This window comes from Schistocerca piceifrons, chromosome 1 (assembly GCF_021461385.2).
Source record: "Schistocerca piceifrons isolate TAMUIC-IGC-003096 chromosome 1, iqSchPice1.1, whole genome shotgun sequence".
Classification (NCBI taxonomy): Eukaryota; Metazoa; Arthropoda; class Insecta; order Orthoptera; family Acrididae; genus Schistocerca; species Schistocerca piceifrons.
The window spans coordinates 188,715,308-188,837,203 of record NC_060138.1 but is presented as its reverse complement, the minus strand read 5'-3'; the positions used below and the strand labels follow the sequence as shown (position 1 = coordinate 188,837,203).

Below are 121,896 nucleotides of genomic sequence, written 5' to 3'. Positions count from 1 at the left end.
AGTTTTGAGAAGATAATGTACTCCAGGGTTCTTACCCACCTGTGCAGCAATAGACACTAAAAAGTTGTGGCCCTATAATGTAAAAAGTTCTTATTCACTTATGTAACACATCATTAACGCATAGCGTTTTCCCAGAAAGATTGAAATACGCCATTGTTAGGCTTCTCTACAAAAAGGATGAATTGACAGACATCAATAACTACTGCCCATTCTCACTCTTTACATCATTATCTGAAGTTTTTGACAAGACAATGTATCCCAGGATTGTTATCCATCTTTATAGTAACAGCATATGTAGCTAATCAGAGTTTGGATTTCTAAATGACCCATGTGTTGCTTCAATATCGTACTGAAAGCATGATATAATCTCTTTGCCCCTTAGTTAAGCAACCATCCCCTTCATGTCTCCCTCCTTACTGTGCTGACTTAATGTGGATGAGCTCAATCTCAGTCTTTGACCACCAATAACTGGAGGTTGGCCCTTCAAGGACAAATGCAGGCGGTCACGTGGGATATGGGATGCTATTAGCAACTGCTGAAACTGAATATCATTATGAGCAAATGTATGCCGCCATTCTATCAGCTTACATGCCTAAGAAGTATGTGACTTGGATTTGGTGGAGGATGGCCCTGGAACTGAGTCTGCTATTTGAGGCTACAGAATTTACTGTGGAAAGCAGAATTACTGAGCTGTAGTTGAGGACCTCAGTATGTATCAACATTATCCTCAGCTATCTGCTGTGCTGCAGGCTTCTTTATGTCATTTGTTTTAGATTTTATCAGTTCCACTCAGCTAACTGAAATAGGTAGAGATTTTTGTCTGTCTGTGTCCCATTTATTCCTGTTCATCAGCATTGAGACCAATTTGAAATATATGAATATTTGTGCAGCTTTGTTTAATTTATTGTGGTGTTCAGGATAAATTTTACTACTCACTGTTTCAGTTGAAGCCTTGTGGGTGGTGGTATTTAAAGTTTATTAATATATTCTCTTGTAGAACTAGCCTGAGCCATTTGCATTCTACTTAAAGAGTTCAATTAACATTTCTTTGATTTAGGTAAAGCTTGTGTGTTACTTTATTTTATAATTTACCATTAGTTGCTTGGTTTGCAGGTCTGTAATTTGATGTGCTGACTAAATGTTTAGTAATGACTGATTTATTTTGTTTCTTTGAACATGTGTTAACTGAAATCCCTTTTTTCTGCTGTTATAGTAATGCCTGAATTTCATAATGTGCTTTATTGAAATTATTTTGACAGAGGTCAGGTGGAGGTTTCTCAATTTTCAAATATTAAATGTTTTGCTTGTTTTCTTACATTCATTTGGGATTTCATGTGTTTAACAGAAACAAAAAATATTTTACAGCATTTTAAATAAAATCTTTTCTGGGTGACTGCTATGTTTTTATGCCCTGGCATCGTATCATTCTCATCTCCTCACTTGCTGAAGTATTTAAAAAAGGACCATTCTTCTGAGTTAGCTACTTATACATTTACTGAGCGCATAATAAAATCTTTGAATGTTAAAACATCACCAACTGGGATCTTCTGCCATTTATTGAAGTCGTTTGCCTGGGTCAATCACAATATCCTATTAAGGCCAATTCACACATGCTCTCACATCACTTCACATCAAAATTCCACAATGCATTTCAAATAGTGGCATTCACACAAGTCATCACTGGCCTTCATATCACATCACCATTAGGAATTGTCAGGAAGAAAGTTTTGCTGGTGTCATCGTCTGCTGACAGCGGTGTGCACATAAGATGGTGGTTGGTGGGCGATGCTCAGTGGCAAGCAGCAATGTACCATGTGATGCTCGAGCCGATACCATCATTCTGCTGCATACATCTATAGCAGACACATCAAGGTGTGCTCAGAACATTAATTGTTTATTTTCATGTTAGTTTATACATATATTGTGGTTACTTTCCCATGATAGTGCTAATTAAGGATGAAGTAATGCAAACACATGAAGTATTACGTTAAGAAGCAACAGTAATAGTTCCCGAGCATATAAATACTGCCAAGTCAGAAGCAGAAACAGTTGCCAGGCGTAGTGCTCATCCCTGCGTTGCCAGCTATTACGGTAGGTGATGGCTGCAGTAAAAATTGTGGGACAGACACAAAGAGCATAATGGAAACATTGCAAATTATTCTCAGTCTACATACGAATTCGCAGTGTCTGTTCTTTCGGAGATATCTAGAAGTACAGGCACCACATGTAGTCCCAATGCAGCTGATGTCAATAGTAGCTTTGCTGTCCTTTCTTCCCCCCTCCCCCTTTAGTTTACATAATATGTGGCACAGCTGTGGAGTCTTCATGGAGTCTGTTCTTTCAAATGTGTCCGAAAGAACAGACACCATGCATTCATATAACTGATTTGCCTCGATTTATGATGAATCCTCCACATTTAGTGTGGATGCACAATTGTGTTCGACCTCCTGTGGGACTTTCAAAGTAGTGAGCATGGAGGACATGGATGGGGATGGCAGATAGGTGGCCTACTTGAGAATGTGGGTCACCTGGGAGGCATGCTGCGATAGTCCACATAATTTTGATAACACTATGTATGAATGGCATAGTGGTGAATGCAACTGCCTAGTAAGAAGGAGATCTTGTGTTTGAGTCCTGGAAGAGCACACATTTTCACTCATCACCAATGATTTTGCATAAAGTACCAATGCAGCTGACATCAATAGTTCCTTCCCTTTCATTTCCTTTCTCGTTCTCCACTTTCAGTTTACATAATATGTATAACAGCTGTGGATTCCATGTGGTGCCTGTTCTTTTGGACATGCCTGAAAGAACAGACACCACACATTCATGTAACTGATTCACCTCAATGGGCGATAAACCACCGCATTCAGTGTGGATGCACAATTTCGTTCAACCTCCTGTAGGAGTCTCAAGGAGGACACAGATCGGGACTGCAACAGGTGAAATGTGGTTTGGCCTGGAGATGTGCTGAGATAGTCCACAATAAACACTGTGTCCAGATAGTGCAATGGTTAATGCAATTGCCTAGCATACATTTTCACTTATCACCGCTGATTCCGTATAAAGTCATGCTGCAGCTGACATAAGTAATTCCTTCCCTTTCCTACTATTTCTCCTCCTCCACCTTCAATTTACATATTATTCCCTTTCTCCCACTGTGCAGAATACATCGCACTGCCACCTTCTTGCATGCACCCAGCTGTAGCATCGGAAGTTAATCTGTTTTTGCTGCACTCACTCATGTTATAGTACTCGATTACATGCTTTGGTACCTTCTTAACATTTATTTTGCTGTTTTGCTTTGCTTTTATGACAAATTGCAATGTTCCATGATGACTTGGATATTTTTTTCCATTGAGTGTTCTTCCATAAGTGAGGTCAGATACCTGAAATCGAAAAATGATTTAGATTTTACAATAACAGATCGCAGCAGATGCCTACACTGTGTATAAAAGCAGATGCCTACACTGTGTATAAATAAGACCATAAGTCATTGAAGAAATTTTCATTAAATAACGTTTTTAAGTGAATAAAACCAGCCTCAATGAAGGAAAAAACATTTGTTTATGATGTTATTAGTCATGTAAACAAATGGATAATGTAAATGGGTTCTATTTATTTCATTATAACAATATTTGATATGTGTGTGTATGTATATATTTTCACTAACAAATAAATGTTGATGTTTTGAATGTTGTTTAACTTCTCAGGACTTCAGCCTACAAAAGTAATTAAGAATTTGACCATTAATACAAATTTTAGTTGTTAGTTACTCAATTCCAATGCTATACTCTATTTCTATCATGGATGGTATCTCATAACCTCTTTCACCATTTAGTACTGGGCTTAAGCAAACTGATGTGATGTCTAGTGTGGATACACCCTAATGTGATGATGATGGTGATGTGAAGTGATGTGACATGGCAGTTGTTGACATCTACTATGAATCAACTTTGGAGCAGTTAAGCTTTAAGGAATATGTGGTTCAGTAAATATCTGGTTTATGTCCTATTTAGGAAACAGAATTCAGAAAGTTACTTTAGTAATACGAAGAGGGACATCACATCAGCTACAATAGGAGAAATCACAATGGGAGTCCCACAGGGTTCGATCATGGACCCATTACTGTGCAAGCTTTAGGTTAGTGATCTGTCATTTTATTTGAGGCAGAAGGCAGAATTAATCCTATTTGCAGATGAAACAAGCATTATTATGAGGCTGAGAAAATACGCATCAACAAAGTAGTGAATGATGTTTTTGTGTAAATTACTGAATGGTTTTGCACTAACGGGCCAGCTTTAAACTTTGAAAAAACACGGTTCATCCAGTTTTGTACTTTAAAAAATATGCCTACCCTCCTATTAACCTAGTATACCAATAAAAAATAATAAACAGGTGGAAAATTGTAAGTTCTTAGTTGCGTACATTGATGAAAAATTTCATTGAAAAACCGTAAAGTAGTTCTACTAAAACATTTAGGTTCAGATACTTTTGCATTAAAATAATTGTCAACTTCGGGATATAGAAGTCAGTAAGTTAGTACAGTCTACATATTTTCATCCATTGATGTCTTATACAGTAGTGTTCTGGGGTAACTCCTTGCTTAGGCTAAAAGCATTCATTGCACAAATGAAAGTAATTAGAATTATGTGTGGCATTCACACACATACATCTTGCACATATTTCTTTAAGCATCTGAGAATATTACCCACAGCCTCACAGTACATTTATTCACTTATGAAGTTTGTTATCAACAATACATGTAAGTTTCAGAGCTATTCACAAGTACCTCACTAGATGGAAAAATGATTTGTATTATCCTTTAAAAGAGTCTAATTTTGGCACAAAAAGAGGTGAGATATGCAGCTAAAAACTTTTTGACATTTTACCTATGGAAATAAAATGTCTGACAGATAGCATAAATGTTTTTAAATGTAGATTATAGAGCTTTCTCCTTAACAAACCTTCTAAACCAAAGAGGAATTCCTGAGCCAAGATAATTAGTCATTAAAAGAGATATTAGTCATTAAAACAAACTGTAAATGGCCAGCATGCTGCCATATAAATATTATTTAATATTTTTTATTTAGTTTACCTAAGTTTTCTATGTTTTTTCTATTGACACATCCCACATCGTAACATTTATTGCGAATTGGATATGTGGTACAACTAATTAGCTTACTAACTAGCTTCAGTGTAACACAATAATGTTTGATAGATAACACAATAATGCTTCCAACACAATATCAGAATAAGAGGGAGGACACATAAAAACGAAAACAATATGTACTGTGTTCATGAAATAATGACAGAAAAATAAAATGCCACGGGTGCCATGAACTAAAATACTACAGATTTAGATAAATCTTAAGTGGACTAGATCAGCGTCAAATTATCAACATTTTTGGTGAAACCCCAGTATTTGGTTTTACAACTCTGAAGCATAAGGAACAAGATCATTAAAATTAACTTCATAAATAGCAACTTACATGTAAGCACAGAGTAATAATGATGCCCTTGAAAATTAGAAATGTTTATGCACAACAAAACAAGTCACAAAACAATAATAATTATAATAATTGCAAGTTTGTTTTCATATCCCTGCACTGTAATGTTCTGTCAATTAACAGTTATTGCTGCTTTGCGTCTACCCACTGCCAGATTCAGAGATCTAATAATGCTGTATGTAGCACTGAAGTAACCATTATGTAATGTTGTTATGTAGGTTGGTTTCTTTTGAACTGAGTGAATGAGCAATTCTACTCCTATTGTGAGGACTAAATTCGACTCCTCACTTTCAGCAAACCAACAAGTTTACATACCCATTGACACAATTGTTGCAAGCAGTATCTGGTCAGACATAGATTTTAAGATCAATTTACACTGGATGTCAATGGATGGAATGGAAGACAACATAACCATTAAATGGTGGTATGTTCACACTACACAGAACCCCAATGCAACATCACTTCACTTAGGCCAGCAGTGAACAGTGCATGTTTCGTTAGGAGATATCATCCATGAAACAAAAACTTGCAATAGTCTCAGAATTAAGGAACTAGCAACATGCAGGTTATTAACAGGCAAATCAAAAGTCATAACAGATGTTCTTGACAGAAATTGTATGATAAACTGCTGAGGAAAGAAACAATACTTTCATCCAAATATTTCAAAACATTGACATTTATTTGTTAAAGCAAATGTATATACATACAAACACATCAAACAATATTTAGAAGTCAATACCAAGAGTATTCTACCTCATGCACTGGTTTGTTTCTATCTTTCTAAGCATCAAATATAACAAATTTTTCTAATTCTCCAGATCTGACTTTTTCACCTTAGGCAGGCCCATATCAGGTCCAGAACAATCTGTCTGCACAAATATCTGTGCATGCAATAAACTCTTGTAAATACTGTGCATTTACATGACAAAGTTTCAGTCTACTGCTGGCCTGCCAATTGTCAGTGGAGGAAAGGGCTGTCAGAGGCAAGTGAATATGCTGCTTTGAAGGATATTTCAGTTCCAGACACTAATGGATAATGCAGGAAATTCTGCTGTGGTTTCTGTTCATAAATAGTCTTAGCAATGTTAAAAAAGTGTCAGTGGCAGAAAGAACAATTTAAATGGTCAAGACAGTAGCTCCTTAAGGCTGAAACACACTAGACATCAATGGATCATCATGCCACATCACATCATTTCGTTGTTACATCACATCATGCCTATTCACTTATGCACCGTACAGGATGGTGAAAATGTGGTTATGAGATACCACTCATTATACAAAAAGTCGAAATAAGGACAATCCACACAGGCTGTCGTGGCACTGTCATGTCAGAGTGTATTCACACTGTCCTTCATGTCAAGTCCATTCAGATCACGCAATCTCAGCTCACATGACTATCCTCAGTTGTTTCCTCATGGGAACTGTGATCTTCCCAAAATAATTCCCAACTGTTGTTATGCGGGAAGTGGACATACATAACATGGAAGCTTATACATGTAGATGATGGGATTCATTTGTATGAAAACGACATTTATCAGACTCATATTGGTTTGCAGCTTGCAGGAGTAGCATGTGTATTAGAGCAGGAAGATAGAAGTGTGAAGAAGGAAAAAAGAAAAAAGAAAAGAAAAGAAAGTGTGAGGTCTGAAAATGTCTTTACATGGTACAGAAGGCGAATTTCACACATACTGCAAGGAGCCTGAGAAAGAGGAATCTGCATTTTATAAATATTTTTTAAATTTATTACACCAAATTGCACCCAAAACTACTAAAAGAAACACAGTGTTACGATCTGCCATCATAATCTGTGAAAAATTGGTTTGCTTAAGGTTAAGTTTAGTTGACAGTCCAGTGCAAATTTCTGTGCAATAGGCATATCTCCCTCAACAGCTTTTGCTTCAAGATTTATGAGTTTTCTTCATATTCTCTATATGGCTTTTAATAGAGTAAGTGCCTTATTTGTGCTGGGGTTAGCTAGTGAAACTGCATAAATATTGACCACTGATGCTTTCAAAACTGTTTCACACACAGTGCACAGAGCTGCTTAATAATATAGCCTACCACAAATATATATATTTAAACGAACAACTTTAATATGTTACTTGATGTATACTTCACAAAAACGCATTTTCCACTGTTGCAGCGTCTGAAGGATTCAGTCCACTTCCTTATCAAACATTACAAATGCTTAACAACATACAAATAAATTTCATTTACTAATCAGTCTAACTCTTCCCACAGTGCTTTCTTCACTTTAAGTTGCAGCCATATCGAAGTCTATTTCACTGTAAAATATTAAATACTGGTATATTGATAATCATGGCATTATAAATAAATGTGAGAAGGCTCAAGATGTTTAGGAATCAGACTTCACACACTCTTTCTTTGTTCCACAATGCTGCTTTCCTAGCAGAGTTTGAGTACCTCCAGTTGCTCATGTTGTACAGTTCAGACTGCTGCCTCATTGCTTCAATTAATCTTTTGTCATTCATATAAAACTAACAGTTTTAACTAATGAATAACAAAATGAAACAATTTACAGCAAATAACAAAAATAACAAGTAATAAAGACTTAGAATAACAACCGATATCAACAATGAAACGCACGATGACAGGAAGGATGGAGAATGTGCAAACAATTGTGTATCCAGAGGAAATGAGCTTAGGAGCCACATGATCCACAACAGATGATGTCTGCCATCAAAACTTCCTTCCCTAGAAATTTTGACGGTGCTGTAATTTGACACGGTGTGACGTGACAGCCAGTGTGGATGCCACCATTTGAAATGCACTGAGGAATGTTTTGATGGGATGAGATGTGATGTGATAGTTAATATGAATTGGCCTATATAGTGTTTGAATTGAGCAACTAACAATGAATAACAGACAAAGTAAACTTTATAACATATGTTCCTAATTTTTGAGGTAAAGCACTGAGAAGTTGAATAACATTTTAAAACAGCAACATTTGTTTGTTACCAGAAAAATGTAGGGTGCATACAAACAAATCAAACAATATTTATAAGAGAATAAATATAGACTGTTTACCTTACCTATTATGTTTTTTTTTACATAATTAATAAATTCTTAATTTTATTTTTCTCTTTAATTATTTAACGTAAATTGCTTCAACTTATATTCTTATTTATACACAGTGTAGGTATAATCTCTGTTCTGTTAATGTAAAACTTAAATAATTTTTCACCTTCATATAACTGACCTTGTTTATGGAAGGACGCACAATGAAAAAAATATCCAAGTAATCACTGAATATTTGCAATATTCCATGAAAGCAAAGCAAAATAATAAAGTAAAGTTTACAAGAAGACAAAAGCATGAAATCCACTACCATAACATGAATGAGAGCAGTGAAAACAGGTTAACTTCTGATGCTAGTGGATGACAACGCAGTCAAAAGTTTCTTCCTGAAGAATCTTGACAATAATCTGACATAACAGGACATGACATGATGTAATGGTCCACTGATGGCCTCTATGAATTCTGCCATTTGAAATGCATGTGGAATGTTTTGATGTGATGTGAGGTGATGGCAGTTTAGAATTGGTAAGTGATGGCAGTTTTCACCTAATAATTTACTTGGCAATTTACACGGCAATCCTAATGATGAATGGAAATTATTTGTGAACAGCCATAGAGGCATATCAATTGACACTTGTAGTTTCTCATGTAATATGGTGAAATACCTCAATGAAGAAAGTAATTTCGCAACTTGAATTGTTGATACCAAAATTGTGATTCAGGAAGAAGTTACAAAGATTTAAAATTTTTGACAGCAATGTCCAAATGAACATTGAGTGAAACAATACTTGGCACATGCAAAGCTATTTAAGTGTCCTGAAGAAGAATTTCATGGAGACAATTAAAGTATTTAACAGTGTAACTGTGTAACAGATAATATTTTTTCATATAAATGGCCAGTGTGGTATCTGTTTATTTCAGAGTATATAGGAATCTTCATTTCTTTGCCTGAAGTCTAGCAGCAACATGTCGTAAATTTCTGCTCTAAAATATAAAACTCAGTTATGTTGTATAGACAGGAATTTATAGTATATATGAAAAGTTTTAATAATGCGGTAGTGATTTATGCAGTTACCTTTAAACCACTAATGTTACACCCCACATTTCTATCAGGGAGTAAATATGTTGATGAACAATTGTAAGAATCCCTTTGCCACTGAAGACACTGCTGCAAGATGTTTCTTTATCAACTTAGCACAATATTCTGACTGCACTTTTCTGTAGAATAAATACTTTTATTTTATCTACAGTGCCACAAAAGATTGTGGTATAGAACAGTACTGAGTGAAAATATGCTTGGAATCCTTTATTCAGGTCAATGTAATGAGACAGATTTCTAAGCGCAAAGTAGTCAGTACTACTAATTTTGGTCAAGTCTGCAATGATATTTTTTATTATTACAGTTTTCCTGTTTGCTGTAGGGTCAACTGTTCGTTTCCTGTACTAATGAATTATAAACACCCACCTTCTTATCTCGATTGCTGGAATCCTCAGTCTTCACTTTCCACAAACCTGAATATCAGATTTGCATTGATCTACTGTCCACACACTACAATCTATCTGTGCAGGTATGATTTGTGCTCACAGATTTGAACAATTTTGCTCAAACCTCCAAGTTTATGCACATTTAATATTTGTGCAAATCACCTGTCCACATGAGATGTCTGTGCAAATGTAATGAGTGCAGACAGTTTGTAGTGTGTGGACTTGCATTTAAAGGATATTGATGTTGTTGTTGAATTCTTTCCTTAGACTCATTTGTGGCAACTACACCCTACAATCTTTTAGTACAGATATGATCTGCATCCACGGATTTGAGCAATTTTGCTAAAAACTTCAGTTTTGCACACATCTTATATCAGTGCAAATCACCTATCCAATTGCTATGATCTATCTGCACAGATGTGATGGGCATTTAAGGTAAGCTGACGTTGTCATCATCATCATCATCATCATCATCATCATCATCATCATCATTATTATTATTATTATTATTATTATTGTTGTTGTTGTCATCGTCGTCTTCTTCTTTCCTTAGACTGGGTTGATGCAGCTATCCATGCGATCCTGTGGAAACCTCTTCATCTCTGCATAGATGCTGATAGATAACTAGTGCAGCCTAGATCCATTTGAGCCTGTTCACTGTAATCAGACCATGGCCCCCCCCCCATTACAAGTTTTATGCCACACTTCCTTCCATTGTCAAACTGATGATTCAGTATGTCTTTGTTTATTTATTCATCTATAATTAAGGATCTGCATGCAATCAGTGTCATCATGATTGATGTTGTCTTAAGTACTACACAAGAGATTTTAGGAAGTATAATTGCCATCTTAGGAGAAACCTACATACACTATGAATTACGCATAACTAGCGTATGTGCAATAAAAGAATATGCAAAATAAAACAACATAGGTGATACTGTATATTAAGATTCCTCCACATGGTTAATAGTTAAATATGAAATGAAACCTTGTTTAGTTACTTACTAAGGTACACACAATAAAATAATAGAGGGCATACAAAAAATTTCCCAATGTGTTTAATAGTAAAACATGAGCTGAAGACCAGTTACTTGCATGTTGACTATATACTGGAGAACAGATACCAGAAGCAACAAACGTGCATAGAAAGAAGGTACAATCAATCAGTATTATAAGTTATGTATTATTCAAAGTTAACTTAACTGATTTTTTAAGATGTTGATTGCTGCAGGTATAGTGATGCATATTTTGCCACCAGGCTACAGCATCAGCTTCTGCTATGGCTGCTGATGGGCCTATTGCATCAGGTATAAGGCTCTGCTGTGGCTGCCATGACCTTGTGGCAGTCAATGAATTAAGAATGTAAAATTCTTTGTCTTTCAGGCATTTTTTTCCTTGTTGCCTCAGGACGTGATCCCTCCTTTTAGTCAAGTTATGCCACAAAGCTCTTTTGCATCATTTATATTTAATACTTATTCATTAATTGTTCAATCTACCCATCTGCTTTTAGAATTCCTCTATAACACTACATTTCAGAAGTTTCTATACTCTTTTCATCTGAAATGTTTATCATCCATGTTTCACTTCTTAGCTTTTTTCTCAGTGTTAGCAAATTTCTCTTTTTCAGATATATTTCTCTTGCAATTGGCAGACTGCAGTTTATATCCTTCCTACTTCAGCCATCAACAGAATAAGGAAAACAATAGGTTGCTATTCACTGTAAAGATGACATGTGGAGCTGCAGACAGACACAACGAAAAGGGGGCTGTACCTGTTTGCATCTCAATGTGCCATCTTTACAGTGAGTAGCAATCTATCTTCCTTACTTTTTGATATTCCAAACTGGAGTTGCCACTGTCTGATTCTGCTTGAGCTATCATCAGATAGTTTTAGTGCTTCATATCCTAATCTTGATCCCCCAGCATTGCCTTATTTAATTTGACTACATTCCATTGTCCTTGTTAACGAAAAACAATATTGAATGAAAATTGTTTCTTCAGTTTATGTTCTTACTTATGCAAAGTGTAGGGTTTTTCTGAGCCCAAATACTGTAATTTCTAAATCATTTTTTGCTTTCAGATACCTGGCCTCTTTTGTGGAAGAACTCCTAGGAAAATTACTAGGTCCTCATGGAACCCATGTAACACATCATAAAAACAAAGCAAACGATAAATTACTAACTAATAAGCCAAAAACAATATGAGGAGTGCAAGAGGAATAAGGTAACTGCTGATGTTAGCAGATGGTCCCACTGCTTCCCCTCCAATGTCAACATCGAAACTTCTTCATGAGAAATGTTTGATGTTGACATCTTCCTCCATTCAGTTCAGTTCATGTCTTGTGTAAATGCCACCATTTGAAATGCACTGTAGAATCTTTTGATGTTCTGTTCAATCACATATGAATCAACCTTTAATTTACACCTTTTTATGAAAGATTTACCAAGGCATGCATTAGATGCAGTACATGGCTATTAGGCTAGTGGAGTATGTGTGGCATGCACAAGGCTTTTTTTTATTTTTTATTTATTTATTTATTTATTTATTTTTTTTTTTTTTTAGGTTCAGAGTAACTCACCCACCTTGGGATAAGAGATGAACTGCCTACCAAAAATAAAGATACATCGGCCACACTCAGAGAATGCTCATACTCACAGGTCAGGAATGGAACAGGTTAATATGATATTAGTAAACTACAGGAGCTTTCGTGGTGAGGTTACAGAATTAGTATCACTTATTGGATGATATAATGCCCAAATAGTATTACAGAAATTTGGTTGGAATCCTGAATTCAGTATCGAATATTTATCACGAGGATAGGTAAGTCTCCAATGGTGGTGGCATATTTATTGCAGTACTGGTAAGGAATTCGATAATATCTAGTGAGGTTACCATGAATTCTAAATCTGAATTAATCTAGGTGAAGTTAAGCATCAAAGGTGCGTCAAAAATGGTAATCAGCTGCTTTTATAGACTACCTGCATCAGGAACTATAGTGGTAGATGGATTTAGAATGAATTTGCAGAATTTTGTGTATAAGTTTTCTGATCAGGAATTTGTAATAGAGTGTAAATTCAATTTTACATATATAGAATGAGAGAATAAAATCTTATCAGTTTACAAGTCATGCCACTTCGAATGAAACACTAAAGCTTTCAACAGCAGGTAGATACACCCACCACATGCAACATCGTGTGAGTTTGTGGAAGATGAAATCTAAGCAAAGTTCCAAGTTTGACCGCTTAACTCATGGTGATGCTGACCTGGAGTCCAATGAGGCCCGCAGAATAGTTGTTAACCTTTTGAACCACGATGACAGCTCTGTTGCAGTGCTGAATAAAGGCCTTATTTTCCTCTAGACTATAATGTCTGCCAATATTGGATACTGTTAGTGGAAGAGGGCTGTACATTGGGAACCTCTTGCACAACGCAGCTGAGGATGTAACACTACGACTAGCCACATCCTAGTGAAAGCTAAGTCACTGAAATCCAGTATTAACTGGAAGGAATGACATGGCATGTGCGTATTACGTGATGATGAGGACTTGGTTGACTTGCCAGCCAATAAAGAAAATTTCTTAGGAGAAGAAAAACTTCTTAGCCAAGATAACAATAAAACACTGAGTTGTGGATAAACAGTTTTGGTAAACTACATTATCATCATGAGATCTGCAGTAACATTACAAAAGGTGCTACAAATTATTTAACAAATAATGCCAGATTAACCCATGGAGGAATCAATGACAACATATCTTTGTACAGGTTATTATAAAACCACATTTCTCTTATACCTCAAAATTATTACCCAATATAAGTGCAAACACAATTTGTTTCACTTTCTGACATGCCAGTAAAGCAGATCCACACAAAACCATTTTAATGACAATGTTCTTGGCTTACTGTCCAACTATTATTTGTTCAGGAGTTGATGGTTGAAGCTTGCTGTGTCCTCAAACAGCAGGAAGCACTTGCGATTGGGAGAGTGAATTACTGATCTGTTTTTGGCAATCATAATGCTATTTATTGTAGTGTGAGTCTGTGTGAAAAAAAATCAGTGACAAACCAAAAAAGTACTGTGTAGTGCACATTCAACGGAACAAAGACAAGCCATCTAATTTTGACTTTCATGAGTGGAGTTGTGAATAACTTAAGCTGGTCAGAAGTGACTTTACAGGTACTGGTATTCAGCTACATTTTAGCCAAAACCTTATGGTTACTAATGATGATGGAAAATTTTGACATAGGAATGGCAAGATGACATTTCTTCACAAACTGTATAGTGTCAGTTTACCATCTTAGTTGAGTAGTGGACAGTGTTTTATGTGCAGGACCTGGCTTCATGGCAGACATTGATATTCTTAACTGTCAGCACTGCATGAATCTATGTGCCTTATTGAGGTGTTGCTTTTGTTTCTTTTATTTTTTTCATTCAGTCTGAGGAACATTAAAGTAAATAATCTGTAATGATTTTCATTTTCCTGAAAATACCACATTGTTACATACTCTCATGATTATCTCACACCAAAAGTTTGTTTCAACAAAGGAAAAAGTAACTGCAAAATTAGTTTGCCACTCACAAAGCAGTAAGGCAGCAGGAACTTTTGACCTTGAAACAGATTGTGTCTATGTGAGGCTTGTGTCACATAACTTATAATTAGCTTTTCAGGAGTTTGGAACAGTAGTTACGAGAGAGGATTCCTCGAAAAATCTGATTAACAGATTTTTCACTGACAAATTTTAACAAAGACACTGAATGTCTTTGTGTGTTCTTATGATTCCTCCTCTTTTTATTGTCAGTACAAGCTGAACTCAGACTCAGCCTCTGCACATTCATTTGTTTTATGTCTTTATTCATTACTGCAGGTGATTTCTTTCCACACTTTTGTTGATTTGGAACATAATATTGCTTGCAAGTGTCAAAATTTCTTTGTCGGTATTTGTAATCACATTCAGTGATATATTATCATTCTTTCATTTCCTCATCTGTGTTAAAGTGGTAGTGTCAACAAGAGCATTCTTAACAAAAACTAACTTTATGTCTTTGTTAACCATATCTTTGCTTACGTGTGAGATGGCAGCATTTTGGGTGATTGTCATTGCTTGTGTGGCAACTGCGGCTATCTTACTTGACTGGTGTTTTGAATCAATGACTAACTAATGGTTTGCACTTATGCTCATAGTTAAGCCTTCAGCTACCTCACAGCAGAAGTTGATGACAATGATGATTTTGGATGTGGAGTGCTCAACATCATGGTCAACAATGCCTAAAAATCAGCATGCCATTCTCATAGGGTGCAGGGTGGAGGGAGAGGGTGGAACACATGAGGAGTAGTTTATAATGCATTAACAACTGCCTCCACTCCCAAGTACTTTATGTATGAGTCTCAACAATTCACAAAATGTCAGAACCCATGTAACATGGGTTCAGTGTTGCCACGGACAATGGGCAGATGCCTGCCAAATTGAGGACTGCCCTGATGTCAGTATGTAGGACATACATAGCCCAAATATGCTAAACTGAAAGTGGCACATGCCCAACTTCACGGACTTCCTGTCAGTGCAGGACTACGTTCTATGTGCAGTCTGGTGAGCAGCACTTCCTTCAATTAGTGAGGTTGGCATGAAGTCCCCCATGTCTATGTGGTCACTTTGAGTGACTGTAGTTTGTCTTCTGCCATCTCCAACCATTCAATTTCCCACTGACATATAATTCACCCACTGACATATAATTCACCTATCAGATAATGAGATGACAGAGTGCAAGGGGATGGCACCATCTTGACATGTCTCTTTGGCTGCTTGTTGGCTACGTCATTGCCCTGTATCCTGATGAGTCCAGGTATCCAGCAAATGATCACCACTTGCCACAGTGTTAGAGCTACTATAAGGGGTTGCTGATGAGATGAATTAGTCGGTGTACCAAATACATTTGGTGGACTACTTGTAGTGATCTGAGTGAGTTATAACAGATGAGAAACTTCGTACTGCGGTGCCTGTGAATCCACTCCAGTGTTATCATAATGCCATACATCACTGCATCATAATTTGTACATTGATCTGGAAGGCATGCTTTGAAAACCCTATTAGGGAAAACAGCTGTACAGCCAAGGGCATTCTCTTGCTGGGGTCCATCCATATACACAATAATAAAACTGTGGTTCATACTTACACACTGAAGAAAGCAGAGCTGTAGAAATGTAATTTGGTGTACAAGTTTTCTTGTACTGTGTCAAGATTAAAATCACGTTGGACCTCTGAGGATAACAAGTTGGCAATTTGGGCCATCCCTGGCCATGTTTTCAGAGGTCTGATACACCCAGACCCTTGAGACAGCAGCGACATGTGTCCTGAATGGCTTCGTCGCATTGTGCCAATTCCTGAACAACTGCTCAAAGCTAGGGTGGATTGCTGCACTTAGTGCCAATAACTGAGCCAACACTGAGATTCTCACAGCCTTTTGAGCCAAATCCAGAGTGGTGGTTACTCATTGTCTGCATACTGACTCTGAACTCGGCTGCTACAAAAAGCTCCAGTCAGTATCCAAAAGCCCTCATGTTGAACAGCATATAACATCTTGAGATAGGAAATATGGGATGACCCATAAACTACACTGCTGTAATCTGACCACAACCTGACAAATGGCCTATGAAACTGAAGGAGGTGGCATCTGTCAGCTCTCCAAGCCTTTCCGCAGAGGCATTTCAATTTATTCAATGATTTGAAGTCTTTTATCGCAGGCCTTTCAGGTGCAGCATTCAGGTTAATTCAAAGTGAAATAGTAAGCACAGTGTCCTTAAAATGTAAAATATTATCCCTCATTGTGATCTCCGGTTGGTGAAAACTTTTGACAAGCATGGTCAAAACTGACACATATAGTGAGAAACCAAAACCAGTTTTATTTGTCCAAGCTTCCAGCATCCTGATGGTCAACTGTATTTGTCTCATTGTCACTGTAAAATCAGAGAAAAAGTAGAAAATTGCTAAGTGGCCCACAAACAAAGAGCATTTAGCAGGGCCCCTGACTGCAGAGGAGATGGCATTGACAGCAATTGCATATAATGTGATGCTGAGGTCACTAACCTGGGCAATCCCATTCTTCTGAACATAGAAATCAGAAAAGGCATCATCAATGAAATATCAAAAGCACTGATCCATGAGGAAGGACTGGATCAGAGGTGGCCGACATCCACGTATCCCCTACTTATGAAGTTGACAAAGACACTTGCACTTCCAAGTGGTGATGTACTCCTTCTTGGGGTCAAAACACAAACCAGCCAAATGGTTTTTGGCATAAGAAGGAATCCTGTATCACCATATCCATAGAATTAAGTGAGAATGCTAGTGCCTGAAACTGCACTGAGAGCGGCACAAATGACCTTGGGATTCAAGGAGCCAGATGAGATGGCAGTTGACCATGCATTTGACAGTCTTATCCATACAACTGATGAGGGCTACACTCCGCTAACTGTTAGGGCCAGTACAATGCTTGACTGATTTTCACAATGGAATTAAAATTGCCTCCTTCCAAATCATGAGGTACTGCCCACCAAGCAAGATCTGACTGAAACAAGATATAAACTTGCCTTTGGTTTCAGGGCACAGATGACAGAGGATGGCATAATGAATCTAATCTGGTCCTGCATCAGTGTCTCTGGCTACAGATAGAGCTGATTCCAGTTTCCATAGTTTCCATATGTAGAATGGAAGACAGTGGACCACCTCATTACACAGGAAAAAGCAGAGCCTCCTCATCTCCACAGTCCTACAAAATACCTGGAATGCAGGAGTTTGTTTGAATGATACAGTGACAGTAAAAAAGTGTTCAGTTAAAACCTGAGCCATGTATTTAGGCACGTCCACTAAGATCCCACTCCTCAACACAGTCATAGGGGTGAATCTCCCTTGTTTGAAATCCACATCATTGAGTCCCAAACTTGTGCAGTGGAAGTGTAGTAGTTAATGGAAGTTGCAAATTCCTTCCTTCTTTTATCATTCACCTTGCTTGTGCTTTCACAGATCTGAAGGCATGAAGGTTTTCTGTAGTTGGATGATGTTTGAATTTCCACAAAACTGTATGTCTGTCTCTGATTGTTGAGTGACATTCATTATTCCACCAAGGCACAGACCATCGTTTCAGGTGGTCGCTAGACTGGAGAACTGAATCTGCGGCTGCTCATTAGATCCCTCAGGTGATATAGTCTACCATTTCTTGGGTACAACCTCATGTTTGAAGATGATCTGATGACTGTGTTGTAGTCGGTTTTCCCTTAGAACCACCCATCTTCATGGTCTACTGTTGATCACCATCCAAGTCAGTAGATGAATCAACAATGGACAGTGGTCACTGGAATGCAAATCTGTGGCCACTTCCCATTGAACTAAGTCTGCAGTAGCCAATAGCAAGAAAAGGGCCAATGGCTGAAGACGACCCTGTAACTGTGGAAAAGTGTGTCATCTATCAGAGTTCAAAAGGCTGATATCCTGTGAAAGACAAGGTGATCGATATTTTGACCCCAGGAGCAAGTGGTAATTGAGCCCCACAGCACACTGTGTGCATGGAAGCCCCTCACGAGGAGGAATGGGTGGGGGAGTGCCTGATGAGTTCTGTAAGTTTATCTGCAAATAAGGGATCACAAGGTGAAAGATTTAAGGAACAAACTGCCTGTTGGCTTCTGTTTCACGTTCTTCAGTCAATGTTGGTTTGACGATTTTTTTGATGTTTCACCAGCATGAGTGGTTGACATTGTTGAAGCTTCACCCTATATTGATGGTGGTGGACAGAATTCAAGCTCATGGCTGCAGATTATATGTACTGGCATGTCTCTTCCGCTTTTCTGTGATGATTTATGCTCTGGTTCTCCTCTTGCTACCTGCAACGGTCATTTGCTGCAGCATGGGAATCCAGGATCCATTCACCTTGAGGCTTTCTTCTTTCTTGTTGAAAGTGTTATCCTGTTTGTGTATTTTTATAGCTTATCTGAACAAGCTGGTGTGATAGCTCTTTTCTACAGCAAGAACTTCTGTGTCAGCCATTTTTACTATATGGTCGTCTCACACAGCAAGTGCTCCACCATGGCTGATTTCTCCACCTGCCCCAACCTACAATGCCACTTATGTTCTGTGATCCTAGTGTTGATTGATCGTCCAGCCATTCCAACACAGACTTTTCCAAATGTGCACGGAATGCGATACATTCCCGACACTGCAAGTGGGTCCATTTTCTGCTTTGCCGATCTGAGAAACTCTTTGATATTCTTTATCGGTTTATAACTAGTATTTACACTGTGTTTGCATAATATACAGCTGATTCTGTCCATCAGTCTTGGAATGTATGGCAGGAAGGCTGTACCCTATATTTCTTTTTTGATGTGTCATTTCACTGAGTGTTTGATTCTGTGACATTTCTTACAGAACTGGTGTAGTACCCATTGCTCCACAGAACAATTTCCAGATGTTGCATCTCACCTCTCACGTGCTACAGCTCAAATATTCAACATGCTCATGTTAGCGTCTTATCAGCCATGCCTCTTTTCTGGCTCTGGTAGTGATCTGACAATTTGGCTGGTATTGATCTGTGTGTGTCACTTTTCAATACACGCTGTGTCCCAGGTTTTCACCATTCCTTGTGATGAGCACATCTAGAAATGATAGGTGTTTGTCCTTTTCTATCTCCATAGTATATTTTATGTTTGCATGGATGCCATTCAGGTGTTTTAGGAAGTCATCGAGCTGTTCCTCACCATGGCTCCACACAATGAAGGTACTGTTGACATATCCGCAGCACACCTTAGGTTTACAAGGTGCCAAGTCCAGTGTCTGTGCTTCAAAATGTTCCATGAAGAAGTTGGCCACCATTGGACTAAGTGGACTACCCATGGTGACACCTTCCAGTAGTTTGTAAAAATTGCCATTCCACATGAAATAGCTTGTGGTGAGAGATGCAAGAAAGAGTTTGGTGATGTCTTACGAGAAAATGGAACGAGTGTACTCCAGAGAGTCACTGAGTGGCAGTTTGTTAAACAAAGAAACAACATCAAAGTTGACCAGGATGTTGTTTGATCAAAGTTTTAGTTTCTTCAGCTTCTGAATGAAATGTCATGAGTCCTTTATGTATGTGTCAGCCTTTCCCACATGTGGCTGGAGCATAGAGGCCAAGTATTTCACCAGTTTATAAATTGGTGAGCCAGGAGTACTAACAATTGGTCTTATGGACCTTTGGTATTCCATATAAATGAGATAGTAGGACTTCTGTGTTGTGGAGGTTCCTCTGTATGTCCACCGCGAGACAAGATGTCCTGATTAATTAATTAATTAATTAATTAATTAATCAATCAATTCATATTCTGTGTCATCCACTGCATTCGATCCGTACTTAGCTTTTTGCACATTGTCAGATCTAATATGATTCAGATATTCTGCTCATAATGTTCAGTCTTCATTACGATGGTCATATCAATATGCTCTCATGTACATTAAGACTCCTGATAGCTTGTAACTCTTCTTTATTCTGGATATGTGAGCTGCAGCACCTCAGATGTGAGATGCAACACCTGGAAAGCATTCTGTGGAGCAATGGGTACTCCCCCCAGTTACATAAGGAATGTCACAGCATCAAGCACTCAGCGAAGTGACACATCAGAAAAAGAAATGTTGTACAGCCCTTCTGTGATACATTCCTAGAATGATGGAGAGAATCAGCCATATATTGTGCAAACAAGGCTTCAAGATTATTTATTAATTGAAAAAGAAGATCAAACAGTGCCTCAGATCAGCAAAGGAGGGAAAGAGGCTCACCTGCAATATAGGGAATATACTGCATTCCATGTACATGTGGAAAATCTACATTAGAATGACTGGACAATCAATCAACGCAGGTTCGCCATACATAATCAGCACTGCAGGTTGAGGCAAGTGAAGAAATTGGCTGTGGCGAAGCATGTGCTGTGTGAGACTGATCACACAGTAAAATTTGCTGATATGCAAGTTCTTTCTGTACAGAAGAGCTATCCAACACGCTTACTGTAGAGAAGAGCTATCACACATGCTTGTTCAGAGAAGCTATAGAAATACACAAACTTGACAATAGCTTCAACAAGAAAGAAGAAAGGCTCAAGATTCCTGTGCTGCAGTGAATTGCCATTGCAGGTAGCTAGGGGAGAACCACAGTGGAAACGACCATGGAAAACCCCTTGGATGGTGGTGAGTGAGGTACATATAATCTGCAGATGTGAACTTGATTCCACTCCAGCCCAGCACAAATACTGGAGGGTGAAGCTTTCACGATGTCAGCCACTCCTGCTGGTGAAATGTTAGAAAAATCATCAACATTGGCCGAAGAACCTGAGACAGTACCCTACAGGCAGTTTCTTGACAAGTGACCACAAAAGCCTTAGCAATGAGATTGTAACTGGCATGAGAACTTCCACTTCAATTGCTTCTATGGCCATGGAACAAACAATGCAAAATCCAGGATGGAATTTAACATGGTAAGAGAGACAGGAGAGGAGCATCATCTGTCATTGCTGAAAACAGACACTTCACCCTTAGTCCTCTCCTTCCTGTATGGTGTGGTAGTCCCTTAATGCAAGTGTGTTGGCAATTTTAAAATTAGTTTCCTGTAAGACTTGTAGAACAGCATCTTCTGGACCAGAAGTTGTGTTGCTACCCAATGTGATCGGTGTCGATTTAATTTTCAATGCTACACATCCCTGTGGGAGTCACTGATTAGCCATGGTTGTCCTTGTCCTTCTCCCTGGGCAGTGATGATTTACCTGAGAGGTCAAGAGGAATGTTAAATGGTGCCTGGCTCTCTGGTTCATCCATGTGGATATCAATACCCTCAAAAGCAAAATCTCCATTGTAACAAACTGTGACTCTCTGTACAGAATTAAACCCTAGACCTGTGTCAATCCTGGGCATGTCCTTACATTTGACTGACCACCTCAGATGTTTCACCCTGCCAAAAAAAGGTTGTTTCAGTCACTTGTGTTGATTTTAAATAACGCCATTCTTTCCTGTGCTAAGAACCACAATTTAAAACAAACAGTAAAAACCATCAGGTTACCTTCCATTCTGAAGACTGTTGCATGTTATATTGACTTGTAAATAATAGATTTCAGATATCAGTCATCCTTTTTAAATTTTATTAGCAGATCTAGATTTCAGCTAGAAACTAGCCATTCTCAATGCACTATCATTTTTGATCAATGCATGTAATGCCTGTTGGTTGGGCTTCATCCACAGTTCATTGTACTTGACCTGCCCACTAATAAATTAAACCACTGTACATTGTCTGTAGTTTATTTGTATTCACTGATTTGCCCATCTTCCTCACTGTGAACATACTTGGTTATGCATAATGGAGCAACTTTGATTTATACATTCCTCCCATGTCATGTGTGTCTATCAGCAACAACACTCAATATTTTCTAAACATTTATTGAATTTATAATCACATTTCCTAACTTAAAGCAGTTTCATCTGACTTAGCTATTTTTCTTGCTTTGATCAGCATGTATGTTTTGCGTCTCCTCCCCTTCCTCCTTGATACACGTTTTTTGTGTCTGCATCACTTAAATTTTCAGATAATCTCTCTTCCAGCTCTTCTCATAAATCATTGTTTTGTGTGTGTGTATTTTCAACAAAGGCCTTGTTGGCTGAAAGCTAACTTTCTGACAGTCTCTTTGTCCCTTTCAGCGACTCAGCATCTCCACTGTATGGTGAGTAGCAACTATCCTTTTCATTGTATTGTTACATTCCATTCTGGATTTTCCATTGTTTGTTAAGGATTTGATCACAGCTAAATGCATATGACAAGCAAGGTTACAAATATGATTGCTGTTCATTTCATTTTCTGCCATTTGAGCTCCACTCTTCAGTTCCTGTCTAACCACACTTTGGAAATTGTGACATATTTTTAAAAAATGACAAAATATTTGTGACAAGAAAGAATATAAATGTCACTGCTAGCTGTTTCCACTTGCAGCAATTTAATTTTTAATTTTTTAATCAGACTGAAATTATGAAATTGAATAACCTCATTTCTGATAGAGCTCTGAGTAAGAACATACCACTGTTACATGAACAAGAAAGTCCAAGAATGTGTTACAAATTTGAAGGTTGAAAAAAGAACTATCATGAACCAGGATGCAAATGTACTTCCTTCAACTCCTTAACTATACATCCCTGACCACAGTCAACACAAACAATTCCAGACATTATTATCATTCATCTCAGAATCCCCAATGACTTTTACAGCTGATGTGTCCTTAACTAACATTTAATTATAACAAATTGTACCTACAGTGACACGTTTCTGATAAATATTCAATGTGACATTGCTTTGAAAGGACACAATGTCATAACAAGGAAGTTATAGAAAGGAAACAGTGAAATGAAATGAATCCTCTTAAAAGTCATGAGTGAGAGACATCAGATGATTGATTTTCGATTTCAGCCAAATGCCAGATGAAAGTGGTTATGGTTTCCTCATTTTAGTCACTCAAATTCTGTGGGTGTTTTGAAAGTGGAGTATATGTGCATACTTGTAAGATAAGCACTGCCAAATTTCTTTTTGAAATCATCCTAACATTTGCACAGCTTATAATTGTAGGCATAAAGCAATAAAAATACAAATATATCTAATTTCAAGTGCATACTGTTTAAATATATTATCTGTTAGTTGTATTGTACATTTGTGTTATGCACCAGCACAGAAACAACTTCCATTTGTTAAACTTCATTATTTTATCCTAGATTTTTGAATTTTCTTATGTACTATCATGTACCATGCCCCTTTCCTTTGACTTCCAAGAACATGGCTGTGGGCTGTTCAATTTGCTTCATCCTGGTCACAGTGTTGCCACTCTATGGTATTCTATGTCTTTGGGTGCGACCCATTCTTGAGTACTGCTGGAATGTTTAGGATATCCACGAGATTGGATTAAAAGAAAACATTAAAGCAATTCAGATGCATGCTGACAGATTTGTTACTGATATGTTTGATGGAGATGCTTCTTGGACTTAAATGGGAATACCTGGAGGGAAGACAACATTATTTTTGTGAACACTATTGAGAAAATTTAGATAACTGGCATTTGTGGCTGACTACACAACAATTCTACTGCTGCCAACATACGTTTTGTATAAGAGTTACGAAGATGAGAAAACCCTTTGAGGTGAACAGAGGCATAACAAAAAGACTGTTAAACATTATAGATTTTTGGCCAAACCCTTCTTCGGCATAGCGTGTGTGCGCGCGCGCGCACACACACACACACACACACACACACACACACACACACACACACACTAACACAAGTAAGCATACTTCATGACTGATACCACCAGTAACTGTTATCGGAATGCAACTGTCGTATGAATAGCAATCTTTAGTGGGGTGGGGAAGGGGGAGGGCCAGCAGTGTCTGGGTGAAGGGAGAGAAGAATGCTGTCTGGCGGCATCTGCAGGAACTAAATTACGGCCCGATGAGACTGTTAGATGCAGTGTCAGGAGGTGATGTGTGGGGGAAAAAACAGAAAGTGGAAAAGTAGAGGAGCAGAGAAGGGGCAAGGACAGGCAGCACACAATGAGGGTGGGGAAGGAGGCGAAAGGCTGGGGAGTGGAAGCTATTGGGTGGCAGGTGTGAGGACAGTTGGTTACCATAGGTTGAGACCAAGATAATTTCAGGGGCTGAGAATGTATTGTAAGGATAACTCCCATCAGCACAGTCCAGAAAAGCTGGTGACAGAGGAGAGGATCCAGATGGCCCAGATTTTGAAGCAGCTGTTGAAATGAAGCATTTTATGTTCAGCTGCATGTTGTGCCATGGAGTGGTCTACTATGCTCTTGGCCACACTTTTGTGGTGGCTGCTCAACCTGGAAGACTGCTGGTTGGTAGTCATACCAATATAAAGAGCTGTGCTATGGTTGCATCAGAGCTGGTATATGACATACCTGCTTTCACAGGGGGCCCAGCCTTTGATGGGGTAAGATAAGCCTGTGACAGGACTGGAATAGGAAGTGTTGGATGGGTGGATTGGGCAGGTCTTGCACCTTGGTGTTCCAGAGTGATATGATCCCTGTGGCAAGGGGCTGAATTGGGAGTGGGATAGGTATGGATTAGGATGTTGTGGAGGTTGGGTTGGTGATGGAACAACACTTTAGGAGGGGTTGGAAGGATCTTGGATAGGATGCCCCTCATTTCAGGACATGATAATAGATAATCAAAGTCCTGATGAAGGATGTGATCCAGTTGTTCCAGTCCAGGCTGGTATTAGTTGATGAAAGGGACACTCTTTCATAGCTGGCTCTTGGGAGTGGTGGGAGGATTGGTGTGCAGGGAAATGACATGGGAAATGTGTTTGTGGACTAGGTCTGTGGGTAATGCCTGTTTGTTAAGGCATTAGCAGATACATAATCCTTGGTTGGCCAGGCTGTATGGAAGGGATTTTTTGGTGTGGAAAGGACACAGCTGTTGAAATGCAGGTACCCTTTGTAGTTGGCGGGTTTAATGTGGACAGAGGTGTGGATGGAGCCATTAGAGAGGAGGAGGTCAACATCCAGGAAGGTGCCATGCTGGGTCGAGGAGGACTAGGTGAAGTGAATGGAATAGAAGGTGTTAGAGTAATAAAGAAATGGGAATAGGGTGTCTTGGCTGGGAGTCCAGATCATGAACATATCATCAATGAAACGGGGTTTTGGGAGGCTAGGAAAGTTTCTTCTAGATGGCCAATAAACAGCTTGGCATAGGATGGTGCCATGCGGGTGCCTATTGCTGTGCTGCAGATTTGTTTGTATACCTTCCCTTCAAAGGACAAGTAGTTATATCTTAGGATAAAGTTAATTAGGCATATGAGGAATGAGGTAGTGATCTAAAGTGACGGACTTTGGGAAAGGTAGTGTTCAATTGCGGCAAGATCACGGGTATGAGGATGTTGGTATACAGAAGATGGTGTCAACACTGACCAATAGGCAACTGAAAGTCTCACCAAGGCCTTCACAGACAGGCACTATCCCACGGACTGAGTCAAAAACAGATATCCCTTACCACTTCCCTGCACACCCCTAATCCTCCGACCACCTGCAGGAGCCAGCTGTAAAAGAGTGATGGGGGCATCCCACCCCTCCTAAAGTGTTGCTCCATCACCCACTCAACATCCTAATCCATACCTATGCCACTCCCAATCCCATCCCCTTGCCACAGGGATCAAATCCCTGTGTAAGACCCAGGTCCACCCACCCAGGACTTTCTATTCCAGTCTTGTCACAGGCTTATCCTACCCCATCAAGAGCCGGGCCACCTGTAAAAGCAGCCATGTAGTATACCAGCTCTGCTGCAACCACTGCACAGCTTTTTATATTGGTGTGACTATCAACCAGCTGTCCACCAGGGTGAACGGCCATGATCAAAGTGTGGCTAAGACCAAAGTAGACTACCTTGTGGCACAACATGCAGCCGAAAATAATTTTCCACTCCCTGTTTTCTCCCGTGCACCCTACCTCCTGACACTGCACTTGGCACCCTTGTTAGGCCCTGCACGTCTCGCCACACAGTGCTCTTCTCTTCCCATCCCCATACATTGTTGTCCCTCCTCTTTCAGCACCCCATTCTAGATTGCTATTCACATGACATTCGCATTCTGGTCAGAGCTGCCAGCAGAAGCGATCGTGTGTGATTACTTGTGTGTGTGTGTGTGTGTGTGTGTGTGTGTGTGTGTGTGTGTGTGTGTGTGTGTGTGTGTGCGTGCTTACTTTCTGAAGAAGGCTTTGACCAAAAGCTATAATGTGTAACAGTCTTTTCGTTGTGCCTGTCTGCAACTCAACAGGTCATCTTTACACTGAGTATCAATCTCTTCTTTTCCTAATATTGTTGACATACCATCCTGGAGTTTCTGTTGTTTGAAGACCAGATAAGAGAAATTAGAACTCATACAGAGGCATATAGATAGTCATCTTTCCCTCACTCCACTTGTGAGTGAAACAGAAAAGGGAATTACTACAACTCCCCCAGTACACTTGTGGTGGAGTACATATGTAGATGCAGATGTATTTACATTCACTATGTTATTTTTTCCTACCTGTGGATGTAAAAATACTCTCCCATCAAATACATAGGCCCCTGCTTTCTTTTATTCCTTCCACCTCTCTTCTGTGCTGCTTTTGGTGCTCTTGGTAGTGTTGATTTCTTTATGATCTTTTTACATGCGGCTTCTTCTACTCCAGGAGATGTTTTTGCTGCTGGCAATTGTTCTGCTGTTAGTATTGCTTCTGATGTTATTGAGATTGATGCCCGTGTTTTCATCTCTTCTGGGCCCATAGTACATCGATTCGAAGCTCAATGAGCAGTGTGATTAGGCAATGTGTTTGTTTGTGACATTACTGGTCCTAGAAATTACATTTTTTACATGTATGTACTTGTAACACAAGACAAGTCATTAAGCTTACAGTCTAGATAATACATACATATAATAACCTATGCAGTACACACACACACACACACAAATATTGCTGCTGTGGACTGTGTCTCACTCACTGTGGTATAGAAGTAATAGTCACTGGCTGCTGGGTCACCAGTTTGATCGCCACCTCCTCTCATTATTTAACTTCTGTAGTTTTTGGAAGGTTCTGGGTATTACTTATGTACAGAATTTTGAAATGTGGTAGACTATTCTATGAATGTTTAAATAGGCAGCTCAACTCCAACTGAACTTTCACAGGTAGTCAGTAAAAGTGCTCTCTATGTGAAGTGTTAGTTCTTGTGAATCACTTTGCTCTTCTCTCATAACGGGTATTTGATTCTACATCCTGCATGATACAGTTTGTTGGAGACACCAGGTATCTTGGACACAAACATCACTGTGATTCATAAAACTATGCGCAAGCTACAACATTCGTGAGCCAGAGTACAAACAATACATTCCTCCTATGACCTGTATTGTCAAGGAACCAACAAATACGAAAACATTGATGAATAAAATGCACATCAGGCATCAAACAGTGTTTTCTCGAGATGACAGTCAGAATCCACCTAACAGGTGGAATGATATGATGTGTCTTGCCAATGTCTACTTTTACTTTGATGGCACAGCCAGCAGTGGTTTGAAAACCACAATAAAAAGCATAAGATCTGTGACAAATTACAGGTGTAAATTAGAAAAAAGTTGGTAACAACCAACAACAGATTCACACAGCAAAAGAAGAACTGAAGAACAGAGTCCAGCACCAGGGAAAGATAACACAATCATATATACAGAATCCTCTGATGCTTTGTCACAGAGTGAATTTAAATGTAATGGAAGCATACAAGGTTTCACATTTAATGGCTGGCATAGCAAAAGGCCTCTGTTAAGCACTTATTTTGAAGGATGTTGTTGTATCAGAGGACTTCATCGTGTGTTTCCAGAAACAGGCAATGCACGAGAAAAATAGCACATCAAAAAGAAGTTTTACATATTTCTGAATGTTATTCTAATGGCAGTTACAAAAAAACGTCAGGACCTCACACTACTATTTAAACATCTTCCTTGTGACAACTTCTTCATCTCAAAGTAGCATTTACACAAAATGGCCTTAATTATTTGTTGGATGTATTTCAGTCTCTGTGTTCCCCTATGGCTTTTACCCTCTACAGCTCCCTTTGATATCACAAAAGCTATTTCCTGATATCCTAACATTTTTCCTGTTATCTTGTACTTGTTGCTGCCAGGGTCTTCCACATGTTTCTTTTCATGATGAGTCCACAGAGAACCTCTTCAAATCTTAGCTTAGTGGTCCACATAAATTTCATCATACTTTTACAGCACCACATCTCAAATGCTTCAGTTCCAGTGACAGTTTTTCCATATCCATGATTCACTTCCATGCAATCCTGTGCTTTGAATCAGAAATTTATTCCTTAAATTAAGGTTCGTGTTTGATAATAGCAGACTTCTTTTGGTTACAAATGCTCTCATTGCCCACGCAAGTCTGTTTTCTTCCGTCCTTCTTGCTTCATCTATCATAGCATCAATGCAGTACTGACTGTGTAAGAGTAGAGCACAAATTGACAGAGCTACTCCAACAAGTCTATGCAAATGCAATTGCTTTGGGTGACTTTCTACCATTGAAGACACACTCTCACTGTCACAAATGAGAGGAATTCTGTTCAGCAGTCTGGACATTCAATTAAACTGTGAAGCTCTAGTCATTGATGATCATAGCCACCCACAAGTGGACGAAGTTTGGCACACAAACTGCCATTAACAGCCACAACATATCAGTAAGGGTATGTATATAGGAACAGCTAAACCAGACTAAGAGAGTCATGCCAGTGCCATCAATGGAGAACTGTACTATGCTACCATTACTGAGTAACCACCAGAGGAATCTGCTATCCACCCACCAATAGGCCCAGGTTTGATAAAGGAACAACACTGGTAGGTGTTGGTCATTCTTTGTCAAATTTTAGGTGCATTCAGATTGGAAGTCAAGACAGAAACAACTCAATGTGTAACACCTGTCAACACTAGGGGTCATTCCTGTATCGATCAATGCTCACACGGGGAAACTCCAACTGGACAACAGATAATTCAGATGAAATAGATGCTGTGGAATGACATAATTCATTCTTGAGAAAATCCCCACCAAGAAGAAAGATGGCGCATGGAGTTTCTGGATCCATTACTGGCATCTGAATAGAATCAATGTAAAGTGTATATACCCATTGCCATTAATTAATGCCACATTGGGTGGTTTGAAGGGAGTGAATATTTTCTTCACTGTGTGTATGCAAACTACCTGCTGGCAGAACAAGCTTGAAGACTGACTGGAAAAGACTGCTTTCATAATATCTGACGGTCTCTTTAAGTTCAAAATTATGCCACTTGGTCTGTGCATTGTTCCAGTCACCTTTGAATGTACAATCGACAACCTAATTTGATGTCCTGAATGGATGACATGCCTTTGCTACCTGAATGACATTGTTGTTTTAGTGAAGAAATTTGTAGAGCATCTAAGCCACCTGATAACGGTGGTGAAATTTATCTACAACACAGGCTTTAGCCAGAATCTTAGAAACATCTCTGTTCCCCAAGACACACAGATCTAGTTAATGCAAATAGAGTCTGTCCTGGTCCAGAAAAAGTAAGAGCCACAACAGATTTTCTGTGATACGAGAATCTTCCTCAGAATGTGCTCCTGCTACAGAAATTTCACAAAAGGATATCTGTTTCCAAGCACAGCCTTGACAAGAACTGCTGTATGCAGACATTTAATTTTCTTGCAGCAAGCTACAAGAAAGAGATTTCTGTATCCTTAAGGAGGTGCTGACATCTTCCCTGACAGTGAAACTGCCTTTCAGAGAATCCACAGGAGAAACATTACGGTGCTGATGAAATCCTTGTCATCACTGCACTGACAAACATTACAGCCAAACAAAGGGAAGCTACAGAATAAATGAAGACCACAGTCACCTTAGAGAAAGAAGAAGCTGTCAAAAGAGAATTCAGACTAACAGATGGAACACTTTATAAAAGAAAATGGGGTAGATTGTGTGTCATCCCAGCTCATCCTGAAGTATGCTGCTCTGTCAGTACGTCAACTGGAAATTGTGAATATCCTTGTTGGATTCAGAAGCAGTTATCAAATGCCAGGTCTTTAACTGCTGTGGCCATCCACTTCATACACCTTAGCGCCTAATGCATTGGCATCCCACTTAACGTCTGAGCAACATGGGAAGCCTGCATCACAGGGCATATATTCACCACAAAAACCTATGTTGTCTCTGTTGTCAACACAAATATTTACCGGTGGCCACAACACAACACCACACCAGGTCTCCACCAACGACCACCAGGGACCACTACCTAATCATGGAGCCTGCAGAACAGCTTCACCAGAGGTTGCAGCTAGCCCAAGAACTATTTTGATACACCAGGCATGTGACCGCAAATAGCTCCGGCAGATACGTCTGCCAAACGGGCTTTATAGAGTGGCATACTGCTGGCAAAGGGCACTTCGACACACCGCTTGGAAGTATACAGAGCTGGAACCCTGGTAGCCATGGACAGACACCTCTTCTAGCTGGCCAATCTCTTGCAGATGGACTTGGTATAGTCGACAAACATCTTGACACTGTAGAATTGTTTTATTGTGATCTTTCTCCATAAAGAGTTGGGTCTTTTCTATTATTATTTGTTATTTTATATGATCTGCAGTTGGGATCGAATCTGTTGTTCTTTTGGTGATTGTATTATTGTTCATTTTGGTGAGCCCAATAAATTGCTTTCAGACTTGAGTATTCTGCATTTCTATTCTGCTACCACAGATACATAAGCAGGGATGAGATGGTTTAATCGTTTCTGGCATTTGCTTGATTGTTGTCAGCTGTGGCAGATGGTATTCCAGTTATTGATGAACCCTCAGTGAGAGTCATAGTACTGTTGGAAAGTACGCAACAAGCGAATGAGCTGATTATTCAGCGTTTACAGGCAATATCAACCCCTTACCCCCATCCCCCTTTGGGGTATCTATGCAGGGGTCCCAAACAGCTTCCCTGCTTCTGGGGCTCTGTGCCGTACCTCCTGCATTTCCCAAGTTTGTCAAATCCTTTGGGCCTTGGGCAACTTCGTGGCTCATCTGGAGCAACAATTTATTGCTCATGATGTTACTGGTGACGTTCAGCAATGCGTATTTTTTCTCGCCTATGTGGGCCCGGAAGTTTACCACCTTCTGCAACAGTTGCATCCCGATGCAGAACCTTATGCTCTCCCTACTAGGCGTTGACTTGTAGCCTATTTGGTTATTTTGACTCTCAGGTCCACATGGCGGCAGCACGTCACAAGTTCTTCTGTTGTCAGAAGCTTCTCGCGCAGTCCTACAGGGAATAGATTGCTATGCTGCTAGGTCTCTGCCGTGACTGTCAATTTTTCTGTGGCAACCCCCATTGCAACCATTCTTATGGTTTGGCACTCATTCGTGATATGATTCTTGTCCATGGCCCAGTTGATACCTTACAGACAGATCTTCTGAAGATGAAAGATCCCTCTGTACACATGTGTTTATCCATTATCCGCACTCATGAGCAGTTCTTTCGCTCTGCTTCCACGCTGAAGTCCTCAGCACAGGTCTTTGCCGTCTGCCCCCCGCGATGCCAGTTCCCATCACAGCAGCCGCTGCAGCAGTGCCAGGGGCTCCCTCCTGTGGCTGAACCCACCCTCCAGTACTAGGGTGCCGGTCCCCACCGGTGCCAATGATGGCCGCAGCAGCAGCAGTGACAATGGTTGCTCTTCTGTAGTCAATGCTTTGTCAAACATCAGAAGCAAGATTGCCACTTCCAAAGGGTGACCTGTTCGGCCAGCAGAAAGCAGGGTCACAAAGCCAAGGTCTGTCGGTCATCATCGTTGATGTCTGTGGACCACATTATTTTTGATGCCTCCAGCTCCATGGTGGATGAGACGGACCTGCTGCTGCTGATTTCCTTCATGCAGATGGTTTTTCTGTACATGACAGCAGCGATCACTCTGACTGTATGACTGAAAGGCACTCCTCTCCCTTTTCAAGTGGATACAGGGTCCTTTGCCACCATCATTGATGGGGATTCCCACTGTCAGTTGGGTTCACTGCTGCTTCATCCATTCCATACTTCCCTGAAGAGCTACAGCAATTACATCATCCACATACAGGGGTGGTTCTTGGCTCAAGCCCAGTACCTCACTCACGATGTCACAGCCTGGGTTGTGGTCCTCGCCTCCCCCAAGGCCACCAACTTATTGGGAATGGATCTTTTTCCTTTACTGAGCCATGAGATACATGACTCGAGCCCGGCGTCCAGTCGTTGTTGGCAGACGATCACTTGCAGCAGCTTCTGGATGACTTCCCAGACATGTCCTCTGCCACTTCACATCCAACCAATAAGGGATGCCTGCATCACAGGGCATATATTCACCACAAAAGCCTATGTTGTTAACACAAATATTCTCTGGCGGCCACAACACAACACTAGGTCTCCAACAACGGCCGCCAGGGACCGGTACTCATTCGCGGGGCCTGCAGAACTGCTTCACCAGAGATAGCAGTTAGCCCAGGAATTAGTTCAATACACCAGGCACATGATCGCAAATAGTTCTGGCAGATACATATGCCAAACAGGCTTTATAGAGTGGTGCACTGCCGGAAAAGGGCAATTCAGTTCGACGCATTGCTTGGTAGTATACACTTACTTATGCCAGGCTCCTCACTTTTATCTTTCCTATCTGGCCCCCTCGGTCAGCTCTTGTTCTTTTCCGACCCTGACGCTATTAGGTTTTGAGGACTAGGGGTCTTTCATTTTCCAACCTATACTTCGCATACAGCGTCTGACCCAGAGCGGGCGGTTGCAAAAGGCGTCTGTATCCCATGTTAGGGGCGGCCTCCAGAACTGTGGAAGGCAATGGAATACCACCGCAGATTATCTTCCCTGCATAATGCAGTCTCCATTTTATACACAAAAAATGGCTTCCTCTCATGTTAAATCAGTGTCCATAGATAAAATAGTCCCCCATTCGGATCTCCGGAGGGGGGGGGGGGGACGGGACAACTTGAAAGGAGGCAAAAAATCAAAACGAGAATTGGTACCTGTAATGTCAGAACTCTGCTACAAGCAGGAAAACTAGAAAACCTTAAAAGAGAGATGGAAAAGAACCATATGGACCTCGAAGGAGTTGCTGAGGTAAGATGGAATGGACATGGAGAGTTGCAGTCAGATGAATATGTATTGTACTACTCAGGGGGAATGAATGGAGTAGGAATGATTATGACAAAGGAATTGGCTAAATGTGTGGAATATGTAGACTATGCAAATGACCGGGTTATTGGTGTAAGGCTGAAAGGAGCACAAAAAGATTTACTGATTGTCCAGGTGTATATGCCAACTTTAGAACATGATGACCAAATTGTAGAGGAAACGTACGATGTAATAGAGAGAATAATGGACAAAAATAAAAAATGCTGCAAAATAGTAATGGGAGACTGGAATGCCATTGTGGGAGAAGGGAAAGAGGGAAACATAGTAGGCAGTCATGGTCTTGGAAAGAGAAATGACAGAGGTGAATGGTTAATTGACTTCTGCAGGGAAAGGCAGCTGATAGCGGCAAACACATGGTTCAAGAACCATAAGAGGAGGCTCTACACTTGGAAATCACCAGGGGATAAATACAGAAACCAAATCAATTTTATACTGGTAGAAGAAAGATACAGGAATGGAATCGAGAAGGTGCACACATTACCAGGTGCAGATATTAATAGTGACCACAACTTACTTATGGCAGAAATAGAAATAAGAATGAAAAAACTGAAAAAGGCGACAATGGTGAAGAAGTGGGATCTAGAGAAGATAAGGTCCAACAAAGAACAAATTACAGAAATGCTGTCTTGGGACTTTCTAAACACATTACGAGACAAAGAAGCACCTGATAATGTCAACAAGTACTGGAATATGCTGAAAGAAGGAATCATTAAAGCAGGACAGCAAAATATAGGATATGTAAAAGGGAAAAGGTCAAAAAAACCATGGGTCACACAAGAAATGATTTCCAAGACGGAGGAGAGAAGAAAATTGAAAAACAAGAACACTGAAGATGCAAGAAAGATATACTGAAGGTTAAATAACGAACTGCGAAGAGAAACAGAGCAGGCTGGGAAAAAATGGCTAAAAGAGGAATTTGATGAAATTGAAGAACTGGACAGGAAGGGAAGATACGACCTACTATACAACAGAGTAAAGACTATGACATGGGAACAAAACAGAGCAGGAAGTGCTACTATGGAAATTTTGAGTAAAGACGAAGAGGTAGTGTACAAAGATCGTGACAATGTCCTCCAGAGATGGGAAGAATATATAAAAGAGCTATATGACACAAATAGCAAACCAGAAACTCTGGAACTTGAATCACACAACAGTGTAAGTGATGAAGAGAAAGGACCGACCATCATAATGGAAGTAGTAAAGTCTGCCATTGCTGCAATGAAAAATGGCAAAGCAGTAGGTACAGATACAATACCGGGAGAAATACTAAAATGCTTGAACCACAATGGAATAAGAGAAATATTGAGGTTATGTAATAAAATATATGACAGTGGTGTATGGCCTGAGGACTTTTTGACAACAGTAATGATTCCATTACCGAAAAAACAAGGAACCAAGAAATGCAGTGAGCACAGGACAATCAGCCTCATTTCACATGCAGCCAAAGTAATGTTAAGAATAATTAATAAAAGACTTGAAAAAGTAATAGAGGAGAATCTCGGCGAGGAGCAGTTTGGCTTTAGACGGAATACGGGCACCAGAGATGCAATAGGGCTCCTACGAATCTTGGGAGAAAGGTTTATTGAAAAAGGAAGAGACCTATATATGTGCTTCATCGATTTAGAAAAGGCATTTGACAATGTGGTTTGGGACAAGCTGGCGACTGTTATGAGGGAAAAGAGAGTGGACTGGAAAACCAGAAGACTTATAAACTCATTGTACCTTAATCAAAAAGTTTCAGTTAAAGTGAGAGGAGAAAGTACAAACTGGATCAGACTAGGGAAAGGAGTAAGACAAGGATGCTGTTTATCACCTACTCTTTTCAACCTGTACTTGGAAAATATGATTGACAAATGCTCATTAGATGACAAAGGAGTAGAAATTGGAGGAAGAAGAGAAGGGTGCTTGAGATTTGCTGATGACATGGTCCTTCTAGCCACAGGGGAAAATAATTACAGGATTTGGTGGACACCATTGCAACTAATGGATAAAAATATGGAATGAAAATTAACACAAATAAAACAAAAGTATTGGCAATAGGTGGAAATAAGGAAATAAAAATTGTGCTGAATGGAGAAACACTAGAACAGGTGCAAAATTTTAAGTATCTTGGTAGCAGGATAGACACCGACTGGAAGTGCACCACAGAAGTTAAAACAAGGATAGCAATGGCAAAAGAGGAGTTTTATAAGAAAAGGAGAATCTTCTGCAGCGGTCTGGACAGAGAACTCAGAAAGAGACTCATAAAATGTCTTGTATGGAGTGGTGTTCTATATGGCGCTGAAACATGGACAATGAGGAAAAAAGACAGAAAGGCTGGAGGCTTTTGAGATCTGGACATGGCGGAAGATGGAAAGAATAAGTTGGATGGACAGAGTAAAAAATGAAGAGGTACTGAGAAGAGTGGGAGAGAAGAGACAGTTACTAGATATAATAAAGAGAAGAAAAAGAAATTGGATTGGGCATATATTAAGAAAGAATGATGGACTGATAAAAACAGTTTTAGAAGGTTATGTAGAAGGGAAAAGGAAGCGAGGAAGGAAGAGATTCCAGATACTGGATGACATGATCGACGATGCAACATACAGCAGCCTTAAGAAGGAAGCAATGGATCGCAGAAAATGGAGAGGCAAAGGACCTGCTAATATAGCAGATAACTGATGATGATGAATACTGTGTAGCTTATCAGACACCATCCAAGAAGTTGAAGCAAGTGATCCTTCATCAAGGAGACAAAGCATTGAGATCTCATCCATGTCTTTTACGTAAAAGTCTTTCACAAGTCTGATGTGCAGATAGACGATAAGGGTTTCTGATACAAGGAAAAGGAAAACCTTCCTGACAATCACAAAGCCTCAAAGGGTTAACTCTCTTTGATCATCACAGTGAAGATATGACACAACCAGAATGCAAGGCAACAGCATTGCTATATGAAGGACTACTGACTATATCCAGATCCAGCAACCTACAGTAAACTCCAAAATGATGGGTTACTGTTTTGCAAGGAGCAGGATCAATCCTGTGTGCTGTGCACAATCCATTTCTGGAAAGTTCTGAGACCATCTTATTTATGGAATATTGAAATCTAGTAGAACATTGTATGAACAACAATGAGCCGTCTCTGCTGAGGCAGGTGGTTCTGATTTGTGTGTACTTTTGTATGTGGTCCATAAACATGCTTTCAGTGTAAAGTGTTAATTCTTGTTGACAACTGTACTCTCGAAATGGCTGTTGATTCCAGATTGTGTGTGGCAACATACAATACATAATTTGTATTGGTAATGTAAGTTCTGATAACATTTACCAGAGTGTTTAAAAATAAAATGATATGACCACAGGCATCCACAGAAAGTATCCCGTGTGGCAGGGATGGGGACTAGGGGGAGGAGCAAAACTGTGAAATTGCTTTGCCATTTTGATATAAATGAATTGGTCACTTTCAAGAAATGACATACCACAACTAAGCTAATGTAACTCTACAACTGGCAAAATGAGAGATTTAGTATATGAGAATCCTTTAATGAATAAAAACTCTACATTCTAGGTAATGGGGAGGGGGGGGGAGGAGAAAAATGTCCCCTCTTGAACCCCCCCCCCCTCACCATTGCAGATGCCCATGTTTATGACCTATATTCTTATTCTTAATTGTACTTGTGTGAGATAATACAAAAACTGTTAGTCCAGTTTTTCATACGAGGACAAATAAAATTCTCTTGTCACAAGGTGACTAAGTAACTTCAGCTGACTGTCTGCTCATATACTCTGCATACTATACAGATTCTTTTTCTATCATAATTTTTTTGATTGTTACAGGGAAAGTGTTCTCCCTTTTGAGATTTTGTAGTATCAGGGCTTCTTTTAATTTAACACCATTGTACTGTTGTCATTTTTCCAAAATTTGAAGCCTGACTAGTGCTAAGCTTTCCACAATGATAATTGTGGAAATAATTCTATACTGTTCACCTCTGTAGCTAAGTGGTCAGGATATCTGACGGCAATGTGGATGACCCGGGTTTGTTTTCTGGTACAGCCAGAAATTTGCCCATCATTTGCAACTGGAATGGTGTGTACTCAGGCATGTGATGCCAAGTGAGGAGCTGCTTGCCTGAGAAGTAGTGGTTCCAAGGTCAAGAAAGCCGACAATGGTCAGGGGAATTGTGCACTGGCCCCATGCCCCTTCATACATCTACTGATGCCATTGGCAGAGGATGACATGGTGGTCAGTTGGTCTCAATTAGCCCATCAGGGCCAGAATGTGGAGCTTTGCTTTTTTACTTCTACATTACTTAATATAATAAGTATAAGCATATTTGGTAAAAACAATAGTGTGGAAAGAATACACTGCTTCTCTTCTTACAATAGCCAGTTGTGGTTTTATATAATACATCTTAAGAATTTATGTACCTTTAATTAAATGAGATAACTATGAAATGTCCATATACTGCCCAAATTAAAAATCTGTTTGAAACGAACATTAGAGCTATACAGAATTAATATGCCTGAATACAATTATTCCAATAAGTTGGAGAGAAGGTGAATAAGGTATTCCTTAACTTTGGTTATAAATATATAGGATTTTCAACTTTCCTCTTGATATGTAATGCCAATCTTTTAGAGATATAAGCACCGGAAACTAAAACTCAATTCTGAACCCTTACATAGGTATTTGTGAAATGCAAAGATGGACCTAAATTTCCTCTTGTTTTATCCACAAATACCTTTAAGGGAGAATGCGTATTTTATATAGGAATGTGGGTTAAAGGTAGTACGTTGTTTGGCTGATTTGGGGGAGGGACCAAACAGCGAGGTCATTGGTCTCATCGGGTTAGGTAAGGATGAGGAAGAAAGTCGACCATGCCATTTCAAAGGAAACATCCCGGCATTTGCCTGAAGCAATGTAGGAAAATCTCGGAAAGCCTAAATCCGGATGAGGTTTGATCCATCATTCACCCAAATGCGAGTGCAGTGTGCTAACCACTGCATCATCTTGCTCAATGGATAGTAGGCTGAAGGTGTTGGTCCACAAGAGCAGACATTCTCTCTGTGGCAGTGCAGGAACCATTTCCTCCACCGATTCTCCAAAATCCCCACTCCTTTACCACCCAATGCCCTGCTCATCATTGCCAATTTCAGCTCCGTCTATACTAATGTCTTCAATGCCCATGGCCTTGCTGCTATTAAACACTACCTTTCCCAATGCTTGACTGACTTCAAACCTACAACATCCTTCCTGGTCACCCACAATTTCTTCTGCTTTGGAGGCATCACCTACAGACAAATCCACAGTACACCAGTGGGCACCACTATAGCACCATCCTATGCCAACCTATTCATGGGCCATCTAGGAATCCCTCTTAATCGCCCAGAACCCAAACCCCTCACCTGTTCCAGATTCACTGATGACATCTTCATGAGGGTGACGACACTCTTTGCACATTTCTCCAGAACCTCATCACCTTCTCCCCTATTTGCTCACTTCACCTGATCTTCCTCAAGCCAACTAGTTATCTTCCTCAATGTTGACCGCCACCTCAAAGATGACATCAGTACCTTTGTCCATTTCAAACCCAGCAACCACCAGCAATAATTCCACTTTGACAGCTTCCACCCATTCCATAACAAGAAGTCCGTCCCATACAGCCTTGACATCCATTGTCATCCCATCTGTAGTGACATGGCTTCCCTCTCCAAATATGCTAAGTGCTTCACTGAGGCTTCACAGACCAAAACTGTCCAATCAGCTGTGTTAGTTAGTTAGTTGCTTTCATGTTCCACGGATCATTTTGCACGATAAATCATCATGATGTGGCACGAGTCATTTTACATTCATATTACAAATTAATTTGTACATCTATTTGTACTCTAAACATCACCATATAATTTTTTTCCTGAAATGAAAACAAGATATACAGATTGAGTTAGCAATTCCTACCCAACACCTTTTACACATTACAAATATAGAAATTCTTCTATGGAATACAAGAAGTTGTCAAGGGGAAACTTTTTCAATTTATTTTCAAACTTTACCTTGCTCTCTGTTAGACATTTTATATCACTGGGTAATTATATCACTGGGTAAGTGGTCAAAAATTTTTGTTATAGCATTGTGCACCCCTTTCTGTGCTAAAGACAACCTTAATGTTGAGTAATGAATGTCATTTTTTCTTCTAGTATTGTAATTATGTTCCTCACTGTTCCTTCTGAACTGTAGTAGATTATTTACAACAAACTTCATGAGGGAATAAATATACTGTGAAGCAGTAGTCAGAATGCCCAACTCCTTAAACAGATGTCTACAAGATGATTGCAGGTGAACACCACATATTATTCTTGGGCAATAAAGACCTTCTTTCTTAAAGATGAGTTACCGCAGAAAATTATGCCATAGGACATTACTAAACGAATATAAGCAAAATATGTCAACTTTCTTATTTCTCTCCTCCCCCAAATTTGCTATGATTCTAAGTGCAAATGTGGCTGAACTAAGTTGTTTTAGGAGCTCCAAAATGTGTTTTTTTCCTATTTAAATTCTCGGCAATATGGACACCTAAGAATTTTGAAGTTTCCACCCTGTGTATTATTTCATCACCATGTTTTACACTTACCACTGGTGCAGTACCCCTAGAGGTGCAGAACTGAATATGATGTGTCTTTGTGAAATCCAGGATGAGACCATTCAGAGAAAACCAGTCAACGATACTTTTGAGAACTTTGTTCACCACTTCTTCCATTTCTGTATGTATAGTGGGAGTGATTACTATACTGGTGTCATCTGCAAAAATAACTAATTCTGTTTGTTGTACATTAGACGGTAGGTCATATACATACATCAGAACTGAGCCTTGGTGAACCCCAGTCAGAATTATGTCCCTGGATTCTGTTGGTTGAATTACTACTAAGTACAGTTTTCTGCACTCCTTTGGTTAGGTATGACATGATCCATTGGTTGGCTATACCATCAGTCACATAAAACTTCAATTTATCTAGGAGTATACTATGATTCACACAATCAAATGCCTTGGATAGGTCACAGAAAATACGTACCAGGGCTATTTCATTATTCAATGCTTGTAATATCTGGTGTGTGTTCAGAAACAGATCTCCTGTGCCTTGTCTCTCCAGTCCCCTACCACCTCCCACATATCCATCATCTGGCCACAAAGCTTTCCTCTCATGACACAGTAACACCTAGGATTGGAGCTGCTGAATCACATTCGCCACCAGGGTTTCAACTGACTTGTTGTGACTCAAAATGAGGAATATCTGAGCCACTATCCTCCCCACCCTCTCACAGTGGTATAACACCACAATAAAAGCTATGCAGTGTCCTTGTCCATCTCTATTCCATCCCTGCTCCCAACTCCTTGCCTCATGGCTCATTACCTGCACATGCTCACGGGCAGGACAATTTCCTCCAGCCTGTGATCCTCCAGCCTGTGATCCTCCCCCTCCCCCGATGCTTCCTCCTTACTCCCACAATCAACCCTGCTGCTCACATCAGACGCAGTTACAATCACGCCACAGCGAATGTGTGAGTGAGTTGTGCTTGTGTGTGTGCTTTCTATTTCTGGAGAAGGACTTTTGGCCAAAAGCATAAACGTTTAGTAGCCTTTTCATTGTGCCCGCCTGTGACTCAATGCCTCCTCTATGTGGTAAGTAGCAGTCTATCCTTTTCATAGTATTATTGTTATTCCATATTCGATTTTTCACTGCTTGATTCTCACATAATTTGTTGTTTCGACAAATATGGCATGTTGGAATCTGCTGCAGCTCTCATCAAACATTTCGTTTATGATGGCTCTCTCTTTGTTTACACAGTGATTATCCATTAACTTACATCTATTTTGAATGCTAACTTCAAACATATTTACCTGTTTCATTTTCTCTAATGTTTCTGTTAGCTCCCTTCAGGCTTGGCTGCTTTCAATTCAGTAATGTAATTTGCTCCATCTACTATAATACAATTCGTACCATCCTTCAGTGATGCCTGTTCTAACAATGGCTTGGTGATATGATAGGTATATCTTCTATTTTCTGCATCGTATGTCTAATGCAACAAAATATTCACTGATGTAACTGGAATACAACCATTTTTGTTTTGTATAGTTTTGTGCCCAAACTGTCACTGGCTACAGAAAACAGTTATCAATAACTACATTATGAAAAGGATAGTCTCGCCTTGTAGCAGAGGTACTGAGTCGCAGATAGGCACAACAAGAAGACTGCCAAACAAAACTTTAATCCCCCCCCCCCGCCAAACAGGGCTTCATCAGAACTAGACCACACACACACACACACATGATGGAATGTTAGAGGCTAGAATTCGTCAGGACAAGTCTTCTAGAGGCAGCATCAAGAGGCACTGTGCAGAGCTGGGGGAGGGCGGGCGGGGGGGTGGGGGTGGGGGGGGGAAGGGGGGGCAGAACAGGGAGCAGAAAAGGAGAGGAGCAGAGAGGGGAAAAGACTAGTGAGTGTGTTGGCAGTGAATGAGCACAATGAGGGAGACAGGATATGAATCGTGTGTGTGTGTGTGTGTGTGTGTTGGGGCTTATGGGCACTCAATGCCGAGGTTATCAGTGCCCTGACACACATTAAAGGAATAATATGTGGACAAAATTAGTAAAATGCAAGCATACACGCAAAGAAATAACAAAAAGATGAAAAATGCTATAAAAGAGAAAAAAATGTAAGGAAAACGAGAAAGGAGCATCAAGGAAATTGTCACTGGCTGGCCGCTTACTTAAAATATGGGCGAGCCAGTCACCATGTGAACAAATTAAAATCCTCTCCCTAAAATCTTGGTAAAAACATTGGACAAGTCACAGAACTTTAAAACTTTAACCACATTCACTTGATTATTTCCTAAAAGAGATGGCAGATCCACCAACAAGTTAGCCGTGGCCCGCGGGTCAGAAAATAAAACGCAATCCAATAAAACATGGCACACAGTGATTTGGATGCCACAAGCACCACACATTGGAGGGTCCTCTCGCCACAGCAAGAAGCCATGCATCATAGGACTGTGGCCTATGCAGAGACGAGTGAAGAGAACCTCGTCCTGTCGACATGACTACACACGCATTGTGGGCTTGGCTAAACGGAGCTTATTGTCAGTCATTTCCAACCACTCATCCTCCCACCGACAAAAGCCTCATGAGCTCAACAGTGAGGTGAGTGCATGCAGGGGGATGGCACACTGAAATACCTGCGGATCAAGACACACCTCCCTGGCTGCAAGATCTGGCCTTTCGTTCCCAGCAATGCCGACGTGCCCTGGAACCGAGCAGAAAGCCACCTCCTTCCCCAGTCATTGTAGTTAGAGGAGGGCATCCTGGGTGGTCTAGATTATTTTAGCTGCTGGATATAAACGTTGCAACGAGTGAAGGGCACTTAGTGAATAGGAACAGACAAGAAATTTAGGACGGGAAGAGTGTCTCATATGCTCCAGTGCCAGCAAGATCGCAGACAATTCTGCATCAAAGACAGTAAACGCTTGAGGCAGTTGGACCTTCAAAATATGATCTGGAAAAACAACAGAGCAACCAACGGAATACCCCTGTTTCGACCCATTTGTTAAAACAGTTACATAGTCGTGGTGCTCAGATAAAATAGCAGAAAATGTTGCATTAATAATGGAAGCAGGAGTGCAATCTCTCTTGTGCCGCACCAAATCTAAAATCACTCTGAGCCTCTCCAGTAACCAGGTTGGAAGGTGGTTAAAATCCTGGATTTGGGGCCATACAGGTTCCGCACTGAGGGACTCCAGCACATGTTGCACATGGATCCCAAACGGCATCGTGGCTCGGGGATGACGAGAAAAAAGACAGCCCAGAGGCAGATGAGCAACAGTATGGTGAGCAGGTGAAGTTGGAGCTGCAAGAAACTTACAAACCTGGTGCACCAGGTGGAGCTGCCACCGGATGGTTCCCTGGCATCAGCACAGAGGCTGGGTATGGGACTGGTCCGATAAGCACCTGTGGCCAGTCGAATCCCCGCATGGTGGACAATGTCAAGGATCCGCAAATGAGAGGGTCTCGCTGACCCATACACAGCGCACCCGTAGTCCAGCCTCAAACACACAAAAGCCCTATAAAACTGGGGGAGACACATCCTTCCCACTCCCCAAGACCTGTGGCTGAGACACTTGAGGATGGTCAGTGCCTTCAGGGTTCTGGCTTTCAAGTCTCACAGGTGTAGCAACCAGGACAATCTGGAGTCAAAAAATGAGGGCCAGAAACCGCACTGTGTCTCTAAAATGTAGGATTGTGTCCCCCACATTCAAGACAGGTAGGCAAATTAAAAAGATGATGAGAACGATTTAAAAACACACACACACACACACACACACACACACACACACACACACACACACACACTCTTATCAGCAGAAAACCCGTCTTTGAACGGCTCAACATTGCAACACTGGAGGAGGAACAGAAAACAGCAAAATCATCCACAAATAAGGAGCACTGTACTGAACTTCTTACTGTAGATGTGATACTGTTGATGGCAAAGAGGTTAGAACTTAAAACACTGCCCTGGGGGACACCATTCTCCTGCTCAAATCGATCAGAAAATGTGTCACCAACTTGGGTCCTAAAAAACTGCCGAGACAGGAAAGACCAAATGAAAATGGGGGGGGGTGCCCACGAAAGCCCCATTGATGCAGTTGTGCGAGAATACAATGTCTCCAAGTAGTATTGTATGCCTTACTGATATCAAAGAATATGCCAATACAGTGATGCTGACGGAGGAAAGCCTGCTGAATAGCCGCTTCTAGGAGGATCAGGTTGTCGACCATGGACTGAAATTTTCGGAATACACACTGAGAGCGGCAAAGGAGTTGCCTGGTCTCTGAAAGCCATTCCAGGGTCTTTCCTACACAGCTCGTCAAGGCAATACTCCAATAACTACTGGGACAAGTGTGGTCCTTTCCTGGTTTTAGGAGAGGGATTAGAATTGCCCCCTCCATGAGTTGGGGAAGATAGCTGTCTGCCATATTATATTAAAACATTCGAGGAGGATTTCCTTTGATGCCACTGGAAAATGTCAAAGCATGCAGTACCGGATGTGATCATGACCAGGTGCAGTGTCAGAAGTCTCAGTCAGTGCCGATTCGAGTTCCCACATGGACAAAGAGGAGTTGTAGGCCTCAGAACTGTTTGACCTAAAGTTCAACTTCTCCCTCTTGACAGTTGCACAGTAGTGATGAAATGCTGCAGCCTGGCTTGTATTGGCAGTAGTTTGTGCAAAATGGTGAGGGCTTTGGACAGGACTGAAACTTTTGTGGTTCTGGGGACTTAGGTGAAAGGTTAACAACAGTGTTCTGTGATTGATTGGGCTCTGGATTTGGTGGAGTGTTGGTAGGAAATTTTGGAGGATGTGGCAAGTGGAAAAGGTCAGTTAGGCAGGGTCTGGGTGCTATGAGGGATCAACAAGGAGGAACACTGTGAGTTGGGCAGGGGTTGGACAGTGGTGCCGCAAGGTGGCAGTATAATGTCAACAAGTTTAATAACTTACGGAGGTGGTGTCTGGAATGCTCTTCCAGGTGCTGGAGAGTAAGGTATTCAATTTCAGAGGTGTGATATACAGTATGTAGTAAGAAATGTACAGTATCAGTGTCTTTTTGAAGGAACAGAACTGATTCAGGAATGCCTGTGCCAAGGAGATGTGTTTTTGTAGTGCCAGGTTTGTAAGGGACAGGGACTTGCAGAATCTGAAAAGGTTAAGGTCATTGTGAAAGAAGATGTTGAATCCAGAGAAAGGAATGTTGTTTGTGGTAGGCCGTTGGGAGGAGGAGGGGGGAAGGGAGGGTTCCATTGTGGCGTGTATGGTGTTGGGGAAGCAGGAAATAACATAGGAAATTGACAAATGACAGCGTTAGGTGGTTGTGAGGCTAGCTAGATTACAGAAAAGACGTGAAAAAAAAAAAAAAAAAAAAAAAAAAAAAAAAAAAAAAAAAAAAAAAAAAACCATACAGACTTACAAAAATATGAAAAAATGAGCACAAATACGAGAAAATATGTAAAAATATGCCAAAACAAATACATAAAAAAAGAACGGGATGGATGAGGTATGGGAATATTCATGTGCTGGTATGCGTAGAGTAGAGTACAGTTTTATTGGTCATGGTAATCATATAGTGAACAAATAGTACATTCTGATGTAGGTTAAGTCAATGTATAACAAAATGTAATGTTAATTTTGCATTAATTTCATTATTTCTACATTAAATAATCACTGAGTTACAATATACAGAGCAAATATTGTACAAAATAAAGAGTACATATTTTAAAGGAGAAAGAGCATGTACTGTACTGGCTGATTAATATTTGTATTACAGCAACATTTACATGCTAAATCATTAAAGTTCTAGTAACATTTATATGATACATCACTAAGGCAAAGACACAAATCAATAGTGAGCTTCCTGAAGGAACTTGTGGAGGCTATAGAAGCAGTGATGAGTCAAATATGCCTTAGTAGTTGACAGTTTGCGAGTCATTTATTGATTTAATTTGTGGAGGAAGTTTTTTATAAATAACTTTCCCATAATACAGGGTTCCTTTTTCATTCAGGGTGGTGTTGGTGGGCTCTAAATGAAAGTCTCCTTTTTGCCTGGTGTTATAGGAGTGAATATTTTCATTTTTCTGGAAGAGAGTGGGATTTTCCATTGAATATTTTTTCACAAACACGGTTATCTCATACACATATATACATGGAAGTGTGAGGATTTCTAACTTTTTAAAGATTGGTCTACAGGTTTTGTTTCATTTTATACCTTCCATTGTTCTTATAATTCCTTTTTGTAGCATAAAGAGCTTTTCGCTAAGAGAAGAGTTACTCCAGAAAATAATTCCATATTTCAGTTGTGAGTATATATAGGCATAATACACAGTTTTCAGAGAATCTTTGTTGCAGCATCCCTCTAATATTCTCATTAAGTAGCATGTAGTGGTTCGTTTCTTAGAGACTTTTTCGATATGCATCCCCCATTTAAGATTATCTTGGAGCCCTACTCTCAAGAACTTAATGTTGTCTACATGCTGAAGGTCTTTGCCAGATAACTGAATCTGAACAGTTTGCTCACCTTTTTTCACATTATAGAAATTTAGTGCCATTGTTTTACTTGCATTTATTACCAACTTATTGTGACTGAGCCAGTTATCAATATTGTTCAGTGTGTCTGTAGTAGACCTCTGAAGCATTTGCATTTCTTTCCCACTCACTAGCACACTTGTACCATCAGCAAACTGGATGATGTTCTCACAGAATTTGTTTAGGTCATTCACATATAACAGAAAAAGAAGAGATTCCAGAACTGAACCTTGTGGCTCTCCATATTTAATGGTTTCATAGTTTGAATAGCGTTGAGCGAGTTTGATGAAATTTTGATGTTGCAATTGAACCACTTGTTTTCGACCGCTTAGATATGGCTTTACCCAGTTGTTCGATGTTCCTCAAATCCCCTTGTTGTCAAGCTTAGGCAATAGTTTTGTGTGATCTATGGTATCAAAAGCCTTAGATAGATCTAGACATATTCCAGTGACATTTTCGCTGTTATCTAGTTTCTGAAGTACTTCACTTGATAGCTCAAAAATTGGTGTCAGTTGATCAGGCTTTCCAGAAACCATGTTGTGCTGTGGACAGTATTTTGTGCTCTTCCAGAAAATCTGCTACTCTTCTTTGAAAGATTTCTTCTATGTTTTTTGAGAATACAGATAGAAAAGCAATGAGAGAGGTGGGAATGATTAGGTTGAAGTTCAAAAGTTCATGTGGCATGGGTATGTGCGGCAAATAAGCAAAAATATGGGAGAATGAGGACGGGGGGTGGGGGGTGGGGGGGCAGAGGGGTATGAATTTAATAAGAATAATTTAATTATCAGTGGTAAGAATTTGGGGCAGGAGACGCTGCACCAACAATTAATGCGGTCACGTAAGCTGTGCACTGTGCTCGGACAAGACCACTGACACAATGTCACTTAAATGTCAGAGCATGCGCCATTTGGAAGGCAAAGGAAAAAAAAAAGATGAGAATGGACAGACAGTGAGTAGAGTAATACTTTGGATTCATTAAGGTTAGTCATGACAACCAACATTTTATATCCACATTTGCTGGTTTCCTCAACTCAACCAAACTACAATCTTTGAAGTGGTCCACACTCAAGCCAATGTTCTTTAACAGTTAATTGAAAACCATTTCAGCTGTATTATTATACATTTATTGTGTTACAAGCAATTTAATTTGTTGAGCATCTTTAAGTTGCGAAGTTGTGCTAAAGTTATGACATAAATGGTTATAAAAAAATAATTTTAATCATGATCTTTTATGTCACGCCTTTAGCACAACTCGGCAACCTGAAGATGTTCACCTGGATGAGACACAATAAATGTGTAACAATACAGCTGAGGTGGTTTTTATGAATCATTAACATTGTCAGCTGTGGTGACCAAGAGTACAATGCTCTTTAAGTTAGGCACATGAGGTAGCTCAGTGGGTTGTGTCTCATGCTTTCCAAACTGGTCTGCTTGAAAATCATGTGATGTTAGTGAGTTACATGCAGCTAACTGTTGCATGTGACAAAATGCAACTACCTTTTGATAACTGTTCCCTTCGGTGGTTTCCATCACTACTACTTTCGTAGGTGCTCATATAAAGCAACTGCAGTGTTCCAGCTTTGTGTGAAGAAGACACACATTGTTACCACTCTACAGTTCCTCTCCCTGCAGCAGACTGTGTAGCTGATACATCTAGCTTCCTCTACATTGCGTACTCCTTCTGATAGTCGCCAGGAAAAATTCAGTTAACTTAATCTGGGCAAGCTATGTACACTAAAGTTATTTTCCTACGAAGTGTTTGACAAAAGGTCCAATTCATGATTTGGCCAATCAGATTTAGATTTACAAAACTATCATGAAACAATTCACATATAGGACAAGCAGGGGCAGACATATGTTACTTCATTACATAAATCATAGTCCACTGGTCTCGTAGAAAGATGCTTCTGATGTATGGAGGGAAGTCCGAGTTGTACATTTTATTAAAGTGAAATACAAGGACATGGTGCAACTTTGAGTTGAGTTTCCCCAAAAATGGTTGCATAATTCATTATTGAAAGGAAATGTACTGCGTGGACAAATTTCTCCATTTTTAAATTACCTATCACTTTAATCATGTCTACTGCAAATGTAGATGAAATAAGGAACTTCATTAATTGTAAGGTTGGGTTTTCCACTACTATTGAGACCTACCAGCAGTCACAAAAACAGAATACTGTCTACTGCTGCTAAATTCAAATGGAAAAGAGATTATGGTGCACTCTTGTGTATGTGTACTGCAAACCCTCCCCGCCACCTCCTTCCCACAGAAGGGGCTGCAGATGCACAGTGGCCTAAAGCAATTCTTAGTTCCCTCCATCCAATGCTCTCAATTTTCTTTTATCCACATTGGAAAACTGACATTACTGGAACATGCAAATGGATTCAGGGGCTCTGAAAAACTGCACTGGAATGAAGAGGTAGAGGGGAATAGCTATCAGTGTCCAATCTAATGTTCATACCATGCGGCTTTTAATGGCCATGGAGTAATCACCTTGATGGGTTCCTCAACAGTCATGTCCCTGCTGTCTGTTACACTGCCACCTCAAACCGACTTCACACAACAAAAACTCTTGTGCAAGCGTTGTTGGCTCAACACGGCTTTAGCATGTGTACGACAAATCTGTGCAACAAGACTGCACAAGCAATTTGAAGTTTGATCGAATTTCGATTATGCATACTTCCGCATGTGTATACCAGGAATAGGGAGCCTTGGGCAAGCCAAACTTAACATTTTCTGGCAAAGAGAGTGATGATTGTACAAACAAACAGCTAGTTACAGTACATGACATAGCTCCATGCAGTATATCAAATCAGAATTTCAAAGCAGTGCGTTCAATTAACAATATAAATATTGCAAAATTTAGGGAAAGCCTACAGCAGCTAGACTGGGATCAAGTGTATAAGGAACCCAATGCAAACTTGAAATATAACTTATTTCACGATACATTTTTAAGGGTATTTGAAAATTGTTTTCCCAAGAAAATAGTTAAACATAATTCCAAGAAAACATATAAAAAACCTTGGCTAATTAAAGGAATAAGAATATCTTGCAACCGTAAAAGAGAACTGTATCTAACAGCAAGAGGGAGTACTGACCCCGAAATTGTTCAATATTATAAAAACTATTGTGCGGTACTAAGAAAAGTTATTAAAAAGTCCAGAAGCATGTGTATCATGTCTGAGATCAGTAACTCTGATAATAAAATTAAAGCAATTTGGAATATTATTGAAAGGGAAACAGGGCAACCAAGAGTGCAGGAAGACTTTAGTGCCATCAAACTGAATGACAAGTGTACTAACAAACAATCAGAAATTGAAAATATTTTCAATAATCATTTTTTAAATGTTGTGGAGAAAACAGGATCTAGATCTTCACTAGAAGAGGCAAGGCTATTAATAGAAGAGGCCATACTTGTGCAATTTGAAACAACTGTATTTCCACCAACCTCTCCCTCTGAAATCAGTAAAACAATAAACTCACTGAAAAGTGAAAGCTCTTGTGGAATTGATGGCATTTCTAGCAAGGTACTTAAAGCTTGTTCCCCACAGATAAGTAGGATTCTCAGCCACGTATGTAATAGCTCTTTGGAGCAGGGTGTTTTCCCCAATAGCCTGAAATATCCCATTGTAAAACCATTGCATAAAAAGGGGGGATACGTCGGATGCCAACAACTACTGCCCAATCTCTCCTCTGACAGCTCTATCAAAAATTTTTGAGAAAGTAATGTATTCAAGAGTAGCCTCCCATATTTGTAAAAATAAAGTACTAACAAAATATCAGTTTGGTTTTCAGAAAGGCTTTTCAACAGAAAATTCTATATACGCTTTCACTGATCAAATATTAAATGCTCTGAATAACCGGACATCACCCATTGGTATTTTTTGTGATCTCTCAAAGGCCTTTGATTGTGTAAATCATGGAATTCTTTTAGATAAGCTACATCATTATGGTTTGAGGGGGGCAGTGCACAAATGGTTTAATTCATACTTAACTGGAAGAATGCAGAAAGTTGAAATAAGTGGTTCATGTAATGTTAAAACAACAGCTGATTCCTCAAACTGGGGGGCTATCAAGTACGGGGTCCCACAGGGTTTGGTCTTAGGTCCTTTACTGTTCTTGATATACATTAATGACTTACCATTCCACATTGATGAAGATGCAAAGTTAGTTCTTTTTGCTGATGATAAAAGTATAGTAATAACATCCAAAAACCAAGAACTAAGTGTTGTAATTGTAAATGATGTTAAGTGGTTCTCAGCAAACGGACTCTCTTTAAATTTTGATAAAACACAGTATATACAGTTCCGTACAGTAAATGGCACAACTCCAGTAATAAATATAGACTTTGAACAGAAGTCTGTAGCTAAGGTACAATTTTCAAAATTTTTAGGTGTGTCCATTGATGAGAGGTTAAACTGGAAGCAACACATTGATGGTCTGCTGAAACGTCCGAGTTCAGCTACGTACACTATTAGGGTTATTGCAAATTTTGATGATAAGAATCTCAGTAAATTAGCTTACTATGTGTACTTTCATTCACTGCTTTCGTATGGCATCATATCCTGGGGTAATTCATCATTGAGTCTGCAGGATGACCCACGGTCATCCTGCAGACATCTATTTAAGGATCTAGGGATCCTCACAGTATATATATTCACTTACGAAATTTGTTGTTAATAATCCAACTCAGTTCAAAAGTAATAGCAGTGCGCATAGCTATAACACCAGGAGAAAGGATGATCTTCACTATGCAGGGTTAAATCTGACTTTGGCACAGAAAGGGGTAAATTATGCTGCCACAAAAGTCTTTGGTCACCTATCAAACAGCATCAAAAGCCTGACAGATAGCCAACCAACATTTGAAAATAAATTAAAAGAATTTCTAGATGAGAACCCCTCCTACTCATTGGCTGAATTTTTAGATATAAATTAAGGGAAAAAAAACCAACTTAAACATTAGTGTCATGCAACATTTTGTGTAATGTAATATCTTGTACAGACATCTTTTATTAACCTGAAACCTTCCACATCATTACGAAGTGTCGTATTCATGATCTATGGAACAAGAATTAATCTAATCTAATCTAGCCGTATCACAGAATGGAGAATATGTATTCTATCGCCCTGTGGACGCGCACGGAATTTCTGCGTGCTTGCGCAAGCGCTCTTGCGCATGAGTGCTTGTTAAACAGACAGTTACATGAGTCGCCTTTAGTATTCTTTCGTTCTGGAAAAATAACCGAAATTTCAAGTCTGAGCTCCGCTTACACTGTTTCTACACTGTACTGTAATTAGTCATCGATTACTCTCACCAGATAGATTACCAATAAATAAGACATCGAAGGTATTTTCAAAACAGCGAAAACAAACTACGATACTTAAAATACAATATATATATTGTAATCCATTCTTCCTACATTTGTGAACTTCGTCTTTTACCTCAATCACTTAAATTCGACAACATTGCTGATTTGCATCCTGGACAGGGGAACAGCTGCCGTTGTCGAAGTTTACTGTACGAGATATAATCACGTAAATAGGACTATTTCTGTCGTAACTTTCTTCTCTCTATGCACGACATTTGAGCCTGTTGTGATCCACCTATCCGAACAACTGTTTCATCTGCTATCGCGATAGCTCATTGAACAGAAACGCCGTACTCTTTGGTACTTTAAGTATTCAAGTTCAACAGACAACTGGAGTGTGTTGTAGTTTTGATTCTAAGTTCTCTGTAAACATTTTAAACTGTTGACTTGTTTACACATGTGTTTACACGAATCATATGATCTGTGACATGATATTGCGAGTGTGAAGTTCTGCGCGCCGTAAGTGTGTTATGGCGTGATAAGAGAGATGAATTTTTAGGGGCTGACGTCACAAGCTATCATTGTGAAGCAGAACAATGTTTTATAATATATTAAATCGACATTTTAGATGTGCTGTAGCGTGTTGTGTGTGATGAATTTTTAGCGGGTGACGTCTGAGGTCTCACTGTGAAGCAGGATTGTATGTTACTATTTTATATTAGATCGGGATTTTAGAATGAGAGGCAACTTTGTGAGTCTGTATAAAACACCCAAGAAAGGGGAAACTCCCATTCTGAAACTGAAATGTGACTGGGTTAGCGATGAACTTAATGTTCTGGTTATCGATGGAAACACGGCATGGACTGGGAAAGTAAGATAATCTTATAACGCCTGATGTAAAGACTTTCAAATCAAGAAAATTTTGTGTTGCATTTTAAAGATTGCTTCACACACAAATTTAAATAAAGTATTCTGTTGAAATGTTACAGTTCAGTGCAGAAGAAATAGAAAGTTTTTGCGAAATGCTTGGAATCACGAGAGATGAGTACATTACCGAATGTCAGCAAGCATTTTCCGGAGGAGAAGCAGTGGAAAATTTTTTATTTACAGTTGAGAACAACAGATTTGTGTGGAGGAAAGAACTGGAGGTTGACACCAGAGTGACATTTGGTAGTATCAAATTATCTCCAGTAAGTTGCGTACAGAAGACATTCAGGTTCTCCATGAAAATTCTAACCAAATACATTCAACTTTTCTAATGAATTTTCGCACTCTCTAGGTTCCGCTTGTTCAGGCCTTGGAAGAGTTTGTTGACTTCGCATTCGAGACTATTGAATGCTGTCGGCAAGAAGTTCTTGATGCTAAGAACAAAATGGGGTATTTTGAAAAAGGTGAGATATTAATTCGTCACTGCATTAAATATTCAATTTTTAAACACATAGATAATATTTGCCAATTCCGACACTTTTTATAGTACAGGCTAATTGTGTACATCTCTAGTGGACACATTTTAAGTCCTCTGGCACCCCTGTGCAATTCTTTACCAGAAGGATGACCTGTGGTGAAAGGCCAAGGGAGAAGTGGCAGTGCTCATCAGTGATACATAGCACACTCCACCTGTTGCCCTAAACATCACACTAAAAGCAGCTGCCTATCTTGGCACTTGTGACTTGGGGTAACAGTGTGCTGCATTTATTTCCTGACTTTGGCTTTTGGGCTCTTATGATGCTCCACCTGGGTTTAATGTGGGTGGTTGGAAATGTGTTGGTACATGAAGTCTGCTATGGCCTCAGGCATTACTTAGAGGAATTGCCCCCAAACTACAGTACGGTCCGTTTGATAATATTTGTGACATGTTGCCATGATCTGGAATATGCTAGTAGGTTTATAAATAGGAAGATACATTTTTCTCTGTGACGACATGGTCATTTTTTTTTCTTTTAGTTTCACTTATGACAGAGTTTGATAAATGTAACAAAACCACTTATATACTATCTAGTCCTGCCCAGGAATCCATCTGTGGAATGGAAGTAGTTGCTAAGCAAAAATTCCACAAGGGGATTAACTTTAACCTTACACACAACTTCACTAAGTCCCAACCAAACTGTCACATTTCAACATAGCCTAGATTTTGGGCTACTTTACTGATCATTGTGATACCATAGCTAAGATTCCATATTGACATTTGTTGACTTCACCAGCTGACAATTATGAACACCTCTACCTCAGGTTACAGATCTATTAGTGACAGTAAAAGTGTCATTGATACACTCTTTGAGCCCACACTTCTCAAACCAAAAACCCCTCCAGACAGTACGCTATATGTTGTCTCACCTACAGCACCACATATACTGGTCTGGTCAACGGTGCAGCAACATTGGTCAGTGCCATACCTTCTCCACAGATGTAACATTTCACATACTCTTCATTTAAATCTAATAACTGTAGACATTTAATCATTATCAACAAGTGATAGCTCATAACAAACTGCCAAAAAATTCTTCAAATATTATTCTTACAAACAGTGCTCACAGAGTCCAACGAATACTGACACCACTCACAGACAAAATAGAAGTGCAAACATCCCACACTAGAGTGTGCAATCGCATTCTACAACACAATCTCTGCAAACACGATCAATTTCAAGTATGCTGTGCCACCATGACACCACACAACACAACACTGTAACATCATGGGCTAAAGCGGAAGGTTTGCACCACAAACTTTGGTTGGCAGAAAAGTGCTGATGAGGTTGGTAGCTTGTGGATAACTTGTGAGGGAACTGTCATACTCCAATTGTATGAGGTTTATGCAGGCAAGGAGAGCTCTGCTTTAGTGGATATTTATTTATGGAACACCTTGTAAGGACAAATGGTTCTCACAGCTCAAAATCAAATTTCCAAAGAAATGGTAGATTGTCAGGGAGTACTAACGCCAGACCAATAAAAAGATCTCTACTGGACAGTCCTCCTGAGGGAAAAGAATAATTTAAGACTTATGAGAAAGAGAATAACAGGGCAGAAGTTTGCCAAAATTCATTCATAAAATTTTAGGAGTACTGGCTCAGTCTTTGAAAGGAGTCAAATATTTAACAACAGCACTGTACTGTAGAAACGGCTACATTGCAGTGAGTTCCCAAGCCTTTAGGGCCCAAAAGATTAAGTGAATAGCCTATTGTGACTGAAATGCATAATACCCTTAATTTCACCGAGGGGGTAGCCACCTGCCATGATATCATGAAAAGTGGCCCCAAAGAATTAGAGGAACAGTGGTCGAATGTTTGGTGTCAAATAGGTGAAGAACATTATAAATAAAGTCAGAGGGTCACTAGGGGGAGGTGAAACTGCAGCATTTATTTGAACATTCGTCTTCTCCACAATCCCAGAGTATACCAAAGCTAGGTTCATCTGTCTCCATTTTAGGACCTATATACCAAGCCATATAACATGACAATATTGTGAAAATGATAAATTTCTACTTACCGTGCAGAGGAGATGTTAGCCGTAGACAGGCACAACAAAAAGACAGCTACACACGAGGGTTTTCTGCCAAAAGTCCTTCTTCTAAAGAAGGCAACACACACATTCACACAAGTATTCCAACACCTTCTACATGCTTCCTAAACTCCATAAACCCAACCACCCAGGATGCTGCATTGTGGCCAGTTACTGTCGCTCCATTGAGAGAATCTCTGCTGTTGTAGATCAATACCTTCAGCCTATTACACAAAACCTACCCTCTTGTATAAAAGACACCAACCATTTCTTTCATCAGCTCACCACTGTTCTTGTTTCTCTACCACATAGCACCATGCTCATCATTATTGATGCCACCTCCCTTTACAATGACATCCCTAATGACCATAACCTTGCCCTTATTGAACAGTATCTTTCCCAATACCCGAATGATTTGAAACCTACAGCCTCCTATATCCTCACCCATAATTACTTCACCTTTGAAGACATCACCTACGAACAGATCTGTGGTTCATCAGTGGGCACCCACATGGCACAATCCTACGCCAACGTATTCATGGGCCATTTAGAAGAATCCTTTCTAACCACCCAGAATCGCAAATGCCTCACCTGGTTCAGATTCACTGATGAAAACTTTTTGATCTCGATTGAGGTTGAGGATACCCTTTCCACATTCCGCCAGAACCTCAACACCTTCTCATCCATTCTCTTCACCTGGTCCTACTCGAGCCAACAAGCTATCCTCCTCGACAGTGACTGCCACCTCAAAGATGACTGCATCAGTGCTTTTGTCAGTATCAAGCCCAGCAGTCCCCAACAATAACTCCACTTTGACAGCATTCCATTCCAAGAAGCCCCTTCCATACAGCCTAGCCATCCATGACGGTCGCATCTGTAGTGATAGGTAGTCCCTCTCCACATATACCCAGGATGTTACTAAGGCTTCACAGACTGAAATTACCATCCTTAACTTGTACAGAAACAAACTTATTTCTCCCAATCACCCATCACCTGCCAGAGTCCTACCATCCAGCCACAAGGAGCATCCCTCTCATGGCACAGTAGCACCTAGGACTGGAGTAACTGAATCTTATTCTCCGCCAGTCATGTGATCTACACGCTAAGCTGCAATCACTGTGCTGCATTCTGTGTGGGCATGACAATCAACAAACTGTCTGCCCCCATGAGTGACCACTGACAAACTGTGACCAAGAGACAGCAGGACCACCAAGTTGCTGAGAGCATGTCACCCAGCACAACGTTCTTCACTTCAGTGACTGCTTCACAGCGATTTGGATCCTTCCTACCAACACCATGTTTTCTGAATTGTGTAGGTTGGAACACTTTCTGTAACGCACCCTACATTTCCGTAACACCTCTGACCTCAACTTCCATTAGTCACTCTCCTTCACCAACCTATCCCCCTTGCTGCTCCCACTCCAGCACTGCACAGCTTTCTGTTCCATAAATGCACCCACACTCTTTTTCCCCCCTCCTCTGCTTCCCCCATTTTCCACTCTTCCCCCACCCTGCTCCCCCTTCCTGCTCCATCTAACCTCCCAACTGCCCTTAACTGCCTTATCCTGTCCCCACTACATACCTGCATGCTCCCACAATCAGCATGTTACTGTTCCACAATCCTACTCTGCTATCTGTCCCCCTCATCACTCCAGCCTCCTCCTTAACGCCACTATCCATCATCCCATATGGAGCAGGGACTGCTGTGTCTATGCTTCTATGCTATGTGAGTATAGCTTCCGTATTCAAGCAGCTCATCATTTGGCCTTAAGAGGCTGATTGAACCCTGTTCCAGACCTCTCTACCTCAGTAAAAATCTGAGGAGGCACCAGTAATCAAACCCTGTCCCAAAGGCAGTAACACTAACCATTTGGCTGTGGAAGAAGAATGATAATATAGCCTAATTAGTTATCTCGTATATAAATTATCTGATTATTTACATGCTAGGATTGAAGACTCCTGGTATCTGTATGACAGGCATCATTGCTCATTATAGGCAGGTCTCTAGTCTTAATGGCATGTAGATAACAGCTGTACACTAAATATCAATGTGATCATGTAGGCATCACTAAAACATACACAGCTGCTATTTTATGATGCTGTTTATGATTATTGTAGCATTTAGTGAAAATATAGGCGGTATCATATTCTGTGACAAATTTGATACAAGGAGATGTATAACTGTAAATACTTTTCTGTATATTTTTTAAAAAACTAATTGGTACATTAAAAAAAAGAAAAACCTGTATGTATGTATTGTATTGTGTTTTGGCATTTTGAGATTCAAGTATTACCACCTTCTATTATCTTTAGTGTCTGTCGAGGTTGCTAGGCACATTTTTTTTCAAGTCAGTTGTTATCAGTTGTGTTATTCTCCATGCAGTAAGTTGCTAATGAAGTTGTTCTGTAATTACACATTGTGTCTGTATTGTCGAAACACATCCCAACAGTTAGCAATGATTCCTTGTAAGCTTGTGTATGAGTGAGGTTGCTACTTACCAAGTTTTGTCTCACACTTTATCATTGTGAACTCATGTCTGGTGCTGCAATGAAACATGCAAGTGAATGGGTGAATAGTGCAAAGAAGAATATAGTACTGAGAGCAGATTTTACCTTTACATCTGTCATATCTTTTGGGTGTGTGGCAGTATCCAAAAAAGGCAATGACATACAGAGCCAGCTTTAGGCATCATGGTGAGGAAAGTCAAAGCCTGCAATGACTGTACATCTTTGGTGTTTAACACTTAAAAGTGCAGGATACATGGAGACTATCATCTGGCCCACGTCAGGGAAATGTGCCTGGCCAGCAGGAGAACAGCCATGCACACATTTCTCAGTATACTCTGACACAGTTATCTCCCCACCCAATCTTATGACTAGATCTGAAGTGATCAATACTGGGCAGCAACATTTGTTGTGCCCTATAGGGATTGTTGTAGTAATCACATTCACCTTCTCGATGCCAATTCGTTTGACTGCTAACTGTGTCAGTGAGGGACCACTTACCTTGGCATCTTCTACAGCTGTTCTCTCTTCTTGTAATTCAAAGGCTATGTATAAGTCCTCAAACTGCCTGAAATGCAAGCTACTTCAGAAACTAGACAGTGGCATGACAGTGTTCAATTAATAATGGTAACATAACTGGTAAACCATATTTTTGTTAACCACATTCAGAAAAAAGGACAAAAAATGAATGCCAATTGCAAGTTCTTTATAGCCTCTATAAAAATAACACATCAGACAATACAGTCGCTGATATATACATGGCATTCCATCAAAACTTCCAATCCACCAAGTCCAATCCACTCAGTCAATGCTAAAGTCATTATCTGCCACCAAAAAAGGATTACTAGTACTATTTCTGTTGTTTCATGATAACACTTTTGTAATGGATTTCAAATATTGTACTGCTGTACAAAGTGCCACAGCCCATCTCGTTAAATACTGATCGCAGATTGCCTTCCTGCTTCGAGTATAAGCACATTAATGTCCAATCACTCGCACACGTTTGACAAAAGCCAGTGGTATTCATATATGAATCACTTTCTTTTGTTTCAAAAAATATTTTGGGTTGGAGCATAAGTTGTAGTGTTTTTCATCTTTTTAAGAAATGCGACATATACACGTAACAGAGACTTTAGTCATGAATAATATATTCTTCATTATATATGGCAGTCTACCAATGCTGGTGTAACATTCCAGTTCTGTGACACTAGAACTCATGTAGTTTTGAGGCAAAGAATTCAGAGAAACATTTTGAGAGTGTATTTTCATCAGGAAAGGAAGTTCCGTGAAGGCTGTTCGATAGAGAATGGGAAAAGTAAAAATCTGAGGATGCAAGATCAACTCCTGTATTGTGTTTTTTTGCCAGTCTATCAGAATGCTGCTGGGTATTATCGGGGAGTAGCATCACTTCATGTAGTCTTCCTGGTTGTTCTTGGATTGCATCTGCAAGATGTCTCAGTTGTTGGCATAAATGTTGTTGGTTACACCTCGGGGAAACAATTCGTGGTACATCACACTGTTGTTCTTCCACCAGATTTGCATAACATTAGCTGTTGTGGATGTGCGAAGGGCTTTGTATGGGGAGTTGCTGCTTTGTTTAGGGTCAACCATTCCTTTCTGTATGTTAACATAAATGCACCATTTCTTGTCACAAGTAATGATACAAGATAGAACTAGTTGGTGTTGCTCATGAGCCAGTTGATGACAGGCAAGCTGAGATCCACACATTGCCACCTGCTGATTTTTGTGGTTTTGGCTTAGCATGCTGCACCCATACACACAATTTTTGAACCTTCCCCATTACATGCAAATGTCGCACAATGGTGGAATGATCACAGTTTAACACATTTTCTAGTTCTGGTGTACACTGATATGGATCATTGTGGCTTAATTTGTTTACATGATTATCATCAAACCCCAAAGATCTCCTTGAATGTGGAGAGTCAATAATGTCAAAATGATCCTCCTTAAAACTAAAAAACCATTTTCTTGCAGTACTCTGTCCAGTGGCATTATGCCCATATACAGTGCAAATGTTTCTGGCTTCCTTTGCTGCTGTAATCCTTCTGTTGTGGTCAAATAGCAGAATATGAGAAATGTTCTGATCCCTCCACTTGGCACTCCATTTTCTAGTGTCCACAGCTTCGCTCGATATCTGTAAATCACAAAATGTAAACTCAAATAGCAACAGTGAACTAAATAAAATCAATAAATAAAGCCATAGCCATTAAATTGTCAAAATACTTATTAGACATTTGCTAACTCACATTTGTGTCCAGTAAATATATTTCTTGCACAAATATGTAGGGTTCTCCTTTCTTAGAAGTGGATCCAGAAGTGTCTTTCTCACACTAGTGAAGCACCTGCACCTTAATCACTAACTAAAGAAGTCACAGACGCAGTGGATATTATGACTGCCTATCTACAGCTAATAACTACACCTGCAGCCATACTGTGGTAACTACTGTGAAGTGCGTGCCAGAGGATAATTCCTGTTATAGTAGATGTTATAGTTTCTTCCTGTTCCATTTGCATATGGAGTGCAAAAATAATGGCTGCTTAAATGCTTGTGTGCATACCATTATTAGTCTGAATTTGTTTTTATGGTCCCTTTGGTGGCAGTACATGGGGGGTTGTCCCATATTCCTAGATCCCTCATTTTATATTGGTTTTTTAAACTGTCTAAACATGTTTTCACAGAATAGTTGATGTTCATATTCAGGTTTTTGTACTACAAGTTTTTCATAATTTCCATGAAACTCTTCCTTCAGTCAGAAAAGCCTGTGGTTCTCTTTGTATACCCCAGCAATGAAATGAAGCTTGCCACCTGCTTTTCCTACAACAGTCTATGTGATCATTCTACACTCCTGGAAATTGAAATAAGAACACCGTGAATTCATTGTCCCAGGAAGGGGAAACTTTATTGACACATTCCTGGGGTCAGATACATCACATGATCACACTGACAGAACCACAGGCACATAGACACAGGCAACAGAGCATGCACAATGTCGGCACTAGTACAGTGTATATCCACCTTTCGTAGCAATGCAGGCTGCTATTCTCCCATGGAGACGATCGTAGAGATGCTGGATGTAGTCCTGTGGAACGGCTTGCCATGCCATTTCCACCTGGCGCCTCAGTTGGACCAGCGTTCGTGCTGGACGTGCAGACCACGTGAGACGACGCTTCATCCAGTCCCAAACATGCTCAATGGGGGACAGATCCGGAGAACTTGCTGGCCAGGGTAGTTGACTTACACCTTCTAGAGCACGTTGGGTGGCACGGGATACATGCGGACGTGCATTGTCCTGTTGGAACAGCAAGTTCCCTTGCCGGTCTAGGAATGGTAGAACGATGGGTTCGATGACGGTTTGGATGTACCGTGCACTATTCAGTGTCCCCTCGACAATCACCAGTGGTGTACGGCCAGTGTAGGAGATCGCTCCCCACACCGTGATGCCGGGTGTTGGCCCTGTGTGCCTCGGTCGTATGCAGTCCTGATTGTGGCGCTCACCTGCACGGCGCCAAACACGCATACGACCATCATTGGCACCAAGGCAGAAGTGACTCTCATCGCTGAAGACGACACGTCTCCATTCTTCTCTCCATTCACGCCTGTCGCGACACCACTGGAGGCGGGCTGCACGATGTTGGGGCGTGAGCGGAAGACGGCCTAACGGTGTGCGGGACCGTAGCCCAGCTTCATGGAGACGGTTGCGAATGGTCCTCGCCGATACCCCAGGAGCAACAGTGTCCGTAATTTGCTGGGAAGTGGCGGTGTGGTCCCCTACGGCACTGCGTAGGATCCTACGGTCTTGGCGTGCATCCGTGCGTCGCTGCGGTCCGGTCCCAGGTCGACAGGCACGTGCACCTTCCGCCGACCACTGGCGACAACATCGATGTACTGTGGAGACCTCACGCCCCACGTGTTGAGCAATTCGGCGGTACGTCCACCCGGCCTCCCGCATGCCCACTATACGCCCTCGCTCAAAGTCCGTCAACTGCACATACGGTTCACGTCCACGCTGTCGCGGCATGCTACCAGTGTTAGAGACTGCGATGGAGCTCCGTATGCCACGGCAAACTGGCTGACACTGACGGCGGCGGTGCACAAATGCTGCGCAGCTAGCGCCATTCGACGGCCAACACCGCGGTTCCTGGTGTGTCCGCTGTGCCGTGCGTGTGATCATTGCTTGTACAGCCCTCTCGCAGTGTCCGGAGCAAGTATGGTGGGTCTGACACACCGGTGTCAATGTGTTCTTTTTTCCATTTCCAGGAGTGTATTTCTTGTCCCCGTAAATTGTTTTGTGACAGTTTTAAGTTTAAGACCAACTGTCAATCTTAGCACCACTTTGAAATCTTGTCAAGGTCTGACTAGATATTTGCGCAACTTATTTTCAGATTTTACTTCATTCTAGGTGGCTGCTTCACCTGCAAAACATTTCATGTTACTATTAATATTATTTGCTAGCCCACTAACACACACACACACACACACACACACACACACACACTCTCTCTCTCTCTCTCTCTCTCTCTCTCTCTCTCTCTCTAGGCTTGCTTGCTCTGATGGCACTTCTACATCTATCAACAATTCTTCAACCAAGATTACATGCTGCTTCCTCCCTACCTAGCAATTCTGCCTAGTCACAAATTTTGTAGTTTGAAACTGTTGTCCTTGGGCCTGTCCTGAACGTAGGATTCTCTGCTTATGACTATTCTACTGTACAACTTACATAGAATGCAGGTAAAACGTCATTCATATGGATTTTCTGGCAGTTTTTAATTACTGTGTATTAGTGTTATGATATTTCTTGACCTACCCCTACAGGTTCTGTTTCATACTCACTTGTACAAATTCGAATGCTTCATTGTAAAAATTAATTATGCAGAGGCCATTCCCTTTTTCTGTCCTGAGCCCAAGATTCTTATGTCCACATGCAAATAAGTCCATTAGGCAAAATAAAAATGCATTTTTTCCCACAAGTAATCATTGAAAGCATTCTCACCATTAAAATTCATTATAATGAGAAAATGAGATTGCTCCTTTTATTGAGACTGATTATTTTTTTCTAGAGCTAAAAGATCAATCAATCAGAGATTGGGCAACCCATCATTGTCTATGTGCTACATGTTATGGCATCATTCTATCATATACAGGGTGGTCAGAAACAGTCTGGAAAGATTTCAAGGGTGTTGCAGGGTAGGCTGTGCTAAGAAATAATTTTTAAGGAAAAAATTCAGTACATTGTCCCATTTAGCATTTAATTAGCATTGAAGTTAGCTAATTGGACCATCGTGCATGCAGATTCGAATGGCGTGCCAGATACAACTTGTATCAGTTGTTCTCATAGTGTAGATAACGGTGCACAAGACTGCTCAGCATCTGGCGTGGGTTCGGTCCTTATTACAGTCCCATGTCCAGTTTTTTAATTGCTGTCTTGTTCAGTTTTTAGGAAACCAAACGAAGAACACATTTGGTGACACCGACTCTGGAAGGCCATTTGAATTTGCCGGTGTAGTGGCCTGACTGGCTAACTTCAAAGCTAATTAACTCAGAAATGGCGCAATATATCCAATTTTGTTCCTAAAACATTATATCTTAGCACAACTTACCCTGCAACACTCTTGCAAGATTTTCAGACTGTTTCTGACCACCCTGCATATTTTTATGGGCCCCTTTAGAATGTAGTTTATGCATTTATGAAGACTCAAGTTTAATTATTATTAATACTTATGATGCTTATATTTTGATTATGAAATTTGTGTCAAAATCTTCTGAGCTTACATAATGTGCTGGGGCAAATATTGGCTGCACTCCAGCTGTAAATTACTTAAATAAAATTTCAGAATTGTGATTTGTATTTAAAGAAGTTAAATGAAAATTTCCCCAAACAGGGCTCAATCAGAAGTCCAGGTTCTAGCTGCTGATACAATTTCCAATTATCCCTCAGAACTGTGAACTGCATGTACTTATGAATCTGGGTCGAGGTAACTGAAATCAGAAGTCATTGAAATAACGATCTCACCTTGAAGCTTAGTTTGGAGAAAATACAATAACGCTATTCCTTCATTTAGTGCTATTGTGAATAATAACACTATGATCCATGAGATTACTTTTTTGTCTGCATCACATGATAGCTAACAGTTGAGAGAGCTTGCTTTTCTTTTCATCCCATGAGTCGCATTATAAGAGAGCAGATACAGATCTTGGAATTCCAAACACACTGTGCACTATCAGGCAGCGGACGTGAACTGTCGTTATCTTTGGCACACACTGTGTGCATGCTCGGCACAGTATAAGAAGATATATTATACCCCAGCGAAAAGGAGGTGGGTGTCTGCACTAGACTGCTCTTGCCCACCACAAGCAACTGGCAGATTGTGATTTTCAACAAAGACTTTAGTTGGAAAAGTAAGAATTGTTGGAAGAAACAGAAAGATTACTTATTTGGTGGATGCATATGTATTATATAGTTCATTGATATAACAGTTTGTTTGCATGAACTAAGAGCCAACAATTCTATATCATAACTGTTCCTATGAGAGACTGGGGTTGTATATAATAATAATAATAATAACAAATATACAGAAGAAAACAGGAGAAGAAGTTGAAAAATACATCCAACTGGCTGAGGAAGTCAAGGACATGTGGCATCAGGATAAAGTTGACATTATACCAATTACACTATCAACTACAGGAGTCATACCACACAATATCCACTAGTCCATCAACGCAGTACAGCTACATCCAAACGTATATATACAACTACAGAAATCTGTAATTACTGATACATGTTCAGTTACCCGAAATTCCTAAATGCAATGTAACATATACCGTACAGTTAAAAGGAAGTCACGCTTGATCAAGGTCTGCGTCACTTTCCATTGTTAAAGGAAAGAAATAATAATAATAATGCATTATCATTCTGAAGAATCATTTAATAAAAAGATCTGAGTGCTTAAAACAATGCATGACTGTAGTTAACCCAGATTTTCAGTTCAGTGAACTTAGGTTAACATTTCAAAATATTCACAAGATCTACAAAAATAGCTAAAGGAATGATCTTAACAGGATGGATCCTTGAAGAGACTGAAATTCACCATACTCTTGTAGTTTACTAGTAATAGTATAGACTCTCTTTCTTTGCTTCCTCAAAGATAATGCAAAGGAAAACAACAGTTGCTCATCATCAGAAATGTTACTCATGTTTATTGCACAGCAGGTGGAGTATTTTAGAGTGCCATTCAACGTGTGCATTGCTGTGACTGGCTTGCATTCTGATCGACCACAACTGACTGCAGTAGGTAACAGTGCATTCAGCCTGCTGTCTGTTTGATGTAGCCTCAACGTAGCATAATCTCATATGTCCCCAAACATTTCTGACTGATTCATTCTCACCTTTAAATTTGCAAATATTAATGGTAGTTCCTGTCACTATTTGTGCAAGCAAGGAAATTATTAGTGTCTCTGGCCTAAGATACTGTTAAAACAATGTGGTAATTTGTTTCAAATCAAACAAGTTTGACTGTTTATTCAAATGTGTGGTTCCACTTATGGTGGAAACACTAATTTGTCTTAAAGTTGTGCCTTAGTTTAGATTCTGGTTTTTAGTGTGCCATATAAATACTTGTGTCCATGAGCGAGCTAAAAGCATTAACTTGAAAAATACAGAAGACAAAATAAAATAATTTGCTTGTTACTAAAACTAGAACAGAGAAAAGAAGATTGAAAGAAAATTGCACTAAAGTCAAGGATCTGGTACTTCATTTCTGTGAAACATAGGAGGAGCAAATAAAGTTTTAGCCAAAGATATCAATAGTCCCATTGTGTTCCATATTACTTACTCTTATTCTGTCATTTGTATTTTACATTCAATTATAGTTGTTTCAGTAATGATTTTTGCCTTCTAATTGCTGCTTATATATGATATGCCAACTATAGTAGCTATTAATGTAACTTGTGTGTTGTTTCTCTAGGATTATGAACTGATTGTATTGTTAACAACATATTTCTGTTCTCTAGTCAAAGAAAATGCATATTTTTATCAATCATAGTCTTAAATAACTGTCTGTACAGATGGCATTATAAAAGTTATCATCAAATTGAAATAACCATATGTATTTATTTAGGTTCTCATTTTTGTTGATTCTCATAAGATTTTTCTTGTACAAATCTAGATTTTTGTTATTGCTTTCATTCTAAGAATTTTTAAGCAAAGCTGTTCTTTTCTTGTTTTCATTGGTTTTATTTTGTTATTTACATAGAGTCATTTGTATGTGTTTTGTGTGAAAGTAAATTAGTTAACTATATAGTGTCAATTATTTTCCACAATTGCAGAGAGAATGACTTTGGTGCGAAAAATAGAAGAATATACCCAGAACAAAAAGGAGATTGAAAATATTTTGTACAGCAAATTTTTGTGTGTTTTAAATTCCAAAAAAGAGAGAATTGCAAGCCTAGAACAAGAGTTATCAGGTATGTATCTTTTCCTTGCATTTAAAAATGGGAAGCCTGGGATGGAACAACAACAGTATTATGGAAAGGATAGACTGCTATTCATCACATAGAGATGGTGTTGGGTCACTACAGAAAAAAATGAAAAAGAATGCTGAAATAATTAAGCCTTTGGACACAGTCTTTGTTTCGAAGAAGGAAACTCATACGGCTGCTGTCTGCAGGCACTGGGGCAGTCTACTCTCACAACACACCTGTCATGCAAAGCAGCCTACATGTCAGGGGCTTTAGGCGATTACTTGCTCCAGGCTTAAGGGTGCCCTGTAAAGGAAGTATGGCAATGTGAGTGGTGCTTTAACTCCGTCTCATTGAAGCATGGTGTAAGTGCTGTTTGTTAACTCTTTATGCACAAATGAAGGACATGACCCATGTTATGACACCTGAGCACTGACATTTGAGCACTGTGTTCTCTGAGTCAGGTTATTAATTCTGTTTGAGATCAAAGGTTTCCTGACAATGCTCTTGACTCAACAATTTCCCCTGGTAGATGAAGTGTGTCTCTATAAACAGGGTCCACCGGTGATGCATTCAGGTCTGGCTTGTGTACTGTTCATAGGCCGAGAAGTATGAGGGGTAAGGCTGTGGTCCAATTTGTATCATAGCACATTAATGCTGTTTTCAAGGAGTGGTGCCAGTGCTCCACCATCCCATTGTTGACTGGGTGGTAGCTTGTGTTGCACACATAATTTGCCTACCTGCACGAAAAACTCAGATTCTGGCATCCTCTATCAGTCTTTATATGTAGCAGACAAATAAATTGCGTGACCTATTGCGCCACAAACGTTGCTGCCAATGTCTCAGCAGAGGCATTTTCAACTGGGATTGCTTCAGGCCAATACCTGAATCTATCGATAATTGTTAATAGGCGTTGCTGTACTTATGATGGTGGCAGTAGCCTACAATGTTCAGGCAAATATGGGCAAATCTCTCAGTGACCTCCGGAAAGTTGCCAGTGGGCACCTGCATGTGCCGTGTAATCTTGCTCTGTTGGCATACTACGCAAGAGCAGGCCCACTGCTGACAAACATAATGGGAGAGGACAAGTTTCACCAGCGCTCTTGACGCCTGGGTGGCAGAGATCATGTAGGCCATGGAAAATCAACCTTTGTAGTCCTGCTGGCACATATGGGTGGTTTCTTCCTGTGTAAGTGTCACAATAAATTTGTGTGTTTGCTTCAGGTACGTTGACAAGTGTGAGCTGTAGGCCAGTCTGCATATCATGCAGAAAGTTACGAATCAGCTGATCAGTCTGTTGTGCATTGCATAGGCGTGAACGTTTGACAGTCTCCTGACGGTGCTAAACAGTGACAAGCAGCCAGCCACCACCCCCCTACGGTTTGGGGATTAGAATAGGCCCAGGGTATTCCTGCCTGTCGCAAGAGGTGAATAAAAGGAGTCTCACACTTTTTGGCTATATAAGTTCAGGTCCCATTTTATGATTTGTTCTGCCACTTTCTAAATTCTACAGAAGTGCAGGCCATATGGGGAAGGGCGCCTTATGTGGTGCATGAGTTACCACAGTGCCCTTAATTCAATCTCCTGAACCTCTTGTCATGAATTTGCATCTCCATCTGCAATTCAACTATTTGGGTGAGGACACTTTTTCAGGGTATGTCATCTTCTTCCATTGTCTCCTGTCCTCTTTCACCCCCATGACAGTATTGGATTTCTGTGCACCCAATATCCAGCATGGTAGCCAGTCCATTGTGGTGAGTGTCATGTACTCATTTGGTGGTAGCCCCCTGACAACACAGGGATCACACTGCTGATGCCTGAGCTGTAAACTCCCCATGTATGCCAAGGAGTAGGTGCCTGTCTTCCTGGGGCATCAGAACTCCTGGCAATGGCCATCATACCAGGTGGTCTTTGTTGTGGCTGGGTGGCACCCGTAGGGAGAGCCCCTGATTGGAGTGGGTGGCACCAGGGCGGATGACCCGCAATGAAGTGGACTAAGTCATCTCTTGTTGGTGACCGTATGGCGCCAGCAGTCTCTAAGAAGGACGAGGTCGAGTTCAATGCTGATGGATATGACCCTAAATCATTTCCCTCCCTTGCTACACCATGGGAGGAACGTAGGGCTACAGAAATAAGAGAGCCATATTCACCTCGGTATTTAGACTGTAGCAGAATGGATGGGGACTCCTTTCTACCTATGAAGCCTCAATTTTGTTGTTGAACATCTTGAGAATAAGTTTAGGGAAGTGACAGCGCTGTCCACAATGAGAAGTGGTGCAGTCTTGATTCAGACAGCATCCCCAGCCCAATTCCAGGTGTTACTCGCTTGTGACTGGCTGGGTGATATTCCTGTTTCTGTCACTCCCTATAAAAGCCTCAACATGGTCCAGGGGATTATTTTCTATTGCGACCTCCTCTTGCAGTCTGATGACAAGCACTGTGCCAGTCTAGAACGGCGGGGTGTTCATTTCATCCGGCGCATTTACAGGGGACCCAAAGACAACAGGGCTGCTACCGGGACCTTCATCGTGGCCTTTGAGGGTGATTGATTGCCTGAAAAGGTCAAGGTGATGGTTTACCATTGTGATGTTAAACCATACATTCCTCCCCCAATGCGGTGCTGTAAGTGCTGGAAATTCGGCACATGTCTTCCCACTGCACTTCCAACGCCACATGTCGCGACTGTGGATGTCCACTGCACCCAGATACTCACTGTGTGCCTCCTCCCACTTGTATCAACTGTGGAGAGCAGCACTCCCTCTGCTCGTGCTCGCCAGACTGCACAGTACTCCGAAAGGAGCAGAAAATCATGGAGTACAAGACCCTGGACCGGTTGACTTACCAAGAGGCGAAATGTAAATTGGAGTGATGACACCCCGTTTCGTTGACATCCACATACGCTGCAGCTACATTACCATCATCTTCCCAAGTGCCAGTGGTTCATTACTCTGTGCCATGAACAGTGGGCCCTCCGGGCCTCCTGAATACATCTGTTGCCATGGTGGTAGGGAGAAAATCTCCTTCCAAAGTACCTTCTTTGGGCGCAACCATTTCAAAGGTTTTCCATTCAGTGTGAGCCATTTGGGGATGAACTCCCAACTTAGTTTCCATGGTGCAGCCTCCTCTCCCCCTCCACTCGCTTTTCCCCTTGCCCCCTTCCTGCTATGTCACCAGCGCGGTAGCCAGTCCCTGTGGTGGAGCACGGTAGCCAGTCCCTGTGGTGGGGCTGTTAAGTACCCACTTGGCTGAGCCCCCTGACAACACAGGGATCACACTGCTAGTACCTGAGCTGTTAACGCCTCGTGTATGCCAAGGAGTCGATGTTCATCACTTTGGGGCATCAGAACTTCCAGCAATGGCCGCTGTGCCAGATGGCCTTTGCTGTGACTGGGTGGCACCCACGGGGCAAGCCCCTGGTCAGATGGGTGGTACTAGGGCAGATGCCTTGCACATGAAGTGACAAAAGCGTCAACATCCTGGCCATTCTGTGGCCATCTCTAAGAGTGATAGAAGATATGACACTCCTTCTTCTAATCTTTGGCCTTCCCCATCCTGGCCACCACCTGGAAGGAGGGTCAAGCGTGACAGCTTGGGTTGAAACCTTTCCCTCGGTACCTGGTTTGTACCAGGTCAGATGGTGAAAGTTTTGCCACGACCAGGCCTTTGATTTTTGTGGAAATGATTGAAGATAAGTATGGCGAAGTGGAATACATGAGTAAAATGAGGTCGGGTTCTTTGCTCATGAAGACATCTTCTGTTGCCCAGTCTGAAGCCCAGTGTGCTTGTGACCATCTCGGTGACATCCCAGTCTCTGTTGCACCCACCAATCTTTGAACTCAGTACAGGGCATCATTTTCCACTGGGATCTTCTTCTCCAAACTGACGAGGAGCTCCATGCAAACCTCGAGTGGTGAGGAGTTCGATTTATCCGCCATGTACAACAAGACCCTAAAAACAATCGCACCAATACAGGCGCCTTTATCCTGGCCTTCGAGGGGGATACCCTCCCAGAGAAGGTCAAGATGATGGTGTATCGATGTGATGTAACACCTTACATTCCACCACCGATGAGATGCTTTAAATGCTTACGGTTTGGACCCATGTCTTCCCGCTGCACCCATGATCCCCTCTGCGGTGACTGTGCGTGCCCCCTCTATGAGGGGAGTGCCTGTGCTCCATTGCCAGTGTGCGTAAATTGTAAAGTGCAGCACCCTCCATGCTCGCCAGCATGCCCGATGTATGTGAAAGAACGATGGATTCAAGAGTACAAGACCTTAGATCGACTTACCTACATCGAGGCTTGTCAAAACTATGACCGACTACATCCCTTGCCTATAACTACTACTTTTGCTTCAGTTATGTCCATTCCCCATCCCACTTCATCCTCATCCCAGCCCTGTCCCATTCGCCCCACACCTTCCTCATCACCCTCCCTCTCCCACTCCCCTTCCCCCTCCCACTCCCCATCAGTACCCATACCCACCCCTTCAGGTGCTGCTCCCCCTCCCCCACCGGAGAAGTGCTCCCCTTCTTCGGCAGCAACTGGTGCTGGAGCTCCCTCCTGGGACTCCTCTTCCTGGCACCCCCGTGAAAGGCAATCTGCAGCTCCACATCGGCCATCTTCACAAGAGAAGAAGCAGAAACACAAGAACAAGGGCAAGGCTCCTCTGGTACTCCCTGAGGTGCCGCTTTCTGCTCATCCAGCCAATGAACCAACAGAATCTGACCCCACCTATATGGACATTATCCCATCCTTATCGGTGACGGATGGCGGCTCAGCGGCATGACTGGCTCCGGTCCGTTCGCTTCCCATTTGGATTCCAGCTTGAGAATCCTCCAGTGGAATTGTAATGGATATTTGCATCACCTCCCGGAGTTGCAGCCCCTTCTTTCCTCCTCCTCTGCTGCTTGCATTGCTCTCCATATTGTCAATTCTTACTCACCCACTCTTCATGGGTTCCAGACTTTCTGTCAGAACCGAATTGGCCCCTTGCAGGCTCCTGGTGGTGTTTGCACCTTGGTCCGCAAGGACATTGTTAGTAAACGGGTTCCCCTCCATACCACTCTGGAAGCAAGTGCTGTCAAGGTCACTCCAACCACAATCTGTAATCTCTACCTCCCACCTGACAGGCTGCCCACATCCCTTGCCCTAACAACACTCCTTCAACAACTTCCTTTGTCCTTTCCTGCTTCTATGGGACTTTAATGCCCACAACCCTCTTTGGGGTAGTCACACGACTACTGCCCTGGGCAGGACAGTTGAAGCTGTTCTGGCAGGGCTTGACCTCTGTTCGGTGCTCCCACACACTTTCTCTGCCACTGACCTCTCCATCTGCAGTCCCAGCCTTCTTCCCTTGATTCGGTGGGATGTCCACGATGACTTATGTGACAGTGATCATTACCCGATTGTTTTGACCTTTCTTCAGTGTATCTCGCTCCATCACCCTCCCAGGTGGGCCTTCTCTAAAGCTGATTGGGGTGCCTCCTCATCTGCTACCATCCCCCCTGTACCATGACACAGCAGTATTGATGAGTCTGCACAGACTTTGACTGCCGCCATTCCTTCTGCAGCTGTTTCAGCCATCCCTTCTTCCTCGGGTTCCCCCCATTGGAAGAAGGTCCCTTGGTGGACTTCGGAAATTGCCATAAAAGACCATCGCCGTGCTCTTCAATACTTCAAGTGTCATCCTTCTACTGCTCTCCATCTGGTCTTTAAATGATTCCGCACCCAGGCCCGTTACCTAATCAGCTTTCAGAAACAGATTTGCTGGGAACGATACGTGGCTACCATAGGACCATACACCCTCTCTTCACAAGTCTGGGCGAAACTCAGGTGAATTTTTGGGCACAGTCCTCCCACCAGCCTTGCAGGAATTTCTGTGTGTGGTGTTGTTCTTATCCATCCGGACTTGCAGAGCATTTCATTCAACAATTTGCCCAAGCCTCTGCATCGACTCAGTATCCGCCAATGTTCCTCATCCTGAAAGAGTGCTTGGAACGGCTGCCTTTGTCTTTCATTTCTTGCTGTTTGGAGCATTATAATGCCCCATTTAGTGAGTGGGAAGTCACCAGTGCTCTCGCCCCTTGTCCCAACACAGCTCCTGGACTGGATCGAATATGTAACCAAATGCTCCAACACTTATCGGTGGCTGGCCACTGTCATATACTGACTCTTTTCAACCATCTGCGGTGTGCGGGGGTATTTCCTATCCAGTGGCAGGAAAGCATTGTTATTCTGATGTTGAAGCCTGGGAAGCTACATCTTGAGTTGGATAGCTAAATTAGCCTTACCAACACCCCCTGCAAGTTCCTTGAACACATGGTGAGTCGGCGGCTGTTTTGGATCCTTGAATCCTGCGACCTTTTGTCATCGAGTCACGGTGGTTTTTACTGTTGCTGCTCTACAGTGGATAACTTCGTCCACCTGGAGTCTGCTATCCTGTCAGCTTTCGCCCATCGGCAGCATGTCATTGCAGTCTTCTTTGACCTGCATAAAGCCTACGGCACCACTTGGCGCCACCACACCCTCACCACCCTTCATGAATGGGGCCTTTGTGGCACTCTGCCCGTTTTTATCCGTAACTTTCTTTCTTGTTGCTCTTTCTGGGTCCAAGTCGGTTCCTCCTACAGCACTTCCCATTGGCAAGAAAATGGGGTTCATCGGGGTTCCGTGCTAAGCATCCCTCTCTTTCTCGTAGCCATTAATGGACTGGTGGCAGCTGCTGGGCCGACAGTGTCCCCCTCTTTGTATGCTGACGATTTCTGTATCTACGTCGCTTGCTCCATCATGGCCACTGCAGAACACTGTCTACAGGGGGCAATCTACCAGACACAATCTTGGGCTCTCTCCCATGGTTTTGTTTTTGGTGGCCAAGTCGTGTGTCATGCATTTCTGCCATCACCACACAGTCCATCCCCATCTGGACCTGTCCCTCGATGGCCAATCCCTCGAGGTGGTGGACAGCCATCGCTTCTTGGGTGTGGTCTTCAATGCGTGGTTGACGTGGCTCCCTTATCTTCGCCAGCTGAAGAGGATGTGCTGGTTACATCTCGATGTTCTTCGATGTCTGTGCAACACCACCTGGGGTGCAGACCACTTTATTCTACTGCAATTGTACAAAGCTCTGGTCCAGTCTCGTTTAGACTACAGAAGTCCTGTCTGTGGTTATCACCTTCGACATTGCAGATACTAGACCCCATCCACCATTGTGGGGTACGACTTGCGACTGGTGCCTTCCAGACTAGCCCCATGATTAGCCTTCTCGCAGAGGCAGGAATTCCATCGCTGCGAGTTTTGCGCCAACAGCAGCTGATATCCTACACACTCTGCATTCACTGCACCCCAAAGCACCTTAATTGTGGTCTCCTTTATCCAGACACAGAGATCACCCTCCCGTGACAGCGGCCACAGTGTGGGCTTACCACGGCTGCCCGCATTCAGTCGCTCTTTACTGAGCCCCAGCACTTCCCTTTACCACCTCTTTTCTCCGCTCACACACGTACCTCCTCCATAGTGCGTTTCTTGGCCACAGCTCTGTCTTGATCTCTCCACCAATTCAAAGGATTCTGTCTCTCTGGAGGCCCTTCACCACCAATTCTACTGTCTCCTCAGTTCATTCCAGGGTTCAGAAGTGATTTATACTGATGGCTCCATGGTTTCTAGTCACACTGGTAATGCTTACACCTATGCGAGACACGAGGAACGTCATTCCTTGCCAGATGGCTGTAGTGTTTTTACTGCAATTGGTAGTCATCTTGTGTGCACTGAACCATGTCCACTTCTGCTCATGACTGTCCTTCACTATCTGTAGTGACTCCTTGAGCATTTTGCAAGCTATCGGCCAGTGCTTCCCTTGCGAGCTGTTGGTCATAGCTATCCAGGACTCCCTTTCTCTCCTTGATCAATGTGGATGCTCAGTGGTTTTCATTTGGACCCCAGGCCATGTTGGGATCCCTGGTAATGAACTTGTGAATCGACTGGCTAAATTGACTACTAACAGGCCATCTCTTGCTATTGGCATTACGGAAATAGACCTTCACTCTGCATTACGTCGTCAGGTTTTGGGACTTTGGAACTCCGAATGGCACACTCTTTCTTCAACGAAAAAGCTCAGGGCGATAAAGGATTCTACAACTATGTGGTGGTCCTCCTTACTGGCCTCTCGTAAGGCCTCTGTCATCCTTTGCTGGCTCCGTATCAGCCATACTTGGGTGACTCATGGTTATCTCCTCCGTCGTGAGGACCCCCCTCTCTGTCATTGTGGATCGATGTTGGCTGTAGTTCACCTCTTACTGGACTGTCCCAACTTAACTGCCCTGTGATGGACTCTTAGCTTTCCTGACTCGCTACCCCTGGCGTTAGCTGACAATGCCTCAGTGGTTGATTTCATTTTATGGGCCTTACCATTCCTTTCCTTATGGGATCCGTTTTATCTTGAGCAGGCGCGGCTCGTAATTAAAGGCTCTGAGGCGGAGCCGCCCCAAAATATATGTTAAAGTAAATTTCGCAAGAACGTATTACATAATTTAAATTATCAGGACGAATTTCGTATATTTCCCATTCCGATTAAAATAACGACGTTCAACGTTTTTGGAACTGTTTGTATTGATGAATGTTTTCCGAACGGTTAGTAGTGTTTAGGCTGCGCCTTGGAAAGTCCGTAAGGTGTGTGTATTAGCGGTTTAGGGGCGTGGCTTCTACATAGCATTGCTCGTTATGGGCGATCCGAAGGCTCAGAGCTTGCAGCCTAAGGGTGTTATACCAACCACCACACGTTTTTCACGTTCCACTATCTATGTAATAAAGGAATGTAGAGTGGCCGAAACTTCGCTATCCAATATCTGTCTCTGCACATCTCTACTACGCCTCGATGCGTCATTAATCGACGTTTAGTATTTTTGTTTTGATAATGTTTTACATAGTAGTTTTGTTTCTGCCATTGGCTATTGTATCCACATTTAGAGTAAGTTTGCAAATATCCCGCCAGAGTGCACTAGACTACAGTAACATAACAGTACTGCCATCTAGCGAGAGTTTCGTAAGTGATTAGAGGACAAAGCGCGCGAAATTTGTCCCGTTACTTTATTTTCCGTGCTTGCTGATGCTGACTGCTTTTGTTGACACCGTGTGATATTAGCAAGTTTCTATTTCGGAGTGTATTTTGCAAGATTTTAGTGAGTTTTACTTCCTTGTGAATATCTGCGAATTACGGCGAGTGTGAAACCAGCGCAACATGAATTCAGTGTGCAATTTAATAGGTAAAAGCTTGGAACACGGCCACAGGATGAAAGTGAAAGAACTTGGTGCACCCAGACCCGATCTAACGATCAATCAAGAACAGAGACTGTGTAAATCTAGGCAAGGATACAAACGCAGTTTTAATAGAGCAATGTACGATGCAGCTGAGTGGTTGCTTGGTTGTGAAGTGAAAAACGCATTTTTCTGTTTCACCTGTCTTCTTACAAATAGTACTGATAGTGCCTGGACTGAAACTGGTATCGCTGACTTAAAGAATTTTCACGCAAAGGTGAAAAAACATAATTCCAGCGAAAAACATTTAAATGGGTTCATTGAGTTTTCAATGCTAGGGAAAGTGGACATTATGTGCCAATTAGACAGTGCTTACCGCCGTAATATAAAGATATATAATGAAAATGTATCAAAAAATCGGTATATTCTGGGTAAACTGATAGACTGTATTAAATTTTGCGGCAAATTCGAGCTTGCCTTAAGGGGCCACGATGAAACAGAAGATTCCAAAAACCCAGGAATTTTTCGAGGATTAGTCAGTCTTATGGCAGAACTGGACTGCGTCTTGAAGCAGCACATTGAGAAATCAGAAAACCGTGTTTTCTTAGGCCTATCGAAGACAATTCAAAATGAACTCCTGGAATCAATTTATGAGGTGTGCCTTAATCTCATCGAGAGTGAACTGTCGAAGGCAAACTTTCTCGCAATAGAAGTTGATGAAACTACTGACTGTGCAAATTTGTCACAATTGGTCCTAATAATTCGCTATGAGCTACTGGGACAAATAAATGAAAGATTTATTTCCTTTGTACGCCCAAAAAGTCACAGTGCAGACGATGTAACTGCAGCTGTTCTCTGCGAGCTAGAGAAAATGAATGTACAAGAAACACCTGAAAAACTGATAGCTCAGTGTTACGACGGTGCTCCTGTTATGAGTGGCCATAAAAGTGGAGTTCAAACTAGAATTAGAGAAGTGTACAGGAATGCTCACTTTATTCACTGTTACGCCCATCAGTTAAATTTAATTGTTGAACGTTGTGTGACGGGCTATAAACAAGTGCGGATCTTCTTTAGCAACTTGGAAGGAATTTCCACCTTTTTTTTCACGGTCTTCTAGCCGTACAGCCATTCTTGACGAAGTAGTGAAGAAGCGTATTCCTACCTGTCCTCAGTCCATCAGATGGAATTTTAAATCACGGAGCGTAACCACTGTGTACAAATACCAAAAGGAAATTGTTGAGTGCCTAGAAAGAATTATTGATGATGATGCCAGTGATTACAAGACAATAAACAAGGCCACGAGACTGAAGGGTTTCCTGCAAGACGAAGATTTCCTCTTCTGGTTAAATTTTTTTAATACAGTCATGCCTCACTGTGACATTCTCTTTAATCAACTGCAGCAGAGGAATATTGATGCAGTGAAAACTGTTGAATATGTTTCGCACTTTGCAGATTCTGTCCAGCAAGTTAGGGCCTCACTTGAAACTGACGATCTCTGGGAACAGGTAGAACCAACTGCAAAACGGGGACGTTTCACAGAATCAAGAATGTGTGTGCACGAAACGTTTGCGACCTCATCACAACTCAGATCAGAGAACGATTCAGTTTCAATGATCACTTATCGATTGCACAGCTGTTTGATCCATCGTTGTTTGCAAAACATCAAACTATTTTTCCGGAAAAAGAGTTTAAAATAGCTGTTAATTTGTTCAATTTACAGTCTTCTGATCTACGTCATGAGCTGAACGTGTTGTACAGCCGAAAAGATTTTATGAAGGCGTCAGGTGCTTTGACCTTGTTGAACTGTCTTTACGATAACAATCTGGCTAAAGCTTTTCCTGAAAGTGTAAAACTTCTGCAAATAATAGTAACATTCCCTATGACGACCGGCGAGGCAGAACGCTGCTTCTCGACGTTAAAGCGAGTGAAAACATTCATGCGCAACACTATGAATGAGGACAGACTTTGTGCGCTTGCAATGTGTTCCCTAGAAAAAGAATTATTGAATCGGCCAAATTTCAATGAAATGGTCGTAGACCACTTTGCTGCGCAGAAGGGGAGACGAGCTGACTTCGTCTATAAACAAATGAATTGAGGTAAGCAAAAGTGCATTCATAATTGATAAGAGGTAATTCTTTATATTAAGTCCTACTTAGCCTATTAAGTGAAGTGGATAAAAAAGTGTAGTGTCATGTTTAGCCAGTCATAAACGTGATGACATTTTCCGAAACGAATCACTTTTGGTACCGGTACAGTGTGTTGCGCTACAGTGTCACATTTTGTGTACTTTAGCACAACAAACCGTACTAAAAATGACGTATTTTGGAGAGATCTTTAGTGCGCTATTTCATATAAATGCATATTTTCATAATACACAATAAATACGAACTGTTCGCTTCTCAAACATGCGAAATAATATGGCAGTTGCACGGATTGCTCATGCCACCCAATCACAGCACAAGACTTGTGACGTCACGAAAACATTACAGTATCGTCATGCGAACTCGTAAACTTCGAGCTTTGGAGGTTAACCACAATAAACGCCTTACGTTTAGTACTGAAAACACCAAAAATATTAAGCAACCGCAAAGTTAACATTCATCGCATTAAAGATCTCTCCAAAACGCGTCTTTTCATACGATTTGCTGCAGTGTCAGAATATGTAATGATGACGTATAAAAACACTAACCAAAGATTTTAATTCGAAGTTAGCTTTTAATCATATTTAATACCTGATTATAGAAGATACAGTACGTAAAATTATGGGTAGAGAGTGATCTGCCACCCCCCTCCCCCTGAATTTTTAGTTGTTTATGTCAGACTAATCTGTAGTGTAACCTGAGGTCTATGTTGGCTCCAATCGATAAATGCCGCAGCCTTCCCCAATATAGAAACCACGAGCCGCGCCTGATCTTGAGTGTCTATCTTGTCTACCTGTGCTTCTTCCTTCATGCTCCTTTCATACGTCACTTTCTTTCCCTCCTCACTTCTTGTGCCTTCTTCCTTCTGTCTCTGTCAATCATTCGTAATTTTATGGCTATTGTAGTTCCCTCTTATAGTGTGAGGTTTTATCGGTTGTAGTTATTTCAAGATGTGAGGGACTGATGACCATGTAGTTTGGTCCCTTCTCCAATCCAACCATCCAACCGACCAATTCTACACCTGCGGATGAGGTGGAGATCTCAGTGTCCTCTGAGGCCCTGGATCTCACTGATACCTCATCCACAATAGGAATGGATACAAATACTTAATCAGTGGCAACAGGTGACCCTGAGGCGTAAACTCCTCTTTGCATGCTTCATGCCTTGCCAGCCTCACGATAATGTCATCCTCCAGTGGAATTGCTGTGGTTTTTTCCACCACCTGGCTGAGCTACGGCAACTGTTAAGCTTTACACCTGCTTTCTGCATTGCCCTCCAGGAAACCTGATTCCTGCCAATGTGGACCCCTGTCCTTCGCAGCTATAGGGGATATAATAAGAACTGTAGTGACTATAATCGAGTGTCAGGTGGAGTTTGTGTCTATGTCCTGAACTCAGTATGCAGTGAAATTGTGCCCCTTCAGACCCCTCTCGAAGCTGTGACTGTCAGGATAAGGACGACGCAGGAAATAACTGTCTGCAATGTATATCTTCGTCCAGGTGTGTACAGTACCCCTGAATGCATTGGCTGCACTGATTCATCCACTTCCTAAACCTTTCCTACTTTTGTGAGATTTTAATGCCCATAACCCCATGTAGGGTAGTACTGTGCTTACTGGCCGAGGCAGAGATGTTGAAACTTTCCTGTCTCAACTTGACCTCTGCCTCTTAAATACAGGGGCCTACATACATTTAAGTGTGGCTCATGGCACTTACTCGACCACTGATTTATCCCTCTGCAGTCCAGGACTTCTCCCATCTGTCCACTGGAGAGCCCACGATGGCTTGTGTGGTAGTGACCACTTTCCCATCTTCCTGTCACTTTCCCAGCACCATTCCCCCAGACATCTACCAAGATGGGCTTTAAACAAGACAGATTGGGAAGCCTTCACCTCTGCTGTCACTATTGAATCTCCCCTACCTGCTATCATCGATGCAGTAGTTGAGCAGGTCAGTTGAACGCTCGTTTCTGTGGCAGAAAAAATGATCCATTGTTCTTCAGGATGCCCCTGGCGAAAGTCAGTACTTTGGTGGTTGCCAGAAATTGCTGAAGCCATTAATGAGCGTTGGCGAGCTCTACCGCAATGTAAGCAGCATCCAGACCTACAGCACCTAATAACTTTTAAACCGCTCTGTGTTCGCATTCGCCAGCTTATAAAAAGACGGAAACAGATGTGTTGGGAGAGGTACATCTCGACCATTGGGTGCCATACATCACTTTACCAAGTATGGACAAAGATCAGAAGTGTTTGTGGGTACCAGACCACGACAGGTGTTACTGGCATTAACATCAATGGCATATTATCTACCAATGCAAACGCAATTGCCAAGCACTTTGCTGAGCACTGTGCTCAAACCTCCATGTCAGAGAATTATACCCCAGCATTTCGCACCCTCAAATGGTGGATGGAAAGGAAAGCCCTCTTGTTCACTGAACGTCACAGTGAACACTATAATGCTCTGTGCATCCTTGCACATGGCCCTGATACAGCTGCTGGGCCAGATCGGATCCACAGTCAGGTGATCAAACATCTCTCATCCAAGTACAAGTGACATCTCCTCGTCATCTTCAACCAGATATGATGCGATGGCATCTTTCCATCGCAATGCCAGGAGAGCACCATCATTCCAGTGTTTAAACCCGGTAAAAACACGCTTGATGTGGATAGCTGTCAGCCCACAGCCTCACCAATGTTCTTTGTAAGCTTTTAGAATGTATGGTAAGTCTTTGATTGTGTTAGGTCCTGGAGTCACGTGGCCTACTCGCTCCATGCCAGGGCAGTTTCTGCCAGGGTCACTCTACCATCGGTAATCTAGTTTCCCTCGAGTCTGTCATCTGAACAGCCTTTTCCAGTCGCCAACAACTAGTTGCTGTCTTTTTTGATTTATGAAAAGCTTACGACATGACCTGGCAACATCATATCCTTACCACATTATATGAGTGGGGTCTCTGGGGCCCGCTCCCGATTTTTATCCAAAATTTCCTATTGCTCCGTACTTTCCATGTCCAAGTTGGTGCCTCCCATAGTTCCCCCCATATCCAGGAGAATGGGGTCCTGCAGGGCTCTGTATTGAGTGTATCTCTATTTTTAGTGACCATTAATGGTCTAGCAGCAGCAGCAGCTGTCAGACCATCAGTCTCACCCTCTCTGTATGCAGATGACTTCTGCATTTTGTATTGCTCCTCCAGTATTGGTGTTGCCAAGCGGCACCTATAGGGAGCCATCCACAAGGCACAGTCATGGGCTCTAGCCCACGGCTTCTAGTTTTCAGCCGCAAAGTTGTGTGTGATGCACTTCTGTCAGCGTCATACCGTTCATCCAGAACCACAACTTTACCTTAATGATGATCCACTCACTGTAGTGGAGACATATCGATTCTTAGGACTTGTTTTCGACGCCCTTTTGACATTGCTTTCTCATCTTCATCAGCTAAAGCGGAAGTGCTGGCAGCACCTCAATGCCCTCCGCTGCCTGAGCAACACTAACAGGCGTGCAGATCGCCCTACGCTGCTACAGCCCTACAGAGCCCTTGTTCAATCCCGCCTTGACTATGGGAGTCTGGTTTATGGCTCAGTGGCACCCTCAACATTGCGTTTACTCCACCCAGTGCACCACTGTGGCGTGTCCTGGCAGAGGCTGGAGTCCCTCAATTGCATGTCTGGTGTGCACAACTGCTCGCCAGTTACATTGCACACGTTCGTAGCTGTCCTGCGCTTCTGAATTACAGTCTCCTTTTCCTGTCTTTACCACCTATACTCGAGGTCTATTTGCGTACACCTCTATGGTGTACACCTAGGCCGCAGCTTCGGCTGGACCTTTCCCATCATCCTAAGTACTCAGTTAACACTGCAGCTCTCTGCTGTCACTTCCTCTCGATTCTTGACATGTACTGGGACCATGAAGTGGTTTACACTGATGGCTTGATGGCTGATGTTCACGTTGGCTTTATGTATGTTCATGGAGGACATATTAAACAGCACTCCTCATCAGATGGCTGCAGTGTTTTCACTGCAGAGCTGGCAGCCATTTCTCATGATCTTGAGCGCATCCGCTCATGCCCTAGAGAATCATTTCTTCTGTGTACTGACTCCTTGAGCAGCCTACAAGCTATCGACCAGTGTTACCCCTGCCATCCTTAGGTAGTGACCATCCAGGAGTCCGTCTTTGCCCTGGAATGGTCCAGTCATTCCATGGTGTTTGTGTGGACCCCATGCCACATCGGGATCCCAGGTAATGAACTTGCCGACAGGCTACATGGAAACCGCTTCTGGAGATCGGCATCCCTGTAACTGACTTGCGATCATTATCACGCTGCAAGGTTTTTCAGCTTTGGGAGACCGAATGGCATAATCTCAGTTCACACAACAAACTGTGTGCCCTTAAGCAGACTACAAATATGTGGAAGACCTCCATGCGGGCCTCTCGCAGGGACTCTGTGGTTCTCTGCTGGCTCTGCATTGGCCATATGTAGCTAACACATTGCTACTTCCTCTGTCGCGAGGATCCACCTCAGTGTCACTGTGGCTCACATATGACTGTCGTCCACATCTTGCGGGACTGCCCACTTTTAGGGCGGACTTTCAACCTTCCCAACACCCTGCCTTCGGTGTTGGGCGACAATGCCTTCTCTCCGAAGTCGTCACCCTCTCACCATTTTAATTCTGTCGACACTTTCTTTGCTTTTGTTTGTCTTGGTGGTCGTCTTTTCCCTACAAGTGTTCATCTTGCCTTGTCTTTTTTGGGGTGGACGTTTTAATGTGTTGCAGAGTGGCTGGCTCATCCCCTTTTATTATTGTGATCAGCCAGCACAGACCATATGCTCTTTGGTTTTAATACCTTCTTCTACTTTTCCTTGTGGTGTACGTTTTACCCGTTTTTTGTTCGTTCCATTCATTTTCTTTTTAGGTGTGGTGTTGGGTGGTTTTGTACCTTGAGTCTTGCTAAACAGTTGTCATTGTTTTGCCGGAAGGCATATGTGAGTGGCTTGTGATCGGTACGTACGGTAAAGGTTCTTGCTTCCAGTTGTGTGTGGAAGTACTTTATTGCTACATATATGGCTAACAACTTGCGATCGTATGCTCTCTGTCTTTGCTGTGCTGACGTCAGTTTACACAAAAAGAAGGCAAGGGGTTGCCAACACATTGCTGAAGTGCCACTCTCATTGCTGTTTGACTGGTGTCTACAGCTAATGCCATGGCTACAGTTGTGGTAGAGTGTATGAGGAGTGCAGCATCGCCAAGAGTCTACTTGGCTGCCTTAAATGTGTCGATCATTGTTAGGGTCCATTGCAGTAATGCTGTGCCCTTTGCCTTGGGACTTGACACCGCAGCTATGAGTTGTTCCTGCACTTCAGTGGCATGTGGCAAATGGCATCGGTAAAAATTTAGCATGCCAAGGAATCTGTGCAACTCTTTTGCTGTAGCCAATGTCAGTAACATACTAAACTGTCCCTTCTGTATAATGTCTACTCCAGAACAGAAAGTTACAACAGGGAGAAATGTACTTTCTTTGGTTTTTTATTTGTTTTGTGGTTCTGGAAGGCAAGGTTAATTTGATGCCTATTTAATAACATTAGAGATAAGTACAGTACATGTAGTATGGACAGGCTAGATGAACCTTGTGAAATAGCATTAAAGGGGAGATGGATTGAAAGAATGATTAAGTGGAATACGGGGGGGGGGGGGGGGGGGGGTAGTAATCAGATCAGAACAGTCATGGAAAGAATAAAAATAATGTATAGATCGCAGGTAACCATTCACAGTGTAGTTCAGGTGATCAGTGGTTGAGAAGCACATAAAGAGGAGTGAAAATGGGGCTGAGCTTTTAGACAATGCTCAAGGTCATGGCTGACTGTATTGTCTTAGTGCTGCAGCCTAACTGGGGTGTGAGGTGCTCTTGAGTGGAGCAGATGAGCAGAGAAAGGAGGTGGTGAGGGGAGGGAGTAGTGGAGGGAAGAGTGGCTGATGACTGGGAGATGATGACTGTTAGGAGAACCCATGGTATCAGTGTGTATTATCAGCAAACCAGCTTAAGTTTAACTGTGAAAGCCATCACTTGTCTTCAAAAACAAGTAGAGTGTCAGGTGTATCATTTTTACAATGATGTTGTAATAATAGAAAAATATTATATACCAATAATTTCCACATATTTTCATGCGTAAGTAGTTTGTTTTGGAACACATTGTTTTTTTTCCATTAATTTCAGCATGAAGTCAGCACTACGACAGCATTTTGTTTCTGTCTTACAGTCTTCAAAACATAATTACCTGATCTGTTACTGGATATTGTTTTGTTTTGTTTTTAGATTTGAAGTCAAAAACTCAGCACAGTGCCAATGAATCAGAAAGTGACAAATGTGGTACAGCTGTTGTAACGGAACCTAGTTCTAAGACAACCAGGATAACAAGGAAAACAAATAAGAAACCATATCAGCGTAGAGTTCGTAAGTCTCCACCCTCAGTGGCTGTTTATGCTGAATCGCAAGTGTCATCAGACATTCCAGTTGAAAACAATGACACACAAACCACTAACTCTAACACAAGTAAAGAGCTTAAAAATAAGCAAAATGTACGACAGACAAGCCAACAAAGGACAAAAACTAACCCTCTTGTTGAAAATAGAACTATTTCATGCAAAAAGGAAGCATTAGTTCCATGTACTTCGAGAACACTTGTTGAACAGGTGTGTGAATCAGATGTCTCAGAGCATACAGGTTCCACTCAGCATCAGCCTTCCAAGAATAGTATAGTACAGCAAAAAACTCGAAGTGCTTCCCCAATTGCATCTACGAGTACTTCAGTAATACCAGTAGAAGACCACTTTACTGTGAAAAATGAAATTCCTGGTCAGTTTGTTCCAGAGCAGCAAGGAATGAGTATATCTTTGCAGACACATGCAGATCAGAAATCACCCCTTTTAGTAAAAAAAGGTATAGAGGATCTTATATCAGAACGAACTGAATATGTTGCTCGCTCATTACATAGCTCAGAAACAAAAGATAAAACAACACAGAAAATATCTGAAGTAATATGTGCAATTGATTTAATGTCACAGAAAACTAGTGCACGAGCAAATGTTCCCTTGAATAATGTAAAAAAACTTACAATTACAAAAAATGATAAAAAAGTTGTCACCAGTCCAGCAAAACAAAGCAAGGAATTCGAAATAATATGTCCTTTAGACAAGCTAATACAACCAAAATCTCCATCATCTCTTATTCATAAGGAAACAGCTCGTACACCAAAAACTAACACTTTGAAACGACCAATTCAGTCAATGAATATGCAAGATAATAGTCATGAACTTTCTAGAGAAGGCACAGATGTATCCCAGAAAACAGATGTAAGTAGTGCAGATGGGGTAAACACAAATTCCAGAATCAATGCAGCAGATGCTATATCTGTAACAATGTCATCTGCCAATCCCACAAAAAGTCAGACTGAAAGAGAAAGTAATCACTATGACAGTGAAACAGATGTAGATGAGCCAGAGGATGTTTGCAAGTTATCTGCTAAGCACAGATCTGTTAATGGCATCCTGGAAGACAGCAACCTTTCTTCACTTACAGAAAGTGAAAATCTTGAAGTTAGATGTGATGAGGCACATCAACCAGAACGAAAGAAAACCATTGAAAATTTATTGAATGATTCACAGGATTCAGACAGCACTTCAGAAGAAATTCCTCAGGCTCTATTACCAAAGCGTACTCGTCGGTCAGAAAGATTTAATAAATGTGTGCCAATAAGTAAGAAGTCCATCAATCACTTTACAAAACTGAGTCATATACAAGATAAAAGCCAAAATGTTGTGCAAAATGTGCACTCAGTACTGTATGAGCAAGAGACTCAGATAGTTGACACACAGAAACTTTTGGATGGTTTGGGATAATATGCATGAGACGAATGTGATTTCACTTTTAAGTTTCATAGAGAGACTGACAAGTGAACTTAAAAGGAAATGTAATGTGAATTATTGTGAACACACAGGAGAGTATTTATTTTATTTTGTATATTTTATTTCATAAGTAATATTTTCCTGCTCGAAGGAATCATGACACCTCAGTATTTTTTATTTATATTCTCATTGAAAGGAGAATTAAGTTTTAGTCACACTCCCAATATAAAACACAATGAACATGAATTGCAGGCTGTGAAAATACTGCTTTAGAATTATATATTGTTCTTTATTACATAACCTTTTAATGAACACTAAATGTAACTAATTATTCATTTTACTAGAATTTTATGTAACTTTTATGAACAGTTACCTTTTTATGTGTTTATAACCCTAGTGGCATGCTGCATGTACTACATGAATTATGTTGATTGTATTACTTGAGCAATTTTATGAAAACAGTTTTACTGGCATGTTTTATCTGAGAAAATAATTGTTAATAATAAATGCTTTATTATGGAAAAATGTTTTTTTTAGATTATCTCCCCGAATAATCAAAATCTCGTTACAACAACCAGTTCATTAAGCTTCAAGATGTTTCTAAACACTAGAACATCTTGATAAAATCCTCAAAACAGAAAAAAATGCTTTGCACATTGGACTATCCAGCTGTTGTAAATATGGAAGCAATGTGCCTTCCCAAGCTCCATGGTGTCCCTTGGCTGTTATTGTGAATATCCCTGCAAGGTTCTTACAAGAAGCAATTTACATCTAGCTCTGAGCTAGAAGTTCTATGTCTATTGCTCTGTTCCTCATTATTGGCAAATAACGGGTCTACACAGAGGAGGGGTTTTTTACTAGTTCATTATGCTCATATAGATCTTTTTATTGTGACTGTTATGAGCTCACAGAATCAGTTGTTAGTAAATATTTAATGCGTTACGCTGTTCAAAAATACTGTGCTCATAGCATTCCTAACTTACACATGCTTCCTGAATTGTGGTAATTGAAAAGCACTGAAGTCAGAAATGGCAAAATTAAGGTTTTTGAAAACCTAGGTTCCCATGCTGGGGACTGACCAGTGCCATCAGTTCTGTATAACTATATGCTCCACGTGTGCTTTAACAATCATTAATCCCTAAAGTGCAGTAGTGTACATTACAAAGAGGCAGGGGTTAAGCTTAACTTCCCAGATGGTAAGGATGATAGAACCCTATATGAAGAAACTTAACATTATGGATTACTTTGCACCAATGAGGCAGACTTTTTTAAGACAAAAAACAGATGTTGGTACCTGCCACATCCCATGTGTACTAAGTTTGCTTAGTTATGTGATGCTTTGCCTGAACTTCCTTTTAGTTCCTTAGTATTTTCTGGTACATAAATGAGCTTACAAAAATAATTTCCAGCAGTTCAGGTGGGCTATTTAGCAGCAACAAAACTCACTCAATAAAGAGATCCATGCAGACTAGCCACTGCTAAAGTTAAATCCACATGGTACAACAGAAAATCCCAAATACAGAGAAAATTATTTACAGTAGTGAAAAGGAAGACAGTTGTTTCCAATAACCTTTCATCACCATAGTCAAAAATGCTCCACAGATATAGCTAAGTTCGTAGGAAATGTAATGAAGAGATGGAATGGAGCAATGTTAGTAGAAAGAGAGACATTGTAGGCCAACTACTTCTTGAAAGTCCAACAACTGAAAGGATATACCACAGATGCCAAGCTGCTCCACTTTCTTAATCATAGTGAGGTAGTGGTAACATGAAGTAATATTTTGTATTTAAATACGTTAAATCATAAGGGCTGTAGTTAATTCAGTCATAGGGCACAACAAGATTTCTTGGCTCAATCAAAAAACTGTCAAACTTTTTGATAGCTGGTTAATCACTGAAAAGTCTGAAATTAAAGGTTTTTAGTGGAACTCTATCACTGTGAACCTAACAGTATAACTTCTATGCCCAGACGGCTGACTGGATGGCTGTCCAATATTCACAATCACTCTGTAGAAGCCAAGGTCAGTGTTGTTCGTGGTAGACTGCTGGCAGCTTGTAGAGGGCTCCAAATGTGATGGTGTCTAGGATGGCGCATTGCCTTTAACTGGCTTGATGTGACAATGTGGCATCCTAAGTGCAGTCATGGCAGAAGGATACATAAGGGACTCTTGTGGCCACATGACATTGTGGATGCAAGTGGCGCTACAATAGCTGCACTTCTTAATTGCAATGTGGAAGCCTCCCAATGGCAAAGCCAGCACCTCTGGGTGTAGCAGCGGCTGCCAGAGTTACCTATGATAACAAGCTGCTGCTGTTCTTCAGAACTGCTTGCTTTTGACTCATGATGTCATGGCATCAACAGGGCTGTGATATGGCTACCCATGTCTCTGGCCTATTTTTCTAGTGGACTACAAGTCCTGATACAGTAATAGACATATGAATGAGCCTCCAAATTTCAAAGTGAATTTAGCATATACAGGTTTATTGGAAGAAACTACTGCTATTCATTTTTTTTAATATCTGACCCTTCAGATTTACCTGAGTGTACCATTGGACGCTGTATCAGGAGTACAGTGTTGTCATTTATGTCAAATCTCTTGTAGTCTTCTCAAGCTATACTTTTAGGGTTTACCTGTGTAACATGCTTATGTAGAGACACACACACACTTTATCTCACTACTCTCCTTACCATTTCTTCTCACAAATGATTTTGATACACATAATGTGCTTTGTAGCTTTATCTTCACAAAATATGCTGTGTAGATTTACCTTCAGCTATCTGATGTGTCAAGGTATCGTGAGCCACATTGTATCAGAAGAGCGATAACAAATATATTGACACTTCAATGAGGTTATTCTCGCATTCTGCAAATGCACATTTGTAGACCCTACACAAGAAGAAGTGGTTGATCATCATGTACTAAAATCTCCACTTCATTATGTCAATGTAATTCTCAAGAGAATAGATGCTGAGTGTAAGCAACTGAGATGGATGCTTTTGACCCTACACCATCAACTAGTGGAATTCATTAGTTCTTTGCTTACTGCGCATCATAATGTGTGTTCAGTCAGTCTTACACTTCACTAATGTTCATAACAGGCACAATAAGCATCCTCATTAGACGAATTTTTGTATTAACCCTGATCATCTCATTTGATGTATTTTTACTGGTGCTGGCTCTGAAACAAAGTGCCGACAATCAAATTGCTCTTACGACACTGGGATTGTTGTTGGATACGTATGTGGCTAGAGCTCACAGTCAACTGGCAATACTATGTGGTGACTACTGTGTATGTGTGCTTTCTTTTGTGGGATACCTCATCAGTCAGCTCGAGGACATTCTTCTTCTTCTTCTTCATCTTCTTCTGCACGTCGAACCACACACAAGTAGTGACTCACGGGATTGAACCCAGGTAAGTGAAATTTTAAACTTTTTGTAGCACCTATGCCAGCAGAACTGTCCAGCCATACTGTGCAGCACACACCAGACACAGCATTTCACACACAAATTAACCAGTATGTTAATACTCTGATTCCAGTCACAATGTTCAGTTGTTTTGCGGGTAACTGAACAGATTTCACAACAGCTTTGACACTGGTTTTCATTTTAGAGTTCTGTCATTTATGTTACGCGAACATACTTCAAATTAGTCTCATTAATGGAACTCAAAAATATTTTTATTGCATTTACAGAGAGGATATTAGTTTCACACCTATTGCCACATTCTTTTCTTGTTATTTACAAAAGTACATACCATTGAGAATACTATCATTTTATTAGTGAACTACTGATTAGATTGAGCTGATTCAGATTTGAAGATTTGGTGTTACATAAACTCAACATGACTTAAAGCATGGACAGCAAATCTTTACTTATTTTACAAAAGCAGCTTGTTTGCTCAAAGCAGAAGAATTACATGTGTGCAAGACACACTTGAATATAACTGAAATTCTAAATTTACTCTCACATGAGCATTACGTCTTATTACACCTACTGCTTCCACACTAAAATGTTCATCCATCACTTAACTGTATTTACTCCTCTATTTACAGTTAATGGGCTAGAAATTTGCTCCATTCAGGATTATGAATTTTCATTTCATAAATATAAACAGTTAGAGAATTATATAGCTATATCCAAAGCATTAATTATACCATAAACATTTATATTTTGTGCTCTGCTTGAGAGCTCATATTAATTTCAGTCACTTCACCATCATGGTCAAATAACTATCCTTACTCACAAAACATCTTATCAACATTTATGTACACATGTAAGTAATAACTCTTGCTATTATAAAAGTTGCGATTATTTAGAAAATCTACTTCTTCAGTTTATATCAAAGAAAATAAGAGCCTCTTTTTAAAAAATATTCTAGTTTCATATTATAGTATTTCTTTATCTTTAGTACACATCACTGTCACACATGGACGAACTGTACATTATGTATATATAGCTTTCTTCTTTCTAATTCAAGTGACATAGGAACACATTAGTTTGCAAATTCTAGGCAAGAAACAGTTCAAAGCTTTATGCAGTATTCGCTGTACTTAGGTTGGTACACTAGAATACAACCATTTGGATATGTGATTGCTTACACCTGTGTAGGTACATGATGAAAGACCCCCAGGATATCGTGAAGTTGGTATTTTTTTAAAAAAAAAAGAAAAAGGGGGGGGGGGGAGAAAAAGCGATTGAACGTAAGAGTTGGCAGAGACATTAATTGTGAATGCGCGGTGGGGTGCAGACAAAGGAAGAGACTTTCATTCAGTTATTTGTACGTAATTTTGTTCTTTACTCTGACACTCTCTCGAATATAGAAGGACGATGTAGATGTGCGATTTTAGATATGAAGTATTGCGAGCTCTATGTATCACGTGCGCCTGAATAATATTATATGTAAAAACAGTGTCAAGTATTTTTTTATTTACTGAAGTAAGTGAAGGAACATACAAGGAAGATTTTCTCGATTACGGCAAGTGTCGTCGTTCCCAGAGTCCGCCATCTGCAACTACAATTGAAGTAAAAAATGAAGCCTGACGTCCTGCGGAACATTTCCAGTAGCGCAATCATGTCGTAGCAGTTTAAAAGAGTGTTTTCATATGCATATTTAGCAATATTCAATAATAATTTTTTTTTTTACAACACAACTGGCGACCTGTGTGCCAGGACTTCAGTGCATCGGTTGTGAGTAGGGTTTCTTAATTGTTGTTATCGCAAGAAATTTCTATGACACTGTTATTGGTCATTAAAAATTACTTGTCTGTATTTTCTGTTTGCATGAATCACGACTGGGTACAAGTATTGCAAAAAGGTAAAAATTGAGGAGAAATTTTTTTGAAAGGAATAAGAATTTGACCCAGGTCACGTTAAACTTTCCACAGTAAGCTGTTTTGTTCAATGCAGCAAAGGTAGGACGCCTACGCAAGTTGGTTGCATGGTTACAATTGGTAATGCGTCTTTTGATGTAGATAGAAACATTTCCTCATTGTCCCCTTCCTTGAATTTTATTTGCGAGAAATTTACAGGAATTTTTCAGTGTGATACACTTCTGTCAGAAAAACAAAGAATTGCAGTACAATAGTTTGCACATCATAATAGACGTAAAACAGGCTTTGACATTATATAAATTACATTTATCAACTGTAATAATTAGCATATGAAATTTTAAAATTTTTGTGAAAAATTTATTTTTTGTATATTCATATAACATGGCCGAAAAATATATGCCCATTGTTGATAGCAATAGCGAAAACGCAATCAGCCACGATGGCGTAGAATTGCGTGATTGAACAATTGAAGTTCAGGCACCGTGCATGCCTGCTGCAGAAAGTTTAAGTACACTATGTGATCAATAGTATTCGGACACCTGGCTGAATATGACTTACAAGTTCGTGGTGCCCTCCATTGGTAATGCTGGAATTCAGTATGGTTTTGACCCATCCTTAGCCTTGATGACATTTTCCACTTTCGCAGGCACACGTTCAATCAGGTGCTGGAAGGTTTCTTGGGGAATGGCAGCCCATTCCTCATGGAGTGCTGCCCTGAGGAGAGGTATCGATGTCGGTCGATGAAGCCTGGCACAAAGTCGGCATTCCACCCGAAAGGTGTTATGTACGATTCAGGTCAGGACTGTGGCAGGCCAGTCCATTACAGGGATGTTGTTGTTGAGTAACCACTCCGCCACAAGCTATGCATTACAAACAGGTGCTCAATCATGTTGAAAGATGCAATCGTCATCCCCAAATTGCTCTGCAATAGTGGGAAGCAAGAAGGTGCTTAAAACATCAATGTAGGCCTGTGCTGTGATAGTGCCATGCAAAACAGCAAAGGATGCAAGCCCCCTCAATGAAAAACACAACCGCACTGCACCAGAACACCACGGCCTCTGAATTTTACTGTTGGAACTACACACACTGGCTGATGACGTTCACCGGGCATTCGCCATACCCACACCCTGCCATCGGATCGCCACATTGTGTACTATGATTCGTCACTCTACACAACATTTTTCCACTGTTCAATCGTGCAATGTTTATGCTCCTTACACCAAGTGAGGCGTCATTTGGCATTTACCGGCGTGATGTATGGCTTGTGATCAGCCGCTCGACCATGAAATCCAAGTTTTCTCACCTCCCACTTAAGTGTCATAGTATTTGCAGTGGATCCTGATGCAGTCTGGAATTCCTGTGTGATGATCTGGATAGATGTCTGCCTATTACACATTACGACCCTCTAGGGATGTGGAAGTATCACGTACAGGCGTATGACAAGTGACACCCAATCACTTGACGAAGTTTGAAGTCCATGATTTACGCAGTGTGTCCCATTCTGCCTCTCACGATGTCTAATGACTACTGAGGTTGCTGATGTGGAGTACCTGGCAATAGGTGGCACCAGAATGCAATAGTATAGATGAGAGATGAGTGTCACAGGTGTGACAAATGATAGCGATGCTCCACAGCAGAAAAACCTTGATGACACAATGTTTAGAATTGATGAGACAATGTCATGCATCTCCCAGAGCAACATTCCACTCATGAATGAAACACTGAAGAGCGATTCCAATATGAATTTTGACAACACGTCACAAACACCACTTGTTCACAACACAGATATTAACTTAGACAGTACAGCTGAAGATATGAAAACCAAAATTGATAATTTGACACAGAATCTGAACACCGTCACACAAGATATGAACATGATAAAACAGCAACAAAACACTGTTACACAAGATCTGAATACGATGAAGCAAGAACAAAAACAAGTAGTGAAGGATTTGCAAGAGACAGTCTCACAAAAGTTCGATGACTTAGCCAAAAATTTCCACACTGAAATCGACAAAAAATTGAATGATATGAGAAAACAAGTAAAGCATGAAGTACTTTCTGAAGTTCACAGAAACATTAGGGAGTTAAAACAGAAGGTAGAATCTTTTAATGACCATCACGATCTAGTAGAACAACAGATAAAGAAAATCACAGACACAAACACAAACATTGAAGTTACACAAAACCAGTTGGTTCCTTCAGTAAGAAAGGTAACCACTGTCGTTAACAAACTAAATAAAGACTATGAAGGTGTACCTCTAGCTGTAGAAGAGCTTACATTAAGGGTAGCAACATTAGAAGTTAACTCAGCATGTGCTAAAAGGAGAAACAGGACAATGAAAATCTGAGTGATATTATCAGCCAAGTTGAAGCAGGTATGCTAGATACGGGTAAGACAATTGCAGAGAAGCTAGTAACAGATTGTAAGTTATATACAGATGTAGTAGAAAAGGCTATTCAGAAAAAAGAAAATGAAATTGTGAACAAGGTACAAATTAACCTACAAACTGCGGAAGATAGGATCCGCAATCTTTTAGGAGAGAATATTACCGGATCTCGAAATATGCATGTAAATAATACACAGGCTGCAGTGAACAAACCACAACCTGTTGGTATTTATTCACAAATTGTTACAAGTCCCACAGCAGGTATCAGTCACAGTTGTAGCGTGCAAAATGTAAAAATACCCACAACTCCAATACCAGCCGGAATTACAGGTAACTACAATAACAACAAAAATGCGATCGAAAATGCCACATGTCTATCAACTATTTTTGTAGACGAAGGTTTGCTGAGACATAGACGGTTTCCTACATTCATTACCAAAGATAAAGCAATGAATCCCGTAGTATTTATCAGTGCTTTCTGTTGTGGCGTAACAAGACAGCTACGCCACACTGAAGTAGCCGAAAGGCACGCATAATCTCAAGCTAGATAGAGGTCTGAAACAGGATACTTATTAATGTTATAAAGAAAAGTATGTAGCTACTAGAACACTTAACTTTTTATATCTTCATTGGTTTACAACGTTCTTGGTGATACAAGTGAGACTCTATCTTGAGGTACATGCAATGTTACAAATGGCGCCTTGTTAGGTTGTAGCCATGGACTTAGCTGAAGGCTATTCTAACTGTCTGCTCGGCTAATGAGCAATGCATGCTAACTATCTGCTCGGCTAATGAGCGATGCTTCGTCTGTGTAGTCGCTAGCAATGTCGTCTGTACAACTGGGGCGAGAGCTCGTCCGTATCTCGAGACCTGCCTTGTGGTGGCGCTCGGTCTGTGATCACACAGTGGCGACACGCGGGTCCGACATGTACTAAATGACCGCGGCCGATTTAAGCTACCACCTAGCAAGTGTGGTGTCTGGCGGTGACACCACATTCCTCCCCCGCAAATCGGCGAACGGTCGTGTGATAAGGCTTCCGCCCGCCGTGGGGAGGACCCCATGTTGACGTATGCGATGAGGTGGGGAGCCTAACAACAGGCGAGGCTGTGCCACCCGCACCCGGCCATTCGGTCCGAGGGGAGCTAGGAAACGCCTGAAAACCTAGTCCAGGGTGCACGTCAACATGCGGTGTATGCGTCCGTAAAGAGAGAGGAGGGGCCGAAGGGTCGACCTCCATTGCGTCCGGGTATCCGACGCGCGATGACGTCATGTGGTCCGGAGCGAGCAAGAGTTCCATGGCGGAGGACAGCTGGTCACGGGAAGCGATCGGCGGCGCGTGACCCAGGGAGGCGCCCGGCGGCAGCAGCGAAGCGTCGAATGCGGGCGGCGCCGGCTGGAGGACAGGCGGCGGCGGCTGCGGCGGCGCGTCACCATGGGGCAAAATGGAAGGCATCGTCGGTAACACCTGGGGATGAGGCGAGCCAGTAGATGGGTCCCCAAGGCGCTGACCGGACGGCACCGTCGCTCAAAGCAGATGGGGAGCGGCAGAACCCGTGCGACAACAGAGGCGCAGCTGATTGAGATGCCGACACACCTCACCAGAGGCCCCCAACACCAAATACATCGCGCGGCCGAGGCAGTGAAGAATGCGCCCTGCGAGCCAACGCTGTGAACCTCGATAGTTGCGATAAAATACAACGTCGCCTGGAGCAAAAGCAGAAGTCTGCCGCTGCACAGGAACCTGATGCGGCGGATGCAGCAAAGACATCAAGGTTCGATGAGGACGACCGTGGAGCAACTCAGCCGGCGAGCGACCATCTAGGGGCTGAGAGCGATACGATGACAAAAAGAGCAACAACGCGTCCTCCCGAGAATGCGACTCTTTCAACTTCAACATCTGTGACTTGAAAGTCCGGACCAATCGTTCAGCGGCACCGTTTGACTGAGGCGAAAACGGCGCGGATGTCAGATGTTGAATACCTTGGCCTGGCAGAATGACTGAAATTCTGCGGACATGAATTGTGGGCCATTGTCGGAAACAATAGTCTGCGGAAGACCTTCAATGCAAAAGATAGCAGACAACGCTTGGATGGTGGCGGAGGACGTCGTGGAAGACATCCGGACAACAAAAGGAAAATTACTGAAGGCATCTACCAGAACCAACCATCGAGCATTCCAGAATGGACCAGCAAAATCGATGTGCAAGCGTTGCCAAGGGGAAGTGGCTTGGGCCATGCAAAGACTTTCCGCGGCGGTGCGGATTGTTGTGCGGCACACGCCATGCAAGAAGAACACATATTCGTAATCGCAGCATCGATTCCGAACCAAGTACAGTGCTGACGAGCAAGTTGTTTTGTTCGCACTATACCCCAATGACCTTGGTGAAGAAGCCGTAAAACAGAGGACTGTAATGAACGTGGGACCACGACTCTGGACTGATCATTATCAGAACGCAACAACAAAACACCACGTCGAACAAAAAGTCTCTTCTTATGAGCAAAAAATCGGCGAACCAACGGATCCTCGATCTGAGACTTTGACAAAGGCCATTGCGTAGCAACAAAACGCAAAACGGTAGCAAGGACAGGGTCAGCAGCTGTGGCTGTAGCGACACGACGAAAATCAATCGGAAACGATTCGACCACTTCATCGGTTTCCGCATCAATGAACATGCAAGCAAGTTCGGAAGAATTGAATGCTTTATCCTCAGCAACAGGCAAACGGGACAACGCATCGGCGTTTCCGTGCTTAGCAGTGGACCGATACAAGATATCGTAGCGGTACTGCGAGAGGAAAATAGACCAGCGAATGAATTTCTGCGCTGTACGCGGAGGTACAGGCTTGTGCGGATGAAAAAGTGACGTCAAAGGTTTGTGGTCTGTGATGATGGTAAAGTGACGACCATACAAGAAATCATGGAACTTAGTAACACCAAACACGAGAGCCAAAGCTTCTTTATCTATCTGTGAATAATTTCTTTGCGCGGATGAGAGCAATTTGGACGCAAAGGCAATAGGGCGATCATGCGAGCCAACTTTGTGCGCAAGCACAGCACCGATCCCGAAATCCGATGCATCTACCATCAACAAAAGGGGTTTCTGGGGATCGAATGACGTAAGGCAAGTATTTGAAAGCAACGCCGATTTCAACTGGCGAAAGGCGCTTTCGCATTCCGTCGTCCAGACGAACGGAACACCTGTACGGCGTAAGCGATGAAGCGGAGCTGAAATAGAAGAGGCATTGCGCAGAAAGCGATGATAATAGTTAATTTTACCCAACACACTCTGTAGCTGTTTCTTATTCTGCGGCGAAGGCAATTCTTGTATGGCACGGAGGTGCTCTGGACTCGGATGTATGCCTTGGGCATTGATGACATGGCCCAGGTATGGTAAGTCACGAGCGAAAAACACACATTTGTCCTTCCGCAAGCGAAGACCATGTTGGCGCAATACCTGAAATAATGTTCGTAGGTGTGCTAAATGCTCGTCTGCCGTCTTTCCGGAGATCACAATATCGTCCAGATAGTTCGCAGCAGTAGGGACCGATGCACAAATAGTTTGTAAATACTGCTGAAACAATGCAGGGGTGGATGCACACCCGAATGGCAGTCTTTTGAAGCGGTACAAACCAAGATGCGTGTTAACCACCAAGACGCGCTGGGATTCGGCGTCCACTGGGATTTGCAAGTACGCATCTGCTAGGTCCAACTTGGAAAAGTATTTACCCGGGCACAGTTTATCAAAAAGATCTTCCGGGTGGGGTAAGGGAAAAGTTGCAATCATGAGTTGCGGATTCACTGTTGCCTTGTAGTCCACACAAAGTCTCAGTTTTCCGGAAGGTTTTGGCAAAATTACTAAGGGTGAGGCCCAGGGAGAAGTTTGCACACGTTCAATGACACCTTGTGATTCTAAATCGTGTAATGTTCTTGCGACCTCATCACGCAATGCGTGAGGAACATTGCGCGCTCTGAAAAATTTCGGTTGCGCGTTTACTTTCAGTTCCAAGTGTGCTTCATAGTTTTTAGCGCAACCTAGGCCCGGTGCAAAAATGTCTGCAAATTCTTCACACAGACGAGAAACGCTGTCTGAAGGCACAGTCTGATTCACTGATAGGACCTGATTTACTATAGACATGTTAAACAACTGAAATAAATCTAAGCCAAACAAGTTCACTGCAGTAGAAGAACGAAGAACGTAAAATGACACACGTTTTGTTTGTCCCTTGTATGTTGCAAGAAGGCTGCACTGTCCTAACACAGGAATTTTCTGTCCTGAATATGTACTGAGCTGAACATTTGCGGCACGCAACGGAGGATTGCCCAGTTGGTTGTACGTGTCGTGATTGAGCAATGAAACTGCAGCTCCGGTATCGAGGTGGAATGGAATGACCTTGCCATTAAAGTCCAAATCTACAAAAAGTTTATTGTCCTGCTGATGACAAGAGCTACTGTTTTGTGCAATTTGAACAGACACGGGTACAGAATCACTTGCTAATTGACGTGATTTCCGGCGACGTCGACGCACACTTTGTGTGGGACGAACACAGTCACTGTTAGAAAGAGTGGCACTGGGCGAAGTGGAATTAACTACATGAATGTCCATGGGCGAAGGTCCACGAGCCTGAGTATTCTTGGTTTGATTCCGGCGCGAAGCAAAGGGCCTGGAATGATTAAGAGTGTCTGATCTGAGCTTTTTCTGGCAAACACTTTGAACATGTCCTTTCTTATTACAGAAAAAGCAAATAGCTTGGCATGACGGGCAATTTTCACGCGAATGTCTAGTAGCACACCGCGGGCATGATTTCACTGCATTTGTGTGCTGGCGCGGCACACCTGGTTTAGAGCGTGGCGGCAGCTGCGTTGATGTGCGCGAGGGCAGTTGACCGGGCCGCGCAGCGCGCCCGGCAGGCCGGTTAATGTTACACACGGCTGGCGAAGTTTCAAAAGATTTCTGAGCACAGTCAAGTGTGTCTTGCCTATCCAATATGTCTATCACTTGTTGAAGGGAGGGATTAACGAGTTTCAAAATCTGCTCCCGTATACGAACATCAGAAACGTTCTGTGCAATTGCATCACGTACCATTGTATCTGAATAAGGGAGTCCACATTCACATTCAAAATCACACTCCCTGGTAAGGCCTTGCAATGTTGCAACCCACTCCCTATTAGTTTGACCGGCCGTACGTTTTGTACAAAAGAAAGTATACCTCTCTGCAACTACACTGACTGTTTGTTTGAAATAGGCGTCCAATGCCGACAAAATTTCATCGTAGGACAGAGTTGCTATGTCACGTCGGGGAAACAATTTCACTATCACACGGTACGTTTGCACCCCTACACACGCCAATAAGTGAGGCTGCCGCTTGTTACCTTGAATTCTGTAGGCGGCGAGATGAAATCCAAACTGGCGTGACCATTCAGTCCAGGATTCCACGTCTGGGTCGTAGGGCCTAAAAGGCGGTGCAACTGCGAGTTGTGGCTGCGGTAGCGGTGAAGCGGCGGCGGCCGCATCGGTTTGCAGTGCACGTTGACCCTGGATGAGCTGTCCAAGGGCATCCAATAACGCCTGCGTCTGCTGATTCTGCAAGCGATAAAATTCGGACAGTACATCTGGCGAAGCCATGACACAAGTAAATGTAAGCAATTAGAAAGAACAAAACCCTTTCCATTGCCTCGTCACCAACTGTTGTGGCGTAACAAGACAGCTACGCCACACTGAAGTAGCCGAAAGGCACGCGTAATCTCAAGCTAGATAGAGGTCTGAAACAGGATACTTATTAATGTTATAAAGAAAAGTATGTAGCTACTAGAACACTTAACTTTTTATATCTTCATTGGTTTACAACGTTCTTGGTGATACTAGTGAGACTCTATCTTGAGGTACATGCAATGTTACAAATGGCGCCTTGTTAGGTCGTAGCCATGGACTTAGCTGAAGGCTATTCTGACTGTCTGCTCGGCTAATGAGCAATGCATGCTAACTATCTGCTCGGCTAATGAGCGATGCTTCGTCCGTGTAGTCGCTAGCAATGTCGTCTGTACAACTGGGGCGAGTGCTCGTCCGTATCTCGAGACCTGCCTTGTGGTGGCGCTCGGTCCGCGATCACACAGTGGCGACACGCGGGTCCGACATGTACTAAATGGACCGCGGCCGATTTAAGCTACCACCTAGCAAGTGTGGTGTCTGGCGGTGACACCACACTTTCCGTCATGTATTTCCACACACAGCTGGACAGAAAATCAGATTTGTCGAGGGATATACGCAAGGTGACGTTCTTTTATGGGCAACTGAAGTGGCTGAATGTTGAAACACTTTATCCAACTTGAACGAGCTCTCCTCGACAAATACTGGTCTGAAGCAGTGCAAGAAAGACTCGGTGATGCGAGGTTTAAGCCCTGCGCCATTCAATGGCAAATACAGTACCTTACGTGGATACTTTGAAAAATACCTAACAAGACACACTATGTAGACGTGTTAAAAATTTGGAAAAGTCGTTTACCATCGCACATTAGAGAAAAATTAGCCACGACGCCAGAGCACGACACTGAATATTTTCTGTCAGTACTCGATTTTGTTGACTTAATCTATGAGGAAGGACCTGTACCCCATAGGGCAACAGAAAATCAGGCACAACAACAATATAGTTATGAAAATCATTCAGTAAAATGTGATTTAAACACACAGCAAGGATGGTAAAATTACATACCCAGAGGTTATGAATATGGGAATGGAAAAAAACGATTTAAAAGAAATTTCCAAAACAACAGGAGTAATTTCAACGCATGAGCGAATTACAATTCACCATCACAGGGCGTCGCCGACGTGCGGTAACAATGCCATGGCTTTACGCTGTACCGCAGCCAACCTTTGGGCAGCAAAATAACTGCACAGCAGCTACAACACAAATTGGCTAAGTACCTACACAGTAAAATTAACAAATTTCTTCAGGTAACGAATTAAGTCACACTACACTGTCGGAAAACAACAACCGGTCGTAATAAGCCCCAGGCTATTGACCTCTCAGGGAGTGGCGGCAAGGCAAAACTACAAACATGTTTTATAAGGTTTGACAAACGAGGTGACATCGAGGATGATTTGTATCAGCATGAGTTAGATATAGTAGATAAAGTCAAGGAAGAACAAATACAAGCAATCATTAAGGTGAAAATATTTAACCTCAGCACACACTTAATTTTAGATACAGGTTCAATGACTACCCTAATGTCAAATGTAATTTGTTGTGAATTGAAGAAGAGAGGCATGTTTCCAATACTCCCTGTCCAAAATTGCAAGGTGCAAACTGCTACGGGTAGTAAGACTAAATTGGTTAAACATCAGACACTTATTCCAGTACAAATTGAACATTTTACAGTGAAGTGCAACTTTCTTATGATTGACAAACTTATCGTTAATTGTCTTATTGGCATGGACAAGTTTAGAACACACAAAGCCACTTTTTTTTAAAGGATCAAATCTTTTCTAGTGATTTAGTCAGAACACCTGATGAAAGTAACAAAAACAAATCAGAGTCAAAAGTAGTAATACAATATTCCATTCCATCTGCATCTTTCACAAACAAACCTAAAAGTGAACAAGAAGCAAACACTGAGGTTATTTCCGAAATGGCAGAGCAGAAACTAAGCGAATCACATGTACTAAATGATATGCAACGACAAGAACTTTCTACGTCGTTATTTAAGTATGCAAATGTTTTCAGTAAGGAGCCAAGAGTAATCAAAGACTATGAATATACATTTGAAGTCTATCCACATGAGACTATTTGTGTAATGTCATATCCTATTCCATGGGCAAAACGAGAGGCAGTAAGGAAAGAGATCAATCACATGATTAAATCAGGAATTATACAACCTTCATTTTCACCCTATTGTAGTCCAATATTACCAATAAGTAAACCAGACAGTTCTGTAAGATTAGTTTTCGATGTTAGAGTCAGCAGTTAGACTGACGAAACCCATATCATTGTGAAATGATTTACGGTGAATAAAGATTCTTGATTCTTATAGTGCCAGTACACATAAGACAAGACAACTGGGATGAACAGCTTCTGAAGTTTTACACTACAAAATATTTCTGTATACTCGATCTCAAACATCCTACTGGCAAATAAGCTCCATGAAGAAAGTCGAAATATACAGCATTTGTTTGTGGTGGCAGAGGATACGAATTCCGTTTTCTACCTTTTGGACTGAACATTAGTGCAGGAGTGTTTACATCTGCATTGGACAAGGTTATGGGAGCAGAACTGCTTTGCAAAGTCACTGTTTATGTAGACCCACTTGGTTAGAACATATCAGGCTCAATGAACAGGTGCTTCAACGATTTGCAGATTATGGAGTAACAGCCAATTCAAAAAAGGCTAGTTTTGGAAAGGAGCAAATCAAATTTTTAGGACATGTGTCAGAACAAGGTATATTACCTGATCCGAAAAAACTTGATGCCATATGCAATTGTCCAGCTCCAAGGAACAAAAAACAACTAAAGGCTTTTTTAGGACTAGCATCCTTTTTCCGTAAATTCGTACCACAGCAACTGATGAACAGTGATGCTTTGCTCAACTTGTTACGAAAAAATAGGCTTTGGTTATGTGATGATAAGTGTCATGAGGACTTTAATAACATTAAGCAGGCATTAGTCAATGCAAACATTCTTACCCACCCTGACATGTCCAAGTCTTTTTGTCTATTCACAGATGCCTCATCTCAAGGGCTGGGGGCATGCATATTCCAGATGCATGAGGAAAAAGGCAAGGAAGTACCCAATGTCATCAGTTTTGCTAGTCACACGTTATCAGAAGCAGAAAGATATTACTCTGTGTTAGAGTTGAAAAGCTTAGCTGTAATATGGGTATTTAAAAAAGTTTGAATATTTTTTGTGGGGCAAGAATTCCAAAGTTTTCTGTGACCATCAGTCACTGTTATTTCTTTTAACATGTAAACTATTACACCGTCGATTAGCTGGGTGGTGTATATATTTACAAGAATTCAATTTTGAAATCATTTATATTAAAGGAAGTCAAAATGTTATTTCAGATGCCTTGTCTAGGTTACCACAAGGTTTAGAGGAATTTGGTTAATTAACAGAGCAAGATGCAGAAATCAAAACATTACTAATGCAAGATACAACACCACAGTCTGATTAACATAAGTTTTGTAAGCAAATGAAAATTACACAACAGCAAGATCGCAGGTGGAGTAAAGTCATGTAAAACCTTAAGCAATATGAAGGTGGAAAGGTAAGTAAATGGTATCAGGAGTACAAGGGCGTTTTGTTTCATAGGGAACATGAAAAATCTGATCAATGGTGTGTGTGTGCATTGCTGAAGATTATATTGACGAATTTATAAGACACACACATGAAGTATGGGGACATTATGGAGTAGGCAAATGTACTGAAAAAATTGCAACATCTTGTTACTTTCCAAATTTGAGAAGGCGAGTCCTATAGGTATTAAGAAAGTGTACAATACAACAAAAATCAAAACAATCCAATGCGTCAAAAAATACTGAGCTACACACAATACTCACAAAAAACCGTCTAGATACAGTATGCCTGGACACAGCTGGTCCATATCCAAGAAGTAAAGGAGTAAGTTACATAGCAGCACTATATGATATTTTCTCGAAACATATCAAAATGTTTGCCATTAAAAATGCAACAGCTACAAACATCAGAAAAAGAATTGAGAATGACTATTTGAGAAGAGTTGGTAAACTCAAGGTACTACTAACTGACAATGCTTCATATTTCATTGGGCAAAAGTGGAAACAATTTATGACCTCACAGGGCATAAAGCACATATTAGTAAGCCTTTTTCACCCAGAAGCAAACCCAGTAGAACGAGTCCTTAAAGAAATTAATCAGTTTATTAGGACATACACACCTCACAAACGCACCTGATGGGTAGAATACGTAACTCCTGTCATGCAAGTGGTCAATAACCTTCCACATTCCTCAGCAGGTTTCACACCTAATGAATTGATATTCTGGACAAAACAAACGAATGAGTGAGAGTCGCCCATACCAAAGGTACCCACTACAGAAATGACACTACAAGACAAAATCAAACAAGCCATAGTTACACTAGAAAACAGGGGCGAGTATAGAAGGAAAATTTATAACAAGAACGTGAAACGTGTTGCACAATTTTTTGGAAAGGCAACGAGTCCTCTTACGGACACTTCCTAAATCGACAAAAATTGGGAAACTGAATAAGAAGTGGCAATTACTCTATTCAGGACCATATGCAATTTCCAAAATACCATACCCTGAGACATAAAGGTTAGTTTATGAGGAAACAGGATGAGAGAAGGGTCTCCACCCCCACATAGACATAAAAGCTTTTATAGAATAATGAAGCTAGGTAGCATTTATTTATCACAAGATAATTGTACATAGTGTACATAACTCCAAGTGTAATTTTTCTTATGGAGTGTATTTTAAGATAAAGTCATGTGTATAAGCATAAGTAATTCTCTTCACTTGTACATGTAGGCATAAAAATTAACAGCAATGTGAAGTAACACACTGCTTCATGCAAAGCGTAAGTATAAACGAAATTAGCTTATGGCTCAGCTGTTATGCACTCAACAATAGATGCTGACGTCAGTAGCAGGAGAGGAGACACTTCACTGTGCATATGCATGACAGACTAGGAGAAGGCGCAACCAAAATAGGGATGCAATATGTACCTAACTTAAATACATAGTAAATGGAAATAATACGCAAATACATCTACTATCTAAGAACTAGAGTGCCTATTGATATATGTACACAGAGATTTAATTAAATACTAAGCTATATACAACATATTTACAACCAAATGGGAGCATTAAGAAAAATTATTCGAGACGTGTAAACTAAGGACACGATAAAATACCGTGAGACATGTCAAATTATTTTCTTCGCGGAGTAAATGACCATAATGAGTAACAGAATAAACGAATGTCTATGAATTTACACAAAGTATGGAAATACCTGCAGACGTATGCAACGACTAAATGTATCAGTGGCCACTGAGCTACGAAATGCAATTAATTTCAAGTTTTTCCTTTCAGTGACCAGTGCATCGTCACTGTGCAGAAGAAGAGAATTATGTCTAGAGCAGCAGGTACCAAATGAAGAAATGGGCTGCACCTTGCGTAAACAATTTAGTTATAACAATATTAATACAAAGATCATCAGGCAAATTAAAAATGAAATATGCATCTTCGCAGTGTGTCTCCATGACAGTTATCAGTACCTATTCACTGCAGAGTACACATAAACATTTAAGCATGGGATTTTGTAAAAACCAATTATTGTTAATCACGTCACACAAAAGCTTGAATAATGACATTTCCAGGCATTTGAGAAAGATAAGTCTACGATGGTCAAAACATCAGATTTCACACTAAGCTACATGTGAACTGAAGTAAACAGCACTAAAACACGAAGAAACATGATACTACTTGGGTGATTAGTCGGTAGACATTATTTCAATGAAGCAAAAGTTCCTTGGTAACTAGTCCATCATTGTACAAGTAACATTTCCTCATAAATCCTTGAACCCTTTTTCCCTCCCAAACAAAGGAGGCAGCGCCAAGCGTAGTTAGACCAGAAATGCTCAATGTTTAGTCCTATTTTCAATGTTTTTGTCCCTCTTCTACCTAAGAAGGAAATGAGCTCCCACTTAAGTGATAAAAGCCCATCTATAAAATGAAACATAAATGTATCATGTGCTTGTATTGTGTCATAATAATGTAATACATAATTAATTTATATGTGTGATGTGAACAAAGAGAAGTTGAAACTTACAAACAAACTGTAGTAACAGAACCCAGTTAATGAAAATTTTATGACGTTTTAAACCTTAAGAAATTTATGTTTGTAATATGAACAATTGATGGAATGTCAGCCAAAGGTATTAACTATCATGTTATATATATTGTTGCAGCTCAATGCTTACATGAATTCTCATTGGAAACTAAACTCTATTTGAAAAAATGAATTTTAAAGACAAGCAATTTACACAGTATTTTGGATGGCTATATGTGTCTTTCAGCAAGTGGATGGTCAAGTGTAGTGACATTAACATGTGTGTGCAACGAAATAATTTCTGAGTATTGTGGCTCACAACACTTGACACACTGACAAGCGAACTATAGTTGTTCGGGCCGGTACTTATGTCACCAACGGATTCTGTTGCTCAGGGTTCTCTCTGCTGAAAATTCGAGTGCGCCAGGTAATAATGAGACCCAGGCCATAAAAATGGAGAGCTTCTGCTACAGCGTCGGATTTTGAACAATAAGCGCACACCCGTTGCACCCAGAACGAAGACAAACGCCACAGCAATTCTTCGATATGTGACACTCAGGTGAAAGTGTGACACTCAATGTGAATTCAACACTAAAGCCTAGTTGACACGACGACACTAGCTTGCAGGCAACTCCGCTACCAGCCACTGCACATGCGCACGTTTGCGCAACTCGTCGATGAATCTAAACACTTTCGACGTGTTCCAACCAACTTTGGCGACACTAGTTGCATGAGTTTTGAGGTTATGTGTGTTTGTAGAGTTTAGACAAACTGAAATATGAAGTGGGGAACGGAGAATACTGTTCGCTTTTTGGATATCTATGCTTTGCATAGGTGTTTGTGGGATTACAGTGAAGTTGTTGTTGTTGTGGTCTTCAGTCCTGAGACTGATTTGATGCAGCTCTCCATGCTACCCTATCCTGTGCAAGTTTCTTCATCTGCCAGTACATACTGCAACCTACATCCTTCTGAATCTGCTTAGTGTATTCATCTCTTGGTCTCCCTCTACGATTTTTACTCTCCACACTGCCCTCCAACGCTAAATTTGTGATCCCTTGATGCCTCAGAACGTGTCCTACTAACGAGTCCCTTATTTTTTTCAAGTTGTCCCACAAACTCCTCTTCTCCCCAATTCTATGCAATACTTCATCATTAGTTATGTGATCTACCCATCTAATCTTCAGCATTCTTCTGTAGCACCACATTTCGAAAGCTTCTATTCTCTTCTTGTCCAAACTATTTATCGTCCATGTTTCACTTCCATACATGGCTACACTCCATACAAATACTTTCAGAAACGACTTCCTGACACTTAAATCTATATTCGATGTTAACAAATTTCTCTTCTTCAGAAACGATTTCCTTGCCATTGCCAGTCTACATTTTATATCTTCTCTACTTCGACCATCATCAGTTACTTTGCACCCCAAATAGCAAAAGTCCTTTACTACTTTAAGAGTTTCATTTCCTAATCTAATTCCCTCAGCATCACCCGACTTAATTCGACTATATTCCATTATCCTCGTTTTGCTTTTGTTGATGTTCATCTTATATCCTCCTTTCAAGACACTGTCCATTCCGTTCAACTGCTCTTCCAAGTCCTTTGCTGTCTCTGATAGAATTACAATGTCATCGGTGAACCTCAAAGTTTTTATTTTTTCTCCATCGATTTTAATACCTACTCCGAATTTTTCTTTTGTTTCCTTTACTGCTTGCTCAATATTCAGATTGAGTAACATCGGGGAGAGGCTACAACCCTGTCAGTGATGCTGATTACAAAAATAAGCAACGATATTGCTGCTCCTGAGACGGTCACATGCGATGAGAACATAGATAGTTTGACAATATCTGAGCAGCAGGGCAAAATTTATTGAATTAGGAGCACATATACAACTGAATTAAGAAATATACAAGCAAATGTAATTCTAGCTGTGGAAATGCTCTCCTCTACAAGACTAAAATCCAAAAGAGTAGTTTGCAAACCATTCTCTTCCTAAAGCAGCCTGCTGTTAATAATTGTACTGTTATTGTTAATAATTATAGGTGTTAATGAAAAAGTGTGATCAAGAACTAAAACCGCATTATATCGCATGCCGAGTGTTCTTGATTGTAACGCAGTCAAGACGCGTGGGATTAGCCGAGCGGTCTTAGGCGCTGCAGTCATGGACTGTGCGGCTGGTCCCGGTGGAGGTTCGAGTCCTCCCTCAGGCATGGGTGTGTGTGTTTGTCCTTAGGATAATTTAGGTTAAGTAGTGTGTAAGCTTAGGGACTGATGACCTTAGCAGTTAAGTCCCATAATATTTTACACACATTTTAATGCGGGCAATGTGATACGTAATTTCAGTTCTGGCGACAGTGCTTCATGCATTACAGTGTTTTTATTCCTTATCGCATAATTAACCCTATTTAGAAGGAACTTGATCAGTTCTGGCGACTTCTAAGATAATTAAAAGAACTTCTTGGTCTTCCATTATAAATTATTTCAGCAAGGATGCTGAACAACCGAGCTGACATCTTTCCTTTATCCAGTCACGAATCGAAACACGTTTCTTAGTTTTTCCTTATGCAGCGATTCCACGCAACAAGCTTTAACTCCATCACAACTCATGCGACCTGCAGCTGCCAAAACTTTCATTTCAGACACGACTCAGGAACCCACAAAGCGACGAAACTGAAGTATGTACTGGTTTCGCCGTGTCTACAGACAAATATGGAACCATTTCCATGCAACTCATTCCCCACAACGAGTGGCGCAAGCCAATGCCGTCGTGTAAACTAGGTTTAAGAAAGCGAGTGAACGCAAGTGCGATGCTAGCATCCAGCATGTGACCGTTAGCGTCTAGCTCTTAGCTGCCAAATCGGCCAGTGAGCCAGCGCGAAACCAGGCAGTGAGAATGAAGTGAACTGAACATAATTGTTTGCGCGCTGAATTTCAGATATGTAATTGACTGTCAGATTATGTATATAATCTTTTAATTTCTTGTAGAATCCTAACAGGATTAGCCGACGTATCCATTCCATTAAATAAAAAAGGAAGCCGACAATAAAGGGCATGGATCCCTATCGGCAAATGTAAATACAGACAAAAAAAAAAAAAAAACACACACACACACACACACACACACACACACACACACACTGTACGTCTCCAAACCATGTCAACGTACAGTGTGAGGGCAATTGTGTAGGTACATGATGAAAGACCCCCAGCATATCGTGATGAAACACCGATTGAACGTGATAGTTGGCAGAGACGTTAATTGTGAATGTGTGGTGGGGTGCAGACAAATGAAGGGGCGTTCGTTCAATTATTTGTACATGATTTTGTTTTTTACTCTGACACTTTCTCATATGTAGGACAATGAAGATGTGCGATTTTTGATATGAAGTATTGCGAGCTCTACATATCACATGTGTGTGTGAATAATATTATATCGGAAAACAGTATCAAGTATTTTTTATTTATTGAAGTATTGTATTGTATTGCATTGAACTGGAGACCTAGAAACGATGGAGAGAATTCGTCCCCGCAGCCCTCAGTGGTTCACAACCCCACAACAGGCTACAGCAGTCCACCTACCCCACCGTCGCCCCACACCGAACCCAAGGTTATTGTGCGTTTCGGACCCCAGCCCCCGTCAGTGTCCCCCCTTCTACCACCCCCCCCTCCCTCCCTCCCAGGGAACATCTCACACCAGACGAGTGTAACCCCAATGTTTGTGTCGTACAGTAACTATGGTGCAAGCGTACATAGAGAAAGTTTTCGTGCAGCAATCGCTGACATAGTGTAACTGAGGCGGAATAAGGGGAACCAGCCCGCATTCGCCGAGGTAGATGGAAAACCTCCTTAAAAACCATCCACAGACTGGCTGGCACACCGGACCTTGACACTAATCCGCAGGGCGGATTCGTGCCGGGGACTGGCACTCCTTCCCGCCCGGAAAGCACTGCATTAGACCGCATGGCTAGCCGGATGGGCTTTATTGAAGTAAGGGAAGGAAGATAATTATAAGGAAGATTTTCTTGATGACAACAAGCGCCGGTCTTCCGGAAGTCCGCCACCTGCAGCTACAATTGAAGAAGTAAGAAACGAATTCTGATGTCCTGCGGAACATTTCTAGTAGCACAGTCATGTATCAGTTTAAAGAGTCTTTTCATATGCGTATTTAGTATTATTTAATAATATTTATTTATTCATTTTTTTTATTAGACACACACCATATTTTTAAACGAATCGCTAGTTAAAGATTTATACCTTTTAAATTTTCTCAATCAAATGAATGCCATCATCACTACTACTGTGCAGATACCTTTTCAAATCTTGGTGACTGTCTAGTACTTTGGTTTTGTTTGTTTTTTGAAAAAACTAAAAGTAGCCCCCTGTGTGCAGGATCTGGATAATCTTACATGGTTCTCTGTACAGTAGCTGCGATTTACTATTTTCTTTATGTAAGGCTGAAGATTTCAGCTGTGTTTTCAAAAATGCTGTTTCTCGAACTGAATACTCGTGTACACTCGCCAACCTTTTGCTGTAGGCATTCTTTTGAATTATAATCTGTTCAGTGAGAGTAATCAGTGTATTACTTTTTCATCCAGTGTTAATTCTTCTTTAAGCAGGCATGACAGTGGATTTATCCAATCGTTAACATCTCTATTGTTCATTAAGGGGCCCCTGTGCAAGTGTTGGCATAAACTGGCAAGTTATTTGCTATGTACTCAAATGGTTCAATAAATTCCAGCCAGTGTGTACACTGATGAGTCAACACATTATGACTGGCTGCTTAATACCTTGTTTGTCTGTCTATGAAACGAAATACGTCACTAATTCTGCATATCAGAGATTCGATGGTTTGTTGGTAGGTTTGTGGAGGTATGTGACATTAGATGTCTATGCAAAGGTCATGTAATTTGCTTAAATGACAGGCCGCTGATTTTTATACGCGGTGATGGCACTCAATAGCGACCCAGATGTGTTCCATAGGATTTACATCAGACAAATTTTGTCACCAAGACATCAACTTGAGTGTACTACAATGTTCCTCCAATCACTATAGTATGATTCTGGCTCTGATAAATGCACAATTGTTCTGCTAAAAGGTGACATCGCCGTCGAGAAAGACATCAAGCATGAAGGGATGAGGGTTTTCGCAGTTGTCAGCGTGTCTTCAGTTACTACCACAGGTCACAAGCAAGTGCCGGAAACTGTCTCCCATAGCATAATATTGCTCCCACCAGCCTTTGTCTATGGCGAGCTGCACGTTTGAAGCCACCATTCACCTCGATGACAATGTTTGTGGGGACGGCCATCGGCGTAGTGTAGCAAAAATGTGATTCACCTGAAGAGCCAATTCATTTACATTGATCAACGTATAACGTCATGAGTCAATACGCAATAGCATTTACTGCACTACTTTGCAGTACGGCTCGTAGCTTTGGATCCGTTGGCGGTGATAGAAACAGCCGCTTGTATCTTAGCGTGACTCATTCGCACCTGTCGCTAGCCTAGCCGTGGGAAGCGGTACCTGAGTCAGTTTGAGCGAAGAATATTCAAGCCCCTAAGAATCTAAATAAACTATATTAAATATTATTCAATTTAGTTAAAAGTCAATATACTGACCTCTGTTATTAACAAGAAGATTTTGTAAAAATCCCAGCTTTCTAGCTGGCATACTTTCGGAGTTAGAGGAAATTACCTAAAACACCCCAAACTGATACTTGTAAGATTAAAGTCAGTAAGGATTCATAACAGTTTGTCTTTTAGTATAAGATGGAATCATTACTGAAGCTCACAGCACGTTAGGTCAATTTGTTTAGAGTTTAATAATTAAAAACGTTAACTATTTGGCATTTTTCGTAATATAAAATCAGAAAAGATCAGTATATATTTAATGTGTTGTTGTGTGACTAGATGAGAATGAGTGAGAGTGTGTATGTGGGACATACGAAAAAATTCAATATTATCTCGTATTACACCATTACGTAACTGTTTCGTGGGAAAGTTGTGTTTTACCCACATTGCTGATGACGTATGTCTAACTGTACTTGCTTTTGAAAGGGGCAGCCAGAATAGCCGTTTGCAGAGTAATAAGTTTCTAAATTTATTTCAAGTTTAATTTTCCTTTCATTTGGTTTTGTTAAACATTATATTAATATTTGCATATTGAAATGACATAAATGCAACTGGGAATAGTGATTGGCGTAGGACAGCTTTGGCGCGAGAATAATCTCGAAGGATAGTTCTGATAGGCCGGTCATTCAGATCAACCAGTCAGAGTTATACTGGGAGAGAAGCAGACTGAAGAGGAGTCGCTGGCTAACTATCGGACGTGTAGGTCATGTTGGACGTGTCTGTCTACATTATGAGTAAAATGAAGAAGTTACTGGTTTCTCGCATCTGTATTGTATTGCTGTGAAATCAGTTGCATTTATGGACAGATTGTGAAAATCTGAGCTTTGTGAAGTGATCTGTTGGGTAGATAAACGTGTGTGGACTTTCAGCCTTTGTAGAATTCCGCGTGGCATGTTTCATACCCATTTATGGAATAGTTGGCGAGCAGTTTCTTCATTAGAAATCCACTGAAAAGGACCGAATGTGAAACTCATATATTGTAGCAGTGCAATGACTGTAAATCGCGTAATAATTCGTATCAGACTTAAGTACATCTCAGACTACCTAGCGTGTGTACTGAGTTGTCTGAACTGTGAGCTGAGGACAGTGATATTATTCATTAATTAAATACGGGCTGATGGCAAGTGTTTATTTTGAATCTAAAAAATGAAAGAACTCGTTTGCTGAATTTTGACAATTTTCAAAAGAAATGAAGCAATCGCCCTCCACCCGAAATTTGTTATAAGGTATTACAGGATAGCTTGCTACCAGAGTTTACGCAGACTTTGCAAACGTAAGTATTGACGGTGTTTTCCTTCATCGCTGCTTTTAACATCGTCTGAACAGTATTTCCATATGCAGAGAAACGGGCTGGTGATCAGACGCCATACTGAAGTAGGTGGACTTTGGTAGTGCACCGTACGACGAGAGACAGTGATCAAACAAGTACGCCACCCAACTAAACCCGCCCTGCCGCAAATGGTTGAATCCCGATGGTCCCATGCCCACTGCAAACGTAATTGACGATTGTGATGGGTCAACATGTCAACACGTAGGGGTGGTCTGCTGTGGAGCTCCACATTCAACTTTGTACGATGAACGGTGTGCTCCAAAACACTTGTTCGTGCAGAAGCATTATCCTCTTTCAGCTGGGGTGCCACAGGTCATCTATCCTGCTTTACAGAACAGACAAGCCTACGAACCCCAGGTTGTGTGAAGAGTCATGGACATCCAACCATATAGCACCTAATGGTATTTTCACTGTCCTTCTGCCTCTCTCTGTAGATGCTCACAACAATAGCACGTGAAAATTCAACCAGCTTTGCTGTTTCTGAGATAACTCATTAACTGGCTATGTGTAATGATAATCTGCCCTGTGTCGAAGTCACTTTCCTCACTGGATTTTCCCACATGCAGCCCATAACTTCACTGGGGTGATCCCCTGTCAGTATCTGCTGTCCTTACATACTTTTGTGACCATATCATGTGTCACCAGGCTGCATCCAACTTTGCGGTGGCAGTGGTCATAACATTTTGGCTTATCAATATATGTTTTGCACTTGCATACATTTGCACAGAAAGATTAAATTCTCTGTAAACATTTTCAATCTGATGACTTCGCAGATGAATTTTTGATATCAAAATTTGTTTGATGCTACAATCCTGTAGGAAATATTTCCATTTTTTGCATGTTAAGTTTGAAGTATTATCTCTTAGGAATGCAAGTTTACCATCAGTTGGTATGTAGTCCCTAAGAATTCTGATGACGGCAGGCACTGTTGTCTTTATAGCGAACAGTTCAACATATTTCACAAATAGAACATAAAGGCCTACAAAGTACCTAACTTCACCTCGTGCATAGGGTACTGGAAAGCAGATACTACTTGCAAAGGTTGAGTTGGTAATTTAGGGTGTAGCCATGTGTAGCCACAGTTTTTGTGGGTTTTGTTCTCTGACAGCTATGACATGTTTTCAATAACTTTTGGTTGGCTGGTTGGTTGACTGGGGAGGGGACCAAAAAGCAAGATCATCAGTGTCGTGATCTAAGGTGGCAGAAGCCAAAGGAGGACAAACACAAACAATACAATCCAGTCAAGGGTAAGGGAAAACACAAGCAAAGAAGTAAAAGGAATATTGGGGCAACAGGAAGAGGAAAGAACAGGATTTTTTTTTGGGGGGGGGGCGATGGCGAGAGCAAGGGCACCCCAGCATTGCTATGCACATTGGGTCATCAGCACTGCCCCCAACCCTTCCTCATCCCAACACCATATCATGATCATGACACAATGGGGACAACATCAGGGGAAGAAGACACAAGGAAAGGGAAAACAAAATGGCACAAAAGAAGGGAAAAAGTGGGGGAGAACTCGACCAGTGTCAAGGCAGTGCCAAGGCCTCATAAGCAATGTCAATGCTAACTGAGGGTCTCCAGTTCCAGAGGGAAATTCGAGGAAGTAAACCTGGGAGGAAAAACCACTTTTGCGAAGAATACCAGGGACAGACGTAACCTTCTGAGGGTTATCGACTAACACCAAGGACAGGGAAGGCAGGAGGGCATATTTAATGTGAAGGGCTGAAAGGTGAAGCACAGTTGAGCAATAAAGGGATCACCATGAGGGGGGCCCCCTCCTCATGGGACACCGCCTTACAGTAGCACTGTCTGTGCAGGTGAGGAGGTTTGCATGCTCTGGATTCTGAGTGCTATGCCGGCAGTACCTTAGCTACCAGCAGGGTCACCCATGCCGAATTGGACGAGGGGGAGGAGCCAGGTGAAGTGTGTCTCACAACAGCTCACTGGTCCTTTTCACCTATCCTAAGCCTGTCCTTACCCTGTCCTTCTCCTGCCATCTCAAATCATAATAATGGGTAGGGGGTACTCCTAGACGTAGGGAAGCCAGCCACTGTAGGGGAGTAAACCTTTAAAAGAAAATTGGGCAAGTCTGGAGGCCCGTAGGTGGCAGCCCCACCACCAGACTGGGGAGCTGTGGGCCAATCACTGGCACTCCCAAAAACAAATGATTAAAGAAACAGCAGAAAAGAACAGCCATACAGACTCAAATATGACGACCTTTGGCATGAGAAGGACAATTAAAATAGGTTTTTGGAATATTCTAACATTGAGAGAAGCCAGCAGACTGAAACCACAAAGGAGATGACGAGTTACAGGTTGGACTTTCTCGGACTTAGTGAGGTAAGATGGCTAGATTTTGGAGAAATCCAAACACAAGATCGATACACCTTTTTATACTCTGGACCTGCTGGAGAGAATGCAGAGCACAGAAATGGAGTTCGATGTTTGTTAACCAAAGGAGCGAAGAAGAGCCTTATGGAATGGAAACCAGTTTCAGAAAGACTACTGACAACACATTTCAAGACAAACATTCAAAACGTCACAGTCATCCAATGCTATGCTCCTACGGAAACCTCAGATACTGAACAGAAAAAAGTTTTACCTCTCCTTAAGTGACACCATTAAAAGTACCAGTAAGAGAGACATCTTGATTATTATGGGGGACCTAAATGCAAAAGTCGGAAAGAACAATGAAGGCCTAGAGCACGTAAAGGGAGTCCATGGTATCGGAGAAATGAATGAAAATGGAGATATGTTTTCAAATTTCTGTGCCAATCATGATTTGGGGATTGGAGGTACATTGTTCCCACACAAGAATTGCCATAAGGTTACATGGGTATCCCCTGTTCACAGAATGGAAAAACAAATTGATCATACAGCGCTAAGCAAAAAATTTAGAAGGTTGTGGATAAACGTAAGAAATAAACGTGGGGCTGATGTTGGCAGTGATCACCACATTATTATTGCAAATTTTAGACTAAAAATCATGGCTACAAATAGAAAGTTCGAACAACAGAACAAAAAATATGATATGGGAAAACTCAGAATAACAGCAAAACAAGAAGCTTTCTGTATTGAGCTAAGGAACTGCTATGAGGCACTCCAAGAAGCACAGGAGAATGATGAAAATAGCGTTGATGAAACATGGACTCAGATTAAGGATGTCTATTACAATGTGAGCAAACAAGTCCTTGGCTTTAAAAACCATTTGAACAAAGATTGAATGTCTCAATGTACATGGAATTTGATCAGCTGTAGGAAGGAGATTAAGGCAAAATTAAATATGAGTAAAACAAGACAGCAGAAAACTCGAATGCAAGCTGAGTATGCAGCTACTGACTCTCAAATAAAGAGGAGTGTGAGAAATGATAAGAGAAAATGGACGGATAAGCAATCTCTGAGAGCAGAGACAGCCACAGCAAGGGGTGATGGAAAAGAACTGTACTGCATCACTAGAATGTTGTCGAAAAAAGGTTTCAACAAGAAAAGGCATGTGAAAAGCAAGGAGGGCCGACTGCTCACGACAGAAGAAGACCAACTTAGAAGACATTTTTATGAAGTCTTAAACAGAGTGCAACCTGAACAGAGGGAGAGACAATGGAATTTTCCATATGCCAGTGACAGAATCAATATAATCACATCAACTAAGACTGAAATTAAAATAGCTCTCAAACAGATAAAGAACGAAAAGGCTCCAGGAATGGATAATATTGCACCTGAGGTACTAAAAGCAGACATTGACACCACCGTAAGTCTACTACATCCATTGTTTGAGAAGATTTGGTCAGAAGAGAAAATACCAAAGGGTTGGAAAGAAGGGCTGATTATTAAGTTGCCAAAGAACGGGGAAACTACCAATTGTAATAACTGCCAAGGCATCACCCTCCTATCTGTACCAAGTAAAGTACTCTGTAGATTGAAGCTAAATCGTATCAAGGACTCAGTCGAGGCACGACTGAGAAAAGAGCAATCTGGGTTTAGAGAGCACAGAAGTTATGTCGATCTCATCAACACACTACATATAATACTTCAGCAGAGTGCAGAATGGCAGAACACACACTACCTTACATTTATTGATTTTGAAAAGCATTTGACTCTCTTAATAGGAGAGTTATGTGGCATACCTTGGAAGAATATGGAATACCGTCAAAGATAATAATTATTATTAAAGCCATGTATGATGGATATGAATATAGGGTGCTACACAATGGGAAACTTACTGAATCTATACAAACAAATGCTGGGGTGAGGCAGGGATGTATTCTGTCACCTACCTTATTCTTGTTGGTACTGGACAGCGTAATGAAAAGAGTTGTTGATGGCAGGGGAAGATTTATTCAATGGGGAATGCAAGACAGGCTAGAAGACCTTGACTTCGTTGACGATATCTGTCCGCTCTCGCAAAGATTGTGAGACATGGAACAAAAGTTGGAAAGAATGAAAGAGGAAGCAGGAATTGCAGGACTTAAAATAAATGTTCAGAAAACTAAGGAAATGAGAATGCGATCTGAAAAACTAGTGAAGCTAACAGTATATGGAAAGGAACTGGAACAAGTAGACTCCTTTGTATAACTAGGAAGTACCGCCTGTAAAGATAGAGGGGCTGAGGAGAATGTAAAGAGTTGGATACAGAAGGCAAATGGAGCCTTTGTACAAATGTACCCTGTCTGCCATAATAAGAACATCTCGAGACGAACCAAGCTGCACTTGTTCAGTAGCAATGTAAAGTCAGTCCTCCTGTGTAGTTGCGAAACATGGAAGGTAACAAACGTGATTGTAAACCAGCTGCAAGTCTTCATAAACCGGTGTCTTCGGCAAATTATAAATGTGAGGTTGCCAGATGTTATATCAAATGACGAATTGTGGGAGATGACAAACCAGTGACCAACCCATGAACAAATAAAGGAAAGAAAATGGAGGTGGATTGATCACACAATACGTAAACAAGGAGCTGTTGAAAAGGCAGCACTGGATTGGAACCCACAAGGAACACGTAGACGTGCCCGCCCGAAAAAGACATGGAAAAGAACAGTGGAAGAAGAAGCTCTGAAAGCTGGTAAAACATTGGCTGCCAGCAGAACCAGATGGAAGGTCTTTACTGCTGCTCCACGATCCAACAGGAACAACAGGAAATAAATCAAAGTCAAGTCAGTGAGGGGGCCCCCATAACTACAAATGGAGAGGGGGGGGGGCAGCTCACTGTAGAGTAAAAACCGTAGGTCAATGTAGAATGGTTGATACAAAGGCAACAGAGGGTGGTAGATTCCTGCCAGGAGAGACGGAGGGAAGAACGTCACATGGCGTGAGTTTCTGTGAGTGCCATGATCGAGCAAAAAGGGATTTGATGTAAAGCCACAAATCCGTCTCAGAGGGGTCAAGGAGAACAGGCTTCCCCACACCAGATGATCAATGAGTTCTTTAACCAGGATATCCATGTGGCTGGGAACCCAGAGGAAATCAAGAAAGTCCTGGATGGCAGAGACCAAGAAGTGGCAGGAGAAACACCGAGCAATAGCCTGAAGGCCACTCATTGAATCTGTACATGTGACAGGCAAGAGATGTTATTCCGTACCAACGCAATATGCGAAGGTAAATCCAACGTGATTGTGAGATTTAGAGCCATCAGTGTAAGGAACAACAGTGTCCTGAAACTGCTGTATGTGCTTGCAGAACAAACAACAGAACACCACCTGAGTGATGGATGCTTGGAACCTGGAAGAGATCCATACAGATCTGGGGCTGAAGGACTAACCAAGGAAGGGGTGGGTGGGTTGTCAAGAGAGAATGTGGGGAAGAGGACTAGGAGGGGGGATGGAAATCACAGCAGAGAGAAGTGAGGCGGAGCCCAACTGATAAACCCACCTGAGGACGGGCAATGGGCAGGTGATGGCCTGAAGCCACAAAAAGAATAGAATAGGAGGGGTGATTAGAAGAAGAGCAGGTGGTGATGCCTTAGGAAACGAGGAGCTGGCGCCACTGAACCAAAAGGTGAGGGATCCCAGCGTCAACCGGAAGACTGTTGACAGGGGTAGAGTAAAAAGCACCAGCGGCTAAATGGATAAAGCAATGGTTAACAAGGTCCAAGAGGAGCAGCGTAGAAGGGGCAGCTGGTCCATAAACTTGACAACTGTAATCCATACAAGGCAGAACTAATGCCAGATAAAGGCAGACGAGAGTTGAATGATACATGCTCCAGGAGATGTGGGCAAGTAAGCAAAGGACACTGAGTTTACGAAAACAGCTGACCTTCAGAAGGCAGATTTGGGGTAACCAAATGAGCGTGTTGTCAAAAAGAATACCAAATAAATGGAACTGGGGGACCATGGTAAGGTGTTGAGTTCGAGGCACACCTCAGGTTCAGGATGGACAGAGACAGAGACAGAAATGCACCATCCTTGACTTAAGGGGAGAGAGTTGATAACTATGTGAGTGTCCATATGGAAGTGCACTGGATGACACCCTGGAGCTGTGGTACTGTGGAGGCCACTGAGTAGAAGCTAGCCCAAATACAGAAGTCATCCATGTACGGAGCAGGAGTGACCAATGGTCTGGCGGAGGCCACAAATCCATTAATAATGATGAGGAGGAGGACACTTAATATGCAGTCCTGTGGAATGTCATTCTCCTGGGCCTGTGGAGAACTGAGAATGGTGCCAACCTGAACTCTGAACAACCGGTAGGTGAATAAAAATCAGGAGGGGGCCCGAAGACCCCACTCATGGAACATAAGTAGGATATGATGATGTCAAGCTGTGTTGTAGGCCTTACGAAGATTGAATAGAACTGCTACAAGATGCCAATGCTGAGAAAAGGCCTGCTGAACTGCAGTTTCCAATCAAAGCAGATGATTTATTGGAGACCATTGCTCCTGAAAGCTGCACTAGTAAGGAGATAAAAGGTCCTGATATTCGAGGACTCAACTGAGCCAATGAGCCACCATCTGTCCATGTAACTTGCAAATGACATTGGTAGCTATCAAGAGGCTATGGATCCTTGCCAGGCTTAAGGACAGGAACCACAATATTGTCTTTCCATTGAGAGGTGAAAATGCTTTGGAGCCAAATGCAATTACACCTGGACGAGATATTGTTGTTGTGGAGGACTAAGGTGTTGAAGCAATTGATTATGGATGGAATCACAGCCAGGGGCTGAATTGTGGGAAGAAGAGAGGCCCAGAGGAAGATCACATTCAGTAAAAGGTTCATTGCAGGATTCCGCCTGATAAGGGATGAAATATAAGTGGGCAGCTTCAGCCCACTGTTCCCAGATGAGAAAGGCAGCTGGATAGGAGGCTGATACCAATGGTGACACAAAATGAGTCGCAAAGTGTTCTGCGAGAGCTGGTGGATTCATACAAAGACCACCTGGAAGGGCAAGGCCCAGAATAGAAGTCTGCCACTGGTAACCTTGGAGAGTGCAGAGTGTAGCCCACACTCATGATGAAGGGGAGAAGAATCTAGGGAGGAGACAAAGCATTCCAAACACACCTGCTTTCTATGCTTTAATAAGTAACTTTGGCACAAAGATGTTTAAAGAAAATACAACTCGCAGAGTTGGCAGTGGCAGTTGCATTGATGGCAGTGGCAATGGCTGTGCTCCACCATGGAACTGGCTGGCGGCAAAACAGAGCCTCTCAGGTGGGGAACAGCAGTACTGACTGTGCGAATTATCTTGTCAGACAGATCACGAATGACTTGGTCAATACAACCTGACAAAGAGGGTGTAAACACGACCTTAGAGATATTTAGAGGCCAGTCAGCATGATGGAAAGACCAGAGGGGTAACCTGGCCATTGGGAGGTGGGAAGAGAATGAGAGAATCAACGGGAAATGGCCACTATCACAGAGGTCATCATGTGGCACCCAGTGTAAGGTTGGAAGAAGGAGAGCAGAAGTGAGTGCCTATCAGTGGCAGAGAAAGTACCACAAGTGGCACTAAAACGAGCAAGGGAACCATCATTAAGAAGGCACAGGTTGTGGTCTGGAAGAAACTGGTCAACAAGGAGCCCCTGACTAGACAAGAAAGCACTTCAGCACAAAGGGTGATAGGCAGTAGAATCACCATGCAGGAGGTAGGGAGGGGGGAGTTGCTGAAGGAGGGCAGTTATGGCAGTGGCTTTAAGTGGCCTGTCAGGAAGGAGATAGAGATTGCAAATCGTGACCACAGAGTCCACATGGCCCAGACAGCAACTGCTTCTACTGTGATGTGAAGAGAAGTCCGTGTACTAACAACGTCCATACATACAGACCAACATGCAAACGCCACCGGAAGCCCTCAAAGGCCCAACTCAGTTCCAATAGATAGCATGGAACCCATGAAGCATTGATGAGTGAGCATCAGTAGCATGAGATCACTGGGGAATGATACAAGCTGCCAAGTAAAAGGAAACATGGGGTTGCAACTCTGCGAGGTGATGGTAGTATTCACTATAGTTCTATTGAATAAGCACAGAATGGGGATCCAAAGGTAGGCAACCAGCTGGAGCAAATCATGCCACTGGGTCACCGCCGATCAACAGTGAGAACGGGGTGATATCCATAAATAAGGTGTCAGACTTGCAAGAGAGGAGATAGCACCTCTGGGGGCACCAGGGGGCTTGGGACTTGTCTTTCTCGTTTTTCTTATGTTTCATATTTTGAGGAGTGCAGAACATGGAGGGAGAGCAGGATTCTGCAAGATCAGCAACAGAAAGAGAGAGAGAGAGAGAGAGAGAGAGAGAGAGAGAGAGAGAGAGCGACCTTGGAGTGGACAGTCTGTGGGTACTATGACCAATCTGTGGCAACAGACCTTTGGCCTGGAAAACGCTGGGGGAGGGGGGGGGGGGGGAAGGAGTTCCAGGAGACAGCCCATCACCGGCAGGTGCGGAAGAAGGGGGACACTTCTTTGGCCAGGGAGGAGGAGTGGTAAGCATAGGGGATGGCGTGGGAACCACAGGAGAAGCAGAGCAGAGAGGGGGGGGGGGACTGGGGTAAGGAGGAGGGGGAAAGGATGTGAACACAGGCAAAGTTAGATGTCATTGTCACAGGGAGAAGTCAGTCACATTTCTGACGAGCCTCGATGTAGGATAAATGATCAAGGGACTTTTACTCCTGTATCTTCTTTCCCTTCTTACAAACTAGGAAATCTGGCAAGTATGGAGAGTGACAGTCATGATAATTAACACACATAGGTGATGGAACACAGGGGATTGCTTCATGGAAAGGTGGGCTGCATTCACCGCATAGATGGCAGATGTACAGTGGTAAGACATGTGCCTGAAACGCAAGTGCCGAAAACACCTCATTCTATCCTTGCATATTAGGAAAACGACAACAAATGTTTAGCCTTCTTAGATATTTGGATGTATCATGGTGCCCCCAAACATGATGTGTATGCCAGACGATATTGTTTCTGCAATCATCATATTGAGTATTACACCTGTAAAACAATATGTATTTTTC

At 41.5% G+C, this 121,896-nt stretch overlaps 1 protein-coding gene and 1 long non-coding RNA gene across 4 annotated transcripts; one reads left to right on the top strand and one right to left on the bottom strand.

The window, feature by feature from the left end:
* Nucleotides 1-1,472: 1,472 nt before the first annotated feature.
* LOC124782224 lies at nt 1,473-52,585 on the bottom strand. 3 transcript variants are annotated; one of them, XR_007015956.1, is made up of 4 exons: nt 52,336-52,585; nt 27,112-27,418; nt 3,242-3,389; nt 1,473-1,853 (listed from the first exon to the last, which is right to left on the bottom strand). It is a non-coding gene; the product is annotated as an uncharacterized LOC124782224 (long non-coding RNA). The 3 variants fall into 3 exon arrangements; XR_007015955.1 differs by having other exon boundaries at nt 3,276-3,389; nt 52,336-52,581; XR_007015957.1 differs by lacking the exon at nt 3,242-3,389 and having other exon boundaries at nt 52,336-52,575.
* Nucleotides 52,579-86,379, top strand: LOC124782208. Its single transcript, XM_047253922.1, has 5 exons — nt 52,579-53,073; nt 53,192-53,392; nt 53,482-53,593; nt 66,546-66,683; nt 84,373-86,379. Exons 1-5 carry the CDS (start codon nt 52,939-52,941, stop codon nt 85,953-85,955), a joined length of 2,169 nt encoding a protein of 722 aa, XP_047109878.1. The 5' UTR covers nt 52,579-52,938; the 3' UTR covers nt 85,956-86,379.
* Nucleotides 86,380-121,896: the final 35,517 nt, after the last annotated feature.

Bases quoted from the DNA above. Each gene is read 5' to 3' on its own strand.
- LOC124782208 (XM_047253922.1), top strand. From the start codon at position 52,939: ATGAGAGGCAACTTTGTGAGTCTGTATAAAACACCCAAGAAAGGGGAA. The intron at 53,393-53,481 runs GTAAGTTGCGTA...CGCACTCTCTAG, and splicing joins GTAGTATCAAATTATCTCCA to GTTCCGCTTGTTCAGGCCTT. The intron at 53,594-66,545 runs GTGAGATATTAA...CCACAATTGCAG, and splicing joins AATGGGGTATTTTGAAAAAG to AGAGAATGACTTTGGTGCGA.